This window comes from Augochlora pura, chromosome 10 (assembly GCF_028453695.1).
Source record: "Augochlora pura isolate Apur16 chromosome 10, APUR_v2.2.1, whole genome shotgun sequence".
In the NCBI taxonomy this organism is placed as follows: domain Eukaryota; kingdom Metazoa; phylum Arthropoda; class Insecta; order Hymenoptera; family Halictidae; genus Augochlora; species Augochlora pura.
Genome location: NC_135781.1, coordinates 24,870,060 through 25,014,238, shown reverse-complemented (window position 1 = coordinate 25,014,238; position 144,179 = coordinate 24,870,060). Strand labels below are relative to the sequence as shown.

The following is a 144,179-nucleotide window of genomic DNA, read 5'->3' as shown; positions in this document are numbered from 1 at the left end:
AGTAAATAATCGCTGCACGACTTCCAGGCGCGAGTGGGGCGCGCACGTCGAAGAATAAATTCTCATTACTTTGCATTGTTTCGCCGCGGGGTCGGGCCACGGGCAATCACAAACAGATAGGCACGCGGCAGATAAAGTTTGAGCCAGCAGCGGGCATTTGTAGCCGGGATAGCTACGTGTCGGGCGAATACAACGATATTCGAAATGTCAGGAGTGCAGTCACGTTTGCGAGAGCTCGCCTTAAACGTGAGATATGGTCGGGCTAATGTGAGATTAAGTTGCTCTCTTATTTCGAAAGGCAACATTTGTTCGGCGAAAAGGCAACCGCTGTAAAATGGCACCCGGCAAAAATCCACGGCGAGGTGCTGCTTCTCCCTCGGATCCCTGCTCTTTAGATCTCTCCGGATCCCAGGGGTTTCAGAACGATTGCGAAAAACCGCCGAAATCCTGCTCAAACGATCAACGAGGTCAACGATCGTTCCAACACACTTGACGTACAAATTCGTACAACCTTTCTGTTCTAATCCGTCACGAATAATTGAGTGTCGCTGCTTTGGGAAAGCGACTCGAACAACGTTCCTACTTGTGCTTCATTGAACGAGTAAAACTGTTTTAAAACGTAAAAGCTGATAGGCGAAGGAAGTTGCTGAGGAAGAGATGATTGAAAGGTAATGGGAGCAAATAGATAGATGCGTCGGCGGTTACGATGACGGAGCAACAAAATAGACGAAAGTCGAAAATCGATGAGTTGATTGCACGTAGGGATGAGTTACTGTAGGTTCGGAGGGGGTCGGGAAGTTGAAAAAAAGCGGGGGCGCCAGAATGCGACGAAGGCTGGTTCGCGGGGCCAATTAGAAGGCAACTGCAGCTAATCGAGTTTTCCGCGCGCAATTGTCACGTCGTTTCGCCACCCGCGTCCGACGAGGTGGCCCGAAATTCTCGGCTCTCCCCCCTCGGCGAGGTATTCGCATTCAACTGTCGTCCTTTCGTAATAATTGCTACCGATTCCCAACCGCCATGCTGCATTTCCAGCTTTTTACCTCGGCGATCCCCTTCTCTGGCGGCCCTCCCACCCCTGGCCCTCTCTCTCTCCTGCTCCATCGTCCGTTCCCCTTTCCCCTTTGGACCTTTCTCTCGCTCCATCTTCCCCGTCCTCGTCCTTGTCCTCCCCTCTTCCCGTTCCGCTCTAACCAGCGGCGATCCTCTTTCTCTCGCCCCTTCGGCTCGCTGTTCGTTTCCTTTTCACCTGGCGCTGTCCTTTTCTTTGCCGAGGAACATCTTCTATTTACCTCGCCTGCTTCCAGCCTGCCCCCCACCACGGACCGCCGTCCTCGTCTAATGCACATCCCCTACGCTAGCTCGGCTGTCCTCGTCCTTCGTGCTGCACCGCGCGACGCATCGTCCTCGTTCGAAGCACACACAAGCCCGCGCGTCTCGCGTCGATGCATACAAGCGAAACCGTGCACGTGGTGAACGCTTCCTCCCCCCTCCTTCCCGTGCATCTTCCCTCCTCGTTGCACCCCCGGGCTAGGTAACATGGCCGCTTCAGTGGCGCAATTAGAGGAAGCCTGCGCGTGTGCACGCCGACTACAATATCATTAAGATACGGGTCCCTCCCCTCGCTCTTTCTCGCTCGCTTTCCTTCTCTCCCCTCCCTCTCTCTCTCTCTCTCTCTCTTATCCCGGTTCCCCTTCGTCACTCTCTTTCTCTTTGTCTCCTCTGCCACTCCTGACTCCTCGTTTTTCCCCTTTTGCACCACCGGTTCGCCTTTCCTCCTGCTTCCGTTCGCTCCTCGTCCGACACTTTCCCTCTTGTCGCGTCCTCCTCGCTCGCTCGCTCGCTTGCTCCCTCGAAGAGGATCGGGGCGAGAGGAACGGCCACTGCAGCGACACACCGACCAAGATAATTGCTTAATTGTCAACCCCCGGTCCCGGTCCACTCGTTTCGCGAATCACGCTTCGAGCATCGCCGTGTCTACTCGCACCCCCGAACCGTTTCCGGGCAGGTTCATTTCTGCAGATTAATCGAGTAACGCGGCCGTAATTAATCGGGGGAACCTGGACTTTCAGCGTTACCAGAGAGCTTCCCGAAGGTTTCTCCGTTACGTATCATCTTGCCAGCTGAAATGTTCCAATTAGATACGCAGTAACATCGGCGGCGAGAGACTTCGGACGTCGCAGGACCTTCCCGCAGGGGAACTAATGAAGATCTCGAGATACCGCGGAACCGGAACCGCGATTAATCGAGGTCCTGCTGCATTTCGAAATCGTCCTTATTACCAAAATCCCGAAAACTCCGGCTAACGACGTCGAGGCCGGCTCGCCTTTTGTCGGAGTGTCCTCCGGAGCCCGTCCCCACCTCCCCCGGCCCGAAGCTTTATTCTCCCTTTTCCATCGTCGATCCTCCGCCACGAGGACCACCCCTTTGGTAGAACGCTGGCCTCGGCCCGCAGGCCGGGAGGCCGATGGGGGCCGAGGGGGGCCTAAGGGGGAGGGCGTAGCGTATCTGCGGGTCGCTGGTATAAATCCTTATAAATTGACAAAAAAGCGGGGATATCAGCTGGCGAGATCTCGTGGTAACCCGCTACCAGGGCTCCCTTAGCTCCCCATGCTAAAACAAAAGGCGACCCACCTCGCGGCACATACTTCGGGGCACACGTACGCGCCCCTATACACGCGTAGACACATGCACGGGACCTCGTGTCCGGGGAACACGTGTGCACGCGCTCGTTTCCAGCGTTTCGTCCGCGACTCGCGAACAAAAGTTTTCGGTACACCGTCGTGTACCGGCTGTGGGTATGTCAGGTCGTTTGCGACCCGTTGCCAGACCTTTCGAGATATCTCGACGTCTCGGCAACGCTGAGACGGTGGAGCTTAATTTTTCGAGTTGCGTGCAGTGCGTTTTCGGAGGTTCAACTTTGTGGTGGTAAGATGCTACTGACACTTGAATTAGCAAAGAGATCGTTGCGCTTGTGTGGTATAATTTATTCCGTAGATTGTTTCAGCATACTTGAAAGATTCGTGGGAAATTCCTTGCTTATTACATTACTCGAGAGTGACCCAAAGTCAACAGATTAAACAAGTACGCATACGTTAAATGTATAATAGGTTAATTGCGCATAGGTAGACACCCAACCACAGCATGTCCGTTAGAGGTGTATAACTAACAATAAGAAAGTATTTATTTGTTATTCTTTAGTATTAATTATTTATTTATTGAAAAGGAAAAAAATGATGCGGTGTAAAACACATTTTTGCAAAATATGTTTAGCAGTGAACGTGTTGAGGACCAGTACGATTACATATTCGCGCAATGTTACGCTAAGAATACAATGTTTATTAACTATCATCTGGAACAGAGTGCGCCAACGTTTTGCAGGATAGAAAAACGATTTCAATGGCCGTAAACACTGGATAACCGAGGGACGAAACTCACGGGAGCGAGACAGCCAATCCTCTCCCGCAGATGCAACCCGTAGCTCTGAACAAGGCGTTCCGTTTTTTCCACAAGGACCTTCTTTTCCCACCCCATCGTTCGATGCCCCTATTAGCATGATACGCGTTTAGCGCCCGTCGGGATTTGCCTCGGGAGTTAACGAACCTCGAACAATTAACGTGTTTTCATGGCAGAGAATAGGAACGAGTGAACAGACGCTGCGGCGCTGCCCGATTATAGTGTTCGCCTGCTTGGTGAAAGGTCCGCGTTATTAAGTGAGATATCACCGATGCTTTTGGTAGATAGCGGAGGCCGTCAACGGGGGAATATTATGATCGATACGTTTCTGGTGCAGAGAGGAAGGGAAAGAGCGAGCAAGAGAGAGAGAGAGAGAGAGAGAGAGAGAGAGAGAGAGAGAGGAAGAGATTTCACGGAGGCATACGTATTACTGCCACGGCGATGTTTTCATTTCGCTGATCGTTCCGGAGTCGCTCAAAAGGGAATACGGTGGAAACAGAAGCTCTTTTCTTGTAATAAGCGTCGTTACTCGACTCCGCTCTGCGTTCCATGCTGATAGCAGCCAGTCTCCGAGTTACACGATAAATCCTGCCCCGCTTTCCTCAATTTATGCGACGAAAGAAGTGCCTCCGCAGCTGCTTACGAGCTCCTCGAGGATTCAATTTGAATCGGAGGGAGACCCGCTCAAAAGGCACGATCGAAAGGCTAAGAATCAACCATAGTTGCTGCTCGATGTGACTGTTTTCTTTATTGGCGGAGCTTGTTCTGGATAGACGGTCTCCTTTCCGACGAATTCGAGATACGGATCGGAAACGGCGTTGATAATAAGGCATCCTTTTCAACAGGTACTTTGTACGTGTTGAATGAGGGCAAACCAGCAAACTAATTTCTATTAATGCTAATATTATTTCTTGTATTCCACGGTGTGGCATGCAACACGAATGCGTAAAGATCTGATCATCGTGCTTTATCAGATCGCGTCCCCCCTCTAATTACGATAGGAGATCGTAGAATTAGATTTAGGGTCCGACACCTGTGTAATTTTCCTGCGGTACGTTCGCCGCGACGCGGCGTTGGGCATCGCTGGGTGAAAAGTGGACGTCGCGGATACCGATGCGGAGCATCGGGGCAGTGTGATACGGCCCTGAACGGGCCCCAAGAAGGGAACCGATCGGGGGACCGAGCGGTTCTTGCTCGTGAGTGCCGGGCGTACGAGCGCGGAGAGTAAGACAGTGGCCACGAAATAAGAAACCGGTTGGGACCCAATTTACTTAACAACGGCCGAGAATCCAACACTTACGGATGTCCACGTGTGCGCGCAGCGGACGCTCGCGTTCGCGCTCGCGCTCGCGCGACCTCGTTCCCCCGTCGTTGGGGGTAGATTTGTGTGGGTTCGGCCAGCGCCATTACCACCGAGATTACAACCACCAGCACGGCCGATCGTTGCTCGCTACCGACGTCGCCTGTAACTGTTATTACCCCGCTATTAACAATGCGGTCCCGCGTCGCTGCTCCACCGTAGCATTGTTCGCCTGTCCGTGGAACCGCGATCAACGCTCGAATTAGGGGCGTAATTTACAGATCGATACGCCCGGGTATTTTTACAACGCCACCATCCTGAAAAACCGACGAGACGCGGGATGCGACAGTCCGCCAGGAAATTCCGCAAACGTCGTTAAAATTCGTCCTAACGATTTATAGAAGTAATCGAACACGATCCAACGGGTTTTACTACGGAGCTATTTCACATCCTCTATAAAAAGTATTCGGAGAGGCTGTTTTTAGTCTTCTAATGATGAAATCGGATGTGATCCAGCGAGTTTTACGAGCTGGACCTGTTCTACACTCTTTATGAAATCTCTGTTCGTACAGCGAGCGTAGATTCGAACAGCGGATAAAATTGTTTCCAATTCTCTAATAACGAAATCGCATAAATGTCAGCGTGTTTTACCACAAAGCTATTCTACATCTTCTACAGAACGTAATTAAAAGGTCTGTTGTAAATCTGCCAACGATGAAATCTAATAGGATGCAAATCTGCATCTACACCCTTTACGAAATGGTATTCGCGCAAAAATCGTACATCGGAAGAGTCGCGGAGAAATCGGCAAGGAAAGGTGAGCGTTAGGTATCGATGCTCCCGTTAGCAGAGTTATTAAACGTAACATACCCGGATCGCGGTGTAATCGGAGACCCGGCAGAAATTTCTATCAAAGCTAAAGCTGTATTGAATTTTACAGCGCGATGGAACAAAGAGACGAGTGGCCAGTTAATCGGGGGACTCCGTTAAAACGAGAGGTCTCCGGTGGCATTCGCAGGAGCCGAGTGACGCGTTATCGGTGAATTTTTAAGAACGATTAATTCGTTATTACCGGAACTCTGTGATTGCCGTTACCACGAGAAGAGCGCTGCCGCTATTGGCATTCCGGCTATTAATATTGTCACGTTGAACGACGCGACACATTCTCGGCCCGTGCTACCACGCTCGGAGCCAGAGAAGGCGAGAAACGGCGAGGAACGGTGGCATGGCAGCGCGCTTCCCTTCCCTTCCCTTCCCTTCCCATTGGCAGAGCGTCACTACCACCGGTCACCGCGGCATCACCAATTCTCACCACCACGGCCAGAGAGGCGGCCGGGGCCGTGTACGGTAGCCAGCTACTAATTTCGACTTCATCGGCCGAGATAAGGCCGGAATTTTTGCCACTGCCGAGCCCCGAGGGGACCGGTGCTAACACGGTGCCCCGGGACTCCTTAATTTCGCTGCCTCCTGGAGAAACCGTGTAGCCGCTCCGATCCCGGTAATTAGTAGATTCTATTTTTGTATCATATCGGATTGAGCATTCGGCCCAAGCGGGAACCAATAAAGTTATTAAAACAGTTCTCCGCCGCTTCCTCGGGCCCTCGTTTCGCTCTCGGCTTGCCGCTCGCTTGCTTTATCGCCAAATTAGTTTGCCCTCGACGGAACCTAACAAGCACCGCCGATACCACTTATGAAAATTTAAGGTAACGCGGCCTGTTAACGAGCTCCGCGATACCGGCCGGGGCGAAAATTAACACCGAGTACGAAACGAGCGTCTTTCGGACTCTAACTCTTCGGCCACGCCAGATTTTGTTACATACAGCACTCTCTCTTCCGATAGTTCGCACTCTTCTTCGCCGTCATTCAACGCTTTCTCCAAGCGCATTTGTGTACGTGTATTTTTCATATTTATATTGACACATCGTTAACATGTTCGTAAGGAACATCGAATTAATTTTCTGAATATAATTATTGAACATTGCAACACAGAGTATGATATTTAGAGAAATTATAGCATCTCTTTGACGTCATTTTTCTTATATTTTGTAAGAGAAGAATAAATACAACTATGCATTATTTATCGGTCGCTCATAGACACAAAAGATACACTTACATTTTTACGAGGCTATAGGCTAGTGGTTAACGTTTACTTGCTTCATTGGTTCACACAGACGATTCTTCAATTTGCACGACAATTCGACACGCGCCTATACCGGGGATTAATCAATCAAATGGTCGATACTTTCAATAGATTTTCAAGGAGAAAAATTCGAGTAGATTTGCTGGCGAGACGTCGATAGTCACGGATACTGTTGCGAGAGTGAAAATTAATATCGGCAGAGACTGTTAACCTTTCGACGATCTGCGGCGAGAGATCTTGATCGAGCGTGGGACGCTCCGTGGCTAATTGACATCCCCGAGATTTTTATTCCTCGTGGATCCCGACTCGTCGGCGGAGAAGAGTCGCGCGATTCGTTTTGTCAACGGGCCTAACTAGCTATAATTTAAGCGGCTCGGTCGCGTCGCGGGCAAAAAATAAATGAACGTATTAAATTTGATTATTTTATCGCCCCGCCACCGGGTCCCATTCACCGCTGAGGTATCCCCCTCTAATTGCCAGCATAATTTCCGGTTTTTATTCGGCTGCGCGGGGCGGCCGGGTCCGCGGGGCCCGCGCGCTACTAATTTCGATCCCATCGATGGAGATAAACCCCGGCATTTTTGTCAGCCGGGTCCGGTAGCCGCCATCGAATCGCGGACTTCTTCATTTTCGCGGCGATCCCCTGAGAATTCCGCCGGCACCGGTCATTAGGCGAGGCCTCGAAACACATCATGATGCCGCGCCGCCCGTTCTTTCCCTCCGGTCGATCCTCTTGGCGCGTCCGCGTAACGCGGAATTAGCCGGCAACATAATGTCCCTGATTACGTTCTCCGAGGCAGTATCGATAAGATGTGCCGGGCTAACGAGGCATCGAAATACTTGGTGCCGCTGCGCGCGATTCAATCAACTCGGTTTATTATACCATGACGTCTCTGCTCCTGGCTCTTCCGCTAAACCGGAATTGCCCAATAAGCGATCTACGCTTGTTCGAATGGATCTTTACCCGCTCAAGTGGACACTCGGTAATTAGATTACATGAACTTCCAGGTTCGCGGGCCGCTTCGCAGGTAATCGGTGCTCTTTCGATACCAATACTACCGGTAGCCATACTCTAGGAGCGGGGATTCATTGTTCCGCGAGTCGCAGCAGTTAATGGTGCCTAATTCAGGCCAAGGATGTTTGCCCTTGTCATGCTTGAATTTCCGGAGGGGCGTGAGGGCGCCTGTCGAGTGGCCCTGGTCCAATAACTCCATCCTAATCGCGACGGAGTAGAAAACATTCTCGCTTGACGCTGAGGAACGCCTGTTCCCCACGGTTTATCGCCGGGTTGAGATACCAGGATCGATGTTCCCTGTCCGAGGAATGCTTCGGACGGATCTATAAAGGTTCCTCTAGAGGGTCTCTAGCACCGGCGACAAAAATGGCCGACTTTCCCGCCTCGGAGGACGCTGCGACCGCAGCCTCGAAGTGGAGGCCGAGCGTTTCCTAACCTTTGCTCTCGGCGGCGGCGTGATCGCTCGGCAGGAACTCGGGGTCCTGCGGGCCCATGGGGTCCCAATCCCGATCCAATTTGATGCACAGTAGCTCTCGGCGAGATACCGCGTAAGGGGCCACGGTAGTAAATGGTAAATAACTGAGCCGTCCGGACACGGGCGGGAAGAGAGCCTAATTAAACGATGTACAATTTATAACACCAGCCGGAAGGTCTAATGGCTCGCGTTCCTGGAAACCCGCTGGTTCGAACGTAGGACCACACCTAGCCGGTCCTGGTCGCCGAGCTGAGAGAGAGATTGTCATCGCGTCCACCAACGAGTGACGCCGACGACGCCGCACCGCGCCGTTTATACCATCGACGATCGGCCACGATGGAACTTTATTATCGGATATAAAATTAACGATCCTATGCCCCGATAAGATCATTTTCTTTTTAATTATAGCGCTCGAGCCTCGACTGGGAGCCGGACCGGACACAATGCCTCGGTAGCCTCTCTGTTCACAGAATTCACAGGACCACAGGTGCCAGCATTATTGCAAAGAGCAGGTGCATTGGTTACTTGATAAGAATTAACTTGATAAGCTTAGAGCCGAACGAGGGGCGAGCGAAGGTGATGAAGGTATAGACGTCGATTGCTTTATTGGAACGACAAGAACGAATCCAATGAGATTTTTCGCCATTCTTATTATACTAGGCATTGATCATTTCTATAATTTAATAGTAAAAAATGTGACCTTAAAACTAGGTTTACGGCACTTATGAAAAAGATGGGTCACTAACTTTCTAACTTGAATAACTTAGATTATAAAGACCTTTTACATTCATAAGTTATATATTTAATATATGATTTATATATATTACAATAACACTCGTTCAAAATCAGAATAACGCTACTATTGCTATATTCATGAATTAATATAAAATAGCTGCTTTGGAGACTTTAAATTAGAGGATACAAGAAAGTCGTTGCATCGTCATCGAACAAAACGAATTCTCGTTTCCCGGAAACGTCGCAAACGGTCTGCCATTTTTGCGCGAGCGGTTCGCGCGCTTAAAAGAATTAACAGTCACAAAAGTCGACCGGTCTGATTTGTCAAAGAGTGGGGTCGGGGCTCGGAGCTTTCTCTATTAATTAATCGGCTCGACCGTTCCTCGTCATCCGGGCCGGCCGTGCCGCGTCGATTATTATTACAGCGAGTTTGCTTCGCTTTAATTATTTCCCGTTTTAATTATCTCACGCCGACGTAACGACATTTAATCGGCAAATTAATCGACCCGTTCAATTACTGGCCTTAATCGCGCGATCTCCCCGGCTTTAATTTTCACCGAACACCGTAAAGAACGCATGACGTATCGGCGGGACCTGCGAAATGAAACAACGCCGGTCGTTATTCTGTGTCAAACTATAACAGGGGAAAACGATTAACGTGGCTGCGAACGCCGAGGAATCGTTCAACTTTGTTCCCGTGTTACACCGACGAAAAATAAAACATTCGATGAACACGCTGATTGAAAGCCCTGCCAGCCAGGCAACATCGAGGGACTTTGACAAGAGAGATTCAACTGAAGTGGCGGTTCTTGCTGGTGGGTCCGTTTCGTGTTCACTTGGAAGCATTCGGTTACTCTAAACGTTGCTCATGCTACTCTAAGGTTTTGCTTGTCCAAACCACTTTGTTTATCGAGAAATTATGGCAGAAGGTACAGTGAAGGTACATTTTAGACTATTTCGATGTTTACTTGGTCATAAGATTTTAGAGCAAAACAGAGTACCCGGGGAAATAATACAATAATCTACAATAAAATAAAAAGTAACCTAAAATAAAGCACAGTACCCTATTCGAACATACAGTAGCCTATAATAAAGTAAAGTACCTTAGAAATGGAGCCACTATCGTCTAGAGTAGAATACAGATTCCTAAAAAATAAAATAGTTTAGAAAGGGGACAGTATAGTAGAAGAAACAGTATACGGAAAGGGAAAAGTATCTTACAGCAAGATACAGTAGTGAAATACGGTAACGTAGGAGTGTAGGTCGTATCGTCAAGAATACAGTATCCTAGAGAAAAGTATTGTACAATAGTCTAAAAAGGGGAGGCAATATTGGATAGAGTAAAAAATAACATCCCCCATGAAAATCCAGCAGTCTGAAAAGAAACAGAGTGTTGGGCCGAATAGAGAGTGCCTACTATGCTAGAGCGAAAGACAATGTTTGAGGGAAGAATGGAATGGCCTGGAGGAGGTCGTAGCCGCGTTTTCTTTGGAGAGCAAGGGACACGTCGGTGGCCGGTTCGAAAGTCCGACTATTTAGATGTCTCCCGGTTGAAGAAACGGTTCTTGAAACGTCGGCATACGCTTATCGGATTCCAATTAACCGTGCGATCTTCCCGGTCTTCCCGTAAACGGTTACACCTGTAGTCGTACTTGGCCGCGCGCGGAAGCGATCGCCGCCGAGCAAGAAATAATTAGAGCTTTCGGTCGGCGGCGGCGGCGGCACCGGCGGCGGAGGCGGCGGCGGGGAACCCGGGGAATGTAGGAAGTCCCTTAATGACCTCTGCTTACACGTACCGGGCCCCCGGCCGTTTGCGTGCGCCCGCGCGCACGCGTCCGCCTCGCCTCGTCTCGCCTCGTCTCGCCTCGTCTTGCCAGCCACTGCCTCGGCTCGAGAAAACGATAACTCGGAACCGGTATGTGTCCAAGCGAATCGAAAGTGTGAATCGTGTTTTGCATCCGACACGGACCGCGACGATTTTCTTGCCGAGTCGATTTGTTTTTCTTGGCCGGATACTCCCGATTCGACTCCTCGCTGAACGATTAACGAGCGTTCCGCGTTCCCTGACGGTCACAGAGTCATCTACTTCGAGGATGCAATCTCCAACCGGAGATTCCCGCTACCAGGACACCGGAGTCGACTAAACTTCCTTTTGGTACCGAGCGCTGCGTGATCATCGAACCCCCAGAAACGTATTCGAACGTCGACCATTTTTTCTGAGACGAGTCTTACGCAAATTTAATCGCTGATAAGACAAACGGTCGCGGAACGATTGTACGATGCTGGCGGAAACACGTTCGTTTTTCCTGAAATTGTTGCGAGTCTCGCGGTGGCCCGGTCTCCGACGCGACGCGAGAAAAAGGGTCGATCGTTAGGAAATCGGTATTAATTGGCGGAGGGACCTGGAAAGCCGCGATCTACGGCGTATTTCTTAATCGCGCGACCGGATTCCACGGATGACGGACATTTTTCGGAGGCGGCACCATGGAAACGAGTATGGTAATGCGTTTCAGCTCCTTCTGTTTGTTTCTCGGGGCATTTTCGAGACGCGCGCCGACCGCTTTCTGAATCGGCGAATCGTTTCGAGGAACTTAACGATGTCGGAGGGAAAATGGTAAAGTTCGAAGAAGCCGTGGCTGCGGAGTTACCGACTTTCGTCGGCTACCGAAAACACGAGAGGATGCCGCAAGACCTCCCTGGAATCCGACGGCCTCGTTAAATTCGAGCACGGCAGATCCAATCGACATTATCATCTCCGAGGAGAAAAATGCGCAGCACGCGGAGCGGTGCCGACGCGTCGCGACGCGACGGTATCACCGGATCGAATAACGCGTCGCTCGTTAACCGGTTGTATTTCTAATGGCGTTATCGAAATTAACGAAGGTGGTAACGCCATGATTAAAATTCTAGACCCGCTATTCTGGTCCGCTATCGCGGTCATCTATCGTTGCGCGGGTATCACAAACACCGTCGAAACCGCTTTCCAAAGCCATCCAACAAAAATCGTCGAGCCGGCGTGGATGGAACCGAGGAACGTCCGCGGGTCTGTTAACAACAACGAGCCTCCAATAAATCTTCGCGCCCTGGATAACAAGAAAAGTTTCTCGCCATCGGTGGCGGACTCGTCCGAGATTTCGGAAATATTCGAGTGGCCGATCGCGTTCCAAAGCGTAGACCAGTCTCGGCGGGTTACGGAGGAGGGGGGGGGGGACCAGGGTCCAGAAAAACGTCGCCAGAATCCTGGGGCAATTAGTCGATATTTTAATGTGCAAAAAGCCGGGCCCTCGTTAGATCCTCGCTGGCGAAGGGCCGGGGATCCGCCACTTCCCAAAGGGCCATTGATAAAAACGGACTCGGTTACTCGACCGGTGCGGCACCTTGTTAGCGCAAGGATTCTCGGGTTGACAGCTCGCAGCAAAAATAACACGGACGTTAACCCGATTCCGCGACGAACACGACCAAGACGAGGACGAAGAGCCACCGCGGATCGGTTCTCCTCGGAGGAGCTATTCGTCGAACGGTCGGATCTTCGACCGGTATCGTCGAGATTTCTCGCAATCTCGTCTGCGCCCGCCCCTCGCCCCGTTGTCGCTCCCATCCCTTTTTCTCTCTTCCTCCTCCGGTACGTTTCGCCTCCTTTCTTTTCCATTAATTTGTTCGCCACGCCGACCCGTAAATTTTCGTCCCCGGCCAGTCGTTAGTTCCCCGTGTGTAACCGTTTAGCGTTACACTCGCTCTCTCCAATTTATTGGGCTGTTTATGACCACGCCTATGAATATTCAAGCGGCCGGCACCGGATCCGTCTGATCATTTTTACGTCTAAGTACTGTTCGCGCAAATCGTTCCGTTAACGGGCTTAATCGCGTCGTTCTCGTACGCGCATGAATTTTTCGCGGTCGTTGGCAGTTCGATCGGGGAACAGAACAATTTGCGAATTATCGAATCGACGCTAGACGCTCGCGAAGTAGGTAGTATCGCCTTTCTAGTAAATAGAATAGTAAAACTGGGCAAGAGTTTACCTATAGGAGAGCACAGTTCGATCGGGTATACGTTTAGCAAATATTTGCAATATTTCTTCCCGGGAGTAAAATCGTCGATGCTCTCGGGCTGACGCCGTAAAAATCGGAGACGCCAATGGCGCTCGGAGCGTTAAGGGTTGATAAAGCGACGTATCGGAGGCCGTGAAATCGCGTTATCGAGCTTGGATATTAGAGTTTAGAGTGGAATTCTGTCGTTCCCCGTAATTGGCGTTGGCGGGGGTTATCGTAGCGACGGTAACCGTACAGTTTTCAGGTCGAGCGGCCACCCCCGCAGCTCGATAACGCGTTATTAAGCCCGCGGTGGACACTTCGCTTTGGCGAGCATTTGTATACAAAACGCAGAGGCGGCTGAGGTGGCCAGGAGGCGGCGATAATCGCGGTCATAACTGTTTCAACGATATTAAACGTACTTTATCTCGTTTATGCCGCATTACCCTCGAGAGTGCTTTCAATTCCGGTGGTTTTTGCCACGGTCTCCCCGCGAGACTTTATAAAACGCCCGCGAAACCTCCTCCTAAATCTTCCCGGCCACCAATTTAACGTCCCTGTTCGCGGACCCGGCCCCGGCCTCGGGTCCCAAGGTCTCTCGCCGCGCCCGTGGGATTCCAGGTGCGCCCCGCTGCTTGCCCGCCGCCATTCCGCGGATTTTCCGCGCGATATACCCGCTCCGTCGTTAACGAGGCCGACGGCGTTAATTTCACGTTTCACAGCCGACACGAGCTATCGGCGCGGATCGAGTTGTCGACTCGGTGAACTACACGCGTCCGCTGGCCTCCAATTAGATATGCGGGCTACCGTTCTCATGCCGCGATTAATTGCGAGAGGCGGTTTTGCCGGCGCGAACCGATTCACGCGCAGATCGAGCGCGAGCAACAGCTATGTCGGCGATGTTACCCGTTCCAGTCCCGAACGACCACCAAATGTGTAGCATTTATGAAATATCGAGTCTCGACACCGTCGCGCTGCTCCAACCAGCCGGAGCACGCGCGAAAGAAGACACTCTTGTTAGGAGATCTCCTCCGGCTACTGGTTGCACTAGTATTTTAATTGCTCGAAAGTAGACCAGATTCCAGGCATGTCGCTCCCCGATCTTCCTTCGTCGCTCTTTCACGGAGATTTCATGATAAGCTGATCGCGCAGCCGCGCTTTCGGTCGCTTCACTGCTTTGCGAGACTAAAAGTGCCATTTCCCTCGGACCGGTTGATTTCTTCTATAGAGATTCGACGCCGAACCGATCCGCGATGCTGTAGGTTTGGTCGACCTAGAGTGTTCAGGAACACTCGGCGACAGCAAAAGTGCCGTTTTCTCTATACCGGCTAGCTCCGCGCGCAATCGTCCCTAGAAAATTCCGATCGGGAGCTATGGAGGACATTAGGTGACACGCGTTTTTCTCTCGGCAAGCTCTGGTCACGAGCGTCTGCGGTCGCCAGTGGAAACGTGGTCTGAGCACCGAGACCAGTTCAATTTGTGTGGAGGTGCCCGGGGTCCCGGTCGGCTAATTGCCTCTCGAATGCCGGGAGTGGTTCGCGGAGAAACACCTATTTAAACTAGCATTCCGCGCGACAATCGTCTTACGCGGCGAGAGAGCCACTCTCCGCGCCGCGCGGCCGAGCAAAAAGACACTCTTGTCCGGTCCGCTGAGTGGCTCGGTTCGTTGACAATAATTGTACGGACACGCCGGCGATCGGCGCTCGGCTATCTGACAAATTATCGCCGATCGGCAGAGTGGCCCACGCGAATTCCTTCGTCGAACTCGCAATTTTCGTCGGCGAATTTGTAATTTTGCGTCCCGTCCGCCGATAGCGGCCCGGGCCCGATCTCGTAACGATCGTTCGCGACAGTACCCGGACCGTCTGCCGATTCCCAGAAACGATCTCTTCGAGCCAGGGGCTTTATCGTCAAATTGGAATTCTGTTTTCCTTGCCGGTGGGTTATGTAGATTTTGCGGCGCTTCTGCAGGAGTCGCGATCTTATCTGCTCATTGCTGGACAGCACGGAGGATTGGACGGAGATGATTTTACAGAGACATTTGCTGCCTGGAAGCTCGTCGCGATGCCGAAATTCCTTCGATTTCGGGACGCGCGGTGTCCGCTTTATTGCCACTGAATTTCTGCGGCCGTTCCGCAAGAATGATCGCCGACGCATTTTTCTCATTCTTTTTTCAAAAGAACGCATCTCTAATCTGGTTTCCTTAGCAGAGTTATTTGTCCAACCAGTTTGGAACTGATCAGCATCACTTTCTATGCTCAGCTATCCTATCCATGGGATGTCCTATATCACTGTTTTATTACAATTACGTACCTTTTCAACCAAAGCTTAATCTCTCTGTGACGTTCATTCCAAAGGGTTTCCTAGTTTATTAAGTAAATAAATAAGTTGCTTAACTTTGAATTGTATATGCACTGATGAAAAATATTGTGACATGGTAAAATCTAGGATATAAATTGGCCAATTTGATCGACAATAATTCCACGAGAAACCATCGTAAGATGATGACTTTTATTTTAAATTGAAGCTTCAAACTTCTACTTTATGCTAGTGTTTCCGAATTTGAAGTATGATGCATTCTCGCCACTGTATCCCTCTAAAAATGAGGCCATGTTCGTCATACCAAAAATGGTCAAGCTTGACAAAATGCATGGACTTTGTAAATTTTTTCCGGAGCTGCCGCAAACAGTCGAATAAAATTCGCTCCTTCCCCTTTAATTATAAATAGACGGGAACATGGCGGCAATTTTTTTCTCGCGAAGTTACAGCACTTGAATTTAATTCACGAATGACACGAATGTTTCGGTGGTCACGAGTTTAGGTAACCACAGGCTGATTATGGTGGTAGATAATATGTTTTAGCGGAGGGCAGCGGATAACCGGAATCGTGACAAATTGTCGGTCGAAAGGCGGCACGAAGGTTCGTTCGGGCCCTGTGTCGGCCCGATGACGGCGCATTCGAAATTTATAACTTTTTAGGGGTCGTTTTACGGGTAGTTAGAAAGTTGTAATTTAGTTAACGAAGGATAACCTGCCGCCCCTCCACGGACCGGTTGCATTATGCGGAGATAATTTTTAATTTTATGCCTGGTATATTAAAGTTCGACATCGGATTCTCCGCGGCTGAATAAATTTCATCGGCTACGAGTCCTAACACGGGCGCAATAAAAGTTTTTATTGCGGGACGGTCTGTTCGCCGGGGCCCGCATAAGAATCCGTGCGTGCACGACGCGGATGGAGAAATTTCGTGGAGGATTCCTCGAATTCCGCCGTGGCTGTTCTGTTCTGTTCGGTTGCATCGATATATATCGAGATCGAGATTCGTCTTCGTCGCCCGATTCTCGGCGACGATAACAAGCGGCAGCCCTGCTTATCACCGCGGTGATCTCCCCGATCCTCCGATTCCGATGCTCCGACGATCTAACCGGGGCCACCTCCCGAAATTACAAACGCGAACGCCCACTTTGAGAATATTTTATCTCTCCTGTTTCGACATTCAGAGATCCTCGATAGTCCCGCGGCTCCTTCTCTCCATTTCTCTAGGAGCCGAACGGAGAAGCAGCTTTATATTTATTTTCAAGCCAGCCGAATACATATTCATATCACCCGATCCAAGTTGAAGTGCGCGTTTCTACTTTAGCGGCAGATGAATCTCGGGAACAGTTCCGATTAATCAAATCTTATCTTTCTTCGTATCTGGTTGGTTTTTCGATTTTGAGTGCCTCGTGCGAAACGTCGAAATTAGACGAAATTATCTAAAGTCGGAATGTAGAATTTAAGAATCTAGTTATCGGTATTTTTAAATCGTCTGCACCGTAACGAAGAATGAAGCATAACGATCCAATTGTATTAGGCAGCATTACGTAGAACTAAACTTACCGAGCACTAAGATACGTATTGGTTTATGAAAATAACAAAACTGAAATTATTTACACTTTTCATTATTTTTATTGCAGCTCGATACTTGAATTAAGAAGTGGATTTAGTCGTCGCTTAAGAAGGATACTTAATGACTCAAGCAAGTTTAATATAAGAAATCGGAAACCGAAATTGTATCTCTTCCTTCTTTGCAAGAATCTAAAGACACTATTATTTTCTTTATAACTTGAGAAAAATAATAGAAAGACAAATAAATACCTGTGCAATATCTGCTTCAGTTTGAAGCTTTATTACTCCGTACAATATGAACCCATAAAGCAAATAGGTCAAGAAATGTCAAGAGCTAACAAAAGTCTTCAGGATCTTTTAAAAAATCTTCAACAAAGAATATTCCAAAAAGGATTAGGAATAAAGCAACAACAGTTCCGAAATATTCTATGAAAGCAGGAGCTGTCTTGAAATTATGCTAGCTTGAAAAAAAAGTGCGGATCTGCGGCACCTCCTGCTAAGAGTCGAGCAGAGAAGCCGATGGAAGCACGGATCGGTTGGCCGTTGTTGAAGAGTTGTTGAACGACGAATTAAGAAAAGCTCGGAACTAAAGATCTCACAATCAGTGTCAGCGCGCGTAGCGGCTGCGAACGAGGAATTAATCACCGGTCCCGGTTAGGAGACGGCTCGTTTCCGATCTGGTTCTATCGTTTTCGTGCGCGTAAGAACAGCCGTCGCGTCGTACCTAATTAGGAGCACGTATCCCCGCGCGCGCGTTTTTGAAGTGCCCCGCTCCATACTGCTCCAACACCGCTTCGCTCCTCGGCAAGCTGGTGTTTGCATTGGCCGGTATTCGCCGCGCGCGGGGACTTTCTTGCCCGCGGAACTTTCCCGCCGTAAACGTTTGCCAATGTTCCCCGCCGTTTGCTGCACTTGCGGAGACCGAAGACCGATGCAGAAACAGAAACAGAAGCAGCAGCAGCAGCAGCGGCGGCGGCGGCGGCAGCATCGGCGGCTTCGTAAATTTCCTACGAAGTCGGAAACGGGATTTCGTCTCGATTCATCTTGCCGGCAATTACCGGCAACGGCACATGATCCGCGTACCTGCCTACCGATGCGCTCGATTTATGGGTAACGCGTGTAAGCTTCGGGAGAAACGATTACTTTACTTGCGCGCGATTCCCTCGAAAGCCGAACTTGACATGGCGATCGTTCCCGTACGATCGATACCCCTTCGCCGATCCCCCCTTTTTTCACGTTCTTCCCGCACAGTCTCCTTATCCCGGTGCCGACGCGTACGTGCCGCAGCTACAGAGAGCATCCTCGAGCAGCGGCGTCTTTTCAGATATATTCGACTAGAAATGATATAATTGTGTGCAAAAGAGACAGATCCGAGACCGAGGGGGGGGGGGGCGGCCGCGGGAATTATTCAGCTCTCGTTTCGATTCGCCGTTTCGCCTCGTACCGCCGCGCTGCGGAAAGTGCGACGACGCTTATCTCGCGTCGACAATTAAGAGATCCCCTTCTCCGATCCAATTTGCATCCGCGGCGGAATAATTCGCGCGCTCGCGACCAACTGCAAAGATGCGGACATGCTGGGTTGTAACCTGCGCACCAGTTTCTTGCGAGAACGATTGCTCGCTACACATCGCATCGAGATCGACTTATTAGCTGGATATCGTGTAATTCAGAGATTACTCTTGCACAGAGTGTACACGGTTTTGCAAAGATAAATATATATATATGCCAGCGTATTCTCGCCCCGTTAAGTCGTCACCAATTAATGAAGCCGGTATCGCATTTAGAGAAGCTGCGCCACAAATGGATCGAGTCTAATCGGATCACCGGAAATCATAGATTAGCCTGTCGAATTTCTATGCTCGCAGCAAGAGGCGGGCGTTTCTGCGGGGTTCCGTCGATAAAAAATAATTGCGCGATTGTATGCAAAGTGCTGGGCCACCGATTAAGTCCGTGGCCGAATTGATGACGTTTCGGGGAAGAAATTTCGTTTAGCGGAGATCGACGAATTCGGCGTATCTCGGTTATTGATTCGGGCAATAAGCGGCCTCGGAGTTTATCAAGCCGAAGTGGAAGATATACTCAGCGCCGTTTGACGTTGGCATTCGAGCTCGGCGGCCAGCCGACCAGGCCAAACAGCCGGGCGACCAGGCGAGCAGGCGAGCAGGCGGCGGCCAAGGGGCCAGAGAGGCAGGGGCCCAGCGGCGGGGCCCCGAAAGGAAGCTTTCCTTCCCCGAATCCACGGTCCCTTTTTCTTCCTCCTTAATTCCCTTCTGGAGGACACGAATCCGAGCATCGGTACACCCGTCGAAACAGTGGCTGGCTCCCAATTAGGAACCCTCTTTTAAGTAATGCCCGCGATCTCCTCTCCCTCTCGCTCGCTCTCTCTCTCTCTCTCGGTCCCGGGCGGTCGAGTGGCACCTACCTGTCTCTCGGTCTCTGTTGGTCCCCGGCCACTGCCACGATTGACTTTCCGCGGCATCCTCGTCTTTCTCTTGTATAAATTAGTCCCAGCCGCCACATAATGGCGTGTCGATGCGCTACTGTCCCCCGGACAGCGTTGCCTTTTTCATTCCCTTTTTCCCTCGTGCTCCCAGGTAACTTCTTTCTCTCTCCTCTTCTTCATCTTCTTCTTCTCTCTTTCTCTCTTTCTCTTTCTCGCTCTCGCCCTCTCTGTCCCCGGTAGTACGCGCGTCTCCCTCTCGTGCCGACCTTTCTCCTCCCCTCGTCGCAGTCCCGCTAACGCGAGGCCCATCGGTCTGTCCCACTCTCCTTTGGGCCCCGAAGAAGACCAAGATCTACTCCTCTCGCTTGGTCTCGCCGCGCTCGTCAGACCGGCCGCTTAATTTACGACCAATTAATTTGGATAAACTGAATGAGGGGAGCCCTGCTTTCGATGCACGCGTTAACCGTGAATTTTTTCCCTGCCCCTGCTCCGTCGACCGCCTTCCGGTCCAGCAGCATACACACACCGCCGCAAAACGGCCGGCCGGCCGATCTCGTCTTGAACCATTTCGGGACCCTGGATCCGAATGGATCGCGGTGAAAACCGCCTCTGGATCACCGTGCCGATGACACGGTTGTTATTCCTCGACGGCCGGTCCACGATCGGTCGTACGTCGTTCCTACGGCGCCCATAAGGAGATCGAAATTCGCGGGTCGACGTTTATTTCGCCCAGGTAATTGGCGTAGAACCGCAACCAGCATCGCGAACCGAATCGGTGTCGCTGCTTTTTGCGCGGTCCTCATAATCCCGTTCTGTCTTGTTACCAACCATTTTTTTTCTATCTGTCACGATCGGTATTAATACCTCACTCTTTTGTTGGCAGACAGGGAGTCGACGCATTAAACTTGGTCAAATTGACCTTTCGATTCGGTAGAAAATGAACGAGAGGGACTCTCGAGCAACCGCAGCTGGTTCAATTGCCGCTTCTGACCTGATAAAACCGCTTCAAACACGCACTTCAACTATGCGATCGTATCCCGATATGTTCTGACTGTTGCGATCGGTATTGGCACTCTTTCGTATCAAAACCAACAAAAATTAAGCGCAGCAAACTTTGTCGCACCCAGTTGTTTAAAGATTAAGCAGTAAGAAAATAGCCAAGGCCAGTTTAGGGATCGCAGCCAAGTTGTATTTTCGACAATCCTCGGAAACTCTATCAAACAGGTCGTATCTCTCGTGATCACGCGAAAATCTTCTTTCTACTAAATTTTGTACCCGTTGGTAATGGTGATTTAAAGGTCGGCAGCGGTTGCACAACTATGAATGATCGAACGGGAGCATCGATCGACGAGCCGCACGGTGGTTGGCGCGTCTCCAGAGTATACCGGCTTCCTAGACGTTCGTCTAGGAAATCCAACAGTTTAGAAAATCGAGCGGCGTTCGATCGGCGCGGAAAGAAGACGGCGAGACAGCGACGCCGACGACGGCGACGAGGACGACGGTTAGAGGTTGGAGACGGCCGAGGAGCGGTAGCACGAACCAGACATCCGAAGGGGTTCGATGTCGTCGACAGGCCTGCTTGGTATTCCGTTCCCGTCCGGAGGCATAATTGGCCGCCAACTGGCGACGCTCCTCCGGGTATCGCGAAGACAAGAAATTATTCTTTAATTAATTGTCAGCGCTCAATGTGGCCGCATGCGTAGGATCGGTCGGCCTCGTACATAAATTTCATCTATATGGGAGCGGCGAGCAAGCGCGTGTAAGAGTCTCGGCATAGAGGGATCCGGAGAAACGGACCTCGACTATGGTACGACAGAGATGAAGATAAAGAAAGAGCAAACGAGAGAGAAAGAGAGAAAGTGAGGGAGAGAGAGAGAGGGAGCGAGCGAGCGAGAGAGAGAGAGAGAGAGAGAGAGAGAGAGGGAGAGCGAGTGGAATAAAGAGAGCCAACAGAGCTTCCGATCCGTGGAGGTAGCAAATACCTGGCGCCTGTTTGTAAACCCTTTAACGGTAAATCGCCGGCTCGAAAGGGTCTCTTTTGCCAGTTCCCTCCTCTCTGGCCCGTGTCTCCTCTCCTGGTCGCGCCGTTTCCTCTATATTTCTCTTGATAGGCTCGCGTAGGTGATCGCCGGCCAACAGTTCCGTATAAAGAGGGGAAAGTCGGTTCACCGGGCCAGGATCGACTCCGAGCGATCGCAGTTTGTGGCCTCTAGTCACGCCACTGACGAATACCCTATTCGCGGTAGGCGTACGTTCAGCCAATCCTCGCCGCGGCGTGAAAACGACCATCTAACCAAAAGCGAGTCATCGGCTGTACGGAAGTCCTGGGCGACCCACGAATCCTTCGCAAACGATCGCTTCCGGTGACCTGGCCCACTTCTAACGACCACGATCGGGCCACCGAAACGATGACGATTTGAAGCGGACCATCGAAAAGCAGGATATTTGACCGCGAAACGATAACTTCCGGCGACTTGGCCCAGTTCGAACGTGGACGATCAGGCTATCGGTCTCCGAGACGTTTACAACCTTTATTGATTGTCGGCCTGGAAAGGCGAACACCATCGAAACGTTGGAGATTCTAGCGCGAAACGATAACTTCCGTCGACCTAGCCTAGTTCCAATGGCGGCGATTAGGCTATCGAGACGTTTACAACGCTCGCCGCCGCGGAAAGTCGAAGCAACGGAACGGTGGAGATGCGAACGCGAGGCGATAAGTTCCGGCGACCTGGCCCAGTTCTAATGACCAGGACACCGGACGCCGCGGTACCAACAATTAGGCTACCGGTCTCCAACGAAGGGACGACAGTTACGAGCGGCCGAGGGATTCAAAGAAGGCGGCGAGGCTCTTTGATCGGACGTGCCAGTGGAACGGATCTCCGGCCTTCTCGTTTTAGCCCGAGAAGGTGGCTGGCTGGCTGGCTACCCCGTTCTTGTAGATAGGAGAGGACCCGCGCAAGTATACGTGGGTCCCGCATTGGCGTCGACCTCCCGCCTGCTTCAAATTCGATTCACACAAATTCTTCGTCTCCGGAAAGCTGAATAAGACTTCCATAGTCAATTCTGATCGGCGATCGTTTTTCTTGCACATTAATTAAAAAGACGTTTAACGATATTGCCGTACAGGTATATTCCTCTTCTTAAGATGGAGTATGTTTATCTTCGTTTCTGAGTCGATGATGGGTAATGCAATTTTTGTACACGTGATTACCGATGTTTATGGGCGGCAGCCACGCAGCCTGACAAAACGAATCCAACTGGTGGCGGAGCAGTTTCCTTCAGTTTCTAATTACCGATCCCTTTATTGTAATCAGTTTCCGTTCGGCGGAGATTAAATTCCCCGGCGCGAGAGTACATATCGTACTGGAATGGGAATAATCGTGGATAAATATCTAATAAGTTCCGAACCGAGGGTCTCGTTGGCCGCATTAAAGAGGGCCCGATTAAGAAACACGCCGGGCATTGATTGGAGCGACTCGGGCTCGAAGGAAGCGACGTCGACGATCACGGAGAGATTATTCGGGGACAGGTGTGTACACAAACAACGGGGCTCGTGTAGACACAAGAGTCGAGGGCCGAGGTGTGCGTGAACCCGACGCGTATATATTTTATAATTAGCTCCGGAGGCTATGGCGCGATAAATCAGCGCGCCGCCCGGGCTTAAGACTTAATTAAAAATTTAGTCAAAAACCAATTAGCGGCTATGCCGGATTAACATATTTCTAATTATCTGCCGGACACTTTTGGTCGCCCTATACCGTTGCCTCGACTACTTGCCGTCCGTGTGCGAGCCGCTCGATGACTTTGCGATACATTTCGTCGCCGCCGACGGACTTCTCCCTTTTCCTCTCCATCGCTTCGTCTCGTCTCGCCTCGCCTCGTCTCGTCTCGTTTCGTTTCGTGGCGATTATAATGCCTCTTTCAACCAGGGATCACGCTCCGACGAGAGAAGGTCGTTGCCACGATCAATGGTGACCAAAGGATCATTGTTTCCACCTTCCCGACTCCCTTGGATCGATCCCGGTGATCATCGATGATACGAGTTCGATGACTTACCTTTCAGCTACGAAGTTGCTGGACGCGGTATCGGCTTCCGTCCACCGGCTTGCTGCTTTACTTCGCGACGTCGACGATGGACTATCGCTGCGAAAGGTCTAAATCGATTCCTTCGCGTTAGATCTCCCTAGAAGCATACAGGCTCACGCATACATTCTCAAACTTATTTGCCACACAGTTTTGCTGCTCAAACGCGGTGTGTCAATTTCTTTTCGTACAGTTTCTCCAGCAAGAAATCCGACGTTCTGTCAACAAAGTCCTATAAATTATGCACTGGAGATATTTCTATATTTTTCTACTCAGATCAGGTATACCTGAGGACACAAGAAACAAAACGTTGATAGATTACAAGAATCTGATTTTCTAGAAATTCGATAGTGTAGTAGAACCTCGATTATCCGGTTCCCCAAAATAATATTTATCTAGTATGCAAAATTTATGGGAACCCAAAGAAGAAATCTGGCACTGTAATTCAGTAATTGTTCTATTTTATAAAGAATTCTATCGCTCTACCTAGCTCGGATAATCGAGGTTCTACCATGTTACTAAAAAGCTCTCTCACACTCGCGTGATCTTGGTTTCGAACAGCCTCAAACCAGGTGGCGACTGTCGTATTCCCGCGATCGAGGATCCGAAGGTGATATCGTGGGTGCACGGCCGAAAAACGGTAACACGTCTGCGTAAATACTGAAATCACTTTTATTTCGCTATGGTATACTTCCATGGATAAATTATATCATGTTACATTTATACAGGGCGCTTAGGTACATCCGGGGGCAGGCTCGCGGCTCGTGCTCCCGGTGGTCAAGGGCCAGAATTCGCCTCGATCGATCGATCGCACGCCAACGGGGTACAGAATTTACATTTCGCTCGATGCCTGCCGGCAATCTCACTCTCGCGTATGTACACACGATTCCACGACTCTCTCTCCTATTGTCGCCCGGCTCTCTCTCTCTCTCTCCGCGACCATACTCGCGATCAAGACTCGTACTGCTGTTTCGAGACACCGTCGGATCTCCTTGAAAAAAAAGAATCCTTCCCGGCCGATTTCCAATTTTCGAAGCAATTTGGCGACAGCGTTCCCGGCGCGAAGGAACGATCGAACTCTTTCGCGAGTCTGCGATCGAATCGAGGGGGTTGAGGGGGGCGGGGGGGTGGCAGGGGGTCGGCGGGGTAGGGGGTAGGGCGGTCTCTGTCCCCGGCCCGGAGCTGTTCCAGAGAAATCATCGGTTATTCAGCGGATATTTCTTTCGAGCCGGCCAATTATCTCACCCATAAATTTCCCCGAAGATAAACGAGCCGAACGCGGAGCGGGTCAATTGAAATGCCGAGTCGCGGCCGTAGCCGGGATCGATCGTCGATCTTTCTCTCCTCCCCGGTCTCTCTATCCTCTCGGTCCTCCACGGCCTCCAAGCTTCTCCTCTCTAATCTATTTTTCTCGGTTTTCTCGCACGGAAATCGCGGACCAGCTGTACACACGCGTATATATACATAGGTACACGGCTCGCCGCGGTTACACGACTATTTACAATATGTACATCGGTGCTGCAGTCCCCTCGTGAGATCAACGCCTTCGAAAATGCTTTCTAAATGCTCTCTCTCTCTCACACTCTCTCTCTTTCTCTCTTTCTCTTTTTCTTTCTCCCTCTCGCTCGCGATACGTGATACGCGACCCACGGAACTCTCTTTCCGCGTGATCGACGAGTTTGGACACCGAGCGACGAACGTGTTTCGAGACGAAACGCGAACGAAGAGGGATCTTCTTCCGCTCGTTCCTCATCCAGCTATCACCGCGACGGCAAACGCGGCCGTCGTCGCTCTATTATTTCAAAGTCAAAGTCTCTCGGTTCCGTTCACTGTCCGAGGGTCAGAGTCCACGTATTTACCTCGTTCGATTGGACTTCGAGCACGGAAACCGAGCCTCTCCGAATCCCCTCTTCGATTCTCCGACGCGAGATCCGGCGTCTCGGCTTTTCCGAAATCCGCTTCGTTATCGCGATACCCGGATCGACGATCTTAGATTATGCTAGAGGTATCACAGGTTTCACTCGTGTCACAGTCCAAAGTCCTCTGAAACTTATTTCACTTCCCGTTCGAGACATTCCCGAAGCATCGGAATCCACGGAGCCATCCCTGCTCGATCACTTTCGGATACTTCCGAGATTACAGCTCGATCACTTCGCCTTCCGAGTTTACAGTCTCTCGTCGTATTTTTTTTTTTTTATTCCAAGGAATCGACTTCGGCGCACTTTCCCGTGAAAAATCGCTGATGTCCAAAGGATCGCCGAGTCGGGCCTGGATCGTCCGGAACCCCCCGAGGCCGAGATCCATCGCGGTCCATCGGAAGTCGGAGAGGCAGAGCGGCTAGGGTGCGAGCGACTTGGGCCCGCGCGGCTCCGCTCTGCCTTATTAAGGCCTGTGTCCAGGGGGCCCCATGAACATGGCTGCCGCGGCCGCGACATGGGTGTGCCTAGCCATGGCCGCCGCGATGAAGGGAGGCACTCCTGGGGTTCCAGGGGGCCCCACTCCGGAGAACATCAGGCCCGAGCCGAAACTCGGGTGCAACAGCGGCCGCGCCGACAGCCTCAGCTTCTCGATTTCGGCTTCCTGTAGCCGCTTCGCCTTCGCCCGTCTGTTCTGGAACCAGATCTTCACCTGGAACAAGGAAAGTTCACGGTGAGCCGGCGGACAAGCTCACAGACCATTCGAAACAACATTCTGTATTATATTAACATTAGCTCTTAGTTCTATATTGTAAAAAATGAGGTTTTATCTGCATATATAAATAAATTGAGTTAAGTTAAGTTAAATTATTAGGTCGTTCGGAAAGTCATTTCGTTTTTTTCTTGGTGGAAATGAAACACGATAGATTACTAAACAAAATTTATTGTAAAGAATCAAACAAAATTTTTAGCAAACAAGACTTACTACATCAGTTGTCCAATTATATAATGATTATGCAGCTTAAGCGTGAAGTTGGCTGTGAAAAAATTAAGTCTTTTCTTGGGAAAAACGAAATTACTTTCCGAACAACCCAATAAATTAAATTACGGAACAGCGAATCGTCGGAGTATCGATTACGCGAACAAATTAATATGCGGCGTCCTCGACAGTTGGTTCGGACCCAAAGATGGCCTTTTCGATTAAGGGTTCCGATCGAAGTTCCCTTGCGTAAACACGGCGTAGCGATTGCGTAAAACATTGGCAGAACACTGGTAGCGGCGATACGAGGACTATAAAATTTACAGCATAGGCAGAGAGGCACGGATCTCGGGAGCACATAAATACCAGAACGAAATCTCTCGGTCTCATCGTATCGAGAGATTTATTCACCTAATTACGCCGATGGAAATCGCTCGGAAGAAAATGCCAGGGAGTCGGCCAGCGGTCTCCCGATACGTAATTAAATAATTACGGCATCGATCGGCCCGAGCTGCCGATCTAACGAGGGAGACGAGCGGAAAAGTCGGCGGTTACGGCGCGGCATGAGCGACCGTTTAGCGCGTAATTAGCCGCTTCAAATTGGTGAAAGCAGCGATCTAACAGCGTCCGAGGAATTCGCCGTCGACGGCTGGAAACGCCGCGCCGCGCGGCGAGCTGCGGAAAAATATGGCGGCCGGTATCCTCCTTTGTCGCTGGAACCCCGCGGATCTCCGATCCGATCGCCGCGATCGCGTACGCGTCGCCGTAGATTTCGATCGGAGTTTCCCTTTGAGAATCGTGCCCCGGAAAATTTCCCACTCGAACACGGGAGCGATGCACGGTTAACGAGTCCGAGAGTCAGCGAATTAAACGCCGGCTCCGAGCACCGTTGGTGCCGGTGCTAATTAGATCGGTTGTTTCGTTTGATGCGCCCGTTTCACGGCGATTATTTTTATTAACATTCGAGGAAATAACCAAGTCGTAAAGCTTTTACGCGTGGCGCAATGATCACGAATATCACCACCCTCCAGTTGGTAGGGTCCTGCGACAGTGTCGATCAACGATCAGCGGAGTGAGATCTGAACCTAAAACTTAGCCCGTGAGTACTTTAAAGATCGACTAAAATATCTAGGGAGTTTAAAATCGGTGTGTTTATCGGTTCTAGCTTAAAGAATTTTGGGAAGGAGAATTTGCCAACTGAAAGATAAAACGAATGTTTCGATTATTACAGCTTTGAGAACTTCGCATCGATAGCAATTTAGGCAGAACATTATCAAACAAATTTTCCCCGTACTCTATGAAAACCGTATAAAAATGTTCGTAAAGTTTAAAATATGTACATATGTACAAATTTTGCGAAATCCCTCCGAGCGTTCCGATTTCGTGAAATCAGCGTTAACCCTTTGCACTCGAATGGCGACTCTGAGACACCACTAAAATGATTCTATTGCGTTCGATAATAATTTTTATAATAATAAAGTTGAGATTTAAAAAAATTGTTGAGTAGTGGAATTGTTGCTATAAATCGCAAGAATCAATTTCGTAGGCGTTAAGGTGCACTTTATTGTACAGAATAGAAATACTATGAGCCAGGAGAATTATTTCATATTTTTAGATAAAATGGCTTCGTGTGCAAAGGGTTAATAGCAGCAGTTCGTATTAATGATAATCGGCGGATCATTGTTTCTCTGGATCGTCTGCGACTCCCTTTGACCCCGTCGATCACCAAAGCGTTACTATCGAAGGAGCGCTCGGCTCTGGGGTGCCCGTTGCTATCGTGGATGTGGTTTTTTCTCGACAGTAATGCGCGCAGGCTCCGAGAATTATGCATTAGGCGGTCTGTGGCACGCGTAACGAGTTCAAGGAGCCGTAATCTGATCGCTAAAATCGGTATAATGATGCAGTGGCAAGGCTAAACTGAAAACGCAGATGCGAAAAACGATATAAAAGCCGCGGTCTCCTTAATAAATCAGACGCACGTCTGCCCGACACGTACAACACATGTATGCATGGCAACAAGGCCGGAGGATACTACTCGTCGCGTAGAAAGTTAGAAATCTCGCGTCGCGTGACAATGCGCAATCAAATCCTTACCCGGCCTCACCCACCGGGAAGACGTATTGCGATATTCTGCCAGGTTTTTCCTCTAACCGGCCACACGACTTTTCCGCATTTCCACCGAGGAAAACCCGTTGCCACTTGCAATTTTCCAGCGGACAGAATGGCGGCGGGACACGCTGCCTTTTTGACGTGGTTTCTCCTTCCTTTCCATGTTTGTTTTGGGCTTCAACTCTGCTCGATAGTCACTCATTTTTTAATAAAAATGGTTTCGACGTTGTTACAGTTCTCATTCTGTATTCTAACATTGTTTAAGATACTGTGTTTAGGGATCGAAAACAAATTTCAGGCGCTCAACAAGATCGTCTTAATTTCAATTGTATGTCCAAAAATTAATAAACTCTGATAACAAAAACTAGTCTCACAGCGCGAGTTCTGCGTCCCGTAAAAACAGTTTGGTTCGAAAAGTTGATCGACGGATTTGATCTCTGCTGCGAGTATCGATTGCAGGACACGTTTGTGTGTCATTGTCTCGGGGGTAGTAAAATGGGATTTTTCGAGGATGCGGGGATCGATGCGGAGACCCCGGCCCGAAGGCATTTCCACGAACGGCGCAATTGCATTCGAACGGCGTGAATATCGCAGCCTAAATCGCGGACATATCTCTTCGTCGCAGGTGAATAATGAAGGGTGGGGGTGCGGAGGTTCGGGGACCGGCGTGTGTTTCGGAAAGGCTGGCGAGGACAGAAGGCGAGGAGATGGCGGGACGATCGTAGCTTATCTAAGCAAATGAATACGACGAAGCTTCATTTCGTCTGATGCATTGTAATGAATGCGCAAAGTGTATCTGAACACGCTAACCGCACGATAATAGCCGCATCGCGACGGTCCTTTTGGCTATTACACGTGTCAGGGGACAACGTATGCCCAGCCTCGTTCAGAACCAACTCTGTGCTAATGGCGACCCGCGTGGGTGTAACTTGCCACCGAAATTTTCGTTCGTGCCATCGGTTTCTTAGTACTAGGACTTATACCAGGACATCGGACAAGACAAAATAATTGGCCCCTGATTTCTCGTTTTACGATATCTAACACTGTAGTACTATTTCTCTGTGAAATTTTTAAATGAGCGACTTTATTCGAACATATAATAGAAGCTGTATGAAGCTAGAAGTTCAATCTTGCCACTGATATAAAATACTATACATACATTAGTCGCATTTAGAGCTCGGTAGTTCTAGCGTTAAACGCATCGTTGCAATTCCTTGGTCACAAACGTTACCTACAAAATTCAATGCATTCTCATGTGCTCTAACTTGCAATACAACATTATCAGTGTATTAAATTATTCTGTGTGAATTGAAATCCGTAATTATTGCGCGGCGCTTTTTGAGCTAACGTAGTCTCTATTTTCTTGAAGATAAATAATAATCTATGACATCGAATTCAAGCTTTAGAGAATACGCTTTCATACACTCAAAAATAGTAAAGTTAATGTTTTCCAAGTGACGAGAATAAGAACAAGCGATGCACCGATTCAAGTAGATTCGGATACCGGTGGTCAGACACGCAGTTAAATTTGATAAATTGCGATTTGGGTTTTTATTCGCGAGTTTACTGCATTCGAACATGCTAGTGGATTCGGAAGAAACTCGTCAAAAGTAGCTTTATACATCGCGACGCGAGTCGATGAGCACGGAACCTGGCAACACGCGACACACTTGGCCAAATAATGCGCAACTGGCGGCGTCGGGTTGGTTCTTTGGACAAACGTGCGCCGATCGTCCCGGCTGATACAAACATTAAGTATAATATCGTTTCATTACGTTCAATTTAATTAACGTCAATCATGTTAATTGCCAGCCGGTCTGCGGACGCGTGTGTAATTACCTGGTTGGTTGTGATGTATCTGATGCGAGTCGCCAACGAGAATTCGCTCGTCCCCGGCCGGCAATTATGAAAAGCGGACGAGACGGAGGGAAGAAACTGGGCACGATTATCCGCTGTCAAAAAGGCAGCGCGATAATGGTAATTTGCTTGAAAGAACAAACATTCGCCGAACGAGTGCCGTTTATGTGCCACGGTCCGCCGACCGGCTTGGAAAATTAGGCTTTAATTACAATGCCGGTGTAATGAGTCTTCGGCTGGATATCGTCGATTAAGAAGCCACGGTGATTCTTAATACGATCCGCTTTTAAAAACCGATCATCCTTTCCTCGCGAAATGAAACTGTTTGGTGGAGCCTTTGCTGGATCGTTCCACAATGTAATTGCGGAGTATTCCACGGATAAAACCACTCCTCTCGTATAAAGCAATTTTTTATCGCATTTCTTATTAATTAAAGAATATATCTAACAAATTGAAAGCCGATACGTCGAGGAACGATCAATGGAGAAACGAATCTGGATTTAAACCGCATAAACGATTAGCAAACGATCTATGAAACGATTACCCTAATGGAGAATCGGGTCCGGTGATTGGCCAGAGCTTAATGGCCGCTTTCGTGTAGTCTCACCTGCGTTTCCGTTAGGTGGAGGGAGGACGAGAACTCTGCTCTTTCGGCGATGGTCAGGTACTGCTTTTCGCGGAACTTTTTCTCGAGGGAGAGCAGCTGTTGCGTGGTGAACGGCGTCCTCGGCTTTCGATTCGGCTTGTGCTTCCTCAGGGTGCACCTGACCGGACCTGGTCCTGGACCCGGCAGCCTCAAGTCGCCTGAAATCAAACCGAAAAACCGCGGATCAGTCGCAAAACACGATCACGCAGAGCCATTTAGAAAGCAGACGGTCTCCTCGGAAATTAGAAACCGACCCCGAGTTCTTTTCAACTCTTCTCCGGCGAACCTGTAGCCCGAACAAGCTGAATTAACCATAGTCCCGCCATTCGGAATAATTCGCAACAATTATGAAATCCGTTCTTTCGAAAAAGTAAAACGGCAAATAAATACAGGAGACGGTATCGTGTTTAATGTCCGATTCCACCGCAGGAAATAATCTCCTTCCAGTTCTTTGTCGATTTTCGATTTTCGTTCGAATGCGATGAATTTTTGTCCGCGTTGTTGCCGTTTACCACGGCGCGTCAAAGACGCCTATCTAGAATCGTTTCCACGCGGTCGGTCTGCGATCAGCGACACATTCGTAGCGGATCAATTTATGAAGGAATTTTGTTCGAGTGCCTAGGAAGGTTCCCATTTCCACGCGGCAGTGAGGTAATAATCATTTGCATAAGATTAACGGCGTTTCGCCGAGGAATGCCCAGAAGTGGCGTATAAACGGGCGGAAACGGCGCGTTCGGTTAATCGTGGAAACACCATAATAAAATAAGACGGCGTGCGCTCGCCGGCGAGGCCGGCGCGGCGGTCGTCAATTTCGTCGGCATGGATCGGCGACAATGTACCCGATCGAAAAGCCGTCGTTAACACGATCGATCGGTGTGTAAGCCGAATAATTAACGCCATTGATCGCGCTCGCTAAGGTGGATTAAGATATCGGGCCGACGAGTGTTTTCCTCCGGGGCCATAACTCGCATAATTATTGCTCAACCATGGTCGGTCTGATAAATCGTTCAATGTCGCTGCAGCTGCGCGCTTACGGGAAGAGAACCAGAGAGAAAGATAGAGATAGAGAGAGAGAGAGAGGGGGAGACTTCCAATTACATGTTTTTCTTTCCTGGTAATATCGCTCGCGATAAAAGTATTTACAGATGTTTATACTCGCTTATTTAACGTCTATTTATAAGCGATTGAAAGCTGACGATTCCATCGCGTTCCCCGATCGATGCCTCGCTTGAAAATAAGCGGGGTCGATTTGAAAAAGGGATCCCCGTGTCGTTATCGTTAATTACATCGAAAGCGGCAGATAGAAATATGAACCGCCCGCCGAATATCCGATAGCCGGCGAGCACCCAGTTCGCAATATTAATCATGTTTGCGCAGATTTGTTCGAATGGTGCAAAATTATCGGCTCGTTATTTCCGTGCACGCATTGCATAATAATTATCTGCGGCACCGCGATAACGTCCGGCCGCCGGCCGTTAATTAACGCGATGCGGACGGATCGATCGAAAACGCGTTTTCATCCCTCTCGATTTTCGTCGGACTTTTACTGCCGCCACGCCACGCCGGCCGTTCGCCTCCAAATTAATTTCCTCCGTCGAATTTACGAGCCGACGAGACCGAATCCCGCTCTGTACGCTCGACGGATCGTCTCGATTATTCCTGGCCAAAATTAGGTGCTCGGCGCTCCGCGATCAACTTGGAATTCGACCACGCTGTTCGCAATCGGCGTCAGACGACAGTAGAGAAAATGGCTTTCCTGGTTTTTCATTTGCAAAGGCAAATGTTCATATTGTACGGACACCTGTCACAAGTAAATTATTCGTTCCAAGGCGTTTCATACACAATAGTACCGCTGTACAAATCGGCAAAGATTTCATCCAACACCGTAAACACAGTAATTCTGTTCTATTATGCGAAAATTCGCGTGCTCTATTGTCTGCAATGATAATTTTAGCTCTGTTCATATCGAAGATTTCTTTTGTTCCAAGGCTACTTTTTGCAAAACATTTTTAACACTGAATCTATCAATACCAAGTATTTTACTCCCTTTCACAATTTTCACTTAAAAATTCTTGGATTCATAAAAGTTCTGTGATGACAATTGATTGAATACATTTCTGAATTCAAGTATATTAAAATGCCAAGACAGTCTAAATTAATTCAAGTCATCACTAAAAGCATTACTTACTGTTTGTGATTGGTAAGTTTAGTGTTCATGTCTTAACTATCTGCAATGAATTGGTCATCGACCACGGTATACCAAAGAATTTTTATTTGCAAATAAGCAAATATGATAGCCAAAGTGCTATCGGATTTTCTGGATGCCGGCCCAGCCTATCCTAGTAACATCTTGCCTGTAGGAACATTTAGCAACATCAGAATTTTGTGAAAAAATATCGGAGAACGTTTCGAAATCGAATCGTTTCAAACTTCGACGTACGATTTCGAGGACTGGAATCGCGCACTTTCGCCGCGATGGAGCACAACAGTCCAGCGCGAAAACTCAGCCCGGTTTCGTGTTCACGATCGATAAATTGCTCGATCGTCGATCGCACACGCGTTTCTCCGCAATCAGCGCTGTTCGATCCTTAATTTATACGGTTGGCCCATGTGTCGACGGAACGGTGCCGAACGAGTGGCCTGCATCGGTGAAATTGAATCGTAAAAAATAAACTGTCCCCGTTTACGTGATCGTTTCATCTCCTCCGAGATGATTACGGTCTTGTCGATGCTCGATGATTGACTCGTATTCCAGCAATTAGCCGAGTTTCGTTCCGTTGCCAGACGGGCCTTTTTCACGACGGACCTCTCGTCGAAATTACGTCTCTCGCAATCGCATTCCGAATATTAATAGCACTCTTCGATTCGATTCCGAACGATAGAGTTCCTCGACTCGATTCGACGAGGCTAACAGTCTTTCGGTGCTCGATATTGATACGTATAATATTTATGCGTAGTATTCTGTCGAGAATTAATTTCCTATCCTTGTATCATCGACGCATTATCTCCGATTTACTATGTCACCGAACTTCGGCGTTAAATGCGTCAGTCATAGCTCTTAGACGCCACCCGATCCTCTTAGAGCAATTTAACAGAACACAATACAGTCGATTTAACACCTTAAATCGTATCTTCAGTGATGTAAATAATTTCAAAGAGTCGTTTAATTTTTCGATTTCATTTGCATGTGTTAGACATAATATCGCTATGTATTTCGCGTTATAAAGTGCAAGTACCATCACATTCAGTTTTAAGAATCTTCTTGTAACAAGGGCTAACACTCGTAAACCAATAAATAACAATAATAATAATAATAATAATAATAATAATAATAATAATAATAATAAGAAGAAGAAGAAGAAGAAGAAGAAGAAGTAGAAGAAGAATTGAGAATTACTGGAGACGGGCTCAGAAAACATTAATCACGCAATAAAATTAAACTGGGCAAAGGGGTCTAGATGCAATAAGAATTCTGGGGCAGAAGAAGCGAGCGCCAGAGATCGAGAAATGTTTATCGAGATGGTCTCAGATGGATCGAGGTTCGCGAGGCCGTTTTCGGCGTCCCATTCGCGGTAATTACGTGTTCCGTGGACGAGACGGACGAAAATTCGCGGGACGATGTCCGCGTCAGTGTTCCGCGGAACGGAACGAGGGAAAAAGGCGGGCATCAATCGGTTAATGATCGTGAATCGGATTGGCACGGAATCGGTAGAGTTCCCGGCGTGGAAGCGGGAACGAGCAGCGGGCCCTCTGCAAAAACGGCAGCACGAGGCCCCGCCAAGTCGAAATGATGACGATTTCGCGGCAACCGCGGGGCAACGGCAAATTCCGCGCGCTAATTAACGATCGGGCAACGACAAAAAAGGGAAGGGGGCTGAAGCGGGGCTGGGGCGGCATGGCGCGGCGCGGCGCGGTGCATTGTCGAGCGGATCTGTCGCGACATCGGCGTATTACGTCCTCCATTCTGGTGGCGTGCTGCGCTCGATGCGTTGTCTTGTGTTCCCCGTTTCGCCGGTATCGAGCGACCGGCCGGCCGTCCGCGGCCGGTTCGCCAGTCCGCTCACATAACCGATCAATATGTTCCTCTTAGACGCTAATTAATTTCTGCTAATTAAACGCTCGCCGGGATCGCCCAGGGGAAATATATCTCCTGCGCCGCGAGTCCCCGCGTAGCCGCGCGTGGACAAAGCACCTGCGCGTCCTCTTGCGCCATTGTGCATCCGAATCGATGCGACTTCTCCTCCATTTCTCTCTCTCTCTCTCTCTCGCTCTCTACCCTTCTCTCTATCTATCTATCTCTTCTCTCCCGCACGTTTCCCAGACATGTTTTTCTATGGTCAGTGAGTTGGGAGGAAATCATTAAAAGAAAGCAATTTCATTCGGTGGCAAATGTAAGGAAATTTTATTTACTCCGAGTTTACAGTCCATAGAGGATCCAACGAGGGTTACAATTGCTCTGTGGAGCAGTGTCCTCGCTCCGTTGGAGACGTGGAACACAAGCCCCTGTGCCCGTTAAACGACCACCATATTTTTCTACAGTCCATGAAGTAGAAGAAAATAATTAAATGACTTCCTTCATTCTTATTCTATTGCAGTACTCGTGGCTTCAACGTTCTACGTCGGAATCGGTTTCGAACTTGGTGGCGAATTGCTCCGAGCCGTGAACCGGTAGCAAACATTTGACTATTGTTGCGATTCTACATTTCAGGAGATAAAGGAAAATCGTTAGTTCCGTCGGTATATTTCCACCTTCGTAGTTGCAACGAAGCAGAGGCCTGGCGCGGGCGCAAATTGCTCCGCGGAACGGCGTTCCGGCTGCGGCAGTGCCAAGAGCTAGCAAGCCACGCCCACTCGCAGCAAAGAGATCAAAGTACTTAGACGGAAGGTCTTTGGCCCTTTAAAATGACGTTCTCCTACCCTAAGCAATCTAGTCATTGGTCACGCCGATAATCGATTAATGTAACACGATTCGGAGAGAATGCGAGCAGCCGTCGTTTACAAGTGTTGCAAATAGAAATAAACAGGGTCGGGCAGACGCATCGGATAACAGGTTGCCGCGTCCATCGGACCTCGTCAAACATGCAAATTCGCTCCTTCACTTAGTCCGCATTGATACTGTTAATTGCCTTTTATTAAATCCTGTCGCGCCGATAGATGGGTCGAGTTTTTCATCGCCGATTACCAAGAGAAATTCGACCGGCATGCAAAAAGTGTCTCGAGATAAGAGAAGGGCGGCGCGGCGCGAGTCGCGTTTCTCCGTGGTACAAAGTCGCTGAAGTAGGATCGTTTCGAGGCCAGTTCCCCTTAAAATCGCGAGGAAAGTATATCGCGGAAACTCGTTAAACGTCGAATGGAGCGTACGAGCGGCCTGATATCGGCGTGGCGAATCGGATCGCGTCGGCAGGATAAATCGTAATCGCCGGTAATTAATTGTAGAAAGCGCGGAAGCACCGGATTGCCGGCCGACCGGGTGAGAGAGAGAGGGTGGAGGGGTGGCTGGTTGGTTTACAAGTTAATCAACGTTGAAAATATTTAATGAAGACGTTCCGGAGCACGTCGGTGTCGTAAAGCGGCCGCGCTTCGCGCGAGATACGCCGATCGAGCGAGTCAATCAACGAGCGGAGCCCGGGCTTCCATCGGCCATGATGTCCGCTCGCAAGCTCGAAGCCGACGCGTACAGTGCGTGCGCGCTGGCACGCATATCGCTCATAAATCATGCGAACATTTAATTAGCAGGAATTAATTGGCGTTCAGAAGAAACACTGTGAGCCGGGGCCGGTTATTAGCGAGATACGCGGCTGTCCGCGATACGCGAATTGTCCCGGCGATATCGAGCTCGTCGCTGAAGTCGGCAGCCGAAGACGAAACCCGTTCCGTCGCGTCGGCTATTTTGCTCACGGATCAATTTATGCAATCCAAGGACCGGCTTCCACCGCGGCGAACTCATTTATTCGCCAACTTTCAGCTACCGGACGAAATTTCCACTTACCGTCCGACTTACTATCTGTTCAATTGCGAAACTAATGCGGCAATTTCGTCGTTGAAGCGGACAAAATTCACGTTTCTAAGCATTCCGCGTACCAGACATCATCGGACTGAGGATTCTCGCTTTTATGACGAAACCGACCGGGTAAAATATAATCAACACGTCGGAACGATTAACGGATACTGTTTCTTGTCGCAGAACATCTTTCATTTGGCATGAAGATTCATTTCGAATCATATTTTCGAAGCTACATTCATTTTACAGATGCTTGCTTTATTACATGAAATTGAACAGTCATTAGTATTAATTACTTGACGGAATCTCGGTAGTCAGTTAAAGCTACCAAATCACCGGGTTCGTAAATTGCTCCGGAACATTTCTGACATAAAGATCCGCAGCGTAGTAATTGAATCCGTTCGAACGCTTCTTTGGCAATTATTGTTAATTACATATTTGATGGCACGTCTTTTAAATATTAGTATGATCGCAGATCGTTAAACAGTTACCAGCTCGGATCGTTCGCCGGAAGCAGATCATTTACACTGCGTACACTCTAATTAAATCATTAGTTTGTATTATATTCTATAATTTAAAGAGAAATATAGCTCGTTTAATAAGTAGCAGATAAATAAATATATATATAATTAGGTAAGTAAATAACTAAATAATTACATAATTAACTAAATAAGAAAATAAAAGTTACATAACGCAACCGAAATGGCACGCTCAAGATGCCTGCGAGAGTGAACGTATTCGAGCACCGTGCATTGATCGTACGTACGAATGGTTTGTGACAAATTGCTGATTGGTAATAATCGCTTTTCCCCGACTCAGATACGCGTTATCACCGAGGAAACCGCGTAGAATTCGGTCGGTGCCGGTCAGAATCGGCGCGGCGATTTTCCGCGGTGGTAACTCACAGCCGACTGTTAATTAACGATCGAGCCGCGGCGATTTTATGGCCGTTCGATTTCACTCGATCTTACAACGGCACCGACTAATTGCTCTCCGCTATCTGCGGGCCACTGTGCCCGTAAAAACGCGGCCGCGATTCCGGTTGCTTGTCTTATCAGCGCCGCCATTTCTTTTTCGCCGCTGCTTTAATAACAGTTTTTGCACTTTCCGGGGACGAGCGGTTTTTCCAGGCGTCGCGCCGCGTCGAGTAGTCGGCTCGGCCGGCGAATCTTCGGACTTTCACTTCGTTGAAGTTACGGGCTCGTTCGTCGGGCTAACGGTATCATTGACATCGGTTGTTATCGGAGTCTGCGCGGATCTGGTTTTCGACGATCGACGAACGCAAAACGAACCGCAGCTTCGATAAATTAACTCCGGAGCTACTCCGAATCTTTAAACTCGCTATTACCGCGATCGCGAGCATGCGTTCGTGGGAAATTACTCGATCGATTGGTTAATGAGACGGGATTGAGAGCATCTCGGATTCGTGCAGGCTTGGAAGAGGGAGGATCTCGGGCGCGCGTCCTCGCAGATCACGGGCCGCGCGCCACCGATCAATATGTTCTTCTCGGTCGCTAATTAATTTCTGTTAATTACCGTGCGCGCACAACTGCACGATTATTGCTGCGCCCGTCCTAACGAGCCCGGCCCGTATTAGACCCGGCTTCGGGTACGATCGCATTGTTCGGCCTCTTTTGTCGAATATTCTGGTGCATCGCGTCGAGCCGCGCCGAGACGCGCCGTTTCACCGAGAGAGCCGGGCCCCGCGCGATCCTCTCGGCGACGACTCCCAGAAACGCACGCTAATTAACGCATTAATAATTATCTCGATGTACGAGTGGGGGCCTTGTGTCATCGTGCGCGTCGGTATAATTGGCGCGAAAAATCGAGCCGAATTGGTATCGAGCCCGAAGCAAACAGCGACGACGCGACGGTCGCGTGAGCATTATTTTTTGGTGGCCAGCACACTAATTGATCCGGCGCTTAATTGGGTGAAAAGGAATGCCGAAGAATTTCGGACGACTTCGGTATCGAGATCGCATTATCTTCGCGATATTATTTCCATCGTGTTTTTCTGGTCGGTCTTCGTGCGGTTTTTGTGGGGCTCGGAAAGAACTCGTGTATTATTTGTAAGTATACCCCGCTATTAAAAGAAGTCTGACGTTGTATTGCACAATATCGTACACTTTCGAAAGCATCGGGAACCTTGCCGATGAACGCGGTTCAACGCAATTCGGCGAAAACTTTCAGTTAAAAAACCAACCGACCGGGGAATCAAACGAAATTAAAATTTCCTGACGTTGATCGTTTTCAATTGAATTTTAGTAATCATTAGGTGCCGCCTTACAGTATTCGTAAACCCGTCAATCGTCGATCAATGTATACTTTAGAATTATATAAAATTAAGACGCTATTCCTCCTGACTAGTCACTTCTGGTATCATAAGAAGAATTTCTAGTCTTTTCAACGACTACTCAACAAAACTGAATTTTTGGATCAGAAATCTGTCCTTTCTAACAGCGGAGTAGGGTGCACTTGGACCCTGAATTTAGATATTTCTAATTGAACCCCATCTTTCTGGTAGCTAATTTAATTCGTCATCTGCTTCATTAGGGTTCGTGTAAAATTTAACGTGTCTAGAAAGAATAGGTTCAAAATTATACTGAAAAATTGCTAAATAAAATTATAAGTGATCTTAAAGTAGCTCAGTCATAGTTTTCTTACAAAGATCCGCCGTTTGTTTGTTAAAAACGAAGTCTACGATCACTAAACTTTGTATATTCTATTTTATATTGTGCAATGCAAAATTTTGTAGTTCTGTTACATTTCTTTTCATTTTATGAAAACTTTGTTTTCTATTCAAAGATTTATATCGTGTACTAATGAGATTTCTTTCCTGTAATGAATAAATAAATTCCGGTCATTTAATTGGCGGGGCGATTTCCGTTGTCACTTAAATATGAAGAATTCATGGGCCATTCGAGGGTTGTTTATCGATCGGAATCGATAAGGAGGAGGAGAAACGGACTCGTTCCACGGCAATTAACGCGTCGAGGGGCGGTTTTCCTCGGCAGTGGTTCTTCCGGAAAAACGGCGGGGCTGGGAGAAGCGAAGCGAGGCGCGGCGTGCGCCATAGGCGTCGCCGCGCCGCGCCGCGCCGGTTGCCGCGGCGAAACACACCCTGGTCGGCGATAATTACGGCCGCGGAGGGATGATGAATCGTTCGAAATATTTTGTGGAACATCATTGGACGCGGGACGGGCGTCGTTAATTCATTGCTGGTCGCGCGGTCGCCGCCAGATAAATGCGTGCCGGCCGACGGTGGCGTTCGAGCGTTATAAATGACGTCCGTATTCATAATTTTCGAAAGCCACCGCCCAACGTCAGGCCCCTGAACTATCTATCGGCTGGACGTGCCTCCCCACCACCTTCGATAAGTCCCGCGGAGGGGCTAATGGACTTTTTTCCTCTAATTTTCTAATTTTTAACGGTCCCTTAATTATCCGTGTTGCTTCGTGCTTTTGTGCTCGCTTTCTCTGCGTTGACACTTTTTCGCCGACAGCTGATGAGCGAAAAACCCTCGACATACCCGCGAAACAGTTGCGGATACTATAACTTGAATTTTACCGGTGTCGTTTGCCCGACAGCGCGGCTAATTTCGCTTGATCGTTTCGCCTCGAAGTAAACAGAGAAACTTTACTCGATGGAGAATAAGAGGAGGAATTGTTAATTCAAGAATTATTAATTAATCGACTAAAGATCATCGAGTGATTTTTAGTAGCTCGTGGTAGCATCTTGATCCGCTCCACGATTGAAACGACCCCACCACGGTGAACGTTTGGCGGACACGTGTTGGGCTATTGCCAGCGACGGTGTTCGATTTCAAGAATGTATATTTTGTGCTAAACAGACCGCGAAGGATGACAATTTGGAGCGTGCGAATCATAAATTACCACAGTATGAGTAATTTACTCATTGAATCACGATTACGGATTCCTAAATGAAATGCAGAGCGGTTACAAATGGGAACGCGATCCATGAAAGTTCAGCTCGTTGACGCAAAAGGAATATAATGGACGTCCGGGAAAGTTCAATGCTCACGCAACAATGAGTTAACGAGTGTCCATTTGGAAATTGAATTATTTAACAGGCCCATTAGAAAGTCTAGCGCGTCACGCCGAAAAAACAATCGGCGAATTAACATTGCCTGCGGAAGATGAAATGCGACGTTGAAAATGCTCCAATCCAATTAGCCGAGCCCATTTTTCTTCTTCGAGTTAATAAATCCTTTATGCCCTGGCGGTCGGCGGCATGCAAATGTCAACAATCGCGGACTGGCCGGCCCGCCGTTGCGACAAATTATTCGTCGATATACCGAATCGAAAAATTTCTGTCGATTTCGTCGAGCAAGCTCTAAGGTTGTAGCCATGGCAAACGGTTTCGCCCGCAATTAGATCAAGTGTAAATTGTTAATGTCAACGGAATCGGGTGTCCTGGAGTGGAAAGCGGTCCGAGGTTGGACGGCAATGGCGTCGGCGTCGAGGGGCCCGTGTTTCGTTACGGTGTAATAAAGACGTTATTATTATTATTACCATCATCGTCGGCGATATTGCCTCCGAAAAACTCGTTCGCCTCGCCTAATCAGCGAGCAATCGGGGTGGCTCGGGAAGAAACATGGTTCGGGAATGACTGCGCTAAGATAATTCCGGTCGGGAGGAGACGCAGGTAATTGGTCTCGCGCTCCGCGGACGAAAAAGAGGTGGTCGGTGCGGCGGCGAGGGGGCCCGCGAGGGGGACGAGAGACGAAAGGTGCTCGGTCCCTCTCTACGGGTGCAGGGGCGGGGAGTTGGAGAGGCGAGCGGTTTGTCGTTATCATCCGCAAAAACGACCGGTGGATGACGTTGGCCAGGAAGCTGGGTGTGCCAGGGCGAACCTAACAAGGGCAGTTTTTACCCCGGCTTGAATGCATTATGGATGCCCCGAGTTATGTATGACTCTATCATGCTCCGGCTCGTGTATTACCAAGCCTCCCGCTGCTCCACCCCCTTCGTTTAGGCGATCCGATTAGAGTTTAGGCGATCCGTTTAGGCAGCGACGGCACGGCTACGTTCTCTCCTTCCACGAGTTTTCTACAAGGCGAGAGAGACCGCTCCCGTAATGGGCCTAGAGATTTCATTCTCGGAAACGCCGTGAGTTTCTCGTTACTGCAATTTCGCCCGGTGTCGGTGTCTCCGTCACCATGTTCTTCGAATCGGGGCACGAGAAGAACTGCTCGATTTTCGGTCGGAGTAATTACAGTATCTGCTGAGGATTTATTGCAATTTATAGTAAATTCTCTTTTACTGTCCATCAGATTGGAAACGAAAGTGGACAGTTTGGGAAAAGGAGATACGATTATTCGAACCTTGCAACTCCTTTTTATAGCCGCCAATTATCAATAACTATAAAAATCAGTCGCGAGTATCATATCTCCTCTTCTCAAATTGTCCATTTTTATTTAGAACCTAAGGGATAATTGGGGAAGATTTATTGTACAATAAATATATATTTATATTCATATTTGCAATGAAGCAGCAAAATATTAAATATTTTAGGATGGGGTTAGCATGCTTTTAGAACTCGGACTTACCGCTGCTGAATTTTCCAACAGCAAAGGGCTATCAACCGACGATTCTCGGCGGTTAGAAGGAAGAGTTTCCAGTCTTCGGACAGCGGAAATTTATTCGTGGAGAAAATAATTATTGTTGAACATCTATCTCGGCGATCTGCGATCTTGATACAGTTTGTTCATGGTAACGAGACGCTGATACGATCGACCACTTTGCAATGATAATGTCCGGGGAAAATCGTATTCGCGTGGACCATGGAACCACGGAGAAACGGACAATTTAGAATCTACGGACGAGCCGAACAGTGAATGAATAAGAAAATCACGGGCGTAGTGAAATGGGTGTAGGCAATCAAGAAATTCCAGGTAGTTCAAAGGAAACTGTTTTCATCAGATTACGGGATTTATAGGATGGCTCCGGGGTAACAGAATGCCGGGGAAGCGAAAACCGATTCCAGGATCTGAACATTGGGGGGACACCGGTGTGTACCGGTCTCGGATCCCGAAAATGCTCAGGTGCGCGGAATTGAATCGTTGCCCTAAAGGAAAACTCGTAGCCGCGGAGGACGCGGGTAAAAATTTTAATTGGACCCGGTGGTACACGTGTCGCGCGCGAGCGAGAGGAGCAACGAGGGCCCGGGGAGAGACGGAGAGAGACGAAAGTCACGAGTCGAGGAAAGGTATCTGTTAAGAGGCCGATACAAACCGGCCGCCGTTAAGGTAAAATCGTCAATTAAGTCTAACAGGCGTGGATGTTAGGACCGAGGCACGAGGCGGAGCGTATCGCAGCGTTCTCCGCGGCCAGATCGATCCGCGAATCGATCTCGGTAGCGTGGCCAGCTTTAATTGACCGATTATTTCGCGCTGTTGACGCATTATGCTCGGCCCTCGGCCCTCGACCATCGACCATCGGCCCACGGCCGGAGGACCTAACAAGTCCCCAGCGAATGCAGTATGACAGTGCGGTCAGTCGATGAACCGAGTGGAATCGACAGACTTTTCCAGTAGTTTTGCTCAGCCAACTATAGCGATCGCGTATCGTCGAGGATTCCTAGGTGCGTTTGTGCTCGCCGAATCGTGCCGATGCACGCGATACTCGTTCCGCCGCGGCGTTTTATTCGTCGCGTCGCGATTCGGCGCTAATTAGCTCGCGTTCTTCCGTCCTTCTCGCGTCCAGTTTCGTTTATTATGTGTTTACTTTGTTCTCTTTACTTTTCCCGGGCGACGATAAAATTTAAATAATTATTAGTACACTTAATCGTCGACGGAGAATTTATGGGATTCGTATAGAGGCTGGCCACGGTAAAGATTTTGATGAATGGGCCGTAAAACGTCTTCCGGAACGTCGTAAAGAAAGATAATGACTCGGCCGGATCACCGGGGGAAAAGAAGTGTGTTCGTTACAGTCTTCTTCGGTAAATACGCCGCCGCGAGACGGATAATTGCTTGTTCGCGAGCCGCCGCAATTATTGAGACACTTACACCATTATTATTATCACCCGGGAATTTCCATAATTGTGCGGAGTGCGATTTAGAAGGCTAGCCCGCGTTTACTGCAAACACGGTTTAGTACTATCAGCGCGAAGACGGTAATTACTTCGTGCATCGGTGAATGAAGGTTCTGCGAAGCAATCAACGCGGACGAGTACTTAAAACCGGACATCAGAATTATCGACGCGCATTCTAGAAACCGGAAATGCTCCAAACATCTCGAGTAGCGAAAACTTACATCGACGACGAAATATTGCACGCGATACATTCGGTAAAGGTCCAGAAAAGTCGACACGAGAACCAAGTTTACGGAAAATCAATTCCAATCCTCCGGTTCGATAAAATTCGATGTGGTCGATCTATGATTCGATTTCGAGCTGGATAATTTCCGCAGCCGGATTCTTTTTTCTTGGAGGATCGTTAGAAGTAATCGATGGATTATAGGATCCTGGAAAGATGTAGGATAATCTTGCGACATCGTTCGTCCGTGATTCGACGTCGGTCCCGCCCGATCGACGCTTGTTTTCCCCCGCGATCGATGGAAGAGAGTTCCGCTGCGACGGAGTGGTCCGTCTAACGGGTGATAAAAATCGGCTGTTCAGCGTTCTCCGTGAATCGCAGGGTCGCGTGTCCCGATAGCCTAGTTGCAGATCGGCGGATCGACGGATCGGCAACCGAGTGGCCCGCGGAAATCGCCGATCTCTCGGGTTGACGTTTGTGGAACGGAATCGACAAAGATCGGCAATCCGGCGATCGGAGGGTGCGAGGAGATACGGTCGGCGCGAAACTTGGAACGCGTGCTAGTCGAGTTTCTGTGGCGGAAAAAAAATTATGACAGCGCTCATGCGAAGATAAACGTGACATTTTCGCGGTTTAATTGGAACCTTTCCCTCCAACGCTTCGCGGATAATGAGCACCGAACAGCAAGCTTCATTCCCCCGTACCAGTTTAAACGAAATGCTAGATGTGCATCCGTCGTTTGTGCTTAAACAGCGCAGGAAGTGTCCAAAGCGACCGAGGCACTGCGAACGGATCAGCGCGGTGCTAATTGAAATGAAACGGAGCGTCCAGTCGAACCGAAAGCGGCCATTATTTCAATTTGTTCGTCTCACCGACGGGTATAAAATCTATTTATCGGCTGTAAAGGTGCGATACGAAACTCGCGCGTTCAATTTTCGTGTCGTTCGTGCGCCCGGATGATCCCCCATACGGCCGATTTTATAGATCAACGGTAGCTCATACAGCGAACTGACTCCGAGATTACAAGAATCATTAAAACGGAGTCTCCGGGAGCGGCCGAGCGCCTTCGTTATCCGAGCAGATAAACCGGCGACGAGTTTCCGAGCGACGGTGCGCGCCTTCTGCCGCGGCAGGAAGGATTTTCCGTGGTAACAACATCCAACTGGCAGCGTTCAATTACGGTGCTGCTGCGGGTCGAACGGGGAGCCACAGTGGCGAATACTTTAGCACGTAATTCCGATAATAACCGGGTTCTCGCGTGACCGGCAACACTAATATCGAGCGTTATGGAGCTGCGTGTCTCGAATGCCGTGCGAGCTGCGCCGGCAGCCTCCTAATCATCAACATTGTAACCTGGTCGCTGGGAAAATCCTCGCCGATAGGTGAAAACGTTCCGCGGACCCGTAAATTGGCTTGATAAACCTCTCGGCCGAGGCTCGGCTGCCGTTTCTTCGAAAATATTGTTTCCTCGACGAGATAGTCGGGGAAGTTTTCCGGGGATCGTCGTACGGATTTCTATATCATCGTTGGCATCGGTTTCCTCGGGAATAGCGGTAACAGCAACGCTGAAAGAGATCTTCATGCTGCCGGTGGCAAGAGCGACGCTCAGCTGCGGCGATCGATTTGAAATTGCGCGAGTAATTAGGGCCACAAGTCGACCGCGGCACGCGGCTCTCGATTGCGTTCTCGCAGCTTGCGATCGATATCAACGCGTTGCCGTTCGGAGTCGCGGAACTACGATTTCTGTCGCGCGACGTTGGGAAATGGTCCTTGGAAATGGTCTATATTAATCTTTTTGCGTCGTGGTTGGAAACAGCTAGGCGCAAGATTCTCGGACAATAGTGGGCCAATTTTAAGATATTCCAGGGCATCCAAAACCTAGGTGCTAGGTGCAGACGGGATCGTGCGAGGGGGCCTTAAAAAATGGTAGATGCTTACCGTTTGGACTGGTGGGTCCTCCGTGCGGCGTGTAGAGGTGTCCGTGAGGGTTGTGCGGGTGCGGGGGTGGGGGCAGCCACGCGAACCCCGCGAGGGAATGCGGAAATCCTGCGGGATTCCATCCGGGGGCGCCGGGTGCGCCGGCGAGGTAAGGCGGACCCTGCGAGGGCCTCTGGACACCCGGATGAATCGGCTGGGGCACTACCGGGCTGGACTTCTCCTCCTTCTCCTGGCTGGCCTCGATGTCCCTCTCCAGCTCGCAGTCCGAGTCCATCACGTTTAGGTCCTCGGACTGACCGATGCTTCGGATCTCTTGGTCCTCGAGATCCAGGTGGTCTCCGGTCCTGTCGCCCTCGAGGGACCGATTCGCCTCGGAGTCGCTTCTATCGTCGAGGATCTCGCGTCGGCTGGCCGGCGAAACCGATCTGGGGTTCGTGATCCTGTCCATTCTCTCATCGTCCTCCTGACTCCCGCGCTGGATCATAGATTCGGCAATCCTGCTGGCCGGCGAGCCAGAGGACGACAGTCGTCTGTCGTCCCTGTCACGCTGCGCCTCTGGATCTATTCTAATCGGCGAGGAGGATTTGTCGTGGCTGGTCGTCCGCGAGAAATCCTTCACCGTGAGCATCTCCTGCCGGCCTGCCGACGGGTGATCCTGTTGTTCCAGTCTGCTCGGATGATGATGGTGATGGTTGCCGAAGGTCAGTCCGTGAGGACTCAGCCTGGCGAGTAGCTCCCGGCTTTGCAGCCTTTGCTGTTCGATCAACAGCTCCCGGTACCTGGTCTCCATGTCCATGCTCTTCTCCGACTCCAAACGGTCATCGGGCTCTCGTCTGGCGAACGCGCCCACGCTCCCGCCGGTCACCGCTGTCTTCTTCATGTCGCTCAGCAGGGAGTCCACGCTGAAGCTGATCTTGCCGCTGCGCGGCTTCAGATTCGACGACGCCGACGTCGGGGTCGCCATGTCCACGTCCTCGCACAACCGATCGCTGCCGGTTCCTTGGCCCGTCACCACCCCCTCGCTGCTGCTCATGATATTCCTTCTCGCACGTCGAGCTTGCTGCTGCTGGCTGCTTCCAGGCTACCAATTATTTCGCCGGTGTGACGTTCGAACGCATCGCAGATCGCACTTGGTCCTACCGCGGCGTCACTTTCTCGCGTGACAAGACTGAGTCGGGCCACCAACCGTGCATCGTTTTACTGTCCAAACGGTCCGCGAACTACCATCAACGCGACAACCAACTGGGGCCTGTCATCGCACCGACTGCTCTCCGATCGGTCGCGATATCATCGGGAATGCTCGCGGACTGCCATCGCGGGGCCCGTTATTCTCGGAACCCGGCGCATCGCCGCGGACCGACCGACCCGGCACCAGCGGATCGCCCCATTAAACTTCCAGCGTCTTGTTCAAGAAATCGACATGACGGTCCGGCTCTCTCGTCCCTCAACCGATCGTCATCGCTTCGATCCCGAAAGTTCCGCGACGAAGCCGAGGGCGAGCGATCCTATCTCCGCGGGTTTCGGAGATCGACAATGCTTGTGAACACTATGGGTAGACTGGGGCACTGTCACCGCGTCGAGTCATCTCCACTGATGAAGCGTATCGGGCATCGTGGCCCGAAGATAAGTCCGTCAGGTCGAATCAAACCTAACGACAGTTCTGTCTCGGGTTTCGTGGCACGCCGGAGACGGAGAGGCTGCGGCTGACGATGCTGGTGGAAGGGAAGAAGCTTCTATCGCTTGGATAACGTCCCCTGCGCGAGTCAGTCGCCAAGGCTCGCGTAGCCCACGGACCCCCGGCACTGTCACAAGCGCGTCACAACCGTCGGATACGCGGGGGGGTTCGGTGTAATCTGCGTAATCTGCCGCGTGGTGGCCACTGCTGCCGCGGAAACGACACTGATTACCGAGCTCGGCTGCGGAGAGGCCTGCCGACGCAGGAGGCGAGAGAGGCGCGAGGCGAGAGGCGAGCGGCGAGCGGCGAGCGGCGAGAGAGGCAAGAGAGGCGAGGCGAGAGGCGCGGCGAGGCGAGGCGAGTCGAGGCGTTCTCTCTCTCGGCGCGGCGGTCGGCGTCGCGGTGCCCGCCGCCGCTGGGCGCGCGCCGCCCCCGCGGCACCCGTGGAACCGGTACCGTGTCGCCTCCTCGGCCAATGCGGGCCACTCCAGTCACACCACGACCCTAACCCGGACCTCTCGAAAGTAGGCGTGCCGCGGCTTCTTCGGACCAGCCAATTGGAACCCGTCGAATCTCTTCTTCTTCCAACTTGTAGCCTCGAATAGTGCAGCGACCCCCTCCGCTGCCAGATGGCGCTGACAGCTCCTGCCCGAAGGCGCTTTTCAGGTGTTCGCAACGCGCTCGCGCGGACGGCGTGGGGATGACACGGCCACGGGGTGGGAGAAGGTCGGCCGCAAGGGCTGAAGCGGAACGACGAGGCGGCAGGGGGATGATGAGGCAACTGCTCGGGGAACGTGACGACTCCTAATTGTCTAATTCCCGGGCACGATGCGCGAATTGATTGGCAATCCTCGTTCCGCGACTGTGTTCGTGGGCGACGCGCGGACGCGCGAACGCGCGGGCGCGCATACGATCCCTCCGTTTCCCTGCCTCTCCGCATCCCTTCATCCCGTTCGGTAAACCTGATGGGATAATGACGTTGTCGGAATGCCGACGTTGTGTTGTAGCAGCCAGCTTTTCCCTGGAAAAAGTTCTCGTGCGCCCGGGAAGGGATGGCTTTTCGCTCGTGGCTGGGACTGAGCGTATTGAAGGGTAAATGATTGATGGAGATTGAAAATTTGATTGACAGGTTTTTGATGTACTTGATGTGGATTTTAAAATGGCTGGGTTGTTCGGCGGGGTGGTGACGCGGTGGAATCGGAGTTGTTTGTTTCGTCGGAACCAGTCGAATCCAAATTACGCTTAGTCTCTTTGTAACTCGATAAGCAATTCAAAACAGTCCGCAGGGACAGCGGGATTAGAGTCCCCTGTAATGAAGTTAATTGTGACTGGTAACCGACGAGACCTGGTTGAAGACAAACCCCCCGCCAGACCTGTCGGTTCAAAGACTTTTCACGATGTTGTTATATACCAGCCGAATAGTATTTTAGGATTAATGTAATCCGATTGGTAGGTGGCTGGTGATACTTCCGAGTGACAACTAAAGCTTGGTCTTGTGGGAGGGTCTGGTAGAGGAACAGACTTTCCTCGTCACAGACTCGGGAGTGAAGCCGATTAACCAAAATCTTGTTACAACTACACGACGGGACGCTGCTGGGCGTCTTCGCCAAGGATCCAAGGGACAACAATCTTCTGTAGAGTATAATGAAACTTTTTTTGTAACTCCGCGTTGTCTTGGCAGGAAAATTATTTGTAGAAATAATGACTCGTAGGAATCTTTTGGATGGTCATTGCGTGTTGAAACATGGGAACCTCGTTTTTTGTCCTAGAGTTATCGGTCTGAAAGGATTCCCAATGTATCCCCAAGTTCTCACATTAGAATAATTTGTCGGCACTCTGCTTCCGAAACCCGTTGCAACCTGAGAGAGAAAAATCATTTAGAGGTTTCAAGCTCCGAGCCACGATCCCGAAATTATTAATCAGCTGCAAGGCTCGACGAGCTAGCCACGGAACCCTTCGCGTTAACAAAAGAGGACACGTTTCGCCTTTCCAGTGCCATCAGCGCGACGATCGCGGAAGAGTCTCCGGGATCAGGCTATACCGGCCGGTCCTATCGGAACGAGCATGATCTTGCACGCGGTTCTCGCCCCAACCTCTCCAGGAAGGAGGAGCTGGCTCGGCTCGGGGCATTCCCAAAGCCGTTTGCACATTAGCGGGGAATAAACGACACCGAAATATAGCGCGGATGCGCGATCGCCATAATAGGAGCGCCGAGTAGTCTATTAAGCGTCCTCAAAACCAGTTAGTGAGTCGGCAATCCAGTTTAGGTACAAAATGGCTGTCGTTTAGCGAGGATTAATGGTCTCGGGAGTGCCCCGGGGCAGCATAATGGGGCAGATGCGTCCTGGACGAGGGGGGAACGATCCTCCCCCTCCACGCCGCCGTGACTTCGTCCTTCTCGCTCGTTCCACCGTCGACAACCACCCCGCTCTCGCTACCCTCCCTTACTCCACCCCTCGGCTAACCTCATTATGTACACCTATCTGGCTGCGGGGTCCATTATGCCCTTTTTGCGCTTTCCTACGTGCACCGGAATAAATACACGCGTTTCCGCCGTGGTGTGCCCTGTGTGTGGTGGGTTCGCGCCTGTGTGCGTGCGCCCGGGGCACGGCGCGGCGCGGCGCGGCAGGGACGCCAGCGATCCGAGGGGAGCGGGCTCTCATATTTGGGCCTTGAAGCGCCGTTTAGTTTGGCGTTTCATGGTCGAGCGACTCCCCTAGCTTGGCTCGTCCTGGGAGCGAATCTAGTCGCTTCGGAATCAACTCCTAAGCCTGGACTGGCGTTCTTAGGGTGGTCGCAGCGGCGGTGATTCCGAAACTTTCGTATTCGCGGGGGCGTGTTTAAAAGCCGATTTTCGCTGTCCGCAGTGTATCGGGATTTCGCGCGAGTTTCGACGCTCAATGCACCACTGGGACGACCAAGCTGCATCCTGCAGCGCTGGACCTTTAACTCGGCCATCTCTCCTGAGACCGTGCAGCCCGAAATTCGCACCACGCCTACAGTTTAACGAAATAATGCCGGCCGTTTAAAAGGTACAATGGAATCTTAAATACCTGGTCTTTTGTCGAGCAGGACACACCGGCAACCATCCAGCGCTATGGTTTCTGCAGGTGACTAACTTACTCCGCCTTCCCTGACCCCGGCTCCTGGCTTTCTGACTCGCGGAAACGGCCACCGGGATTTACATGAAGCTCGGAACGCACTTAATGCGACGAGAACGTCGTAGCCTCTGTCCAAAAAAATGGAGAACAGCGTTCCACAAAATCGTGAAGAATTCCAGCAAACGAAGGAAGACCGGAGCCAGATAAGATGCAACTGGTATTACCCTGAGTCGAACGACTAAAAACCGCGGGCAACGGAGTCCGACAAAAAATCGAGAACACGCTATTCATGTTCCAAGCAGATTGATGATCGAGACATCGAGGTCCAGGATTCCGGTGTTTCTAGGGAAAGAGGATTTAGGGTGGGCGTGCGCGTGAACACATAATCCGTCGCAGAGCACAGGGACGCGGGAACAAAACGGGCCAGCTTCGGACCTCGGGAAATCCTAAAATAATCAAACACAGGCTGCAACGGTCGGGTCATCCTGCAAACAGGATTAGGACGAGGTGCTCGGTGGGTTACCAGCCGCGGCAGCTCGGAAAGTACCGATCTACCTGTCCCGTGGAAACTTGACTTTATGACTCCGCTGTTCCCATCCCCCGCACGCCCTTCCCCCCAACCTAGAAATTTGTTTCTTTCGAGGTTGTTTACGCTGGTACACTGCTGACCTCTTATCTGCGCGCGATGCTACTCGCCACGTTCGGCAGGAACCGCTGTTTAACAGATAAATATTTTGGGACTGTTTCGAAAATACCATTAGGCGGTGCCGCTCAAAGGGGTACAAGCTGTCCCCTTTATTTCCGCCGCGAAAACCATCTTGCGGTTATTTGTTACCGATAGACGACGACCGATGCTTGTGCAAAGCATGCTGGATGAAAGAAAATATCCTCGGCTGATGATTAGTCGGCCAGGGATATATACATTTCGAGGGATGAAAAACCGTCCCACCGATCAGTTAACCGTGGAAGCGTTTTTAAAGGCGAGGACCTTGTTTCTCGTTTTAATGGACCACTCGGAAATCCGCCATTGTGGCGCACAATGCCGGCGAATTAGCACGCTCGGTGATCATAGAAAGTCAAGCGTCGTCTCGAATCCTCGAAAAAGGTCAGTGCCTCGAGGACAGAGAAACTCGAATGGGAATCGGGCGATGCCGGCAGCGAACACGGCCGTCAGAAAGGAGGGATGATAAATTTCAATTTGCCCGAATCTTCCGCGGAGCCTGGTCTATTCACGCGGCATCGTGGCGGATCGTAAAACGATCGGTGTCGCGCGAATCAAATTTACCCTCGGCGTCTCTTCGAGGAAGAGAGAACGAGAGGCACGGAAAGCGAAAAAGGGAGTCGTCACGCATACTTGGCAGTGCGTCCTATAAAAGGGGATGATTTGTAACCGGTCATTGTTCGAATAGCAGCCAATGACGGGCCAGCGCATGTCGTAATCGCCCAATCGCGCTCGAGACTGTACGAGAGTGCGAGAGAATGCGCGAGAGAAAGAGAGTGTGTGTGAGAGAGAGAGAGAGAGAGAGACGGTTCTGTGGAGACAGTTACAGCCTGCGAGAGGATGCATCGGGGTGTCGAGCGTCATCCCCTGCTGCAACCAGATGCGTGCCGCTCGCCTAACGCACCGCGACGGCCTCCATTATGTTTGTTTATTTATTATTAATAGGAAATTCATAACAATCACATAATAGGAGCCCGCGTATAATGGCTTTGTCCCGAGGACTGGTCCGCGAGACGGGATCTCGCTTGTCGTCACGCTCGGGCTGGCTCCCCGGTGCACAATGCACCGCGTTTCCCGGCTATTCTCCACGCCTCTTCGGAAACCAGCACCCTGCATACGGAGCAGCACGATGCAATACGATGCAATACGCTGTGTACGTGCGTGCGGCTACGTGTCGACGTCTTCGCACGTTTTCTCGCGGTTCCGCCGGAAATTAATCGGAAATCCCGCAAAATTTCGCTACGGATACTGGAATATCATTTTTACCAGAAAATTCCCATTCCCAGTAAAATACAAACTTTCGCGCCAAGAGAAAACTTAATGTTGCTGAGGACTCCCGAATTTCAATCAAAGAACGTATGAACAAAACGTTGGAGCGATAAGGGTTGAAATAATTGCGCTCTTAGCAGTCTAAACATTGATCGATCTCGACAGTCCCGTTCGTTTTCGGGCATCGAAATAAATAACGCGGACGGAGGGGTGGTTTCGAACAGGGTGCAGGTATTCGATAAAACGTGAGCGTCCCTGCTGTCCGCGTGAATCAAAATCGCGACCAGATAAAGACAGTCGATCACCGAGCGTCTGCGTCCACCACCACGGCCGAATTGAAAGCGCATTTTTCCATCGAGTCTGGATCCGCAAAGTGACCGAACCGAGAGAAAAACATGGAGGAGAGAGAGAGAGATAGAGAGGAGAGAGCGAGCGGAAAAAGCAAGCCGAAAGAGAGCGAGAGGGCGAGACGTGGAGGGTGATATCGAAAAATGGCGCTCGAAACGAGGAATCGAGGATTTTGCGCGCTCTAGCCCGTCGCATGGCCGCTGCTCGGCCTCTTCCCACTCCGGCCACCACCCGGCCACCACCCGCCACCCTCTTCACTCTTCCGTCGTCGCGTTGATGTGAACTCAAGGGTGCAAATTCCCGCTCGTTCGAAATTCAGGACAGGAAATTAGACGGGCGTCTCCCTCCCATAGAAATACCCGCGAAGCGTGAGAGATACGAGGGAGGTACGTCGAGCCACCCCCCCGACTCTCGTCCCGCTCCCTATCGTGGTAACAGCCACCCTCTCTCAGCCTCTCCCACCGCCCGCCGGCCCCAGGTCTCTTCAATCCGCCGCGAACGCGTGCATCCTTTCAATGCCGCTCGGATAACTTGATGTAATAAGGGCGTCGCATCGCGTCGCGTCGCGTCGCGTCGGTTCCTCGCCTCCTTTCCACGGGGGTGGCCGAGGAAATTTTTAAGCAACCGGCGTAAGCTGATTCGCCCGATAGCCCCGCGATGCTCCGGTAAATAGACCGGCTCGTCGATAAGCCAGACTCGACGCTTGATTTATTATGATCAACCAGTCGATAAGCGGAAACTCTCCAACGGTTGGAAGTGTCCTCGGAAATCTGAAACAGGCCGCTGACATTTCCTGCGTCTTTTAATTTGCCCTCGTGTCCCCGTCCGTTCTTTAAGCGAAATCATTCTCTGCGAATTTAACGGCAACGTTTTAATATCTTCTCGACAACTGACAACTCATTCTCAAGCCGAAAAGCAAGCGAACGGCGCGCGAGCTCGCACCTGAACACGATCGTGAACGGCGGAACGAATAGGCGGAATCGGGACACATCGAGAGGCTTGTGGATTTTTATTTACTCGTCGCCCGTCAGGTTTTCACGCAGCTTCCTCGCCGAAGGACCTCGCTCTCTAGCACCGAATTCCGGTGACAGGTTTTGACAGGGCGGTCCGGTTGATCCAATCTCTCGGACGGGGTCAAGAAGGCAGGTTGCCGGAAGGATTTCCCTCGGTGTTTGGTCTGTCGGCATCGCCGTGACTTCGTCACCTAAGTTTTCCCTCAGGCTTTGCCAGAACAGGCGTCTTTCCTTCGACCTGTTCACCCTCTGTGGCAGTTTGCAAACTGGCAGGTATAGTTCTCCGGGTCCTGGAGCCGACTTACGGCGACTTAAGCTCCCAATCCAGATCGTTGTGTTCACGCAATGCCGGCCCAGCCCTCTAATCCAATCTGCAAAATGCATCAACCGTTATCTTGTTTTGGAACGAAGAGTCGCTTGTACGCTTGTACGGGGCCGGGCATCTCTCAATGGGGTAACGGTACGGACGATTAATATGCATTGTCGAGACTTCGAGACTTCGAGGCATCCGGGCATTCGCAATTTCATGAGAAGTCAGTGGTCCTTGTTGGGAACAACAGGTTTCTCTATCAAAGCAACTAGCTGTTTGTCCAGCGACAGACGATATCTCTCGAAAAATTAATCCACGGGGTGTCTCGAAATTTGGGGGCACGCATTCATCGTTCAATTCTCTTATGGTGGAGCTTTCTAAATACATACATGACCGCTCACGGAAATTTTTCGTGCTGCAATGCATAAAGGAACTTGTTTTCAAAAGTATCGTATCCTGTAGAATTATTAAAATTATCATAAAAACTACCTTTATAATATATTAGTTCTAAGGTTAATAAACACGTGGATTTTTAATTTCCTTTGTCATTTAAGTGTTAATATTTGTGTACCGACGATTACTTTTTCTAGTGCAAAAGCTACTTGACTAGCGCAAGCGATTCGACAATCGAGCTGTAAATGAAACGCGAAGTCGATCAAAGAAACGTGCGTCGAGCCGACAATCGATTAAAGGAAAGTTAAGTATCCCGAGACACCTAATTCACTCAGATCTCCGGTCCATTACCGGGCGTGTACAGACGATTCCGGATCGTCGGCTGAATGGATCCTTAATCGGCGTCAATTTCACCCGAATCACAGATGGGAAACTGTCAACGGTCGCGCATCCTTAAATCAACGGACAATGCAAAGCCCGGCACCCTTCACCGGCAGTTTGCACGGTCCATCGTCCATTGTTCGCGGCGACACGGTTGGCCGGTGTTCCGTGAAGCGTTGATTAAAAGTGTAACGCTTAGAAATTACAAGGACGGCGCCCCTCCTCCTGGGCCGCCTGTACACATCTTCCAGATAATCATCGTTAATTAAATCAGACGTCCGCGTTATGGTTTTATTATTCGATGCTCGGTGCCGACCCCCTCGTTTGCAGGAGCGCGCGAGATAGTAATTCAGCATTGCGATCGATGGTTGGGCAGATAGTCTAACTAGACAATAAACGACCGCAGTTTCATGCCACGGATCCGTTGATTAAAAATTACAATAATTAGCCGCGGCACCGACACGATCCTCGCGATAGTCTGCACCACGAGTACCGAACATTGAAGCACGTTTTGCGCGGAACTGTCGATGTGTCGAGCGGAATTCGAGTCGTTTCGTCGTGCAAGAATGGTTAATACCGCAGTCCCCGTCGAGTATAAATTTAAATATAAAATTCACGGCGCAGAGGCGGAAGAAAACGTTGCAGCCTAATAAACTGCCGGAATGCGAATTAGATTAGGAATCGCGGCAAGGGGTTGCGGTATAAATCGTGTTTTTATTACGTCCTGTGCTCCGCGATATCCACGGAAATACAGGACAGGCCGTCACAGCGGTTAAATTCACCCCCGACACTTAAGATAATTTTATTACGCGTTTTCATGCAATCTGTCGTGTCACGGCGTAATTACCTGTTCGCTATACGAACCGCTCAGCAATTAATTGCGCGACGTAATAAAAAAATTGCGCTCGCAACCTCGCGTCAGAACTCGCTATATTCCCTGAAGTCGGCCTAGGCCGATTCTATTATATGTTATTTCGTCGATTCGAAGCGCGCCGGTTTTCGATCCGGTTAGCAATCGATTGACATTCGCTGTATTACACGCCATCGATAATTACGCGATCAAGAGAGACGTTCTCCACCCTGCTTCCAGAAATTCGAGTAATGTTTTCGTCGAACGCGCGAGCCGGGGTCAGAGATCAATGGGGATCAACGACAACCCCCCAATGAAGCCGTTCCCCGATCCAGCTGTGATTTTCTAACGAGCCTTTGATGGAATAACGCCCCTTTCAATTTTCTTGAGTGCCCTCGTTCCGTTCAGTGGTTTCGGGAACCGGCGTCCATTAGACCGTCGATATTCCAATAAGCCGAATAATCCAATCAATGCTACCTTTTCCTCGAAGTTGATCGCTTGTTCCGACCAACAAGGAATCCCCAGAAGCGAAGAGGGAGATTGTGTACAACGCCGCATGCGCACGTCAATCCAAAAATTGGAAAGATTACGGTTCAGTAGTCGATGATTGTAGGAGATAAATACAGTAGATAATTATAGTAAATACTCTTGCATACAAAATGATTTAATGAATTTCTTGATACATAAAAACAGCGGATGGTATAATAAATACAGTCTTGTTATTCTTATAAAGCAATCACGTGGAAACTTTTAGAACTCAGTAGATCTAGCGTTAATCTATAATAGATCCATACACATTTATCTAGCAATGTATTTACGTAATTGATTTATTATTCGAACGAATACTCGAATTTGTATACTCGAAGTTCTACTGTGTACTCCGTATGTGCTCAGGAAAGCGTTCTTGCAATTTCAATAATTGTAAAATAAAAACCACGAGGTTCATCGTACTCGTTAGTTCTAGTGCGAATAATATACGGAGAAGCAGGATCCGGTGGATCGTTTTCAGTCTCTTAGATTTAGATGATCGAGTAATCGAACACGACGGCACGACGCGACCGTAGGAGGAGCTCGAGCAATAAATCCGCGGCGGTATCGAGTCGGCTGCAATTAAGAAAGAGTCTCGAACTTTGACCGGCGGTCGGCACGCATCGGCCGGTCGGTCACGCATCAGCGCACGCGATACGCTCGTAATCGTGGCTATTTACCAACACTTAAAATACTATACAATGAATGCATTCACGGACGGAAGGAGAGGTCGCCGCGGGAAACGAGCCGCGGACACCGCGCCGCGTCGTCGCGTCGTCCAGAACCGAATGTATCGCGAGCCTGTTACACGCTGTCAATCGCGCCGATCCAATTTAATCGGGCCGCTAAGTGGAGTAATTGGATGATTTACATTATATGGCCAGATTTCGCCGGGCTCCGCGGACGTTTCCTCCGAGCGGATTCTCGAAGACAGCGACGATTCGCTGTATCGGACAGTCGGGGTTCAAAAACCGATCGGTGAACGATTTTTCGACCCCCTTCGATCGCGCGCTTCGAATCTCGGAGATTGGTGTTTTACGACTTTGAACAGAAAATACATTTTTCCATGAAAATAGCCATTTGTTCGTTTGATATATTATACTTCAAATCATCTGCGGCTCTCCTGTTCTTAACACATCTTGCACGGGAAGCGACTAAAGTCGTTTTGCGCGGATTTCACATCTTGAGCGAGCAGCGACTAAAGTCGTTTTTCGCGGATGTTAACATTTTTAAATTATTGATTTTCTTAGTTTTTAATTTCTGACAAGTTGTTTTTATTTTTTTAAAGGGAATAAAGAAACTGTTTTTAACACTGAAACTGAAACTTTTATCAAAAGACACTAATGTTTAAAGACTACAGTTATCTTATGCAGAAGGAATTTTGCGTCCGAACTGCAAAAAATCGCCCGCTGCACGGTAAGACTCTGGCGGCAAAGTGCCCGCGCAAGATATGTTAATACACCACTGTCGTTTGGTTCTTTCGTCAAGTCTAATTTTCTTCGTTTTCGTCGTGCGATCTTATCGGGGACAACGATCCGAAAAGACTGAACCAAAAAGAACGGCCACTTTTCTTCCGTCGGGAAAACTACCCACCCCTCTGCAAGCATCTGTAATATTAACTCCAAAAAGCTACAAAACTAAGTCACTTTAGCTCGAAACTAAAACTAAATCCATCCCGCCGCAGCCAATAAGATTAGCATGGAATTCTTTGCCGCTAAAGTTTCCCCATAAAGCCATAAAGGGATTATGATATATTCCCAATTCACCGGCGTTTTCAACGTCGTAAATCGGCGAAAGAACGAACATAACTGATTCCTCCTGCCTCTATACCGTTCGAAAATTCCGTTTCCAGGGTGCCGGGGCACCGGGGATGTATTTCGGTTCTCGTAGACGTAGACGGTCGAATTTCGTCGAGAGGAGGCCGAAACGACGCCGGGGCGTGGCGCGGCCGCGTTTCCAAAGCCGAACGACCGGCGCGAATTTCTTTTTGTCTTCGGGCTATCCGTTACCCTGTACCAGAAGGTCCACAGATTTTTTTTCCGGGGCTCGAAATTTCGAGTTCGAGCCTCCACCTTCCTCGGGCTCTCGTGCCGCGGCCAATTTGCATGGGAGCCCCGGCACGGCTGTAATTAGTCATCGGTGTCATTGTTCTGAACCCGAGACACCGATATCCGATTGCTCGGCTACTAGAGGCGCCACTTTTCTAATTAGTCGAATCGAGGCTATCGGCGAGGAACAGGATTTCATTTGTACGGACGAGAGGATTTTCACTACGAAATTTGACTCAGGCATCAAATGTAACATCGTGGCTAAGGAGATTCTGAAATTAGTGCACACGAAACAAATTGGTTCTTAGTCTCGACAAATGTTTTGTTATAAGTAGATTACAATTCCTATGCATTTCTGACAACAATGAATAGGTGAAATAAAACGTTCCGAAGATACTGGAAATATTTAAGAACATTGTTGCATCGTCGTTGGCTCATTTAAATTATTGAAAGATATAATTGAACTTTATTTTATTTCTGTTTCGCACAGTCGATTCAGGATATCTTTATTTTGCATAAAGATTTCCAGTTCAGTCACAAGATTTTTACCATCGTTGGTTTTACATTAGTCAGATGAAAAACTTCGGCTGCAAAAATTAGCTTTCGAGTCGTTCAACCGGAGCAGCTGCGCGCGACCTTGAAGAAAATCATTCGCGGGATTCGAGTCGGTCTAAAAACTGTGTAGGACGGGTGCTCATTGGCGGTACACAGGCAGCGGAGTGGAAAATGAGTCTGCCGGTCTCGTGTAACCCGATCGACAATCCAGTTTAAAGAGAATTCGTGCCGTTAAAACTGCAGGCCTCGACAGAATTAGTTCCGTGCGAGCACGTCGTCACATCATGGCAAATTATGAAATATTTATTGGAACGAACAGACCGCTCCGGCGATATCTCCTCGATCCGACTGCTTCTTTCCTCGGTCGGTGTTTGCGAAAACTGATTAGCATTCGAGTATCGCGGGGCTGTGTATTCCGAGCAATGTATCTCGTTAATTACAGAGAAGATAACGTTTCCTGGGCATTCACATCGATTTCGAGGCCGGTACAACGAGTCGTCTGATTTATGAATCGGCTGTCTAATTACTAATTAAGCAGTCACTCGATACGCGTACACGGCTCGCGGTTGTACTACCTGCGTCGTCGGGCGCATTTCCATTCGACCGATCAATTACTCTTTGGATAACTGCGACCTGCCGATCTCGCTACAGGTCCATTCATCTTCAATATATTCTATTGGTTTGTCGCGAATGTAATTTCAATAGCGTACAAAAAGAAAAACGAAAGTGAAGAAAGCAGATCAAATTGCAACGCGATAAATCCGAAGTCGACCTTATCGGCAAGTAGTATATAAGCACGAGTGCGAGCGGTGTGTGCGTCCTCCGTAGTCTATAGAAAAAACTCGTGCTGTAAATACGTATGCGATTAGAATAAATGCAAATTGAAAAATATATAAAATCGGTGTAAAACGAGAAGCTCCGCACTCTAAAAATTCTTCATCATCGAACGATCGGTGTCACAATTTTTGAAGTAGAACACGTTTGCTAATTTTTTCGCGAACGAGGCTAAGAGAAGTGAAAGTCCGCGACTCGAATTCGTCAATTCTAACCCTCGTATGGGGGTAGAGGACGCGTCCTCGAGCGGAAAGAAGAGGGTAGCGAGTAGAACGCCGGAGAGTCGCATTAAAATTCCCTTATCCGGTTGGAAATGAAGGAACGGCTCTCGGGGGCGTTATCGCGATCTGAACTATGCCACGTACAATTAGTTGAAAACAAGATAACCGAGTGGGAAACGATGTCGGGGGAACGGAGGCGGCCGTAAACGTGCATCGGCTTGGGACGCGCGAGACGACGCCGACGCGCGTGTTCCCGCGTGCATGCGCTCGCAACACTGGCAAACACCGCGCACGCACACGCCTGTACACACCTGCGCTGAACAGGGAACCTCTCGCACACACGAAAACAGTGCGCGCTGGAAAGGATAGTGTTCGGTGTTTCGTCCATGGTGTATACCACGGGGCCCCTGATATTCATTCGGCGCTGCTCCCGGTCAACGTAATTAATTCGCGGCTCGTCAATGCCAGCAATTAAAATTATACGTTAATGATTTGCAAAAACTTGTTTCGTTGCGGATGGACGGCGGTACGCCTTATCCGAGGGCCTAATTATAGTCTGCGCCGCTCTGACACACGGCGTGAAACAAATGGAGGAAGATGAAAAAGACTACGGTCTTCTTCTTCTTCTTCGTCTTCGTCTTCTTCTTCTTCTTCTTCTTGGTCGTCCTCTTCTTTTCCACCGAACCCCCCTCCCCCGCGATCTCCGCCACACCGACAATTTTTTTTTGCGAGACCGATGCTTCTTGCTCGTCCTGTTGCTTGAAATTGCACTTCCCTACTTGGTTCCTGCGAGTTTTTTTGCTTGCATATTTCGTGGATGCGCTCCGTGGGAACTGTTTAGTTAAATCGCCATAAGAATTTGTAATTTTTAATTGCGATCCCGTTGCGATGATTATTCCGCCCGTTTCTCTCGAGTTTGGCAGGATCTAGACACGCCGTTTAATTAATCGTTGCTCTGTCCGCCGCGCGCAGTTTTATTTCATTCAATTTGATTTGGAACTCGATGGAAATATTTAGTAAAATGAACTAGTATTTTCCCGATGGCAATTTCTGTGAAGTCGACCGGAAATATTAATATAAAGCGCTTTCAATTTACCCCATATCTCTCCTATATATTTGGCGCGTTTATTGTCTCTGCAGATCGACGCTGTTTTTTTTTTTATATTTCTATTCGATAGCAGTCCGTATAATAGCTAACTCGAGCAAACTAATTCCTACGAGATCACTGTTTACGCGACTGCAGTCGCAAACAATTATATTCTCACGAGTGTCAGCAATTTAGCAATCTGCGGTTGTACGAGATAATTACACGAAGACGCTGGCATGCTGTTTTTATATGCCGAATCACTAGTTTTAATTGCTGCTCGACTAATATGACATACCGATAGGCGAACGCACGAAATCTCGAGATTAACACGTCCGTTGCCACGTCGGTCGCACACGGAGCTGTCCTTTCGTCAGACACGGAATCAACATTTTCTATAACTTTCGGTTTCCATGAACGACAGTTTCGGGGGTTCTGGCTCGACGATTAACACGCCGACAGGTTGGGCTTGCACAATTTTATACCCGTGCGGCTTATCGATTGTTTTCTCGTTCAAAATCTGTGGGTGTTTCGCCATCTCGCCAATCCAGGTCAGATAAACGCCGTCCCCGCTCGACGAGGAACGTCGCGGCGCCTCGGTCCGACGGTTTACGTCACCGACGGTTTTCACGCGGCCGATAATTGAATCACGAGCCGAGGGGACGGGCGATTATCATCGTACGACGATTATTTCGTAAAGGGGGGAAGGGCAGGCTGGAAAATTCTCGAGGGCGGGGAAAGTGCTCGCGCGCGACACGCCTCGCAGCGGCGGCGGCGGCGGCGACGGCGAGAAGCGTTTCCGGCAAGACGCCGCAGGCCGAATATCGCTAACGAGCCCAGTTGTTTTCCGTTTGAGCAGCTGTTAATTGGCAGTGACTAATTACAACGCGTTATCGGCCAGTTATCGCCGCTACCGACGCTTTTACCGAGCGTTCTTGCGATCTCCTTCGCCTTCGCTTTCGCCGATGATTATGTCGCCGCTCGTTACGAGAGTAGGCGAATCTTCGCCAGCGAACAAGACGCCATTTGATGATGCCACGAGTTACGGGCGGCCGTTCCAAGACCATTCCACCAACGATTCGCCTTCGCCATCTACTGTTTTTGCCATCATTATCCCGACCATACATCCAGTAATTAAATATCTCATTGGTATAGACTCCGGAATAATTCTGCAGATAAAACCAGCGGCGATAAGACGCGGATCAAAACATTTTCTCGGACCGCGACCTCGGACCACTCTTCATATTTATTTATTTATTACTTAACGAGCATAGCCCTTTGTGTACATTTATGATATACAGGGTGTTTCAAAAATTATACATACTCCGGGAAATTAGGGATTCCTGAGGCCACTTGAAGTAACCTTTTCCTTTGTCGAAATGCAAACCCCGGCTTTGTTAACGAGTTATTAATTAAATTATGATGGGTGCGCGCGCACGATTCAACCTGCTGTTACGTGCTCGAGTCAGCCGACTGAAGCCTATGCTCACTCCCAGGGTGCGACGGAAGGAGAGGGCTGCAATCCGGCTTTGAGCCGCGTTCGAAGTAACGAACAAGGATTTTATGAATTTTCTATTCATTTCAAAAATTTCACGGCAGGTTGAAGCGTGCGCGCGCATCTATCTTTTTTAATTAATAACTCGTTAACAAAGCCGGGGTTTGCATTTCGTCAAACGAAAAGGGTTACTTTAAGTGGGCTCAGGAACCCCTCATTTCCCGGAGTATGTATAATTTTGGTACACCCTGTATATTAGAATCAAATCAGTGCAAATCTATTAAACTTAAAATTGGCATGAATAAAGATTTTGAAAATTAGTTGGAACAAAATAACCACGCAACTAATAACGTAAAGCATTGTTTTTACTATAAGATGACATCAAAATTAACTCAACCCGAAGAGAAACGAAAGAAAAATTACAGTCTTTTTGAAAAGAAACAATACCCTCCGATCTATTTGTTCAGTTATTCCTTGGCCAATGTATGCGCTGCCATCTATTCTTTGTTTATGCTAAAATCGGCTATATCGCTTCGATGTCGTGGAATACATCGATTCGCGATGGAAAGTAATGTGGTCTATACTTAAACATAATCACGGAAAACTTCATTTAATGTAACTGATATAATGTAGAATATACGCGAGACGATATAAGCGAATTACAGGCGAAGTATCAACAGAGAAAGAAGATGATAGGTACATGTGATAAAGATGCTTAAGGTGCTCTATGATGAAGATGCGTTTGCACTGTGTAATCCATTTTTAAGGAAGAATAGGCTAGCAATGGGCGGCTTCAGAACTGTCCATGTATACAAAGTCGTGACGATACAGAAGTACATATGTACAGAAACTAAACGAGAATATTATCGAGTACGATGGTAGAAGTAGTAATATAAGATAAAACGAGGAAAAATACTTCCAGGAACGATATCTATTCCGGATAGACGTTAACAAGTTAATTAAGTTTGCTTTAAATGAGGCCCTGTTTGCCAGCGAAAAAGTCAACCTGCGTAAAAGATTTGTTAGCTAAAGTACCCACTCTGTTAATTGGATCTAATGGAGCATGTCTATAAACTGGGATCCACAAGAGAGCTGGATGCCTGGAGTGTTTAAATGTTAAAATTGATCGAGGCACTAAGTTCGGAACTGGAGAATTTTCCATGTATGATTTTATTTAGAGAGTTGAGACCAGAAATATTACGGTCGTCATCGAGGATGAACAGGTGGAATCATCGCAAAGGTAAGCTGTAATCATGACCAACACGAGATATTGGTTGTCCTGACTTAAATGTTATCGAAAGTTCCGTATTTCCAACTTTCATGCCACTGAAATTTCATATCGCGCTGTTCTAATTCGGACCAAAGTTCTATATCATTCCGTTCGGCTCTTATATCATGCCGCTGCAGATTAGAGGGAGAATCCTATCGGTATTACGTATCGCATCTATATCAATGAAAAAGTTTTGCGTTACAAATAAATATTGCGCACGACGCTGCGCCGAACGAAGATTCTACTCTGCCAATCAATTTCTCTGGAACTGTGTAGCGCTATCAAAGCAAGAACCGGACACTACCAACAACGAGATTCGCTACAACAATGGGACACTAGCGAAGAGAAACTCGGACGTACCTGGTCACCAGTCCATTTGTCAGGGAGCTGGTACGCTTTTTTTTTTCCGAGCTCAGCGAAAATCCTGTACACTTTTGTCCCCGAAGAATGCGACCGTGGAAATTGTTCAACTGGTAGGCAAAAGACAAAACGCGTCCGAAATTCTTCATGGTCCGAGTCAAGTCGATTTTGCGCGGTGACTTCTGAGACATCCGAGAGTTCCACGGCAGAAACCGGTGGACATTCGCAGATGACGATCTAACGAACGGAAACAGGGTCCCGCCCGTAGAAAACGACCGGCAAAACCGATCCTCGAAGGGATCCTACACTAATTATAGGTTCGCCGGTTGGTCCTTGATTGTTCGAACGTGTCAGGCCCTTGTTTGCGGGTTGTTAAAGGGCGCCGGTCCCTTTCTCGCCGGTTTCCACGTAACCGTAAATTTCTTCGCTGTTTTCCAGGGATCCCATCGCTCTCCGTTAATTGCTGCTCAGATATTAATATTTCTGACATTCCGCCGAGAATCCACGAACAAATGTTCCATCATTATAATTCATTCTCCATCATCATCTCGAAGGAATGGTCTCACAAATATTTAATACTTTGACACCCGCATGTAACTAATGAAGCTACTAGAAAATTAATTTTTACAGTAATCTGTTATGCTTTTCTAATTATGAATTTAAAAAATAATCGATATCATATAGCTGAACTTTTTCCTTTTATTATGATTAAATAAAATACTTGAATTTTACAAAAAATTTTGAGATTGTTCGCGTGACAGCTGAAATGTCGATAGAGAATTAAGGAAGATTTTAGTTGATCTATTAGAAGCTTGAATCAATGATCGTTGTATTTTATAAAAAAAACTGATAGCTATTTCAAAAGATCGACGCTGCATGTTTTATTGAAAATATTGTCAGGACAGTCGCGAAGCTTCAACTAGCTAGACAGCAATAACCATCTTCTAGAATGACATGTTTGAATACTAAACGCTCCAGGTTTGTCTGGATCCGCACAAATAGTAGATCGCGTGCGTCTCCTACCGTTTTTCGGCGCTTCGAGCCGCCGCCCCCGCAGCAATTAAAAACCGGTGTCGGAGATTAATGATTCGCGACGCGAGTCCTCGCGCGAGCTCAGGCTCGAGCGCGCACGGACCCCCGTTGAATCCATTACGATTCATTACGGGGCTGATTCAGCCGCGATTAAACCACCGGAAGGTTACTAAAAATACCGAGTCGACGCTAATTACCGGGCAACAATCGGTCCAATCGGCGCGCCGGCGAATCCCGAACGGCTGAAGTCGTCATTTGCGAGAGGGCTCGAGTCGGCACGGCGCGACTCGGCGCAGAGATGATCGCGGTCCCGTAACCGGCCCGACAATGAGCGCCGGTTACCGCGTTGCATTAATCAGTGACAGCGCCGCGGCTCGACCCCGGAGATATATGGGCCGAATAATTTCTCGAGGCTGGAATCCTCCGAAGAAATCCTCGTCGTTTCACGCTACCCGGCCGAACGGGCCTGGACAGTCGGTCAAACGTCACCGACAGAGGACCGTAATAAGGCCACCACGATAATAAGGACACTATGTCATTTATAACTGCCTACTAATTTGTTGTATAAACGACGTACACGTGCAGCAAAGGCGATCCTGGACCCGACGCGGCCACGGAGGAGCGCGTGCGTATTTACCTGGTGGCCGGACCGGCCGCGGCTTAATCGTTCACAGGGCCGCATTCACATTCCATCCTCGATCATTCTTCGGTCCGAGCTATCAAACGTTAACGCACAGTATACTGAAAGTCTTTCTCGACAGCCTCGATCATCCGTGTCTTCCGAGAAGAACTCAATGCCATTTTAATTCTAAATTCTAGATAGTTTTTCTGATTAATAGTATCTCTATTTTCTATAAATCATTTTTAAATGTAAATGCATTACAATATAAATGCCTTTTAAATATAAATACATTTATAAATGTGACAATTATTTTGTACTGCGTTATGATCATTTTTATTGATGCCTCTGTATCAAACAACTAATTTTTAAATATTCAAAGATTGTATAGACAAATAACACGTGGAGGTAACAAAAATACGTTTCTAGATCAAATTGTCAAGGTATATTTCCTTTTTAAGAACACTAGCAAAGGGAAAGTATTCGAGGCGCTATGTTTTTTGACACCATTGTGAACCACAATTCTGTCGCTAGAAATAAAACCGCTGAAAGTTACAATTTAAAAAAATCTAAATTAATTCCTAAATTCAACCATAGCAATTATTTACTTATCATAGAAAACATCGAGAAAACAAATTGTATAGACTGACCAAAATTGTTCCATTTGAGACAGTACTAATACGAAGCATTAGGAATCAGAATTTTAAGAGACAATATCTTGGAAATGAATCAAAGTCTCATAAGTTTGTTCTTATACAGAACGTATTTTGGCGCGAAACCGAGCAGTACTATTCGATTGACTCCATAAAGGGTCGGATATGAGCGAATAGAGAGGGTGCGATAGCATTTCCGAAACGGCGTGATATCGAAGTGATACGACCCTGGACGGTGTTAGCCGGCGCGGACGCGGTCCATTAGTAGTAGACGGTGTTCGGAAAGGAGCTTTGGATCCGCGTTTCGAAAGAACGCGGCCTGAGGCCCCGGGGCCAGGGGCGGAGGAGCCAGTCCGTGGCTTCGGGTCAGTCAGGCACAGCACGAGTCGGATTTATGAATTGCCCAAATAATTTATTAAGCGTAATTTTCAATGGGGCCCAAATTGAATCTGATTTAAGTACAATGCGGCATTGTGGCGGGCCCGGCCAGGCCCGACTCGACCAGAATGCGAGCCTTGATTCGAGAACGCGCGGACTTAAGAGAAGGTGCTAACTAGTCTCTGAACGGGCCTCGGCCCCGGTTCTGTCCCTCTCCTCTTCTTCCTTCGATTTCGTGCCTTCGTCCGCTTCACCTCTCTCTCTCTCTCTCTCTCTCTCTCGTTTCCACCCACGACTCATTTCTCTCTCTTCGCGCATTCTCTCCGTTTAGCGGCTACGGCCACACGTCGCAGAAGATTTCGATTTTCCTGGGCAACGCTGACGTCAGCGAAGAATGCCCTTTGATTGGCCCTCGAATGCAGCTATCAATGGCTAATGAGCTCGCGACCTTGACACACGATCGCCCGGATCCTCATGAATAGAGAAATTAATTTTCGAATGGCCGCAGTCGCGTCGCACAGTGTAATATCTCGACAGCTTAGGAGTATTTAATTCCGAAATTGAATCTTTTTAGAAAATGTACACGCTGCTGCTTGTGCGTATAAACGTAAACATAATACATATTTTTATATAAATACAAAACAATAATACTAGTATGTATATTAGTTGAAGTAACTAAGTCATGTTAAAAATAATTATAAATCAACATTCCAAGTGCCTAAATACAATCGAATATATAATGAAAAGACAAAAGAATAGTTACTAAGAATCAAATCTTTTTAGATTATCGAAATGTCACACTGCGTGTCGTTCGCTTTGACTTTTTGGTTCTGTTACTTGATTTTTGTTCCTGAACGGCACATTGATCACTGGACCGCTGCGCCGATTCAATTCACACGATTGCACCTGTTTCCATAGTTATCCACGCACGAGTTCTTAGTCACCTTTTGAACCGTAAATAAATAAATAATCCGTTGTTAGGACCGACGAACGAAATTTCTCGAAATGATACCATATGTTTCGCCGGTGCTGCCCGTCGTCGTCGGCGACTGAAATTTCTCTTTGGAGCGAGATCGAGAATCAATAAATTCGACGGAATAATCACGCAGGAAATACGGCGTCGCGACGACAGCCGTCGAACGAGCAGAGCTCGCTCAGGTGGGAGCACGTTGCCGCGTGATTGCTCGCCGGATTCGCGGAACTGTCGTCAATTCACGGCCGATGGGTGGTCCCCTGCGATGCATCGCGACCCCCGATGCACCACTTAAAGGTGCATCGTGCACGCCGAGCCAGGTCGAGCCGTACCGTCGTCATTTGCCCGTGAAAACGATCGTTTTTGTACCGGTTAAACGATGACAGCGTTCGATATCGATATCGGGAGACCTCCGCCATCTTATTGCCTGTTGGGACGATCCACTTGCAACCAGCGTTAATCTCGCGTTTATTCGAAACGGTAAGAGAACCGTACCTGTTGTATTTCATCAACGCCGTCGTTGATCCGATCGTAAATTTATCGAACGTTCGGCGCAGTGTCCGTTTTTTCAGCAAAATGAAATCCCCGCAACAGATTCTCGAGGAATTCAGGGTCATGATCTTATGAAATATAGCGGGGAAGGAACGGAGAATGCAAGGGGGAGGATTTTTTCGCGGGATGCGGTTCTCCGATCGAATGAATAGGCGTGCTGGAAGACACCGATTCCCGGGCAGGATCGATATGACGGGTCCAATTAAGCGGCTGCCCGGTAAGGTCATTAGCATTGATACTTAAAATCGTGTTCCAATCAAAAGGCATTCTTCGCCCCGTTCTTGCTGACATCATCGTCTCCGCTCGATCACGATCGGGCTCGCTCAAAGGGGATATCAGCCGCAGAAATTCGACGATCCGTCTCTGCCGTGAACTCCGCTTCATAAATACCCTTTTAACGATCCGGAACAGCCGGGGAATTACGCCACGCCGAAAACAAATCAGCGTGGGTGCAACCTCGATCTCGATCGTCACCGAACACCGAAATAGCTGGGTTCTAATCGTCGGTTCTTTTTCCATTTCTCAGCATTTTCCTGCAGCAACATGTTGCCTGACCAATCCACGACTGTATATCTTGCAAGTGTTTGATCAAGTTCATCGCTGGTTCGCGCGGACTTCATGCATTTATGGTGTACTCGACAGAGTGAAGACACTGGAGGATTTTCAGAATATCGTTGCGGAATTCTAAACTCACCGAGATTATTGAACAAATGAATATATTTCCATTCTGCTTATGTTATTTGCATCAGTTTCAGTTTTTCAAAAATTTAGTTTTCATTTTGCAGAATGAATGTGTAACAACGACGATATTGTATGGATGCGTGAGTGTGACTCGTGTCAAATGATAATCAAATACCCGCGGTCAAATGATCGAAGGGATTGCTATGACTTTGTAGGTTTTTTCCGTTTTTTTTGACCGAGCCGCAGAACAGCGTGCATTTCTGCTTTTTTGTTCTACAGATTTTTATACATGCGTTCATTACGTTTATTTATAGTCCATTGATCGCAATTGGTGCAGCTTCGGATAGTATTTTCATTTAATACGATCTATTATACGATATTTCATTTATGAAACTCGAGATTCAGCACGGGATAACAGCGTTATTTGAAGAAACACGTTCGAGCAAAAATCCGTGGAACCAAGTGGTTGTTGTAAAGCGATCGAGAAACCGTAATGTCAAGCGTGCCACGTAATGGCAGCGGCCGATTGTCCGGCTCGCATCTTTCAAACTAGAATTCAATTGCGTCACGCCGCGTTATCCTGAGAGGTACCAATCAAACGCCTCGGAGAGTTCCCGGTGGTCTTGTGTGTGGCCCTCGCGAGCCACGAGGTTCCCGAACGAGAAAATCACCGCGCCGCTGAAGAAGAGAGAGGAGAAAAAAACTGTTTGTACGTTGAGAGACACATTTATGGCCCAATCAACAGTGTATTCAAACATAGTCACACCTTCCTGCAAAGGGACGGCCGTACAGCCACGGCGAAAAGCATCCCGGCTACCTCCGGATCCGCTTCGAGATCCTGAAAGGATACTGCAATCGTCTGGCTCATTCATAGACAACGGACTTCCCGGCCTCGGCCAGCAACGAATAAACCGAATCAGACCGATGAGAATGGGAACGATTTCCGATCTCACCCTTCGCGAAGGATTCTATGATAATTAAACATCATTCATACCGTCGCGTCGGAGTCCTCGAACTTTCGCCTCCATCCTTGCGTCTTTGCTTCTGAAACGGTGTTTTTCTGTTGATTTTGCAAACCGATTTTCATATCACCAACCCCATAATTACTAGACGGCAGATGTTCGTGCAAAGCAAAGTTTCGCATCGTCATCAATCCCTTTAATAGTTTCGATCAATTAAAAACATTATTGCAAGATTCTTTTAATGTAAGAAATTCTTTTCTCGTTTTAAATTTCATTTATTTTCCTCTTAAATAAATAACATAGTCTAAAAATTACATAATTTAACTAGAGCCTTAATTCACTGGTAAAATATTTTCATTTTATAAGATCGATACTTGGAAATTCGCGAAAAAAAATATAATTATTAATACACTAAATACGTTGAGAATTTGTCGAAAAAATGCTAAAAACGTCGTTCAAAGATTAAAATATTCATTTCGGGGCACTCTTTAAAGGCTCCCGACACTTTCGTGGAAGCAATCTCTCTCGAAATAGTTTTTCGAAATTCCATGGGTTATGGGAAAAGCACCGGACAACGAAACACGCTGTTAAAGGGAATTCCAAAGGTCCCCGAGCCCGAGGAGTCCCGAAGGATCGATCATCGTAACGCGTGTTTTTCGTGGCAGCTGTACCTGACTCTCGGTCTTTGATTTCAGAGATCAATGGAGCCCCGTGAATGCGATACACATTTTTCTACCCACGCGCGCAGCATCCTTCAAATTTCTCTCGCTGGGGGCGTCGAAAATTCTCCTCTCGATCGTTCTGGCCGTCCTTACCGACTCGAAATCGAGAAATTTATTCGAGGAGACTGCTTATTTGACCACTTTACGCATGCACGAGCAATCGTCTGAATGAAAGTTGAAACGCACGCGCTATTACTTTACGTTCGAAAAGGGAACATCGTCTAGATTTGGTTTTGAAAAATCTAGGAACACAAACCCGGGAATCTTGGTTCATTTTAATTGTGCAAATCGGTGGTATTCAAGGCGAAGATAAAGAGGAAAATATTTCCTAGGCAACTGGTTATTTATTAATCTTCGACAGGGTCAATTAAAATTCAGGTCTCGATAGATCGGAAATAAAAAGTACAAAAAGATGTCGAGGTCATGTCACGATTACGTCAAAAAGATATTACTGTAACTCTAAATAAACATTGTGTTTTATAGTTATCGCATAAAACGTTAGGCATGAGTGACCTTAGGTAATTATTTAAAGGTTAAAGGTTGTCCAACGTGGAAATTCCAGGTAGTTGGATATATAAGCGGAGATTTCGGGGCGATCTATGGTCGGAATCAATTATTCCCGAGAATTCCGAGTCTCCACCCTAATCCGTAGCTCGAGTGGAAATTACACGGAAGCAAATAATCCTAATAACGTATCCCAACAATCCGGGAGGGCGGAGACGCGACCGCGTAAAAAATTATGTCGCGAGCGGCGAGCGGCGAGGGGGGCGAAATTATACGACGGTAAATCAACGGAAGCCGGGAATCGTCGTCCCGGCTTGTTAATCCTAATCTGCATTTTTATTCTCGAGAAACCACCCATATCGTTTAGGAAACGGGGATGGGGCCCTTGTGTCGCCGATCGAGACAGAGAAAGAGAAAGGGAACGAGAAAGAAAGGAATAGAGAGGGGCTACGGTTTTTCGTAGCGACGGCTCGTATTTTGAAAGCACTTTAGAACCATTTAGCTGAATGCGCGCCAGAGTTTATGGGGGTCCTCTGGTGGCGCAGGGCTCGCTCCTCGGCCATATCTGACAAAGGGGGGGCCACAGGACCAGGTGTCGGATCGTCCGCCACCATTACCGAACTGTATATCACTTTCCGAGCACCAACACCCTCCACCACAATATTGCCTTTTCTCGAGTGCTCCTCGAGCCACGGCACACATTGTGCGAACCCTTAATTCCCCTCATTAACCTGCTCGATGATTCGGCTTCCCCATTGGCCCCTTCGATCTGCGGAAAAATTGACTCCGCCCTAAGAACACCCATCCTTGTTAACACGTTCGGTGCGGCGTCGATCGCGTGTGGGTGACAGTGATTTTTAACTAGGTTTTGAAATTCATTATAATTGAAATATGTATGAATTTTAACTTGAATAGGACCCTTGGAATACAAAAGAGCTAAATTGATATTTCTTACAATCTCAACTTTAGATTTTAGTAATTAAATCGCTTTGATACCTATTCTGGGAACTTTTGTAATCAATATTTGCCGCTTTACGCGTTAAAATAGAATTAGTTTAGACAGATTGTATAGAACAAGAATTAAATAAAGATGCGCTCTTCTCTTAAAATGTTCAATAAACTGAAGACAGCCTAATGAGATCCATTGATCTGTACTTCGCCTATTCATTTTTGTCAAGAAATGTATAACTTTTCCGATATAATTATTACCATTGGCTGGATCATTTTTAAAAATTTATATTACTATGTCTTTTGAGAACCTTTCCAGTTTAAAAAATATGCTACTATTTATCAAGGAGACTTCAGGAGTAAATATTTCTACATGAACATTAATATGTCAATCTCGATCCTCATTTTTCTTAGGATTATTCCAATTCAGAATTCTGTAAAGCTAACAGACTTATGAAATACTGATCGGCACAGACCGTCCACCCTTTTTGTGGAAAGCAGTGGAAGCTACTAGCACTCGAAACTTTTAGCTTCTCAGGACGAAATTTCTGTCGACATTGAGGAAGGTAAATGTCATTTTTCCGTTTCTTCCTTGGAGCACAGCGGCGGCAACAAGATTGTCCGTTCCCGTGGCACAAGAGTGGGACACGGGGGGTGGGACGGGAGGGGGCACTGCCGCATGCCGGTATCGTTTCGAGGGCTTTAATGAAGCAGGCGTGTGGTCTTTCTGAGGCGCGAACGTCCTTGTCTCCGAAGACTGTCCAATAGAAACGGCGTGTCCGCCGGTGAATGGCGGATTCGCGTCGCCGTAAAGGATCCAGTTGTAAAAGATCCGACGGCGGCATTGTGCCCGCGCCGGAACCGTGGACCATTCGAAGTTGTTTAAATCCTTGTAAAGCTCGAGAGGATGCGGCCGTGGTGTCGCTTTCCGCTCTCGAGTGGCTTCGATTGTCGACGACTTGAAAAGAGTGAAATTGAGTCCGACAACCCAAACCCACAGAGCCTGCGAGCAGGTGCGAGGACATCCCCGTCCCCTTCGATGCTTTCCGGGAAGGATCCATAAAACCATGAAGCCTCGAAATGGATCCAGAACGCATTACCGTAATGGCGCCCCGGTGACTTTCCACGGAACCTTCGAATCTCGGCGTTCCATTCACCCGTCGATTACTTCGATTAATTTCCAAGCGAGCCGTACCCTTACGAAAATTATTTCCAATTTTCTGACGTGTCTCTATTTTACAAACGATTCTCCCTTTACGCAATAACGCTTTCGAACGAACCAGGCTGTCATGAGAATTATCAGAGACTTTCAGACGCGTAGGATATTGCGAATAATCTTGCTTCGCTTCATCGATCTTCCAGGGCCAGGTCGTCGGCGAGAACGTTCGTTGGATGGCGCGTTCCAATCGATCAGGGAACGACGATGTATTAAATACCCGGCAGCAAGGTGTACGAAGCTTTTAATTACCGGTATTCTTCCAGTCGAACGATTCGCGGCTCGTCGATCGCATTAACGTCACGTTTCAGCGCTAACGAGCGGTTTGATATACCCCGTGGCAAAAAGAATCAAAAACCTCGTGGAACAGCTCCAAGAAGTTTCGAATCACCAGCCCAATAACTTCCGTATCCATTTCCAGAGAATGTACTTTTACATTTACGACGCTCGAACCTTCTGTTGCGGATCTATTTACGTTTTTACGGTTCTGAAAGCTCCCGACGTAATTGAGCGGGCCGGAGGAAGGGGTCCGGAAACGGCCGGTGCATCGTTCACGCTGCGGCGAGGCGACAGAGGCTCCGGATTTTTCGGGAAATGGTCTCACGTGACTTTTACTGCGACCACGACAGCGGGGTCCAAATTGTTCGATTGTCCGTCTCGAGTGGCTGCCGCATTGTCACCGGGTCGCAGCTGTTCGGACGCCTCTTAAATCGCAATTATGCGAGGCGCGGCAGCCCGCGAGACGGGGCGGCGGAGGGGGCGAGGGTGTCCCGGCATTTTCTAGCAGTTTCGCTCAAAAACTGATCCTTCAAGTGGCTGACAATGGGTGCAGAACGAATCGAGCTGGGGCTTACCTTTATCTGGACTCCTTGCTCTTCTTCTTCTCTTTCTGCGACCGGGCCCGGCTACTTCGGCCGAGATTGCCGTATTGTCGAGGGCGTGAGGCCCTTCGCACGGACCATTTTCCTCGGGAGCGCCATTCATCCGACTGGGAACCGAACAGCTTCGCCTCTGCTCGTTCTGTCTTCCTGGCGTCGATCATCCGCAGCTGAAAAGCACACATTTTTACGTCAGATCAAATTGGAACGCGTGCGACGGCTGCCGCAACACTAGACGCAATTGTGTCGCGGCACAGTAGCGGAAAATTGTTTTAGTAATAAGTAATAATCGCGACATCTATCGTTAATGTATCGTCGCGTATTATTATGGTGGCATTTGTACATTAAATGTATTGTCAGTATATACGCATTGTTCTTACTCACTTTTATGGCGGCAGTTACAGCGACAACAAAAATTGTGATAGGAAAACGAACAAATCGATAGTTACCTAAAAGGTAGCCAATGCCTGGCTACTATAGTGTCCGGATAGTGGAAGTTGCTCTGATACCGGAAAAAAATTGTCGACGGTGCACGAAATTATAGCAAGAGCAAACTCTGCCGCAGGAAGAGTTTAAGAAATTTACAAGCAGATGCAATTATCTTGCGACGCGGTAGCGGAAAAGTTCGCTGGTGCAACGACAAGCTCGACGGTTCAGAAAGGACAGCTAAGGCTGGTTGAAGCCCGAGGAATAAAACTGTAAAGAGATAGTGGAGTGCCGGAGCCCTCGGTGTCGATGATATAATTGCCACGATCAATCTCCATCATTGCCGCGGGACGTGCATTCCGCGTTTAGCATTCACGGTCAATCCGGCCGCCTATTTCGACGAGTCGGGAGGCGCGAGCCGTCAGACACTCACGACCCACCTAGTCAATTAAGAAGACAGCCGATCTATTAGAGGCTACCCGACCCCTCGCTTTCTCTCCGCTGTTCGCGTCTCTTATTTTCTTTTCCGGTTTTCTGCGGCCGCAGTTGCGGTGAAGCAGAAGCAGAAGGAGACGCGGGTAAAGCGCAGACGTCGTTTCAGGGGAAAATTGGGCGGCGAGAGGTGTAGGGTCGCGACAGGGCGGTAGACGGAGCGTTAATTGAAGGGAAGAGTTGCATTAGCGGGGCATTTTGTGGCCGGAAGATTGTTTTTCCAGCGAACAAGCAATTTCTTCCCGGTCTCCGACAAAAGACGACGCCGCCGGCAGTCGATATGAATTTTCAAGGCAGCGACTTCTTCGAGAAATCTTTGACGATCCTCTTCTCTCTGTTTCTCTCACTGCGTCTCTCCCGCTCTTTCTCTCTTTCTCTCTCTCTCTCTCTCTCTCTCTCTCTCTCTCTCTCTCTCTCTCTCTCTCTCTGTCTCGTCAACTCGTTCTATCCAGGCTGATTTAGTGGCGGCGATATAAAGCGGAGTGAGCTGTTCGCCGCTGACAGTTCACGAGCCGGGATCACCGCTCCGGGAGGTGTAACTCATCGCGCACTTACGAGCCGTCCGGTCAATTAAGAAGACAGCCAGCCTATTAGAGGATACTATTCGGCCCCTTATTGCTCTCGGTCTATTTCCGTTTCTTTTACCCGCGGGCTCGCTCTCTTCCGCTCGCCACCGCCTCGGAATCAATCAGTTCGATGCGCCGCGCCGCGCCGCGTCGCGGAGCTGTCGCGGAGGACCAGAAACGAAACCAGAGCTGCGTCAACCACCCGGAAAATAAAAAGGGGAACCAGGAAGAAGACGGACGGTCCCTCGGCGTGAAAACAGCGCCGCATAACAGCAAACAAGCAGATCGCAGGCCCTAGACGTCGCGCGACGCGAGATGACGTACGGTGGTCCACGACGCTGGCTTCTATTTCGGTTGCCGCGTCGGTTCAGCGGGGAGCCGCGACATGTGCTCGATATTTAGACACCGGGCCGTTTTCTGCGGCCTCGGATTCCCTTGTCCCTCGGGCTTCGCCGCCTCTCTCTCTCTCTCTCTCTCTCTCTTTCTCTCTTTCTCTCTCCTCTGTACCTCGACACCAGAAGACGAAGACGCGCTCCTCCTCCTAACGGGGCATTTAGTTCCACGCCGTTATAAATTACGTATCATTCGCTCTCGAAACTGACAACGCGGCACGCGCTCCCGGAATGCGAATACTGGCTCTGCCTCCCTCGTTATCCTTTTTCTCTCGTGCCCACCTCCTTCGTCAACCCGCTCCTACGGTCCCGAGTCTCGAGTCCCGAGCAACGACATCGGCCACTTAGCTCCCTGTTGCGTGATTTAAGCTTTTTCGAGTGAACCGGGCCCCCGAGCTTCCAGCGAAACGACACGGAGCTTCTTGCGCGAACACGCAATTTCGGCCTGTTAGGACCCTATCTTCTTCCCGGACCTACCCCTGCCGCCGACTTAATCTGCCCTCGCGCCTGTTAATTGAAACACGAGGATCCAGCTCGCGCTCTGTTTGCCGGAGAAAAAAGACCGGGGACATCGGCGGTCCTTATGCTTGGTCGTTCGCATCCTGAGCCTTTCCTATTTGCAAATATTGTAAGCGGTTCGTTGTTTCGTATATACAAATAAAGTAAATATTGTTGGCGAAATTGACGGTGTTCGTGCCGAATATTATAGATAAGGATCACCGACGCCACCTGTCATTCCTAATTGGGAGATTGCGGATCTTTATGGAAAATAAAAACTGTCCGAATTAATTGTACGAAATATAGCTTACACGAAAATCCGCGATTTATTAATTAGTAATAGTAGAGTTCCTTGTTATTTGCCATACTAAAAGCATTTGCTCATTTAGCTAATAAACTACCTGATCCAGTGTATAGATACTCAGTAAATTATTTCGAGCCTATTGCAACAAAAATAAAATAAAAATAATAAAATTTTGCAGGTTTCGGATAAAGACAGAAGTATAGTACGAAGTACCGGAGTCAGAACGAGAGCGAAAGCTACGTGGAAAGGGAATGCGCGAAGTTGACGTTTGCGAAGCACGCGTCGTGTGGCATGGAGCTCCAGCGAAGTTCGAGGATCGAGGTTCCCCTCGAACGAGCCAGGCCACCTAATTCTAAACACGTGTTCACGCACCGTTTCCGAGAAGTACTCCTCGAGAGACGTCGAGGCTCAGGTTTACGATCCGCGCGAATCGTCGCCGGAACTCCGCGACGAATCTTCTGCGTACGCGTTGCACGTGATCGGCTCCAAGACAAAGGGAACGGGTTCGACGTTTGCTGGCCACCATCTAAATATAATGGCGAGGTATAAGGTCCCCTGCACGCTGCCAGATTTCGGAGGCTGCTCCGACTTGCTAAACCGCACACCCTCGAAGCAACCCAACAACTTTTCCACTCACTTTTATCCTCTTGAAATCTTTCGATACGATCTTTACCGTTGATGTAACATTATTTTCACGCAGAAACGATTAAACGAAAACCGCCTTAGGTGTGAATAGGTTTCATCAAGACCACCTTAAATCGAGACACCAGTTAGAAAACACCATAACTTTTTTCATCCGTATATATCTATTACTAAAACCAAAGGTGATCTCTTTCCATTCCAAAACTCCTCAAATTCAGTTTCGCCTTTTCCGAATGGCAGAGAGCGTTTTCTCTTCTATTTGCAAAGGAAAGCGAATTTTCAGATGAAAGCGGAATAGAAATCACGCGCGGGAGGGGGCAGAAATACAGGGTCCATGGTTCCCAGGAAGAATGAAAAGAAGGGTTAAACGCAGCGAGAGAAGATATCAATTCTCTTTACGCGGCAAAACGGTGGCAGCTCCACTAATAGACCGAAAGATTCTCATCTGTTTAACCGGTGGACGCGAGTTTCGCGCGTCGCGGACGTCGCGTCGGGAAGAAGACGAAGCACGAAGCGCGAAGCTCGAAGCGGGGCAGGACAGGGACAGGAGCAGGGGCCGGGCTCTCGCCGAGCAACGGGAAAGACAAAGGGAGAGGCTGCCGGGAGGGATGGAGAAAAAAATATATATCGTCTCGTTGCCGAGATGCCAGAAGCGAGACGCATACCTCTTAATTGGAACGCTTTGCTCGGCCTAAGCGATTTGGCCGGATTTCGAAGGAAATGGGCGTTTAAGTGCGCCCAGAAACCATTTACCACGGCCGACATTTCGCTCCACCACCCTGCGCACTGTGCACACTTCTCGGTCACCGTGTCTGCGAGGTCCCGTGACTTCCTCGTGATTCTTTTCCCTCGTTCGATCGCCTAATTCAAGCTAATTTATCGAGTCGAGTGTCGCCGTGTATGCGGTGGCGTTGCAAAAAATCCTCGAAATCTCCATCTTCAATTTTCAGAGCTGAATCTTTGCCGATACGTCCTCCGTCCTTATTTAGTAAACCACGCAAGGTGATGGGTTTCTTCCATTTAGGAACCCATGAAAATGAAACGAGTCCTCCTCTTTTTCCCGATTCTCCGAGGCCTGCATCTGTCGCGACCTAATTGAGACGCGTTTAGAATATTCGGAGTAATATCCGACGGAGCGTCGACGCAGGCGAATACTGGGGAGCATAAAAATCATGGAGACTTTTGAGTTCGAACGGCCATTAGCATCGAGCGACTTTATTTCTCGAGGGCTGCTGGATTGGAGCGGTGTCGCGTTTTCCCGAAATAAACGAATCGACGGGCGCCGTTGCGCTCACACATCCCGTCACTGAAAAATATTAAGATTCCCCGCTACAATGTCGACTTAATGGAACCGGAGGAACTGCGGCCGGAGAATGGGAGAGCAAGAGAGAGAGAGAGAGAGAGACTGAGTGAGAGGGAGAGAAAGAGGGAGAGAGAGAGCGAGGGCGAGAGAAGGAGAGAGAGGAAGAGAAAGGCAGCCGGGGCGTAAAAAAGGCGGGAGAGGTCTTTTAACAACCAGACTCATTAGGAGCATGCTGCTCGCTTTTTACACCGAGACATTTGTAAGCAATACAGACTTCAAAAAACAAACTCTCTTGTCGCAGCCACCGCTGGCTGCGTTGGACACCTCGGCTTGCTCTCTTTTCGCCATTCGCTGGTCCTCTCTTCCGTCCTCTCTCGCTCTCCTCGCGTTCGTGAGGGGACGTTTAAGGGTGTCTGGCAGAATTTAAATTGCGAAACGGCCGGCGACTCGCGCGAAACCCTCGACCTTTTCTCTTTGTCCTCTCTCCGTTTTCTCTCTTCACTAAAATAGCGAGAAAGAAAGAGAGAGAGAGAGAGAGAGAGCACTCTCGTAGATGACGAAGTGAAGGAAAACTCGAGTCAACTGTGTCCGGCAGACGTTTACAATATCACAGACCCGCGCACTGATTTATCAACCGGGACCCTTGCATTTTGTTGTCTCCGTTTAATAATCGTCGAGTGGCGGGGCACCGATTCCCAGGTTTGATTTTACGACGCTTCGGATCGGTCAATAAACGACGAATCAGGCTGATGAAGATTGCTCTCACGATGCGCGGGAGCGATATCGCCGGTGACATTATTATCGCGAGGATTTTATTGAGCGTGGCCCGAGAGCCGCGGCGGGCGTAAAGTCGACGTTCTTATTACCATAATCGAGATAAACGGTAGATAAGCTCGTGTCATCGCCATAATTCCGTTGATAAAACGCGAGGATCGGCGACCGCGCCGCGTTTTAATGAATTTTTACGGAAAGATAAATGCGAGCGCATTAATAAGGTTATCGCCGTAAACTCCCTAATCGCCGTTATAAATCCTGCTCTCGACTTCTGCCGAGCGGACCCAGGCGTGCTCGATTCAACAGGACGAACGTCCCGAAACCTGAAATCCTTCTTCCGCCGCGAGATCTCCGGTTACATGTTAATCGTACAAATTGTTGCGCGAATCGCAAATTTCCTGGAGTTACAATCGCACCGTAACGAGTGCCCCTGCAATTAAATGCGAAGATTACGAATGTTTTTAAACGATCGTTGGAGTGGCTTGTCGTTTTGACGGGAACCCCGCGACGCGGAGCGTGGACGCATTAGCAGTTCAATTTTATATACATCCGACGCGACGCGACGGCGTGTAATCGCGTTCGAAAGGGTCGATGCGACGAGACGCGTTCCAGTCTATAATTAAGAGGAAAATAACGAGGGGCTTGTCGAACGAGAGCGTAATCATTATGGACTCGCGCGAAACACCCGAAACACGTGTTCCTCTCAGCGAACGCTTCCTGTCGTTAAACGTCTGCGTAACTACTCGCGTTTACGTGTGCCCGGCTCCTCCCTGTCTGCGACCAGTCCGTCTTGTACCACGAGTTAGTCCCCGCAATCCGAGAGCATCGCGCTCGATTGCTCTATCTCGATCCTGAACGCGTTAATATTTCTTGGCAAAATCGATAATTAATCGCCTCGAACATCATTGACAAGGAAACAACGACACCACCTGTCATTCCCAATTACCAATAGTAGACACAGTTCCATGTAATCAGCCATACAGAAAGCATGTGTTCATTCAGCTGACGAACCACTCAATCGATTTCATGGCTGTCCTACAAATGATTTCGGCCCTATTACAGCATTATTTCTAAACGATTTCCTGTGTTTCAGTTCACCGAATTCAACAGAATAAACTCATCATTGTACACGATCGTCATCGACGTTTAAACGACCAAAGCTGTGCTGAAGACGCGGGATGGCTTCATCGGAGTAGCTTTTCGAAGGCAGACGGTCGCCGCTTGACACCTCTAATTAGCATGAGCTCCGCGCCAAACATATTCTGCGAGCAGCCTTTTCTTGCCGCAAACGAGAGTAGAATGGCTCGCGTGTCCCGCGCCTCGCCGGCCCGTAGAAAAAGCATCGAAAACGAGGCTGCAAGAGCCGCGGCAGTGCGACCATTCATCTCCGAAACGTCCGGGCTAAACATAGGCCTCGAAACGAGCAGAGGGACGAGTTTTACGAGCCGCGCACCCCGGCTATCTTGCGCCGATAACGGAACAACAGGCATTCTTTGAAGTCGTCGAGGTAACGGAGGCGACACGTGCGTTTACTACCCCCGATGTAAACGCGCGGATGCGGGCGCGAGCGCGCGCGCGCACAAACGGCGTCTTTCAGCAAAAATGTTGGCGACAACTTCTTCCGCGGAACGATTACGCGCGGAGATAGGAGCATTGTTCGCCGCGCGAACGAGGAGCAGAGAGAAACGCGGGATTTTCGTGGCGAGGCTTTTTTTAGGCGATCGAGGCATTCGGATTTCACGGAGAGACCGACCGAGAGCGAGCGAGCGAGCGAGCGGGAGAGATGCGGTAATGAAGTGTTAATTGCAAGAGAAAAGGAAAACACGGTCCCGGGGAAACTTCATCCCGGTGATTTAGCAAACCGCGGCGCGGCTTGTTAGCGTTTCTCTGGGAGGTGGGTAAAAAGCGCGAGCCCGAGCCCGAGACCGAGCTAGACCGTGTCGCATTAGCGTTAATTTCCTCGTTACGCCGCTCCGGGGAGCTCGGCACCGGTCTCCAATTCTTTTTATCATGCCCGAGCGGCCCCACTTCATTAGCTCGCGCGCTCGTGTTCTTTTTCGGCTGGTATTTTTGCGAGAGACGGCGACCGATCGCGCGATCGTTCGCCGGCGCGGCCGGGTAGCACGGCGAGCAACGGGCTTCAGGAAATTTTGCGGAAGTCGTTTCGCCGGCTGAACACACCCTAATGATATTACTTACTTCTCGCCCGGTTTTTATTCTTTTTTACGGCTGTCGGGACGGCCCCGCGGGAACTTCGCCGTCCCGTCGTCGTCGCGAGAGTTGCGAAACACTGTCACGTATGATTGACGACCGTAATTTCACAGTTCCCACCGAGAACTAAATTTGTGTACTTTGTCCGCCGTTTGCCGCGATCGCGACATTCTTTTTCCTTCGAATTGCAACGGATCACGCAGTCCACGCGTTCCGCGCATTATGCAACGCTCTCGCGATTATGCATGCATATTTCATTGTCGGAACAACAGGATTTCAATTACAATGAGAATCGTTCCGGCGCGGGAAGAGAGGTCGAACAATCGACGCTCGCGGCCGGGACTCGACCGGCCCCGATGGGGCTTGCATCGCTAATTGCGGTGTCTCGTGACAGGTGCAATTTGCGAGATGTCTGTCGAGACGGTCCATGAAATTTAAGAAACACGAGCGGCCGGCGCAGCTGCGCCAGTTACGCCTCCGTAAACGTGTTTACGAAAACGCGACGTCTCGTACGTCAGCCTGGTCGTTAACACCGCGTAATTGCCCGCGCTGCGATTAATAGCGATCGCGAATTAAACTCTTTGCACCGATACGCGTCGTTCTCTAATCACACGAGATCGATTCATTTTTCCGGAGACCAGCAAAAAGTGCTCAACGACGTGGAAATGAAGCACGCGTAATCGATGCGTTTCCGTGCAGCTGATAATTACTTCGACTACGCTAAGAGGATAGTTGTCTAACGAAGTACTGTTAGAGACATTGTAATAGATATTAGCATGCTCGCATCTACACGTACACGCGATAGGAACGTATTCGCTATGGTTCACCTCGAATGTAGTTCAGTTAAAGAAATTTGCATAAGCTGTGTCCAAAGTAAAAGATTAAATTGTAAAGTAACATTTTCCATTTCGCATAAAACCCGTAGAAAGTTGAACAAGCACCTAACTTCTAGGGCTCGAGGTTCGCTAACATCGGACTGTCGAACTTATCCGAGGGCCAGGCGAACGGTAAAGTTAGTTTCTCGGCATGCATCGGGTTTTTCTTCGGCGCGCGTGAACGCCAGTAATTTTCTGGTCGCTTGCCGCGGCCCGGTTATATTTAATGCTTTAATCTGGCGGGCCGTCGAGCGATCTAAACACGCGATAAATCTCGGCGCGGCGGCGACGCCTTAAAAAGCGGCAACAAAACCTTTTCCAGGCGGAAGCATTAAGTGGCGGCGTTTACTCGGTCCTCGCTCGCGCTTGCTTCCGTGGCCTGGCCATTAACGAGTCGCGCACTCTGCTCTCCGCTTTGCGACACCCACTCCAAACGATATTAATGATTTCCCAAAACTCTCGAGCCGTGTGAAAACTCTTCGCGGTGATCGGGAGTGCTCACGAGTCTCCTTTCACCACTCGCTCGTCAGATCCGCCGCCTAGCCTTTTCGAAACCGCCTCTGACAGCTGCGACCGCTGCTTGAGATCGATCCTTGCTACCGAAATCGACCTTTTACGACCTGAAGAAGTAGCTGAACACCGAGAACGATAAATGCACTCGAGACGTCGAAGCCTGCAAATCATTAACACGAGGATGTCGTACACGCTCGTGGTTCGGTGTGTCGAGAGGATCTGTCCGAGTTGGATCTATGGCTTGGAGGTGTTCCAAGATAGAGACTATCAAGGTCCTCTACGAAGTAGAGATTACCAAGGTCAACTACAAGGTAGAGACTAACTATCGTGCATTAGATTACGGATTGTACGCACTTGTGGCAAAAATGGACACGTGAAGTACGCAACTTGTAACACAAAGTGTGCAGAATTTCATAAGAAAGCTCCTTCCATCAGAAGCGACCAATTCCAAAGCTCACGATGTAGTCGAAGGAGGAGCATCAGAGCAGCCGGTCTCTCTCCGGGCCGCGTCTAGTCCCGAGGAGGCTGGTTTGTCCATTTCCTGTCCGTTAGCGCCACCAGTTCCGGATCCTCTCAGAAAAAGAGCACCGGTTTCGAAGCGGAAATGGGCAAAAACAAATGAACTATTAGAGGAACCGGGAGAAGGGGCGGAGAGTAGAGCAGTTAAGGGCTAACAAGTCTTCGCGCGGCTCGTTGCGTGTTCCCAGCACGCGGCGCACATAGTTGTTAGCCCCCGGAGTTGGCTCCTAGGCGCCTCTCTAACTAGCCACGCATGGCGAGCACGTGTGGAGGTGTCGACTGCCCTAGCGCCCTCGCCGCGACCCTTTCCTTCGACCGTGACCCTCCTCCTTTCCCTTTCGATCCTTCTCCATCCCTCTTTCCCTTCGGCCCTTCCGCCGAGTCCCGCGAGACGCTCGATTTCAAGCGGCGTGAAATCCGGCCGAAAATATTTGGGCGCCTCTTGCAATTGGCCGCGACCCCTACGTTCCACGATCGTTCTAGGAATTTTTTCAAAGATTTACGCGCCAACGACGCACGCTCCCCTGTAATTTTCCACTAGGACGCTTCCACCAGTTTTTCCAACAGGAGAAATAAATTACTTTCTGGATCTCTTGATCGGTTCGGAGATTTCTTCGACGCTTTGGTTAAGAGGATTATGGAATATTAGATGGAAGTGTCATACGCCACAAAATGTGTATACGTACTATAATTGATATCATAGATTACAGATGACGAGATTAGTACGAAATATTGTCGATTTCTATAGTACAGAAAGAGAAATTTCTATAGTACAGAGTCGGCGCCCGAAATTTACAAAAATTAAATTAGTAATTTATTATATTAGTATTTATTAATTATTAGTAATTTAGTAAAAAAAGTAAAAACATAGTTTTTATTATTAAATATCTGTTTATAATGTTCAGATAAAATAACATAAACCTATTTTGTAGTATCTATTTTGTGAAATGCAAGCAAAATAAGCAAATGTACGCCGCCTTAAGGGTCTGACACGTATGACCCACCGGTGGGTCAAGCTGGCGTCAACGTTTTAAAAAGCGAAGATTGTGAACCTTCATTACGTTATATCATTTATTCTTTTGCAGTTTACTTGTTTCTTCGCAGAAGAATAACAATCTCTAAGGAGAGTGTGCATCGAAGATCGTGTCCACCAAGTTCTCAGGACCCGAACCATCGTTTTACAAGTCTAAATGCCCGAAGATGTGGGAACGCGATCTCGGAACCAGTCGTGCAACTGGCATGCGCACCGAGATAATTCAGAAACCAGTCAGCTAATTACACTTTATAAACGCTCCGCCGCGTGTTAAACGGCTCATTTAACATTTAACCCACCTAGTTCGCTCTCTGCCGTCCACGTCTTCCCACGAAACCGCAGAACCGTGCTCTAAGCTAAAACATTTTCGAAGGGGAGCACAAGGAAAGAACCTCTGCTGGAAGATGAAGTTGAAAATCGAACACGGATTAGCGGGTCGAGACGAAGAGACCCCGCTGGTAAAGTCACGGACGTCCTGAGCCAGTTACTCGAGGATTTCCCTCTTTGAAGTCTCGAGGAGGGACTGTCGCCGCTTTTCTGCGGGGGGTGTATTCTAATTTCGCGGCCGGGTCGCGATGAAATTGACCGCGTCGACGTAGAACCTGCCGGAGACTGGAGAGCCAATTGGCGAGCCGCCGGGGACTCGACCGCGACGCGAAAGCGGCTTAGCTGCGACCGAATGAAATTTAATTAACTGGAAACAACGAGAAATTATCGAACATTACGCGGCGCTCAGGTGTCCCCGCGATTACGCAGGACGAAACCTGCAGAAATCGATTCGGAGCATTCCTGTTCCGCTTCGACTCGGTCTTTGTTGCCTAGAATCGAACATCGAATGCTGTATAAAATCTTTGCAGCTATTATCAGACTGCAAATCCTTGTATAAGAAACACAAACTAAATGAAAATAGGTTTCCCCTATTAATAAATTTAATAAGTCGAAAATAACTTGTGTGGAAATATCATTGAATGTCATCACGGTTGTATTTTATTTTGTAATTTAAATTGTTCTAAAGCTCGATAATTTATTTGAAAGTAGCGCAGCACCGTTGGATATAAGGTAGAGAGCTGGGATCGGAAGAGTTTCCCCACGAGAAATCGGGAATTTTCTACAATCCATTCCTATCCGCAGTTCACCTGAACGAAAAGCCACCCCTAGAACATGGAGCCGAAAAGCACGACGCTAGTCGATGCGCGATTTGACGTGAAATGGCTCGCGCAGAAAGCGAGGGGTTGGAAAGAGGATGGGACGGGTAGCGCGAGGGAGGATGGCGTAGGCCGGAGCGGAATCGCCGAGGGGCTGAAGGGAGGGCCGGGCGGGTTCGCGGGCTCGCCAATACAAAAGGGGAGCCCGGAGATTACGATCTTCCATTCGTTCGCTCGTTCCAATTATTTTGTCCAATTAAAATATCGATTTTCTCCACCATTGCGGCTCGGCTCTCGCGACTACGCTCACCTTTTGCAGCGTTGCCAGCCCACCCCCCGCCCTCTCCCGTCCTCCCCCGCCTCTGTTCTGTCGGCAGATCAGCCCCGCGTTCTCCGTCAAATGTCCTCTGAACAGAGGCAAACGCGAACCTTCCGGGGCCTTGCGTGCAGTACTTTCAAAGAGATTATCCTTTCTATTTGCATTTTACCTCATAGGAGGTTTTAGCAAACGATATCTTTCATTATCAGCTCTCTGCGACCTCGCGGACGCTGGCCGAAGGCCACTGCGACCCGCAGTCGCGATTTATCGACTCGTGTGTCGATGCGGTGCGATAATCGTTTTTACTTCATTAGACTGCTTTATTCCTTTTCACCCACCTCGAATTTGTAGCAAACGATTACTCGTACTGTGAAAATTCTTAGCGAGACCGTTCGCTGATCAAATGTCGTGCATTTAGAGCTCGCTTGATTTTCGAGCCTTCCAGCCAGCAATTGACTGCTGAAAAACGAAACAACCCTCTTTTTCAACATCCTCGCCCGCCCCCCGCGACGGCGGCAGCCCTCATCCACGCCATACCAGCTTCAATATTCAATTATTGGCTACGGGAAATAGAAGCAGAGAGACGGCGGACCAGCCAGCAGAAATCTGAAACAAACGAGCCACCCTCTGGACGGTCGCGGTTCGCGATCGAGCTAGGGGAATCGGATCGAGCGGATCGTGTTGCTCTTGCTCGGAACGTGGGACGAGCTCTCTCTCGTTTAACTCGGAACGCCCTGGAACTGGAACCAATCGAAGAGAAACGGCGGCTCGTAAAGTTTCATTTTCGAGAGTGACGCACCGCGCCGACGCGCCGGTCGATCTTGTTCCTCGCGATTTATTTCTTGATCGAACCACCGCCCTTCAGCCGACTGATCCTGTTGAATCTCTCGACGATTTACCGAGCTCCTCGTTTCGAAATCTTCCACCTCAGAAAATTTCAGCTTCGAGGATCCTGGGATTTTTCTAACTTCCTAGAGATCGCGGCGACAAGATCCGCATTCATTTATAAAATGGAACAAACTCTTTCGACCAACGTTTTGCAATGAAATTGTAACTTTGGGATACCAAATATTAGATCAGGTTCCAAAATAATTTCAACGTTATTCAATCATCGACGAATACAATTTAATTGCGGAGAATCAAGTAATTAGGTGGCGATTGAAATCTTCCGGGTCCAAGGGTCAAGGAATAAGGTATTTTCGGATGTAGAAAAAAATTCATTTGAAGCAGCAGGATGGATGGGTTCAGAGATACGGAGACACAGATCGTCGGTGGATATTCGCGGTGCAACGAGTCGTTCTCCGTGGCCGCTAATAGGATTTGTCGAAACGACGACGTAAATTATCGCCTGCGCGATCAGTCACAAACGCTTCGCGCGCTCCACACCCCCGCTGTTCGTTTTTCGCCCGGGGAGAAATTATCCCTCTAAACGGCTCTTAGCCAGATACGTCCGGCGTGCGGGGCTCCTCTGAGAATAGACGATCTAATTCCGTGGACGGGAGGAAGAGACTCCGCGGCCAGATGGGGTGCAAACGGGGTCGGGGCGGAGGGGGGATGGGACTGGAGGACGGACCACCGTGATTGCAATTTTAACGCCAATTTGACTCGAATCTCTCCCCCCCCCCCCCCCCCCCCCCCCTCGGCATGAAAGAAATAGTGTTTTCATGCTCAATATAGCGGCGCGCTAATAATTAACGGCCGCGACGTAGCACTTTGTCGTTCCTCTGTACAGGGTGTCGCGATCGTACCGGTTCAGGAAGCCGGTCGCTTTCTCACGTGCCACGGATCCGCATAAATTACGCGGCCGCCGTCTGGGACCTGCTGTCCCGGCACCCGGGATCCAAGAAAATCGTTATCGTTCGGCACCCGTATTGTTGCCCTGAGAAAACGAACGCGGCCCGATCCAACAAGTGTCGGCGAACGCGTCCCGCGGCCCCGTAGATCCTAATCGGCGGTCTCATAAATTTTAAACAAATACATCTAGCTGGAATAATTGCGTCCTCGGCGTTCCGCGACGGCTTTACGATTAAGGGAAAGTCTACCCTGTCAGCAAAGGATTCTAGAACCTAAAAATCCACTTATGATCGTGAGCCGATTCAACTTCGCTGCGGTCTCCTCCAGTTTCCCCACCGCACAATACCAAAGTTTTCCCAAGGCGCCTCGATTATCTTTGATGCTAATTTCACGAAGCGGAAACCTCCGGCGAAGGTTACCAATTAGCGAAAGGTAGATCACCGGAATCGGTAGACTTTGGAACCTGATCGAAACTATGTTGCGACTCGCCGGGGTTTCGGGTCCGAAAAGGTGCGGAGAGTTCCGCCGTCGCAAATACGGTTCCCGGGAAGCTTTTTCGAAGCAACATGGCGCCACGAGGAGCGAAAAGCCAGGCGAAACTTGGTGACACACCGAGTACGTGTACCGAGTAGGTCTTGCGGAGCTAGCGGGTGGTCCTCATTATGTCGGCGTCCCCACCGTTCGGCCGTCCTATCTATTTAACGTATCGTTTGCCTTGGTAACCATCCAAATTGGCCCATCCCTCTCTATGCGCTGCCAGCCACATCTCCCGATCTCGCTCGTGTTCTCTTTAATTATTGGCAAGCCGATGTTTAATAACGCGGATACCCCCGTCCTTCTTCCTCTCTCTCCGCTTCGCGACTCTGCATGTCGTTTTCTCGACCGTTCTTTAATAGAAAACACTCGCTTCCTGCGACTCCCGTGACGTGGGGGTGCTCGATCAACGACGACCAATGTCGACTCCCATTTAAATGCGATCAGTGATGGTAGCAACCTCGAATTAATTCTAAATTAACGCTGATTTCATTAAAAACCGAGCCCGATTGAACTTATAGATTCATGGAATCAAATTCAGAGCATAATCAGCAGAAGCTGAAACTCGCGTGATTTTAAAAGACACGAGAATGATAATTGGGTGGAGTATCTTAACGAAAGTACCTACAGCGCGAAGTTTAGATAATTCTCCGAGTACTTTGTAAACGGAATCGATCGACTCAAGGATAGCGAAAGTTTACGGAATCGCCCGTACACAATGGCTCCTCATTGATTTACTAATTTTAATAGAGTCGTAAACGTCACGCGCTATAATTCAGCCGATATTCTGGAATATAATGCCGGAGCTACCAAGCTGTTTAAATATTTATGCGTTGCTGGAACACACGCGTTCCGACTCGTGTTGCTCTCGATCCGATCCCTAAAAATGCGAGGACGTGATATCATCGGGAGTGCTCGCGTTCGCGAGTGCCACGGTTTTTTGATGCTATTCGCGTGCGAGCGTCGCGACACTCCGAATTCGTCGGATTAACCTTGACTCGGTATTTCCCGGTTCCGACGCGACGCGACTCGCCGACCTGTTCCCATCGGCCGTGGCGTGCAGAGCGCAGAGATTTCGCGGATATTTCACGCGAACCGACCACGATTATTATACCTACCGTCGTGTCATCGGAACTTCGAGTTATCTATTAGCGAGCGCAGAAGTCGATGGTCCCTAAAGCGTAATGGCCTCCGCTAACGAAAGATAGCGAAGTGACCGGTTTATAACCGCTTTACGAGCTGCTTTATTGCCATCATGATTTCGAGCGATTGACCGACGCCGGCCTTATTGCTCGCCTGCGAAGAAACGATATTTAACGGCGCGGCCCGCGGATTCCGAGTGGCACAAATCAAATAAATATTAATCCCCGGCTCAGCTAACCGGCGACATTAATATTCGCTAAATTAAATCGAGGCCGACGTTTATTAACCCGTCGGGGGAGAGAAAGAAGCGGCGAATTGAGTCCCGGCGCTGACATCAGCGAACTAGGAGACCGTAAAACGAACAAATCAAATTGGTGACATCTTTCCTCTTATTCGGAACTCGAGGCTCAACGCCAGTGATTTGCAGCTGTTTGATTTAAGGCCCCCGGCGAATTTACCGCCGATACGAGAACAGATAAAAAGAGTTGCCTGAATTTCTAAATAAACCACTAAATAATTTATTCGTCAACATTAATTTAGCGGCATTCGTCGGTGTCGTTATCGATTCGATTCGCAGCAGATTTGTCGACTTTTTGGCGTAATTTCACGCATATCTTTTTGTAAATTGTATCACTGTCGACGAATATTTTCATGTATTTCGTGACGCTCAAATAATAATCTTTATTGTCTGTTCGTACGACTGGAAGGCACTAAGAATGAACAACGCCACGATAATCGAAAAAAAAACAATAAAATAGATTCGTGAGCAATACAGTTTCTGAATTTTTATTTCTTTTCGGTAGATTGTTGACTTGTTTGCACGTTGTACTCATGAACTCGTGTTTCATCAACAGTTATGAGCGCGTTTCACGTACGCAGAGTCATTAGAAATCGGCGCAAGAAATGTCATTAGAAAGGCAAAAATTCCGACAAATTCTTTGCTCGGTGGTTTTTCAGGCGAACTGTAAACGAAACTGTAAACGCAATGATTTCAAGATTCACGGTTGAACTCAGCGCCACAGCTGAGTACGATGGCATCTACTTGCATGCAAAAAGAATGCGAAGTGGGAGAACGAATTTCCGATGTACGAACGATTTCGAATTTCGTCGAACGAAACTGCAACCGAAATTCTTGTAAGTTTCGAGGGCGCGTAAAAAAAGAGATTCGATAAGCCATAACGCCGAGGATAACGCGTCCGCGGAGCCGATTTCCCGGACGCGCGGCGATCTGTCCGCGCGAAACTATGCACAATTACCGTTTTAATCTGCAGTTTCTAGCGCCATAAATTCCCGCGAGTTTACACCGACACCGACACCGACAAAGGGAGTGCGAGAGGCGCAAGGGCGCGGGGGAGAGACGGCACTGGGAAGTTCGCGTGATGAAATTTATTGCTGGAGCCAATTCCGCGCAAATGGAAGAACGTCTATGAGGTTTTATTCCGCCGCGGCGCTATCGACAGCTTCAATCGGGCCTCCTCCGGCTTCGCTCTTTCGGTTATCGGCGAGTCGCCGCTCTGCGCTGTGCCGGCGTCCGAGGCACAATTAATTGCCGCACTGGTTCACGGGCTTCCCATTGGTAATGCTTAAAACGCCGTTTTTCTATACGCTCGCGATCGAAGCCCTATCGAGAGCTGCGAAACCGTGTCTCGATGCACGTTCGAACCGATTCGAGAGAACAACGGGGAACCGTTCGACTCGGAATAGACAGAATTAGAACGTCTCGTGCAGTCCGTCGAGAGGCTCGGCAAGAAATCACGGGCTCCAAATAAAAATGCTCGATGCGATTTAATGATCGTACGTACTTCGATTGCTTCCAGTTAGCTGCGTTGCAATAAACGCGCCTTGAGAATCGTTAGATTATGCAGAACAGCTGCTGCGGCAGTTATTGATCGCATGTAAAGATCATCGGGCCTTACATTCTATTGCACAAGGAAACGAGTTGCAGAAAATAATGTTTCAAACGAATCCTTTAGGCGATTCAAGCATCCGGAATCGAGGCTGTTGTTCCTGCGATAAGAGCTGACCAATCGATCAATCTCTTGCAATATTTATCATTCAGATATTCTACTTTATTGCAGTTACAGAGTTCACCATCCTAACTTTGCCTGGCTTTTTATTAGTTTTTCTGTCTATCATTATTTTAGTAATGGTAATACTCGTGTACTTGTATTACGTATTATTATGACGATTTAACCTGAACAATATATATATACGTATTATAATATCCTGTCGAGGGTAATCTATTAAATATAATAATAATTTTATTCTTATAGTTGGGTAAAACCCTTCGTCACAAAAAAATAATATATTCTTTTCCTGTACTCGTGCGATGGCTATAAAGAATTCATTTTTCTTGTGACAAAGAATTTTATCTGTCTATATGTATAAAATTATTATTTTATTTAGTAGACTATCTTCGACAAGATATCGTAGCGCAAGAGACATTACGAAATTGCTGTACAATTTTGCGAATATTCCATCGAATCCGGAGATCGAAGAATCTCCGGTTAAAAAGCCGGGCAACTAATTTCCCGGCAGGTCGATAAATCAGGGGGAGGGGGGTGGGGGGGCTTTAAAAAGTAGCGGAGCCCGATAAGGAACACGTATCCCAGTAATTTGCAGAGGAGGATATACAGAAGTTTGCACGGGGGGCCGCAGATCTGGTCGCGCGGCACAGGCGAGGAAGACAACGGCCGATGGAAACGAACGTTCACGGTTTCCATCGATCCCCAGCAAAGATATCGATCCCCTTTCGCCGGGGCGGATGAGGTGGCAGGCGCGCGAGACGGCGCGGAGAGGAGCGGCGCGGATCGGAGCAGCGCGGATCGGAGCGGAAGTCCGCGCGATGAAATTTACGGCTGGAGCCAATTCCGCGCAAATGGAAGAGCATCTATGAGGTTTTATTCGGGCTCCCGCTTATCGGCATCCCCTATCGGCAGGCATTTGTTTTTGCTTATCGCCGGAGAGTGGGAGTCCGCGCGTCAACGGGGGCCACCGTAAATATGACGGACGGACGCGACGATGAGATCTCAGTGCCGTCAGAACAAACGAGCGTCCGCGGACAAGCGCCCCCGAAAATCTCGACGGCTCGATTTAGGGGGATGAACGACCGAGAACCAAAACCAGAGAGCAGAGAGAGCCTCTCTGCGCCGAGCCCCGTTGCTTCGACAACGAATCGATATACCTGGCTGCTGCGCGAGCTATCCAAATACACCGGGGAAAGAGATGTCCAGAACCTGCGCCTTCCTTCCTCCGCAACCCTTAATCCTGCCATACCTCTTCCTATTTTCTTGCAAAAAACGGAAAATATTTAATTTCACACATACATAGTTCTACAACTGAGATTTAGAACTAATCTTCTCTCATTAATTCGATAAACATAAGATTTGATATATTTCCGGATTCTCTGCTTTTTCTAAAATACAGTGCAACTGTTATTTCGTTTATTTAATTTACGCTCACTGAATTCACACTCCGTATATCGTAATTGTTAAAATTATACATACTGCTTTGTGGGTAATTGCAAGATCTGCTTATCCAGGCGTACGTCATAATAGAAATTGTACAATGTCTTGATAAACGCGCTCCAATTATTTTTAAGGAAATATAGAATTTAGGTGCGTGTAATGCACGGCACTTCTAGTTTTAGCTGCTCGTAATTTTGTTCTGTCAGATTATTAATTTTACTTCTGCGACGCAAACTTGATATCCTTACGTTAATCGAATTCTTCATGCCCGTAGCTTCGTTGAAGGTTTACTCTACTTTATTTAAGCTTCATGGTCAAACCCTGTTATTAAGAAATCGTGGAATGGGAAGTCGAACCTCGCCAGAAGACAACACCGAGGCTCGAAGATTCGAGGCTGTACGAACACGATAACGATTTACGATTGTGACAGCGCAGCACGGATGGCGCTCGGGCGGCATAAAAATCCACGCAGCTAAGTGGAGAGGCAGGATCAATAACAGAGAACGAAGAGGAGGATCGAAAATTCCCTCGCCGAGTCTGCATTTTTTGAGTCTTAATCACCGGCTCTAATTGGTCAATTACGCTCATTACCGTCTCCGATGTAGAGAAGCGAGTCGCGCGATAATATCTCTCCCTCTCCGTTCGCCCTGCGAGCCTAGTTAGCCCCACCTGGGATCGCGAACGGTAATCCCTGCCCTCCGTGCCTCCCCTGAGCGCGGCCGGGTGGCATTCGCGACAGAGAAACTTATCCCTGGCAGGAAAAATCGGTCTCGGCTCTCGACTCTCGACTCGAGTCGGTTCTGCCGCGGAGGAAGCACGGCCGGATGGGCGGAGCGTGTCGGGCCATGCCCCTTCTAGCACCGAAGGCCTCACCCACTTTTGGATTTCCCCTTTCTGGCGCTCTTTCCCCCACCCCGAGGCCTGTCCGTCTCACTCAGACCAACGGGTCCCCCACTAGTGCGATGCCTCCTCCCGCAAAACGAAAAAGTCGGAGCGCCGCGACCGGCGATGGTCAAAGTCAGTCCACACGGAGAGCTCGAGTCGAGTAGAGGCTAGTCAGCAGGTCAGTTTGCTCGGAGATCCATCGATCCGTCGATCCCGGCACCTGTCAAACGCGCGACAGACCCCAGTGACGAGAAACCCCAGCCGTTGACCCGTGCGCTCCCACTCAGACTTTATCGACCGGTGACCATATCCACACATAGCGGACAGTTTGTGAGCACCGATTTTACCCAGGACTATGAGAGACTAGCCGGCGGAAGAGCGACGCCGCAGTGATTCAGTGAAGAGCATAGGGTTCCTCGAGGGTGTTGAACCGCGGTCTGAGAATGACAGTAATAAGGATGACCTCCCCGGTGACGCCTCCATCGACCAGTCCAGGCTCGAACGAGGCTCAGGCCCCGCAGCCGACTTCGAAGCCGGTGCACCGGCTGAGCTTCTCCGTCGCCGCGCTCCTGGCCGACACGAAAAAACCGGACTCCAGGCAGGAGACGTCCTCGGTGTCGCCTCGGTCTTCGCCGGTGGCCTCCTACTCGCCCGTCAGACAGGAGCAACTGATCCCTTCGAACCTGCACAGGTACTCGACCGACTTCAGATCGAGATACCTGTCCGTGTCACCCGGAATCAACGATCCCAGATCGAGACAGTACACCGCGTGCGAAACGAGGAGTTCCACCGACGCCAGAGTGCTCTCCAGGTACTCGGAAAGCGAGTCAGAAAGGATAGAGTCTCCCGGGAGCAGGTCCACGCCCAGGACACTCGACTACATTGGTCAGACCTCAACGGACTCAGTGTCGACGTCCGATGTCGCCTGTTCCTCATCGCCAAAGGTGTCCACAGCCAGTCAGCAGGACTTTGGCTCGCAGAGTCCGAGGAGCAGCTCCCACGAAGCCAGATCCAGGTGCTCAGAGACCGAAGACGTCGAAGATGAAGATGAAAACAGTCTGGTCGACGTCGAGGACCTGCAGTACCAGCACCATGGGAGCAGTCCCACGCCTGTTCGCCCAACACCCGCCTACATCGGAGGATTTTCCAGCCTGGGGAACATCCCTGGCATCCCACCGAGCCTCCATCCGGCGGTTTGGGGTGGCGGGCATCAGGGTGCAGCCGCAGCCGCCGCCGCGGCTGCCGCGGTCGCCACCGCCGGCTTCTTCCCCTCGCACTTCGCTCATCACGCGCCACTAAACGGTAAGTTTTCGCTCCCAGGATGCTCGGTTTCGCTTTGTCTTCCTCCGTTTTGCTCCGTTTTGCTCGGCTTTTGCTCCGGCTTGCTCGTTTTGCTCGGCCGCACGCCGGATCGCTATTTGCCATTTGCTTGGGCGACGACAGACCGCGCTCGGCTCGCCTTTGAGATCACCCTGGCCGGCCGCCAATCGACACGATCTTTGTCGTGGGATTCTTTTCGTGGTTCGTGGCGAGCACACAGGCCCGAAACTGGTCCGATCGTAAACTCGTTAAGCCAGCCCCGACCCCGGCCATCCGGTCTGGAACTCTGATCGTGAATGCGGCCCGCGACTTTCGTTCAATGAACAACCCGACGGCACCGGCATTCTTTGCTTTTCTCGGCGTACGGCCGGGTATTTTTGGGAGGGCCGCCTCGCCGACACGCTCGGACGGAAGTCGGGTCAGATCCACCAGAACCCGCGATTCCTTTCCTCGTCTATTTTCGCGGCGGACGCGACAGCGTTTCCGCTGCGGCGTGGACGCGCGGCACCGGTCCCCATTCTACGTCCAACCGGTCTTTTCATCGACAATCGGTTTTTAGTTGCTTTTGGTGGCAGTGCAATCGGTAGCGTAGACTGTTGTCCAATTAATTACTTCCTGCTAACGAGTTTAACACCGCCGACGACTGAGGTTCGGTAAACCCAGTTTTGTCACAATTGCTTTGCGTTATTAAGACTTTTATGAACACTGGAGAGGCTGTTCACATGCTTGTATTCTAAAAACGTACAGGAGAATTTAGCTACAAAAGAAAACAATGGTCTAGTAGTTAACTACAGTATATGCGAAAGGATTAGAGCAATTGAAAAGTACCGAGTATTTATAATGTGCCAGAATTATCATAAACTGTTTATATAAAATTAGATTGCACATGGACTTACATAACAATAGAACGAAAATATGATCGCTCGGATCAGGAAATACAGTCGTCCCGCACTTTCTCCTGCATCGAATAGTCGCTCGAATAAACTGGGAAGCGGAGGAGTACAATGGTGCCAAGACAGCAGCGGCGGTAAATAGGGAAAAAAGGCTAATGGTTTGAAATTAATTAGAGAATAGCGTCGTGGGATTCCAGGCCAATTACACGGCTCGCGAGCGGTCCGAGAATATTTCCGAGGGCTCGCCGGGCTCGGCGGGCTCGGCGACGATATTTCAAACGGTCGGTTTCGAGAAGAGAATCGATGGCCGCGCGCTAATTGATAAATTGAGACTGTCGATCAAACCGCGGCCGGTCGCCGCACCGCCGCGCCGGTGTATATTTGCAATTCAATCGCGCGACACGAAACCTACTCACCTAAAATCACCGGGAAAGGAATGCAGTTCTCGGAACGCGCGCGCGTCGTCTCGCCGTGCCGGGATGACTCGTCGCGATTGAATCATCGTTAACACTAATTATTGAGGTCGCGGCTTGATAATTGCGAGGGGCTCTCGTTAAAGAGGCAATCAAAGTTTTCTCGCCGTCGTTGTCGGACTCGGCGAACGCACGCAGGCTCGCGCGAAACAGTGACTCGGTTCTTGTCGAGGCGCCGAGGAATCTAGACGACACGGACAATGGACGATTATTGGAAAAAAGGTGGTGCAACCGTGCGGTACTGTAGCCTGATAGCCGGTCCATGTTCTCCGCAAGAAAATAGACTATTTTATAGCCCCATTATCCGGTTTAATTGGGCTTCGCGAACACCTACGCTCTAGCTTGGAAATTCGATCGCCCACTGAACCTGAAACGCCCTGTACATTGTTTGCTGGTACACTTCTAAATGGCTGAGGAAGAGCACAAAAGATACCGACTAGGGAAGAGATTTTATTTGTACATCGTTATCACTGGAAAAAATTAAAGAAAGATTAGAGATTGTATATCTTAATTAGAGAAAGATATCGAGCGTCCAATTTCCACTGATCCAACAATAATATACTTATCTTTAAAAAAACGTTTGTACCAGCTAGACACTTTTAAACGATTTAAATCGCATCGCTTTTTCCGTCGTACTAGAATTTACAAATTGGAAGTTACGACCGTTAACCAGATCTGATTTATTTAACGATTGCTTGCGAGCGTAAATCATTCATCTTCGAGACTGCAATGAAATTTTAAGTCGGAACGGAACTGCGAGATCGAAGCTCGGTAGACTTTTTCCGGCGACAATGCGTAATATCGCGTCCCAGCGTGGATTCAGCGTCCTGGTATCAATTTATAGATCATTGTTGGCCGACCGCGCCGCTATTTAGGGAGCTCCGCGGCCGGAATACAATCGACCATAATCGCGGAGCAGCTCGAAGGTTCTACGGGACGAGTCATACGGGGGAAACGCGCGTAATTTAGAAATATGGCCTCTCACGGAGGGTGCTCCCGCAGATTGCGCAACCCTTGAAACTCGGCGTCGCTCTCGACGTAGTCTGTTCGCGAGAAGGGGCGGTGGTTAGGGGTGTCTGAAGGGTTGCGATACCCCGGAGCCCTCCAATAGGCTCTTCGTAAACCCGTGAAAGGACCTCGGAAACGGCATACGCTACTGGAATAACGATTTCCATTAGAGAATCGACGCGGGGATATCCAGCGTCCGTTCTTCCCTACATTAGTGACGATAGGAATGCGCGCGAGTCGTTATCACCGTGCCCGGAGATATAAATTCTCTAGGAACGACGCGAGTAAATCCGCGCGGGCCGCTCGTTATCGAGCCGATCGGCTAATAAGAGCGCATTAGAAATCGTGGTCCATGAAAAGGTTACGCAACGCGACAAAGAGCGCCCGGCGATCGGACGACCGGGATCTCACCCTGACTTTTTCTCCTTTACAATCGCCACTGTTTCCGATATCTACGCCGGATCAGCTAATTATTTCAGTAATTTGCATGAAAATCGCTACCAGGGGTTGGCATTTTATCGTGCCGCAGCACGCATAAATCAGCGCATTCTACGGGCACCGATGCATTCGACGCGATCCTTTTTCCGAGTAACTGGAGCAGCTTCCACGAAACTTCGTCGTCCCTCCCGTCGCGTTACCGGCGCGCATCCAATTACCGTTCGCTGGACGCGCGACGGACAAAAAATCGGAGCAATCTAATCGTATTATTAGACGCCCGTTCATTCGATCTAACGATTCTCTAACTCGATCGTTGTTGGTCGATAGAGTTCCGAACCAATCGCGAACCGCGTTTCAATAGGCGACTTCCTCGGATAACCGATGCAGAAGAACCTGATTCGCCGGCGAATTGATCGAGTACGTGAAACGATCGGGAAATCGATATTCATCGACGTAAGAAGTCAATCGTTCTATAATGTCGACAAGATTACAAGAGTGTCGCTACATCTTCATTAGTGGCATGATTTTTGCGTGCCGCGCATCGGAATGCGATGGCAGTTAAGCAGCTCGGAAAATCAAGGTTCTATTATGCTTAAATAATCGCCATCGTTCTTCGGAAAGTCGAGAGAGACGGAACGACCGCGTTCTACTCGGTCCAGATCAATTAGGAGAGCGGAAACGCGGCCGGCCGCGGCCGATGGGATCGCTCGCTATCATTTGCGAAACGCCGCGGCGCGTCGGTTGCGCAACGATCTACGTACGCGGGTCCTCCTCCGCTCTGGATCATCTCTGGCCAGGCCGGTATCTGCCGGGGATCAGCTAATTATTTCGAATGCGCATCCTCGATCGCAGAGCCGGATTAAAATCGAGTCGCGTTTTTGGCGGCCGTAGAAACAAACCGGAGCCGGAGCCAGGAAGAGAGAGAGAGAGAGAGAACCTCGCATACCGAGACTAATTGGGAGGCTCGGAGAGGGCGAGAGAGAGACGGAAATCGACGCACAAAAGACGACTCTACCCCTCCTACTTCTCAGACTTGGATTCCGAGCCCTGCGGAACGTCGCGACCGCTAGAACGGGGGTGGGCCGAGGGAGGCTCGACAGAGTAGATCGGTGGAAATTTGAAATTCAGAAGCGAGGCGGAGAGATCTCGACGGCCTTTTGTCTCGGCCTCGGATCTCTCTCGTTTCTAGAGCCGTTCGCCTCCGTTCTACAAATCTGTCAATTGTCTCGAGACAAATCTCGGGGAATATAACCGATATATTCCGACGCGATCCCCGCCCCCTTCCCCCACGTCCTCTCGCCCCGGTGTTTCGCGCTCGATTGTCTCGGCTGGTTGTACGACAAGCCTTCTTGAGTCTCCTCCGGCCTCAGGGATGATTTGGTTTGTCATCGAGCCCTGTTCGCAATTTGCGACCCCATCCTCGACTTCCTTGTCCCGCCGATTGATTTGTGATCCACGGGCTTCGCGTTTCGATTTTTGTTCCAAGGATCATCTCTCGGCTCCCATCGTTTATTTTCTGGCCGAGCTTACCTGGGCTCGAACCGTGTCGAAGCGTAATTAGGGAACAATGTTCAGGCCCGGTCTCTACGTTCCGTCGGTATACTTAAGTAATTCAATTTGGTCAGAAGAAAAGCCCGCTAAAAAGCCGAAAAAACCAGACAGGCGCTTGTGATTTCGATCGGGTACCGCGGCAGCTAAACGTTTCGCCAACGGTGATGCAACCGAAAGGTCTTCGTAATCTCGGAGCTTGGAAAAGCGGTCGGCAGGCAAATTATTCGGCGGCCACGTAGAAGGCGCGCGGAAACTATTACCGCCGCGGGCTGGTACACCCATGCCCGAGACACACATATATCCTCGCTAATGAATACAAGCGGTAGCGTTAGAGGAACAATTCGCGGCCGGGATCTTGCGGTCGACCGGCAAAAAGGTAATGAGGACGGTTTGCGGCGCCCGTCTCGACGGCTAAATTACGAATTGACCTCTTAAAAAGTCCTGCCGTGCTCCCGCGATCCCGGGCCCGGCAAAAACAGGACGTTGCGGTCTGGGTTTTCGCTGGCATTCCCTCTCTCGCCTCGTCTTGCCATGACCCGCGCCGCGTACAGAGCAACGCTCCGCCGAGCTGCGCCGAGCCGAGGCGCGTCTAGAACGCGCCGCGTCGGTCGACCACCGTTGCGAAACCGGCAACGAGCTGTCCTCGAGCGTGAACCCTCCGCTTTCGGTTACAGAGAACGGAGAACCTGCCAAGATCAAGTGCAACCTGAGGAAACACAAGCCGAACCGGAAGCCCAGGACGCCTTTCACCACGCAACAATTGCTGGCGCTCGAGAAGAAGTTCACCGAGAGGCAATACCTCAGCGTTGCCGAGAGGGCAGAGTTCTCCTCCTCCCTTCATCTCACGGAAACACAGGTGAGGCCCTTCTCTTTCTACTCGGCAATCTTTTCTTTCGTCCAAGATCTTTTCTTTCATCCAAAATAACCTGCATTTCAAGTAGGTTTCTTCATAAACCTTAGTGTTCGAAAGTCTTGAAATTTTCCCTAGTTCGAGGACTTCTAACCCTTTGCACTTGATGAGATTTTAATCGTAAAACTAAATTGCTAGCACTAAACTAAATAATTTTCTTTCTTTTTACCGTAATAGTAATAAATGAAATGGGTAAATGATCATAGCTCCTATTAATTCTTCTAATTTCACGCTCTCCCATTTTTGCCATAAATGCATAAAGACTCGATTGATTACGGGCAATTCAATTTAGGACCTTCAAGGTGTAAGGGTATAAATTCCTCTTTTAATAGCTCTGCTGTGATAGCCAAAATGTGTTGAAACCACGAAATTCTTTCCCAAGGAAATAGAAGTTGTTACTATATTTATCATTATTATTTTACATTTGTATCTAATAAGATTTAACTACAACTAATCTGGAATTAAAATTCAAAAAGTAAATTCTATGGAAAATGACTAGAAGTCTTCATACGTTAAGGTTCTGCTAACAGAGCATTGAAATGACACAGGTGTGTTGTAAGGGGCCTCTATTTTAACATTCGTATAATTCGCCTGCGTACAGAATCAAGTTACCACGCCAAATTATTTACGCGAGTAATTCTACACTGGTCGATCTTTTAGCCCGAGAGATCCTTCGAAAGATCAACGATCCCGAGTACAATTTTACCGGTACGAACCCCGTCGCTCCCTTAAATCGTCAGCTCGTTTGCCCGAAAGCATCCGCGATGGAGTTTTCGGTTGTCGGTCTAAAAGCACTTTCGACTCGATTCTGTCAAGGTATGTCTCGCGAGCGCGTTAGCGTTCGCGCGCTCGGAGCGAATTTGCCAGGAGTTGGTGGCCGGCTGGCGACAATGACGGTGTCAAATGAATCGCCTCGTTGACGGACGGCGTGGACGAAATGGCGTCGGGAGTCGGGGAGGATCGGGTCCGGCAACGAGAGCCAACCGGGAGATAATTGGTCGATCATCGCGGACCATTGTCGGACGAGTCTCAAGCAATTTGTAGTCTATTAATAAAATTACCGTGTTTCTTCGCCGGCAGCGACGGATACTGCACGCTTACGCGCGCTAATTACCCCGCATCTGGCGAGATCTGTTAAGTGCGGGGACGGGGACCCTTGACTCGTGAAACACGCGCGCGCGCGCGCGTGCGAGCGAGCGGTGGCGAGCACGGGCGACCGAGCGGGCGAGTACGGGCGAACGAGCGAGAGAACGCGAAAGCGGTGAGAATAAAGGGAGTGCCGGTCGGCCAGTCGATTAACGCCGCTGCTAAATGAGAAACGTTGATCGTAAAACGTAATTCTGGAGATTCACCAACACCGCTGAAAACTAACGCCGATAATAAACCCGCACGGCGAGGGGCCCGAGCCTCGTGAAACAAGCCGGGTGCCAGTGAAACCCATTCGCGCGGAAAAACTCAGCGGAATAACTTTGCGTAGCAGATGCCCAGATATTTCCGTGCGTCTCATAGTTGAAACGGTCCCTCCTGAAAGATCGTCCAGTTCGGTCGAATCCATCATTCTGTCTTGATTCTCGGTTTCGAATAGCTATCGAGCGTTTAGAATTCCTATTCCGCGACGTCTTACCTTGATACGCTCGCCAAAAGTCGGAATCTCATATTGCACAGTCTACGTTTGTCGGATTGTTCTTGACGATAATTTAGATTCTCCTCGAGATACGAATTCGGGGCAGGTAGCATCGGTGTCGAAATCGTAGACTTTCAATGACCCTTTGACGATCGACAATGTAGCAACCGGAAGAAGTGTTTTTGCATGTCCCGTTGGCGAGGGCTGGGACAAAGATAGCCCAACGATCGATCGAAAGGGACCGCGGGTTGCAAAAAGCGCGGTCGATGGCCGCGAGACCGCAGGCGCAACAAAGTGGCGTGACACCGTGTAGCGGGGTGGTAGCGGCCTCGAGTACAAATCCGGTCTGGTTTGATTGTTGCAGGTGAAGATCTGGTTTCAAAATCGGCGGGCGAAGGCGAAGCGCATGCAGGAAGCCGAGATCGAGAAATTGAGGATGTCAGCGGTCAGGCAACATCACACGGCACTGTACGGGTCCCATCCGGGCCTGCTGGCTCCGGCGAGCCTTTACCCGGTCGGAATGCTGTCTCATCCCGGCCTGACGCCGCATCATCCGATCTCGCAGCACCCGTCCAGGGAATGAAACCAGCCGGGTCTAGCCGGGCCTAGCCGGACCGGTAGTGAACCGAGCCGATCCCCTCCAAAGAGACGATTCTTACCGAGGAATTGTTCCCCGATGAGCAATCGGTTGAGGCTGTGTCTGTAAATGCCACGAGAACACGGAACGATCGCTCCAACTCGAACTCGGTTGCCTCGGTTGCCGCGGACCGACTTCCGTCGAATTCTCCGATCGTCCAACGGGCCTCCGATCGTCCAGATCTCTAGATCGTCGCGAGCCGAGATGTTTGCAGATGATCCAGTCGGAAAATCTGGAATCGAAGAGGATCGAACGATTACGCCGGACGTGCTCCGCTGGCCTTCAACTATTTTTCTCTGCCCGAGGAGACGAAGAGTAGGAGAGCAGAATACGGGGAGAGGAGCCGAATAGTCGAGGAGAGAGTTTCTCGAAGAACTGGACCAAAGTTAGCTGGGACGGAGGAGTCCGAAATCGAACGCGGCCAACAGAGAACCGTGAACGGTGCTCGACGGAGTTCTCGGACTTCTCGACGAGTCGGAAATTCCGTGCCAAGTGGGTACGCTTCCGATCGAACTTCTGATTTCTGTCCTTTGCGAGTCGTGAATCTGTGCCAATCACACCTGTACATAACGTGTAAATATCTATCGCGATTGTAGTCTTCTGTAAATACGAGAGAGCGCGAGCGTACGACGAGCGTAAGCTCGGTACCGGTTCGAAGCAATCGCCGTACCGTTTTCCAATTTTGTATAAATGTAAAACCGTTGTCGCGCGCGCGCGAGAGAGAGAGAGAGAGAGAGAGAGAGAGAGAAAGGGAGAGAAAGAGAGAGAGAGAGAGAGAGAGAGAGAGAGAGGGGGAGCAAAAGCGAGTAGAAGAGTCTATTTAATAAATCGTATTGAAGGAAACATTTGTTCATTGCTTCTAGTCCTAAGCACCCAAGACACTATCCCCGTGCTATCATTTCTACTACGTTCACTATCGWTCCATTTCTCCGAAGWATCACAACGTCACAGCAATTCAATTAATTTCRGGAAACTGAGAAAGTTCAAAAACGACACAAAGGTGTTAAGCTTGGTTCCCTGTTATAAATCGTATTAATTGCCACGCGTTTCGAACACGGTGTCAATGAGGATTCGCTGGAGGTTCGGCTAATTGAAAAGCTCGTCGATTCAGCTGTTCTAGCCGACGAGCGTTTCCGTATTGGCCGGCGATTAGAAAGTCAGAATAAATTATCCGGCGGCAATTAAACGGCTCCGATGGTCCCCCCGTGGCTCGATCGTCGATAAATCGAACGAATTTAGTTGCTCGTTAATGGGCAATAATCCGGCGCGACGGCCGCGGTCATAGAGAGCAAAGTACGACTGTGGGGTCCGCGAGGCAGCTTAACAAGTCCGAGAAATTCGCCGGATGATACAGGTACATCCGATCCGTTTTTCGATCGGGGAATTCCGTGTGTACCATCGTCGACAATTTGTCTTCCTCGACTGGCGACTGGATTCGTTAGGTCCTGCCTCGGATGCCAGCTAATCAGACGCTCGCTGTTTCAATGGACGCATTGATGACGCAACCTCGGGATAGCTCGGCGAAATTTCTTTGATCTTCTCGAACAGGTTCGGCAATCCTCGGCCACTGACACAGTCACAAGTCACAATCCGACCGATTCACGCCGAACTTCTTTCGAGAGAATAGAATGCGAAAATAACTATCATGTCGACGTCTCGGCGACAGCGGGAAATTGTTCACGATATATTTGCTTCGGTTTCTGTTCGTCGTATGCGTTAAAAGCTCGAGATGAAATGTCGTTCCCTGTTCTGCAAAACAGGAAACAGTGGTTGCGCAAGTTCGCGCATAGCACTGCCAATATTTCGACGTCTATAAGTTAATATTTCCCTGAAAGCGTGTACAGCGGCGCCGTTTATCAAGATAACGCGGCGGCCTTGCAAACGAGAACGTTTTCTTTTTGCTTCGCAGCTATGAATGGAAACAATTTAGTATGTGTGTTTACGTAACATTTTTTCACATTTAGCATAAATGAAGTGTAGTTCACGCCGGCCTTGCGTCACTCCTACCGACGGGCGATCGATCCTGCGTTCGCCCCGCTCGTCGAAAACCTAGTTTCGACTCTGATTGATTTCTGCGCTATTACAGAATTTCAGCAAACCAAAGAAAATGCTAAACAATGAATTCTCTTTTTTCCCAGAGTTGTCGTTTAGAGATCATATTTCGCTTCTCGTTTCAATCCATTCTGGTCGACGCCCAATCGTCGGTTTTTGTATTCAACATTATTTTTATTTGTTACGTTTTACAATTATTTTCCTCCTCCGTTCACTAATTTCTTTTTATCAGACATGTTCCACGATGTTCAAACTACGGTCTTAATTTTTTCCGGTTCGTTATTATTGATTTTGTGATATGCGGTCTCTTACATATCTGATCTCACAATAGCTGACAATGTCTTAACAACAAATTTGATCGGTAAACAATACACACATTGGTGGATAATAATACTACTTGCTTCACGAAATGAGAAAAATATGACTTACGCCACCATGATTTTATCTCACTGAGACGGTACAGAGGATCGAATGGTTGAAAATAAAATTTCAAACGAAAGTGAGAAATCTGTGTAAGGTGTAATTAGCATTACGAAAGGAGAAAGATGCAGGTTTCGATGGGAAGCAGGAGGTTCTGGGACCGGGATCCTTGGAGCAAGGAGCGGAGGGTCCGATGGCAATCGGCGCCGCGGCGCGGCGGGGTGAACACCCCGTTCCTCCGTGTTCGAAACGTCTGCCCCCTTTCGGTGGCACTCTCTTGTCCCGCGATTACGTCGCGACGATTACGCGGCAGCCGAGAATGGCGTCTCTGTGCGTACATGTCGCGGGAATAAATTAGCCGTGGCAATTAGTTTCGGAATCGACCCACCCCGGGCGGCCGGCGCCACCATCTTGATTGCACCCGTGGAGAACCTTTAAAGACAGTAGCCAGCACTGTTTGCCGAAAGGCCCGAGCGCCGTTCGCGCGGCCTAATTAGCGATGCCCACCGAGATATCGCCAACGTACGCTAATAATACCGAGCATAAATATTCCGAATTTTTTCGTCTGGTGGCCCGTCCGCTCCTCGAGCTCCCCCTCTCACCCTCTCGCTCCCTCTCGCTCCCTCTCCACGTTTCCATTTCTCTTTCTCTCTTTGCGGGAGCATCTTCTCCCGATCGCTCGCTAATTTCTTATTGTTATCTTATCACGCGACGCTCGCCTCTCCGTTGATTTCATCTCCTTGTAATTGGACACGGTCCCTTCCCCCTCTTGCGGTCCCCCAAGCATCAAATTGCGCGCAAATTCGCTCGCGGATGTCGATACGAGCATTTATATCAAAGAGATATTCGGACGAATTATGCACAAAATTCATTCAAAATATTATTGGTATTTTATTTGAAGAATTCATTCGATATATTTGAATCAAATTTGATTCGACAAATTTATTTGAGACGTTATACATTTGAAGAGTTTATTCGAAACATTGTTCAAATAAAATGTTATGAGAATAATACCGAACTCTGAGTTCGGAAACGTTAATTAAACGACAAGTACTATAGAAAAGTCTGAAATCCGAGACCTCTGCTGGTTCGATCGTGCCATCGCCACCATATCGCTCTCAACCAGCCCTTCTACCAGCTCCCTAATCGGACCCTTTCACCCCTATCCTTCGCTCGGCGTTCAACTGTCACTGCTAATCGAGTGGCTAAACAGCCATGATTCGTCGGCCGAGTTCGTTTTCACGACATGTATGAGCCACGATAGAATTAGGATTAATAAAATTCATGAATCCCCGGCGACAGCTGTCCGAAGCGTCTATTGATCATTCCAATTCCAACTGGACTCCGGGATAGACTTCTATGTTGTAGTATAAAGGCGCAACAACTCGTTCGGTTCATTCGATATTGATTTAAATCGAAAGTCAATTGAAAGAACTGCGAGATAAATCCTCGGCGGCCTCGCTCGGGGCTTAATCGGTAAATCTTGGTCTCCTAAATTCTTACGCCGGCCAATCTCATTGTAGGCGCTTCACCGTCCAATTAACGATTCGAAGTTTAATCAAATTTTTTGCCGGGCAGCAGAGCCGAGGCGAGGCGAAGCGAAGCGAAGACGAAAAGGGGGCGTCCCGGACATTTTAATTTCTCCGTTTGATGAACGAGGAACAGGGCCTATCGGCGTGCTTATCGAAGCTGCCCCGGCCCCAGGGTCCCCCTCCGATTCCAGCGAGTCATCTCCGGCCTTCCGCTCGGTACGCTTGAATTTTAATCGCGTAATTAGTCGCCGGTCACCAGAGATTGCTCAGTTACCTGTTTTGCTCGCCGTTTCATGTAACCAGATAACATCAATCAGATGATATCGCCTAGGCAACCGACTCCCGCTTGTTAGGCCTAACTACGAGAGCCAAAGGATCGCGCATCATCCGTTCGGGTTAATGCCGCATTATCTTCGGGAGGCTACACGCTCGATCGATAAACCGAGCCAGCGGCAGTTTTGTCCGTTTCCGTCGTTACAGGTGCGCTGCGCTGCCCTCGACTAATTAACGACGTCTTTCGATTAGTCCGCGCCTTTCGCGCGGCTCCTCCCGCCACTGATCTTGTTCGCCGCTTCCTCGATCCACTGGAAGCACGGAACAATTCGATCTCGATGAGGAACCATCATTTCGATTTTCTTATCTATTCTTTATTTATTAATTAAGTCCACTTTTCTTTGAAAATGTATTACGCTCTCAATTATGGTTATCTTGTCGAACGACAGTCGAAAACAATACAATAAACGCTTCACCCTATGTACTGTAGCAACGAGTCGCTCTATGTTATCACTAAATACGAATGTCATTCGTTTCCTTTAAGAAAAAATAGAAATTGATTCTTCTAGCATGAAAGTCTAAAAGTGAAAGTAAATAAAGACATAGATGAAGTCGAAATCGTCTGATTCCATCGGGAAAACATTCGTCGCAAAGAAATGTTAATAACTACGAACGAAGTCACGGTAGCATTGTCAAGTCGTACAATTGCCAGTCTAAATCCTCCGAAAGAAAGTCTCAGTTTCTTGATTTCCGTGGATTCCCACGCACCGGGCTTTGTCAGCCGGCCGCAGCCCGACTGCCATAACACCTATCAGAATTGGAATCGTACAATTAGCCGATGGCCGTTGTTTGCTCTGCCGGTATCGGCTACCAGGTAGCTTGTTAGCTCTAACGACGAGCAACTCGTCCGGTTCGGTCGTTCGTTTCTCGCGCGACTCCCGACTCCCGAGGTTTCCTGAAGATTATTTTCGTGCGAGATAAAAGGGGAGCTCGGAGCCTCGCGGGCTCCAGTAAAACCTCCAACTATCTGGCTGAATCTCCAGCTGGAAAATCCCCGTTCGAACGATCTTCCTCGAACAGCTGTACAGGAACACCGATCTCTACGGTTTTTCGACTGAACGAGTTAAATTCGAAGCGAGGAAGATAGGCGAGAACGACATTGTTCGTATTGTCCTCGTAGAGTATACAATATTAAGGTGTGACGTTTGATTGGAAGGATTAGTGTGACGTAACAGTGCGAGAGTTATTTATTTGCAATTGTGACCTAAAGTTTGTTGTATGGGAATGGATACGCGTGAAATGAGTAGATTGCGGATTTTATGAATTTATACCAAAGTGGGTATAATTTAAAGTGATGAAACGACGAAAGGAATGCTGATTTATTAATTTGAACTTATTAGAATTATTAGAGAAGAAAGAATATTGTGTTACGGTTTCTACGATTTGCAATCGGTACAGACAATTTTTATTTTGCATAAAGATCATTATGGTACAATCTAGCGTACGGACGGAATGAAAGTGGGAGAGTGGCGTGTATGGAGGAATCGAGAGGATAATTGGATTGCGAAATACTTTTTATAGGAACGTTTGTCATTTTGATATTAAATACAGTCATTGTTGAAAAGTGTTAAATAATCAACCGATTTACCTCACACTCTGTAACCTCAGATCACGACGCTGGGATCCCTGGAATTTGCTCCGGCAACCGCTGGATAAACTACGAACGGCGAGATGGCCTCTCGCGATTCGAATAATTACATAATTACAAGAGCGCCGAGATCACTCGTTAGTTCTGGCTAGCGGTGGATCGCACGACAGACCTCATTGTGCAGCGCCCACCGCTTAATTACCGATCAGATGATTTACCTACGAGTCCACTGTTCCAGCTCGTTTCCTGCTACAGTTTTCGACCGATTTAGACGCTCATCGTCTCGGCGATTTCGGCCGTGTCTGCTCGAGAAAACAAATTTTGCTCATAGCACAATTCTCGACATTCCTAATTTTAAAGATTACAGCGTCGCAGATCGGTATACGATCTATTCTTCGATTAATTTTGTTTCCTTCTTCGATCGTCTCGCTTGAATCGGAAAGAACCCGCAATTCAAACGTCAGGGGATCACACTCCACTTCGTGACCACACTCACCCGTTTATTTCCAATTGAAATTACAGTCGCGCGAAATGACGCCCTTCTCGTGTTCGCTCTGCGAGCTCGCCTACTCGCAAAAAAAAACTAAACGCAGATGTACATTGCTCAATAATTTCAGAATTTACTTCTCCGAGTCGAACACTCTCTGCCGACTTCGAATTGATAGCTGGCAAATGAAGAAAAAGATTTAAACACCCGAGGCGGAAGGCTCCGAGCCGGCCGCGATTCCTCCCTAATTTCGCATATTCCTGTGATCAAACTCGAGCATTATATTTTATAGCCAATTATGCTGCTACGCTTATCTGCCGTGGTTCGAGGCGATCCACGCGACATAAAACCCGGTGAATTACGAATGCGACCAGTTTTTTCTCCTGCGCTGGGGAGGAATTCCTATTCGAGAGAAGCGGGAGTTATCGTTAATAAGATTTTTAGAACTTCAATAAAGTTTAAAGTCGCGTTCCCGAGAGGCATAATTGACCGTCAACGGGGCTAGATGGACGATTATAACGGACGTGGACGTCGAAAGAGCCCGCGTACTCGCGTGCACGTACACGCGATCGGCCGCGCCGACACGCAGCACGGCGCCGAAATAATCTGCAATCTGTATCCTCGCGTGTTTTCTGCCACGCGGTTTATCGCGATCATTAATACACCCTCCGTGGAAGGAATTTATCGGCAGATAATTAATTTCGTTGCATAACGCCACCTTTAATCGGTCATTAAGGCCCGGTCTCGCCCGAGACGCTTTAATTCGACAGCCGGGTTCCATTTTACTCCGATATCGACGCCCGCCAAGACGAAAACGCTATTTTATATCAAAATGTAACCATCGACCGCCGACACCGACTAACGAGGCGATCAAAATAATTAACGCGCTTCCTACCGGCGGTTATTACGTGGATCTTAAAAATTTATGATTCGTGACCGAGGGTTCCTCTGGCGGCGATGACAATGTCAGTGCTTGGTGCTGATCGCCACTCGTGGAAGAATCTTTTAGTATTTTTTTCGCATAGCTTCTATTGATTTCCTTTCTCCAGGAGATCAAGGAGAACCGTGAATTTTAGGAAGCTCGTTTTAACAAGGTGGGGATAATTGATGGCTCGGTGTGGACATCGCTCAAAAACTCGAATTCTGGCACGCATGATAGAACGACGGAATTTTTGGCGAGCCGAAAGATTTATGCCCGTGTTTCCTGGGGATTTAATTTAATAGACGCTAGTAAATTCATAGAATCCACGGACTTTACGATCAGAGATCGGACACGCGATTTTACCTGAAATTTATTTCAACGTAGGTAGCGATTTCTGGTCGTTAGCGACGTTTTAAAGTCCGTGTGGACCGTTCCGCGGAATAATTCCGATTTGTTCGCTCCCCGACGAGCATGTTTACAGAAAATAATTTCAGGAAAGATAGCTTTATCTGCGGCTCCCCCATATTTCGTTATCCGCATTTATTTTTGTAACGCGCAGCCCTCTGCACCCGTTCAGAACTAATACAAAGGACGCTCAATTTTTATTAATTAACACGATAATCCCCGGAGCAGTTTGCGGTTCAACAACCAATTATACGAACCTGATAATTGATCATTCGAACGCGTTCGTTTAAAAATAATTTCAGATACCGACGAAGCATCGTTGCACTTTGCATAGCCGCGAAAAACGAGCGCCGCCGTCGTCGTCGTCGTGAAAAATTCTGCGGAAGTCGATTATCGCCGTCGCGATATCTCACTGGTAATAGTTTGAATAAAAAAGCGCAGGCGTGGAATAGGCAAAATATCGAAACGATAACGAGCATCGGCACTGCCAGTCAAGCAATTTCACAACGGGATTAGCAAAAACAAACGCCGCGCCGGCTTCTGCCGGTAATTTATCGGCACACTAACCTCGTTAGGGCCTCATTGATTAACGTGGATCGACTATCGATTACGCAACTGACCCCCACCACGACCGCGAGTGCGATTGTAGATCGCCGTAATTGGTTCTGTCGATCGACCGGTAAAAGTAATTTCCCTGGAACCGGTGAGCTATGCTCGCGAGGAACAGTCGGCGATTGCGCAATCCCGGCTGTTAATTATTATTAATTAACGGGAGCCGAGCAGATCCATCGGCGGGGAAAGCGTCGAAGGTGAAGAGGCGAACAAAAAATTAATTAGCATTTTGATTGGCTCCGATCAGCGAAAAGAAGCAAACAGTTGCCCGAGAAAGAGAGCTGTTACGAGAGATACAGAAACAGCGTGAGCAAGAAAGAAAGAGTGAGAGAATGTGAGAGAGCAAGAGAATGTGAGAAAGAGAGAGAGAGAGGGAGTCGGCAAGATAACAGGCATCGAATAAAAAGACGATTTCTTCGGCACACCGATGTATACTAATTCGTTATGTAACGAGTGTTTTTATGCTCCTTATGACAGCCAACCAGATAGGAATATCAGACGAGGCTTATTTGCCGGCTCACTCGCTAATTATTCTCGCTTACGTTAATTATGGTGTAAACAATTTCGCGTCACCGATTGTGAAACCATCCATCTATCTCTCGTTTTCGGAAATGCTGTCCCAGTATACGGTTGATAGACGAGCGAAGATAAAACCGTGTAAAAACGAACGACGAGATTGAAGAGGCTGTCAGCGTTGTGTGCCAACGAGAAAACCTTCTGGAGTCGGCGCGACAATTTATTTGCCAAGTATCCGGTCGATGAGGTGTCGCTTCAATCACGAATTTTAATCGATGCTAATATCGCCCGGCTATCAAGGCTACTTGTAGAACTCGTTTAGGATTCGACAGAAATCTCTAATTCACGTCATGGAAATCCTCCGAAAGGTCCTCGAAGAGGAATGAAATTCCTTAAAGGACTATACGTCGTCGCCGACACTCGGGGAATCCCGATGACCCGTTGCTTCTGCAATTAATGGCCCTTCGAAAGACTATTAGCGCGCGTGTCATTCACCGGGCACGGACGATTTAATCAGGAGCTTCGCAGGAACGTTACTTTCGCCGGGGCATGCGTGAATCGATCAACTGCGTTAATTAATATTCCGCTGATCGCGAGGCTCTTGTTAAAGGACAAGGGGAAGTCGCGCGTGGTATGTCGGCGCGAGGGCGAGAGCGAAAGCAGAAGAGAAAGAGAGAAAGGAACGGAGAGATGAGATCGTTGAAGACAGAGGCAGGAAGAAATAAAGGAGAGACGCGTCTCGTCGGTGAGCGTCAAACGGGCCGGTCTAAGTTAATCCTAAACCGGTTATGAACGCATTGATCATCGTGATATCTTTGACTTGCTAATTGGAAGGATCAAAGACAAATATATTTCGTCGGGGCGACACAAGAGAGATGACTCACTTAAAGGTTAATTGTTAAATTGGTGAACCGTGACGGTCGCTTTCATCGTAAATCAACTTACGAAACCGCGGCGCGGTGTCTCGTGCAATTTGTGTAGCGAGTAGTCGCGGGTAACGCGACCAAGTTCGCGACCGTTTGGCAAACATCGTCGCGACGATATCAAATCCGTTGTCAATAACCGTTTCGAACGTCTTGTCCTCCACCATTGGACGATTCGAAGGATCTCGGAAGTTTTCGAAACGTCTACGAGCTCTCGTAGAGTCCAATCCGAGTCACTTCGATCTTCGTTAAGCTGGAAGCTGGCCCAATGAATCCATCAGCGACAGCGACACGTCCCACGGGCTCCGGACGGGGTCCGCTTGATACTGGCACGTTTCTATCGGGCCATTTACGCGACATAACGCGCCACCATAATTTCGTGCAATTTATTCGACGCCGGGGACGTTCGCTGAATTGTTACCCGTGCACCGCCTAAGTGAGCGCAAAGTGGTAGCCCGTGTAGCGGCCCGTAGGTGGCCGATACGAAAGCTTGGTCGTGTCGTAAACCACGCGTTATTATTGTTTCGCGAACCTACCCTCAGCATTACTGAATTCCCTGGGGAACCTCTTGGAATCAACGTTCTACCACGCATTCGTCATTATCAAAGCCTCGTAAACAGCAACCCACCCCTTTGCAAATAGATTTCTTTAAGCGCGCCAACAACTCAGTGTAGAGATTTGCTTTAACATATTTTTCTGCAATTCGTTTACTTAGCCATGACATATAGGAAGAGAGAGAACGTGCAATGCTTTCGTTTTCCTTCTTATACAGTAATATTTTTATAGCTAAAAAGAGGCTATAAAATGAATGTTAATTAATAAGTGATAAATCATGGTTAGTCGGATAGGACGAAACTTTCCTTGCAATTTGGGTGTCAGTCGCTGAGCCATTTACCAATTGAATTACGCACTTGGTGAGCGCTGAACGTTCCCAAAAGTTTCAGGGTAGAAATCGTCTCTTTCGGCGAGACATTTCTCCGAGCAGCGATTGGAATCTCATCAACGGTCCGCGATGAAAGTAGCCCAGTAAATTATGACGTTCCCGTCTCGATCTCTTGAGAGCGGTGTCGAAAGAAAGAAGAAGCCGTCGCGGCTTTGTGCCGCGGTGAAGAAAGACGTGCAAAGGGAGCAGCGACCGGTTCATCGGTGCTGAATGCGCCGTGAAAAGTCGCCGCGATAATAAAGAGCGACGCTCACCTGAAAAGCAGAGTCCATCCTAGGCATTGTGATTCGATGGGGGAGCGTGCGCGCGAAAAAGAGAGGAGTATAAAGAGGGAGGGAGAGCCGCAGGAAAAAAGAGAGACAGTCCATTCAAGAGATTTCGAATCACGACCCAGTTCGAGTGCCTCGAATCCGTGAATGCCGGTCGTGTTCCAGGGGTTGAAACGTCTTATTCCATCGAATCGGGACGACAGAGTCCATCTCGTTCCGAGCAATATTAACTCCGACTTCGACGATTGTCCGTCGGTAAAAAGCGAGGGTGCGAAGACCGGTGGAGGGTCGAGTACGAATCGATGGGCCCGTTGTAGTTACCCGGTGGACCGAGATCCGGGGACTTAATTTCGGAATGAAGTCGATCTCCTGCGAGAAGAGTTCTCACGGCCATGGAATGTGTTCTCCATTTTTAATCTGAACCCTCGATTAATCAAACCCAATTTGAAATTGCAGAAAAACATGTGAAACTTGTTTCCTGTAGATGTAAATACATTCCGTCTATCTAATAAATGACGATAGTTGTGCAATGAACAAATAGGAACTTACGTTGAGTTGTTTCGATGAGACGTTTTTATTTGGTTTGACGTATAATTAAAAAATAGCGTATGGATTTAATATATTCACGGATCGAGCGGTGGCTAGATCTTCGTTAGGCGAGTTTAATATTGGGGAGAAACGAGGAGATCCGGTGGATAAACGATTATTTATCGCGAGGATCCGGCCATTGTCGGTACGGCCGTGGACCGGCGCGGAAAAACCGATTAAATTAAAAATTTGTTAAGAAAGACTCGTAATTACCCTGGCTGCCGGCCGCGGGGGCTGGGTTCACTCGTTTTTCGCCGATAATGTCAGCCGACACCGGCTCTCGGCCCCCGGCTCCCGGCCCACGGCCATTTTCTCCGCGCACTTTGCCATCCCTTGCCGGTGGTGGTCGAAGGCGGTCGGCCGTGTACGCCGGTTCTATCTGATTGTCCCTCGGGGGCTGGTGTAATTAAACTCGAACCAAAATTGCCCGCGTCGCCGGCGAAAGTTCTGTCCGTCGAGCCACGGTTACAAACGAACCCGGCAATAATGCTTCCGTCCAGCCATTACACGGGCTCCTTTCGACGGTGAAACGAACCCCGTCGGCCCTCCCCGAACGTCTCCGACGTCGACGCGACGCAGTCGATACGTTGTTCGCGGTGAAACGAAATTTTCTTGCAACTTTCCTCGCAACTTTTCCTTCCCAACTAAATTACATATCAGACGTGCAGTGAAAACACAATCAACCGGCTTAGTTGGGATCGAAGAACCCCGAATAATCGAGACAGAGAGCAGAACAACTGATGACGTAACTTAAATATTCGATGGACATTTTATTTAGTAAGAAGCATAGATTTTTCTGTTATATCCACATTTAAATTTGAAGCGCTTGTAATTTTGTTTTAATAATAATTTCATTTCATTTGACGTATCGTCACGTTGCTCTAAATATAAATGAGAGCGCCCTTTTTATGATTCATTTGTTTCAAAATGTGTGAAAATCGTTCAGTTGACGAATCCTTCAATTAGTTCCAAGAATGAATACTCCACCGTAGCAGATGGATAGAGATAATAAATTCTTATAAATAAAGTTTTCTTTAAGGAATGAATTCGGTTATTAATTTCTAATGGGCAAATATTCAAAGTGAAAATTGTCAGACGTAGATCGTGTTGCGGCGTATCATAGGAAGAAGCTCCAGCAAATTTACAAGCGCCGTGATCGTTATTTCAGCCCACGATGGGGTACTAACAGCGGAAAGGCGAGGAAGAAAGGGTAAATTACAAGGGCGATTCTGAGCGGGGACAAAACTATCCCCGGCGCGCGACGTCCTACAATAATTAACGCCATTATCGCATTTAATTGCCGCGAGTGCCAAGACCACCCTTCGCTCACCGCCATCTTGTTTTTCGCTGTCTCCCACCCCATCCGGCCTTCCGACCTTCCGGCCTGCCGACGGACGGAGGGTGGAAGCGCAAAATGGCGGTTAATCCCGGACGGGGGCGGCTATTTAAATTTCGCCTCGGCTCGAGCCTGCTGCGACGCCGTTTACGCTCTGCTTGGGGATCAAGAAACTCGAATGGAGTTTGCTCCCCTCTTCCTTAATCCTTTTCGTGCCGCGGTCGCGCTAAAATTCGGCTGGGGATCTTCTACTTTGCCGGGACCTGAGCTCCAGCGCCGTTATAGAGCGAAAGGACCAAAAACTCAACCTCCCTCCGAAACGTATTCTCTTTCCGCGATTGCAAGCACTAATTATTAACCCTTTCAGGACAACTGTCGACATAATCACAACATCACAGCTGCATATTTGATACAAGTGATCAGGATTCATTCATCGTTTCTGTTGTTAGTTAATATTTTAGTGCATAATTTAGTTTTCTGACGGAAGTGTTCTTAACAGTTAGAAAGCTCTCACCCGCAGAGATTTACTCGAATTTTATCCCTTTGTAGTCGAGGATTTTTTGAAATACTGTGACTGTATTGTTCTCAAAGATCGACGAGTTAAATAATAGTAAGACTAAACGATATACCTTGATCTTTTCTTTGTAGATTTATCAACCATTAGATAATCGGCAATTTTAGGCATTCATATTCGATATTTTACTTCGCATCTTCTGATTGGACGTTCTGGTATCTTAGTACCACGCGACAACACTTAATAGAGTTAGATTTAATATGTAGCGACGTGGGAGATTAAAGCGTAGCTCGGACTTTTTGACCGATACGAATACCGGAAATTCGGTCTGGAGGTCCCGGCATCGCGCGCAATAATCCTCGGTCCATCGATCATGGAGTTCGGAGCGGATCCACGTGCAGCAAAGGGAATCAAAGAGCCGAGTGCGATCATAAATATGGGTTTCGTGAGGATCTTCTCGCGGAACATGACGCGTGTCGGGCAGCGGGGGCCGCGGATCGTGCGCCAGTTTTTCTGGGCCGTCGGTTTCGGGCCCGCAGCGCCCGGACCCGACGCCCGACACTTTGACCCGCTCGGCCAGAGCAGAACGCTCTCGCGCGCACGTGCACGTGTACGCTGCACACGTTCCTCTGCGCACACAAAGCATGAGAAAGCGAAAGAGAGCAAGACAGAGAGCAAGGTAGACAGAGAGAAAAAGAGGGAGAGAGAGGGAGAGAGAAGGCTCGTGAGATATTTATGCGTCGCATTGTCTCTCGCCGATAAGTTTCGCCGCGGCAGGCAGAGGCCTACGACGACAACTTCATTCGTGCGCTCTCGGCCGGCCCTCGAGTTATGAACCACCGGCTCCGGATCGTATATACGCTCGCCCGCTTGCAGCGAGGTTCCACGCTGAACTCGCTGCATCGGCCGCATCGGCTGCATCCGCATCTACACGAGCAACAGGGAACGGGAGAGTGAGAGAGCGACCGCTTTGTGCACGAGTGCACACGCCGGGATCGCTGCACGCGTGTCCCGAGACGCACCACCCGGACCTCGCAGCTTCGTTCCCAGAGATCTCCTTCTTGCTCCCTTTTCTTCGGCTTTCTTGTGCCACGTTTAATAACATTTTCGGCTGCATCGCGGTCTCGGACCAATCGTTCGAACCTTTAGAACTTCGGTGCCCCCGTTACGTTTCGAAATTGATTTTTAGACACTTCTGAACACGAACCCGGGCTGCTCTTTATCACTCGTAATCCGAACTAGTCGATGGACGATCCTGCAAGAGGGCCTCCACGATTCGAACAAAGAATAATTCCGGCACGGTGGCTTGGTCCCGCTATCTCCTTTGGAATAATGGAAATCTGTTTGCCTGGAAGAGATCAGGTCGTCCCGTTTGTCATTTGTCATCCGTGGCCCGCGGTATATGGCTACGTGGAACGACCGTGCGAGCGTCGCGACGCCGCGCGCACTGCGCCGGGAGGGGCTCACACGTGGCCCCGACGCCGTTAGAACGATGTATCGGCGGCCGATCTAAAATCATCGGACAATGACGCGCTAACTGGATAACTAGCGGGGTCTCCTTATCTGCAGGGACGATAAGCGTCAACCCTCCCGGCCTTCGTCATATTACATTAGCGCCCCGGTAGAATAATGTATCGTGCGACGGGACGGGACCGGGGTGTGTTCACCCCCATAAACGACACCCTCGCCCCTCGGCGATCTACACCGCCGCTATATTCACATGGTAATGCGAGCGATATCGGCCGCGACGAGGGTGAAGTGTTATTAACAATTTTCGGTATCAGGGATCGCCGGGGGTGACGAGTATTCCAAGGTGAGCGGACCCACCCCTTGGCCAGTTTCCTCGCAAACGACTCTCTAGATTCTGTTCGTTGATATCGAGATTTCTCTGACGGGCCCCGAGCGTTCAAAGGACCCTGCCCAGATGCTGGACTCTCCAAGTGCGATTGGGATAGCGATTGAGACCTATTTAACATCTCAAGTGGTAAACATCATCCCTAAAAATTTTCACTACATCTAAGTGATTATATCAATGTAACCGAGATTAAGAAGATTTGTTCGAAGATTGTTTGAAATATTATAAACGTTTGCCAATGTTACTAGGTTGAAAATAAGTCTCAATAAACTGTTTACCTGATTGGCTCGTTCTTTGTCATTCAACATAAGTTATGCTTCTGTCTTTTTTATTATACAAGTGGGTGTCTATCCGTTCGTATAAATTAATTAAATTAACTAAATTAAATTAGATGACTATCGCTCATATGCGAGCAACCCGAGTCTTCATTCCATTTCGATACGGTCCCTTCGTAATAGGAAAAATTGTGAACCATTTGGACCAAGCACCGACAGAAAATAAACCACCCCCAACGTCTTCAAGTACCGCTTTTAATTTCTCGAGTTCCTCGGAAGTTAGCAAATCTCCGCGAAACAAGGCTCGAGTCACACGAGCAACAACAGGCCCGAAGTTAACAACTGCTCGTTTCCCGCGGAGCTAAACGCGATTCCCTCAAATCCTTCTGGCCGGTTTCTTACCGCGGGAGAGCTCTCTAACAAGCCGGCTGTTCTGGCCGTTCTCACAAACGAGCCACGGGAGAAGGCCTGCCAATGAATTGTGCTTACTGTTCTTCCGCAGCGATGCGGGACGGAAACGGTATCGCCTCAATGGTCGTCGTTAATTCTCACCTTCCGTTAACCGGAGGAGAGCGGTGCTCGCCACCAAACGCGAGCCGACTTTTCTGCTCGCGCATCGCCGGTAATTGCCGCCTCGTCGATATTTACTGCTCCGCTCCCGGCCCCCGAGAAACCGAGCCGATGACTCCGACGTCTACGCTGGACCGACCCGCGCAGCGCGGCGGCCGGACGCACAGACCAATGGACATATTAGGTCAGGTAATCTGCTCAAGAGAGACGGCCGTTAGGTTCCGGTTAGACAGCGGAGGATCGTTTCGATCGAGTTTGGGATCGTCGACTGCCTCCTGCCGTTCGACATCCCTTTCCTCGAACCCCGCAGCTGGTCACATCTATCCGAAAACAGGGGAAGACGGATGGGAAAGGGGTAGCTAATGCGATTCGGATTCGTCTCTCTTCAAAGTGACTTTGCCGGAATGGTTAGTCACGAAGAAATACCTCTTACCGTTTGACCGAAATTTGCGACTGACCAGAAACGTGCAATAAGAGAATCCTTAAGATCAAAGGATTCGTTGTATGCTTCCCCTTATTCAACTGTTTTCTTCGGGCCTATCTTAAGCTCTTATCATTGATTCCACAGCAACAGTGATTAACACTTATTCGCCTTTATCAATTTGCCTAATGAGCGCAAAAAAATTTTGTTTCTTGTACGTTAAGGAGATAAATTTTGTATTAATACGCAAACAATTAGTAATATTACTATTTAGTATACGAAATCTTCATCGTGAGCCTGACTTGGTATTATAGAATTCTGACAGTGTAAAAAGACCAAACAGAGAGTAGGCTCGCTAATTAATAAATCAAACTAGAACAGGATCGCGAAAAAGCAAAGAATATCGCAGCATCCAGTGATAGTGCGCGGGTTAATTAACACGGGCGTAGCGTTCGAAGAGAGCTAGCTCTGCGGAGCAGGGTGAAAGCGTTCGAAGCAGAGGACGAAGTATCTAAATATCGATCGCGGCTCGAGCTCGCAGCGTCGCAGCTCGATGAAAGAAGCGCGAGCGGGAGAGAAGGGCAGATAGCGGAGAGAGAGCCAGGGTGGCCCAATATGGCTCCAGAGTCCAGCCTCGTTGGCCTGGAAGAGGCGAGGTTCCTGCGTCCGCGGGGGCTGGAGGGAGCCCGGCGAGTTAAGGAGCGTATAAACCGACCATTAGTATCGCTCGGCCACTGTCCATTGTTTCGTTGTTTGCTGAAACAATTGACGGGGGCCAGCCGGTGTTCGGTCGTCTCGTTAGCGCTGCGCTTCTACAGAGGACAGCATTGTTCGTCGCTCTCTTCTCGCCGGAGCGGTTAGCACCCGCGGAAAAATCCTAACGAGTTCTCTCTCTCTCGTTCTCGGCTCTCCTCTCGCTCCGTCGTTACCATGGGACCTCGTCCCCGGCCCGTCGTGCCCCGGTCCCAAGTTCTTTGGTACTCGCTCGCCGCGTTTAACACCTCCGGCCGATTTTCAAGCTTTAGCTTCCCTTGTTTCGCCCAGACGAGAACCGGGAACGCTGCCGTAATTGCGGTAATGTCCGCGACCAGGATATTCCCCGCTAATATCCGCCGCGGATATTTTCCGTTCGATCACTTGCTGATAATTGAAGCTTTGTTCGAAGACCGGCTCGTTTTCTTCCTGTTCTTCTATACGGAATCTTCGAGAATCCTGGCTGCTTTATCGAAAGTCGGAGCTCGAATACCGGCACGGTTACATGTTTGTATAGCAGTTTGCCAATGAAACCGTAACTGACGAAGCGATGTTTTACGCACCCTGTAATTTCGTGCGCACTACATTGCACTGACTTTCGAAGAAAATCCCTGTACCTCGAAATCAGTATCCTTCACATTTGTTTGAACGATATTCGAAGACTAGAATAATTGCTAGTACAGTTCGTGGGTTTTATCGCTTTCAATGGGTTTGTATTTTTGAATCAAATTTGCAACTAGTAAAACGATAATTTCGACAATCTCCAATTCCTTTTATACTACTCAATTTTGATACGATTTTGCTGTACCGTACCCTCATCATTTTATACATTCGTCCAGGCCAACCAAAATCTCCCAACTCCAATCACTGCTACGAGATCTTAATGCTTAAGATACAAATACATACTCCCCCAAACAGCGAATAACGAACGGTGGCCCCGTGGATCCGAGATTTCAATGGCCCGTCGATTAAGCAATTCCATTAGGGCCATTAATATACATAAATATAGGGAAGCGGGGAAAGAAACGGGGCCGGTAGCGATAAGAAAAAGAGAGGCGATGGTGTCGGTGTCCAAGGGGCGCGGGCGGGGGTAAAAGTGGAGCTAGACGAGAACGAAATAGGTGAGGGGAGGTTAGAAATAGGAGCTAACCGAGCGTGAGAGATTAACCCCTCTAACAGCGGCCGCCCAGTATATCAAGGCGCGTGATAAAACGCCGCCGGCCTCTGGCGTGGTGTTGCCACCCCTAACTGCCTCTATTGACTACCAGAATCCAATATATTCTACTCCAACGGCGGAGAAAACCGACTGGGAGGCGCCGGAATTTCATACATCTTCTTTCGACGATCCATCGCTTGGGGTGAGACCGACGCTCTCCACCCTCCTCCCCCGTCCCCCTTTCCTCCCCTGCCTCGCCCGTCGCCAACCCTTACACCTATTCGTGTAGTTTCCGCCCCACCACCGCAACCCTCGGAGTTCTCACGGATACTGCGATAAAGCCACGATCGCTCGGGATTGAACTCGTTCAACCCTCGAATCGAAAACCCGGCACACGATCGTCGCTGTATCGCCGCGTACATTTATTTCGACGCTCCTGACGGAGATGGTAAGTGGATCCTGGGGGAGGGGGGGGGGGGGGGGGGGCATAATGGGCTTTTTCATTTATCGGAGCAGCAATTCTATTAATTGGGGTGCACCCGGAATCGAGACCTCCGAGGGACACCGTTTCGGGGTAGGCTTTAATGAGTCGTAATCGAATCGTTGATTCGCTGCTCGGGCGAATCGATGTCCCAGCGAATTAGGGCAGCTCTTTAATTTCGGAGCGATTTCACCGCGAAACGGAAACAATTGATATTCGAGGGTCGGGCGTGTCGGGTGTCGGTGATCCTGTCGGAGTGGCAGCAGACAAATCCAACGTTCCGAACGCAAGAACACAGAATCCCCTTTCGGTCTAATGCCTAAACACCCTAATAGCTCGGTAAACAATAGGGTTGCTTTGAAGTCGAACGCGATTCTGAATTTTTCGGAAAGATCCTGGAACGGAAACGCCGGCTCCGAGTTTAACTTGTAAGCGGATAACGTTGAGTCAACGGCTTATTGTTTCAGCGGGGTTCTGGATCCGAGGCACTTCCACGGTTATCGACAGGATTGTGTTTGCCCAGTTGGGCCAATAAGCGGGCTCGACTCTCGGAAAATCTGCCCCAGTTTCCCAAATCTTCCTGCTGCAAGCGTTTCGAATACAAACTGCTCGGTGTCATTCGCGTTCGCGATTTTACACGACGTTTCACATACACGTATCGCCAAATAATTTAACGGCGATCGAAATTTTACCCTCGAACTCTCATAAATGTAATTTTGGTGCGTTCATGACATGGCTATATTTGCAAAACACAGGTGAATATATAAGTTCGCAAGAATTAAGAGTATATTTGTCTTATTCTTGTCACGTGGAATTTGTTAGTTGTCGAGGATATTCTTCTTTAACCAATTTCTGTCTTTAACTCAAAATGTTTTTCTATGACGAGTATATTCGTCGGAAACAGTTAATTGGCAAAGAAAAATATATACTCTGATATTCTTTATTATATATTTTATGAAAGCATTGTGTTTGAACGAAACATGAAGAAAATCAAACATATACGGCATAATTACAATAACTAGCACGCCTTTCGATGAGATTGCAACAGCTAACTGGTTAATTACGGTTTTTGCAAAATAGTATTCTTACAGATATCGACGGTAAACTCGATAACCGACGTGAAACTTCTACGGCGCGAAACCCGCGTGAAAGAACAAAAGCAAGATCTGTCGGGCTATTACAAATTAATTTATGACACTTGGTCGGTCGCGTTGCGCAAACCCCTCGTTAATTTGTCATAAACAATGGGCCTCATTGTTTCAGCTCGAAACCGCGCACGGTGCAATTCGCATAAATACGTGAGGCGGCGCCGAATGGCCATTGTGCGAAGGTCTCAGACGAACCACGGCATCTAATTGACACGGTTCGGCCCCGATTACCGTTCGCGGATTGCCACACTTCGATGTCGGTGCCGCGCACGATCGATTCAAGGCGGTCCACCGTGCCTGCCGCGCACCTTTTTCGACGTCGAGGAGCCAAGAATCCGTCGAGTTAATCGCTCGATAATGAAAACACTGGTTCCCATTAGGAAATTCACGGATACCCACCGCCAATCACTGTCGGAACCGAAAGCAATTAACATTTCTGCACAAAACGATTGTGCGGCTTCCGAGATAACCTTGCGCCGCGTAAAATTGTGCGCGTTACGCCGACACAGTGAGGATAAATTCCAATATTGGGAGAAGTATCGGCTTGTTTTGGGAACAGAACGGCCGACGACAGAAAGATTTATTTCTGTCTAAATTTAAACACCAACGGACGAATGGATCCCTTGCGTTGTAACATCGAGCCCGACTCGGATAAAATGAAATAGACTTAAACATACGATAAATAGGAATATTATTTCTTTTCTTAATAAATTCTTTATAATTTTCGCATGTGTCATTGTGCTCGAAACATCTGTGGACCAAAATTGCAAAGAAAAATTATAAATGATCCTAAGCATATTACGTTATACAAGAAATGCTGTACAGCAAGGACTTGAGTTGGTAAAACGGCGCGGTTGGAAACAACACTTAGGATCTCAGAAATAAGACGGAAGATCGGTGAACAAGTTTGTTAAGGTCACCATCGATTGACGAAGGGATGAAATACGGCCACGTTCGACCCGAAATTATCTGAATAAGTGTGAATTAATCGACGATTCGCGGGCGTCGTGATCTCGAGGGTGGGCGGATCGCGAAAAAACTGAGGAAGCTGATTCGGGGGTGAAATACAGGCGATTATCCGAAGAGCATGGGGGTGGGAGAGATAAAGGGCACTTTATCTGGCGGCATAACCGTGAACTCTTCCTCATTTCGACGTCGCTGGTTCCTCCCTCGTTTCTCGTCTTCTTACCTCATCCTCCATCCTCCATACTACATCCTCCATCCGCACCCGACCACTCTGGGCCCACCCCACCACGCGCGACGGTTCGTTCTCTTCCCTTTTTTTCCGTCGAGCTGTTCGCGCTATCCGCGTCGAATCTTTCAATAAAAAATTTTGTAGCCCCGCGGAGTCAGCGCCATTTTGTGAGTTTAAATGGAAATCCGGGCGGGAGAGTGGCAGGGAGGCCGGCGAGCACTCTTAGCATGCAAATTAAACTGCTGCCATTTGAATGCGAATAAAACGCCCTCGGGAGCGGGCGAGAGACCGTGCCAGGCGGAAACACCGAGCTGGAGGGAGCGGGAGGGAGAGAGACAGAGCTTGGTATCCGGAGAAAAAAAAACGAGATGGAGAAAGAGGTTAACTGGAGGGGTGGAAGAGAGAGAGGGAGAGAAAGAGAGAGAGAGAGGGAGAGGGAGAGAGGGAGAGCGAGAATGAAGAAAAGAGAAACGGAGAGAGAAAGAGAAAGAGAGAGGGGGGAGGAGAGGAACGAGGTTGACAGATCGCGCGACAGAGGTGCTTACGTGGTCGAGAGGAAATTTCGAAAAGAATCCTTCTGCCACCCTCGGCACAGCTACGCCCCTTTGGAAATATGGCGCCTCCGTGAGCTTCCTCCTCGATCCGACCGCGGCTCGATCGTTTCCGAGCGTTTCCAAGCGAGAGCAGGAAAGGTAGACGAGCCGGATTTTAACGTACGATTCCCTTATCGAGATTTATTATCTTATACGAGGCTCGAGCCGCCGCGCGACCATAAATTCCGCGGAGGCTGGGGGTGGATGGACCCGCGTCCCGCGTCGCGTCGCGTCGAGCCCCGCGGCGGATAAACGTACTTTCCGCTTCGTCGGAGCGTCGCGTGGAATAATTATTTCGGGGCCGTTCGACAAGATCGAAATCGCTGTTTCTTCCGCGAGCGGAGTCCACGCGTGTCGCATTCGTTACGCTCGGCAAGGAACCGACGCCGACGCCGACGCCTGCTCGCTACACCGTTCCGTACCGTGTTTGATCGCCCGCCTGCTTCCGGAACGAGCGCGAGACGTTTTCAGGTTACCGGATTCGACGTGCATCCTGAGCGCTCCGACGCTCGAGTCACGCGCCAGGAAATTGCGGTAAACGATCTCGCCAAACCTCGGGGAAAAATCGACCTCGGGAGAACGTCTGCGAAATCATTTTTCTCCGGAAAACGATATTTCGTTCGAGCGCGTTAGGGAAATTACGGACCGGAGAAACGGCAGATTAATCGGAACGTTGTTTAGAGAATTCTTCCATGGAGGTTATGAACTTTTATCGATTACTCTTAGAGTGTTATTCGCAGAGAACATCGGAAACTAAGTGCGAATCTTGTACAAAATTGGAAGATGGAATTTTACAAAACCTGGCTTTATTAGCAGAGCAACTAGACATTTTAAGACTACAGATACCATACATGTGTTAAAATATAGGCGAATGTGGTATCAGGTGGTGGATCTGAACAAGATCTCTGAGACAACTTTTCGTGCACGACAGTAGGCAGTAAATGGTACATTGGTGCCAGATATTTGTATATTTACCCGTATATCTGCGACATTATTATTATTTATACGTACTGAACGGTGTACTCCCGTATAAGAATAAATTCAATTCTTTCGACACCACCGATATTTGGAGAATCTCAATTGATCTAGAAACAGAACAGACAAGCTCGAAGTGTGCTTTACAGCTTCTACCGCATCCTGCATCTAGTAGGCTGCGGGTGATTATGTAAATTCTCGCGATCGGATACGGATGCATATAATATGGTATTAAGTAGATGATTACCTGTTTATTAAAACCGCCGTCACGGTAGTGCTGAAATATCGTTCATGAATGTCAGTTATTAAGAACTGTACCAAAAGGTTATTGCGTTCGATGGGAGGATTAAAGTTCGACGTAGGGTAGCCGCTAGGAATAACGCGACTGTCGCTAGATTATTAATCCGATGCGGGTGCATTAGGTAGCGGTTATTACAACACCTGTTCCCGCGGTTGGTTGTCGATCGCCAGCGGACCGGTGGCAACGGGACCGGCAGTCGATGCGGGAGCGGAATTGCCATTGTTCCGATAATTGGAAACGTCTAGGCAAAGTATCGGCGTTATTCCGTGCGGCTGGCTGACTTCGCTCGACTCGACTCGACTCGGCTCGACTCGCGAGTCGAGCCAGCGCGATTGGGCGAGTACAAACCAATCATTTGGGCTATTGGAGTCGAGGCTCGATAGACAGAGAGAACAAAAGAGAGCAGGAGAGAGAGCAGGAGAGAGAAGAGGAGAGAAAGAGAGAGAGAGAGAGGGAGAGAGAGAGAATAGGGGGCGACCGGAAAAAGGAGATCGGCTCGTCCGACAAAGGGACTCGAATAAATGAGACCGTCGATATAAACGGACGTGGAAAACGCCCGGAGACGGTGAAATAAATAAGGAAAGAAAGAAAGTGGCTCGGCTACGGTTCGTCGAAGCGGCGGCGGGGTCGACGGGAACAGGACTGCGGGGGCGGCGGATTTGAATATTGATTCGCTTTATTTAAATTCAGCCCGCCCTTATCGCCGCGCAGATATCTTCAACGCCGGAATTGGACGCGATAACGAAAAACGGAATGGAGAGATCGAGCGAATAGGCTGCGGATTGCGGACCGAAAGAGGGAAAACGACGAGGCGGGAGAAGCTCGCGGGGCTCGGCCGAAAAATGAGAACGGAAGCTAGGACAGAAGGGAAATGCAACCGGGAGCCGAATGGAATTTATAAAACGATTTTTCTTGCCTGTTTAAGAGGCCGCCTCCTCTCCGAGGATCGCAGACGCGTTTTCACGGTGCTCCGTATCGTCGCGAGGATCGAGTCGGGACAGGAGCTGCTCCCACGAGGGCCAGACACCCGTGTACACCGGGATTCCGCCGGAATTCGAGCGACTCGATAACACCGGGAAATTTCCCGAATCGCGAGCAGACGAAATTTCATGTTTTATTTATATTGTACGCTTTGCATTGCGAACGGTCGTCGTGAATATTCTCTAACAGACTCCATTCCGATTCGCGTATCCTTCCCTTAAACTTCTCCATGCTTGGGGATCGAGACGGCTCTTGCAAACGTATTCGATGGAAAAGTTTAACACTTTGGTTGCCACCTCGGCAACCTGAAGAATTTCATTAAAATCAAGTATTTTGTTTAATCAAATTAAAATTGACAAGTTGAATTGGAAATTCATTTTCAAATGCGAGCGAATCACTCCGTCAAAAGTTCATGATATATCTACGAATTATTTAGCTATTCGATATTAAATTGATGTCCAGCAATCTCGATCAACGGAGACCAAAGTGATGCGCAAAACCCCACGAACTCGTCAAGAAAAATTCTGATCTCCAACAAACGCTGAAAGCATAAAGTAGAAAGTTTTTCTTCAAGCCTTACGTGGACGACTGCGGGGGTTGAAGCGATCAAGAAACCAAAGAATGATCGAGGAATAAATTCGAGCCTCCCGCGTTAATATCCGCGCGTAAATCTGTGTATACGGAGCCCATAGGCAGAAAGAGAGGGTAGAGGAGTTTTTTATAAAGGCGCATAATTTTTCGGTCTCTTCGGCTGCAATTAAGGGTTCTTGCGACGGTTTTCATAAAGCCGCATTAAATCCCGGCCGCGCGTCGCGATGCCTCGCGTTGGCTTCGAGAAAACCTGCGCGAGAACGTTCGGAGGGACGGAGGGAATATTATTTCTTATTCCGAGGGTGAAGTTCCAACGTTGCTGGCATTAGGCGAGCGAAATAATTCTAAAGAAATTTCATAACTGTCGCCAGGGCCGGGAACGCCGTAAGAGATGCTCCCGGGTAATAACCAAAGCGAGAAAAGCGGCGAGGAACGCGGCCGTGTTCGTTCTCCAAGCCGCGCCGTGCCACCCCCGCAGCTCGACCACCGACGAACGTTCGAAAAGAGACGCCCCGTGAAAATAACCGTGATTTGTGGAAAGAACCGGTTACACGTTCGCTGTTCCCACCCTCGGCCTCATTCGCCCCTTTAAATTACGACTAGTCGGTATGCACGAACTTTTCTTACCCCGTGATTTATTTATTTCGCCATCGCTAGTCCAGGAATACCAATGTCTCACTGGTTTGCCATTGTTGCTTGACTCTCGGGGCTGAAACACAGTTCGGGATGCTGTTCGCTTCCATCCTTTGTCTTCTTTCTTTCCAAAACAATTGTAATAGGAAGAACGTGAATCAATCCCAAAATGAGTATGCAAGTCCATATAGTTATTAAAAAGTGTAAAGGACGAAGAAAATCACTAAAAAATTCAGAGCCTTTTGCAAACTGAATTCCAATAGTTCCAAAGTTTAAATGTCTGTAGCGATCGAATTCAAGAACACTGAGAGTCCAACAAAATTAAACAACTTTTAGGGTCTTAGTGGATTTTCTAGCGAGACTTCCCGTCAGTGAAAACAAAGCGATCGTCGATCATCACGAATCACCCAGTAGGGCAATATTTTGGCAAGACGAACCCCAAAAGGGGGGTAGAGCGGGTCAGGTCAGCCGTAAAAGCGGTCGACTGTTCAGCGGCGATCGATCTTCAGCGGAGAATGCTGCCGCTGGGAAATCTGGCAGGATAACCATAAAATGACGAGCCGGTGGTCGTTTAACGACCCTTCTAGGAGCTGGACGTCGCGCGTCGGTCAGAATTTAGCGTAATTCCGCGATTTCTGTGCGAACGGATCGGAAAGACGCGGCTGAGGAGGCTGTGTCGCCGGACTACGGTCATCCCGGATCCCGTGAACGCGGGTTTTGGCTTTTATCCCTCTCGGCCCGCCTGCTCGAGATTGAATTTTATCGACGGCGGGATTCGTGCGCGTGCATCGGACACACCGGGACATGTAAATCCAGGAATACGCTGTTCGACGGCCGCCGTTGCGTTAAACAATGGCTTTTGTTTCAAAGACACCCCCTAGCCAGCGAACGCGAGAACGGTCCGCGAGGGCCACCGCTCAAATCCCCACAGATATTTGACTTTCGATGCTGGAGCTTCGCAATTCTATCGGCTTCCCGGAAATCTGGCTATCCATACGCTGCTCGCAATCATAGCAATCGCCTTCCTTTCAATCCTTCTCGAATTAATCCTCGTTCCACAGCCTCTATGTTTCTTTTGATATATTAGTACAATAACGAAACGAATTACTAAATATGAAAGCTTTCGTATTCTATTGAAGAATAGAAAAGCTGAACTTTGAATTCCTTTTATCAGAACTAGAAAAGTCCACCCTAAACGAACACAAGAAAGCAAATTACCCTGTACAGCATAGGGTTCATATACCAATAAGAAACTGTGTCGAGTAGATGGGAAAGTACCGACATTATTTATAAAATTATCCAAGATAGACAAAGATCTTTAACTCCCTCTGATCCCCGTTCCGAGATTTTTGACGAGATAGGCGACAAGAACGTCGATCGCAGCGATCGATCTTCGTCGCCGATTAACGTGCCCGCTCGGCAGTAAGCCCTGCGCGAGAATAAGTGTCGAAGGGCGGAGTGTGAGAGAGAATTAACCGACGGTGTCAATGATTGATAGGATTAATAACGCGCCAGGGCGAGCTCCACGCCTCGCTCGATAAAACACCGCCGAAGACGGAATACTTTAACCCCGGATTAATAGGCCTGTAAACGGCGCAATGATTTCCATTAATATTCATGGGCCGCCGAAGCGGGACGCGCGCATGATTTATGGTCTTTAATTTTCGCACCGCGGCACGCGCCTGCGTTTCCAATTTGCTGCAAACGCTGCGCTTCTGGTTATCGTCGGCTCATCGACCGACTCGCGTTAAACGTGCGATAGATCACCCGAAGCGAGGTTCGTTAAATTAAAAATCAATCTACTCTCTTCTTAATTCACCCTTCATAAATCTGCATCTTGCAGGTTGCAATTTGTGAACGCCATGATCGCTAATAATTAGAATTTATGAAAAATAAAAATTGTCGTTGTTAATAATTGTAATACATTGGAAATTATACAACAACAATTTCAACTTCTCCGAATGTCTTTATAGTTTTACATTTGTCTTATTCTTTTTTGTTATAAATTCATAAATCCGCAGTCTATTAGTAATATTGTAAGGAGTAATTATGGAAGATATAATTGTCGAACTGATCGTCAAAATCCTAATTCGTAGATAATTAATCTCGCCAATAACACTGCAAGAAATAATTGAATTTTTCCAAAGAGTTTGCTACATCAAACTCATCGGCAAAGTTCTTTACGGTCCCAAGAGACTGTCTAGCTTATTGTTGGAAGCTAAACGGAACGAAAATAGCTGCGACTGTCGCTGTTATTCTGAACAGGGAGCTACGACGGAAGGGCTGGGCAGTGTCAACCCTTGCCGGTTGCAGAAACGTTCGATGACGTTGACCAAACATCTTCAAAAGGATGCAGCTCGGTATGCTACTTAGAAGGCGTTGTCGGCACCTTTTACCAGTGGCAAAACCAGAAACAGGATTCTTTTCTAAAAGAAGCCGAAACGGCACTAGTAACCCGACTCTTCTAGAGATCTTGGAAAACTATAAGTAAAATTTGCCAAGACCCTTCTGGGGTTTCTGATCAAATTGGAAAGTTCTTTGTCGCCGGGCGACTAGTTCGCGTTGTAAAAATTAACTATCGCACAATCGTCGGTAATTTGATTTTCGTCTCAAACATTCAAGATTTGTCACTCATTTTTTCCAATGGGTTTGCTGTGTATTGTACGATGCTATACGGTTTAATATTTATTAGTTATCCTCATGATTGCTCGCGACCTACGAATGTTTTCCTCTCATTAGTCACAGTATCATTGGAGAAAATAACATCGCAACCACCTTATGTATAAAGCATGTAAGGTTTATTAAATGTGATGCATGCAAACTGTAGAATGTATAGGTATAATTTAATAATTTAATGAATAAACTTTTCTCTAATACTTAACTGTAAGGTTTTGAAATAACCAGAAAGATCGTGTTGAGTAATCATTCCGAGTTCCGATAACAAGATCCTACAAAATGAGGGATTGCTATAACATCGATTGCTCGAATATATATCTAGTAATTAATCGGATCGATGAAGATAACGTCGAAAGCAGGTTTCGCTTGGATGAAACGGATCTCGTGGCGCCGAGAGCGCTGGAATACCGGAACAAAATACCCCAGGTAGATTTTCCGAGGCCTCCCACGCACGATTCTAAAGGGCTGGAGACGTCTCGTCGCAACAAGGTCGTCAAATCGACGGAGAAGGGGAGGACCGACGCGGAAACGTCCGCATTGCGCAGCCTCATTCTTTATCGTTTAACATTGTAACGCGTGGGCGAGGGGTTGGAGGACGCGAGAGACCTGGGTGCGAAGAGAAACGAAGGGTGCGAGCGGGCAGAGAAAACCGCGGGCGATGGAGAGGCGCGGGAGAGGGGTCGGAGGAAGGAGGATCGGGAATTCAAATACCGCCGCCATTAAACTGAATAACGAGGAGAGCTGCCGTTCGAAATATGAACACGGCTATGATTTGCGGCCTCGTAAACCCGTTCATAACGAATAATAATGTCACCGTGGCACCCCTCGCACCCTCCTTCGCCGCCGCAGCCGCCGCCGGCCCGAAAACGAGGGAGAGAGGCGGGGGCGTGTTCTCGTGCCTGGAAATCCACCTACAATATCGCCAAGACTTTTTTCATGTCTCATAACGCCCCCGTCGGCTGAAATTAAATAATAAAATATACGCGAACGCCGGTTACGTCGTTAACTCGCACTTACCCGCCCCCCATCTCTCGCCCCCTCCCTCCAACCCCGCGCCGAATTCATTCCTGCGGGAAATATACCTTGGGGAAAATTTCAATTTCCCGGGTTCCGCCAGAAATTCGTCTGTTGGACGCTTGATCTTAAAAGGGGCAATACCAGTCTCTTAATTGGCTCTTAATCGAACAGTCCGTGTCCCATTCGCTTAATTTCTACAGGAAAAGTCATTTACGGAACTGACATTTCCAAAGCACTTTCCACGTTCGATATTGTAACATCGACGGTCATTAAACCGGGAGAGTTGTTCATATATGTAAGCAGACATTCAGCTTAATTTACTGGCTGAAACGCTGCAGATAAATAAGCTGTGTAAAAGATATAAATTTCGAGAAATACCGCAATCTACATTTAAAGCAAAACGCAGATGCGGTTAGCCTTCGTTTGTTTAGCGTCGATGTTATATTCCAAACGTAATCAGAATTTTAGGACGAAGGCAATCCCGTTTATGAGCGTCACGCCGACTGATAAGCCGGTTAGACTCTTCCAAATAATGGGTTCTCCGAGTTAAAAGCATCGATATCGTAGCAGTTACATATTCCGACATGGTGATGCTAGGGTGACGGGACAACCGGTGAATGATTCGGAGGTCGGTAAAAAAGAGATGATGATGTGTCGCGGAGCAGGTTTCTCCGCGTTTCTTAGAGTAACGAAAGAAACGGTTCCAGGCGGAAGATAAGCCGGCCAGAAGCCGGTGGCAGGTGCGTCGCGACGAATTCAATAAATATCCGGACGCGGTTTTATCTGGTTCGATCGGAAAACACAGCATAATCGAACCAGATAAGAGCAGCCGCGTACGTGTAACGCCTTTGCCCGACGATTCCGCTCGCAAATTGCCGAGTTTAGCACACGCCCCGCTCGGATAACATATAGTAATTACCCTCTCGGCTGACACGCGTGTATGAGGCCCGTTTATCGGTTAATTATGCCGGGCGGTGTTCCAGAAAAAGGAGTACCAAAGGATTCCGAGGAGAAACGGCGGTCGGAGCAGATATGGAAAACTTGAAACGTATCTGCACCGGAGGATCTACGGTTCTTCAATAAGTGAGCTGATAAAGCTTGGCATCCGTTTAGGAATTACCGATCAAGACGATCATCTTCTCGTATCGAGGAAAGTTGTAGCAGCGAGCACCAAATCGAATAACTAATTTCTCGGAGAGAATATATTTTAGGCGACGGCCTCTGCTCGATGCTGATTGGAACTCTTACCGGCTTAAAACTACTACCTCGCCGGGCATCGCAATCGATGTGTGCCAGATAATTAGTGAACACGGTTTCTAGCGTTTATTAATTGCGAGTAGCGTCGTCTATACATGCTGAGCTTTTCCAAAGAAACGTTGTCCCTCACTGGTCGACGGAAACAGAGTGATGTACAGTTTCCTGGAAACCCGCTTTCTGTCACCAAACTTCGATTTATAACCTTTCGAATCTCCAAATTCAAATTATTATTCGATTTGAATTATTCTTGCTGACAACGAGAGCGCAATGTTTTATATACGAAATCATAAAATACACAGTTGAAATTAAACCTCTTACGCACTAATTATGAAATATTAAAAATCACTGTTTTGTGTGCATGAGTTGGTGCACCTGAAGAATGGCATCTAGTTTTAATCATTGTTTAAGCTATATACCTACGAAGTTATTACAACAATTAAATCTCTTATATTATTCAAATTTCTTATATTAACGCTTAAACGATTTCTGAATGAAAGATATCAAATTTAGATGCATCTTTTTGCAACCTTTGCACGTAGAATAATTTTAAGAACTAGACGCTGGTAGTATATCGACATCTGAATATCTAATTTAAAAATAAGCCACGAATTCCGATATTTCCGATGATCTGCAAAATAACGTTCCAACAAAAGTTCGTCAGTTTTTCTTTCGGAGAAATGCTGCTCATCCGAACTCTTTAAACGTTGATGCATATTTTTAACTTCATAGTATCCTTAGTGTCGAGACGAATTCAACGGCGTACCATACTATAGCGTTAAATTTTTAACAACGCTAAAACAATTGTAGACACAGTAAGCAAATCTTCAGACTACTATATAATGTATAAGAAATTTTGTTAGTCCTTGGAGATTGCCAAAAATGTCTGATCGGTATTCTTTCTCAAATAGACCAAAACATAAGCCCGTGGGTATGAAAATTTGATTGAACGTATCGAGTACGTTTGCTAAGGAGATATTCAAAGGATATGGTAAATGCAGTCTGAAACGTGAAAGTCTTGTAGCCGATGGGTGTTGAAGTGCATTAACGACAGACATGTAACACCGACGCGACAAAACGCGACGTGACGCGAGGACATCCAGTATATTACTGTGTGCGATGGACGATGGGTGATCATGCGAGCTCCGGGGTCCGAATAGAGGAACGGTTTATCGCAACGAGCAAATTTTTCCGCACGGAACGAGATTGAAGGCGAGTTAAGTAGCCTGAGCACGTCGGTGATAACGCGACGGTAACGAGGTAGCAGAAGCAACTCGCGTTTACCGAGTTATTCCGTTTATAGACTGCCCGGCTACCGGCTGCCGGTCTCTCGCTGCGCAGAGGGCCCATCGGGTCCCACTCCCTCCGTCCCTCTCTCTCTCTTTATATACACCTAATAATGAAGATGTTGTTTTAATTGCCGGCTCGCGTGAGCATCCCGCTAATTAACGCACTCGCCACCGGTGACTGCTACGGTCCACTCTCCTCGTGACTCTCTTTCGCCTTCGTCCCCCTCCTCGAAGGGACCCGAGGATACACGACTCCTCCGGACGGTACACGGCCGGCTCTGATTGGCGTAAACCGCTTGCATAATCATTCGTGCCCCCTCGAAACGCTTCTCCGAATGTGTAATTTATTTTTCGTGGACCGTGCGGGGCTGCTGTAAATTCTAGGTAATTGCTGGCTCGAGAGAACCGGACTCGGGGGTGGGTATCTGCATCGAGTTTTGGAATTTCGGTTCGAGAAAACAGTGAGCAGAGAAATTGTCGATCGAAGGATTCATTTCATGATGCCGTAATGTTGATCCCTCGCTATCTTCTTTACGGAACATTTTATGAACTAATAAGCAAGCACAGCTAGCATGTGGCAGATTAAACACGAATGAATTTAAGCGTGTAAACGTTCACCATTCAAGTGCGGAAGATTAAAATTGTGGTAAGAAAGTGTAAGTACATTGTGAAAACGCTTGAAGGTAGACTAAGGACATTGTAATAGCACTTTAGAGAAGAGTAAGAAATTGCGATAACAGTTTAAAATGGATTAAGAAAATTATGGTAGCAATTTAAAAAAGAATGAAAAGATTGTGATGGCACTTGAAGGAAGAATAAGAGTACTTGCGGTAGGAATTTCAGTAAGCATAAGAAGGTTAAACAGTTTGAGGAGAGTGGGGCAATCGAAACTGCAATTTGCATATCTGCAAGCGGACACGTCTTAACATTTTGAACGTATCGCCCGTTCCCGCGATTTGATAGTCTCTCCACTCTTGTTTATATTTGTAATTGGTCTGTATCGCGGTTATCTTTTCAAATTTGTTTGAGAAACGAGCGAGCGAAGGTACGCCGATCTAGATCGTTCGCGTACAAAGTTGTTCTTCTCTGTCATTTTTAATGAAAAACGTGGTTAAAATTGAGCGGTGATTTACGGCGGCACAGTGGCTAATGATAACGTTGCGAGTGTAATATTACGCAGCCTATTTAAAAATGAATTAATCGAATACATAATTTCGCATTTATTACAGCGGCCGGGAAAAAAGATTGCACCGCGATAGCGTGTCGCGGGCTGTATCACGAATACATCTCCATTTATACATGCAATTAAAGCGCGTTGAAAATTAATCGCACCGAGCCGCGATTACCGCTCTCTCATACGTTGTTGTTCGAATAATCGATCCCTAGGTTCCCATTAAAGATTACGGGAGATTCGTGTAGTTATTTATCGATTCTGTGATTAATTTCGGTCGATTTTAAATAGTTAGACGGCTTTGCGCTGTTAAAAATAATTAAATTCTTAGTTTGTAAGAATACGCAGAGTATACATTGTAATTATTATCGCTAAACCTACCGAGCATTCAAAATGGCTGCCACGAATGGTTTTGTAAGAATGTCAAAATTGAATTCTCTTGTACATTTTTATCGTAACGTGCGCATCAAATATGGAATTGATTATATTATTCGTTATGAACGAGTGCTCATAATCCCAACAATTATAAAATACAAAAATTTGAACATGCAAATCCTGTCATTTTGACCGTCACGTAGATTTAGGACCTGACTATGCGTGCATTTGTTTCGACGTTTTGTACAGCTGCGTTTCATACGCGACGTTTTGTTCGCCGCGTTTTTCTTCGTTATTTGTTACACGAGACTATTGATTGTGTTGTACAAAACATTGGAAAAAATGCACGCGTAGTCATGGCCTTAGTGTTGAGATGATAGCAAACTATCAAGCATTGCTAACCTACAATTTAGCGTAATGTTGACACAGAAGCTATCAGTATCGCAATATAACAATAATCGTCGAAATCGACGAGAAAATGTGTGCAATTAGTACTTACCGAAGTTAACAGGAATTAATCTTTATCGATTCAGGAAACCAAAGGATGTCTACGATTTTTCAATAAATCTTGATGTCACTTACACACACTACATATTGCACCGTGAAATTACAAAACCTGATCCTTTGCGCACGCAATTAGTTATACCCCCACAGCTTGTCGTATACCGACTGCGCATGCGTCAGTAATTCCGCAATCATGCAGAGATTTGTTCAAATTAGAGATAGTTTTTAATGCTTTAAACGTAAACTAATTACGGATACAATAAAGATTAGTGACTGTGCGAGCCTGTGAGAGCTGAGGTTTCTGGAATAACAATGGAATCTGCGAGACTGCATGGACTTGTACGACGTGAAGTATTCTAAATCGTAGCGGTTAGAAGCTTGCTACCATTATTCTGAAGTCTACCAAAAGGAAACAGAAGGAGGATGCAATTAGTCGAAGAAAAAGAAAGGAAACGAGCGCGTCAGCGGTACAGGTAAGGGAATTTTATGCTATACTTTTTTCTACCTTAATTAAGATGTACACACTTCTGGTAATGGCCTTTCGCGGCGACATACCTGCAACCAACGTTAGATTAGTCCGTAGAGGGCAGCACAGATCGGCGTCAACGATAAGACCCGGTAAAGTTATCGAAATTTGAATGTAAAACAGACCATAAAAATGTTTAAAAACGTCCCCTCATTAAAAACTGTAACGAGAAGAGGAAAACAGAAGTTTCAGTTTGAATAGACCTGTAACACCAACATACCTCGTTCATATTTTGTTAATATTTTATTCATGAATTTCAACTCCAAGCATTATCATGTTTTGTACTGCTGCGTCGATTAGTACTTCTTTGTTGCTAACTAATTCCTACCAGAGAGAGATCATCTATTTTCTTTATAACCATCTCTACTTTGATACCTTTCAAAATAAAAATACTGATAACGGAAGAATAAAATTTCCGCTCGATTTAAATAGGACATTATTAAATAATTATTACATCTAAATTTAAAATTCTTTATATTTTTTTATATTGACATTCTTATGAAACTGATTTTAATAAAAAATTCCATCGGAATAGATTTTGTTTTCGAGACGAAAAATAGCTGTTTATTTCGATCGCTGTCGATCCAATATATCATATTCTACCAGAGGGCAGTAAAGATCAAGCGTAATAAAACTCGCGCGCCCGGCAAAGAAACAGACGGGCCGCGGTAGTGGTATCATTCGTCAAGTCTTAATTTCTCAATGAATCAGGCCCGTCTAATTAAGGAGCTTCGGCGGAGTCGGGCATGGATGGGCATTAGCATCCAGCGGGTCTGTAATTTGTGCCTCTCTTAATTAAATCATCCGTTAGCCAAACGGGCCCCTCTCACGGCGCGCCACGCCGCACCAGCCACTCTCTTTCGCCTCTTTCGTTCCCTCCCTACAAGCTTCTTCGCTCTTCGTCTCCTCTCTTCTCTTTTCTCTCTTCACTTCTTTTTATTGCCGAGCTTCCTCCGCGAACGAGCGAGCGAGCAAGCCAACAACGTCTTCGGGGCCAGCTACGCTTCTGTTTTTTTCGGGAGAATGCAAACAAATTTTACGATCGTGCTGGCTGCCTTCCACTCGTCCTTCGATCATCCACCCCTGCTCTTTATCTACCTTGTTGCTCGCCATCAGCATCGCAACTTTACGCGCGACAGTTCTAACCCCTTTCAAACTACTGCAATAATATTTCTCCCGAACTATCCTTCGAAGCAATTTTTCCGTGACTCGCGATACATTTTTGTACTTGTTTTTCATTTTTTCCTGCCTTTCCGAGGGAGGACCCCTTTCTCGCGGTTGCCGGCAGAGTTTCTTCAACTACCGCGGGCTCGAGAGCGTTCCCTCTCCCTTAGGATCTTCTGCTCTCTTTCTCGTTCTGGTTCTTCTGGCCCCGCTGGCCGGGCCGGAACGTTTTGGACGTTTTGCGCAATTAACCACTCAGCCCGTTCCGTTGGCCCGCACTGAATTCGTGATCTTTAGTGTGCCGGGCATCCGTAAAATTCGGCGAATTTGCATGGGCGCGAGATACGAGATCTCTTCGCCGGTCCGTGGCTGTGGCTGTGGCTGTGGCCGTGCTAGTCTACGCGGGGCCCGCGTGGTCGCCGCGCGCTACGCGGGCCGTGACGGGCTGTTCGTGCCGATAATGGGATGTGATCGCCGATTACGAGGCTATTACTTCATTAAGCCCAACGAGACGTAAATTCTTCGCTGCGGCTTTAAATACTAACGAGCCGGGGACCGGGTTCCCGGGCCCCACCATCAAAAAATAATCGTTTCGCCGACTCGCCATTCGATTGTAGCATCGCCGGCCATTTTGGTTCCCTCGACCACTTTGACGATCCGCTGAAACTTGGCCGGTCTTTAACTTCCTCGATAAAAGATCTTCCTGACCGAATGAACCAATTTCTCTACCCGTTAATTTACGAGAAAGTGAAATAAATGCAAATTCACGGTTTCATGGACCCCCATCAACGGTCTTGAAACACGAGCTTGGACCTTCGGAGCTCGTTGTTCCCACATCCTTAACATTTTTAGCATGATTGTTAATATATTAATATGTTTATTACGTTGTCGGAGTTTGGAGCATGTTGTAAGAGCATCGTTAATGATAATAATAGCAATAGCAGGGTGAGTAATTATATCCAACAGTAACAGTAATATCAAGAATTTGAGAATGTTTGCGAGCAATAGTGATGGCAGAATGTTTAAATGTTTAAACTTTTACGTTTTTCTCGATTCATCGACAGGTTTCAAGAACCTTGTGTATCATTGTCAGAGAATGATGGGCCTCGGTGAAATTTTTATTTACTCGGTATAAGTTAATCCTTTGGTTTGGACTTTGGTAATGGAGGAATGAGAAGAAGAGATCGGATTTCTGTGCCCCCCATTTTCATGGCGATCTGACGAGGAAGGGGGGAGCCCCTGAAAGGGTCATCTTTGCGATCTTTTGCATCGATGCACGATAGAGAGAAAGAGAGAAGGAGGGAGAGAGAGGGGGGAAGTAGAAGGGGCCCGATACGTTGCCGGGCCTTCCGCATATATCGAAGATCGGGACAAAAGTTAGCCAGGGACATGGAGAGACAGGCGGCAACAATGCCAAGGCCCCCCGCGCTTCGGACTCTAATATATTGCCATTGGCCGCCGCGGAGCAAAAGTATTGGACCTTGTTAAGCCTACCTGTATAAGGGCCTGTGTAGGGCCAACCCCTCTTGTCCCTGTGCCAACAGCTCTTTCCCTGACTCGGGGAATTTTAATGCGAAAAATTGCCGCAACGTCGTACCCTCCACCACTCCACGAAAATCATTCTCCCTCTCATAAACGAAATTGTTCAGAATCGGACGTCAACTTGAAAAACTCTATTAAAACGTTCAAAAGACTATTTCAGACCTCTCCCACTATTTCAGAATTTTGTATACCATATTCAATTACCATCGGATGTTTAATTAATTTTTCCAGCCACCGTTCATGCATATTTAATTCCCTAATATCATTTCCGAGGAATTTCAGCGATACAACGACCCGCGCGTAATTTCATTCTCTCGTCGCACGTTCGAACAATCGAGATTTATTTTCATCGCACAGTGTCTCCCACTTTTCACAAAGATAAACCGACCTATCGCGTCGCTCTAATCATGATTCATAAAGCAATGCAAGATTGTTAATGAACACCCGGTTCTCCAGCGAGCCGCATCGGCCGATACATCACCCGGCGGGCTTCATCATCGCGGCGATTCCGCCAATAAACCGCAAAGTGGATTACACGATATAATGTTTCAATTTTCATCCGCGGATTAACGTCAATAAAAACGCTGCCGGTTCACCCCTTCGAGCAATATTCACACCCACGGAACAGAGGCGGGGACTGTCTCGATTATTCGCCGGCCCGGGCGTGGATCTATTAATCTTTATGAACGGCACGTATCCCACAGAATTTTCGGGGCTCGCTAATCAAAATCCAGGGTAATCTTGGTTGGACACGACGTACTGATAAATAAACTAATAAACAGACCCTCGGACCCTTCGGTATTATTGACCGGGCATGACTATTTTCTTGGCTGTATTTTGCATCACTTTTTGAGAATGTTTTGCAGCTATTTGCGTGTCCTTTCGGACGACAGACAATCCATCAAATTCAATATTATCTTAATTGTTATTAGATGGTACTTACTCAAAACTATTTATTGTGAGGATCTGTTGTAAGAATTTTTATCTAGCATCGCAATTAAATAATTATTCTGTCATTTACTCGTCCATGTTCTTCGCATTTGTACAGCTTATACATTAGTACCTCGATTATCCAAGCTAAGTAGAGTGACGCGAATGTTCTTATAATAAAACAGTTGCTTAGTTACAGTATCAGACTTAATCTCCATTCAATAATAGAGTAAACCATTTTTAAAACATGTTTTGATAACAGAAAATTCTGATGATATTATCCAACACAGAAAATGTCTTTTCGCGTCTGAAAAATGTTGTTGCAGATATCATGAATAATTGTAACGTAAAAGAATCACAGAGATTGCCCGGTCCCGTAGCCGTTAGAGGAAAGGCATTGCAGGGGTGCGGACCAGCCCTAAAAACGATCGGGCCGATTGCGGGCTGGTGGGAAACGCACACAACCGAATCGCGATGGCGAAATCGTCGCGTGTAATCTCTGGCTGTAATAACATTCCTCGATTTGCATACGGGCGGAGGTTAAGTCATGAATTTATTGCCACCCCGTGTAGACGCGTGACTCTTGCTTCCACACGAGGATGGAATAGCGTGTGGCGGCACGCGCACATGCGTATTAACGCTGACACGCGTAATATGCGTGTCCCGTTACCCACACCTACGCGACCCGTGTCCACCGGGCCGATTATTAATTTCTGCAGACATCGGAGGGGACACCTCGACGCGGGGGCGCTACCGGTCGCCGATATTATATGATAATGAGCCGTGGCTAATCGATAAGGGATTCGTTTGGGCGACGCCTGTCTACCACGCAATTTCCGCGACCGCTGCCGATCGGCTTCTTCTCTATACATTTTACACGGCAGCTGGTCCGTCGCCGATGTAATTGCCGGAATTCATATGTAATTCCGTCGTAATTAATACCGCCGATGCCGGCTTAAACGAGCAAGGTGCCGCTCACATTTCCGTATGATATCGCTAATTGCCATGATTTCTGCAAAGGCAGTTGCCAATGATCATTCGATGTTTCGTGACCCTAGGCGTTTACGGTGCTGTAATTACAAGTCGAGACGCTTTTATTTTTTAAGCAACTGTTTAGCTAGCGGTTTGTTCCTATGAGAAACTGTAATTTCATTTGCGCCTGCTCAACTTGTTTTCCGAGTAATCTGACCAAATTGTAATTCATCCGAAATCAAGTATTGTTTAGACGTTCCTTCCGTTGTACCGCCATTGTCGTAAGACTCATTGGGTTTATATCGAAATAAAATTGCGTTACCCTGTGACTGGCTCGAAGGAAACGCGAACACAATTTAAGGAATTTTGAACCAGTCGTATTTCTTCTATCAAAGACCGGGTATATTTTTGTCGGTCATCAATATGTTCGTACTAAAACGTGGGAGTTCAATTTTCAAGTCGCTGCCACCCCTGACAAAAATCCTGAAGCCGGCCAGATTTTATTGCCGTGCAAACATAAACGCAGGGTCGTCGTGAATACTTCCACGCTTCTCCACCCAAAAAACTTGTGGGTCCACCGAATTCGGACTAGCTTTTTTCCAACCATTAATTATCCGGCCCGTGCGAAAGGCAAACATACTATCCGCGATTTTTACGAGTATCCCAGCATCGTTGATCCGTCGTTTTAATCGTGTTTACCGGGGCTTGGCCGTAGGATTAACTTCTGTAGCCACTTTAGCAACCCCCAGTGGTGGGAAACGCTGTCGGCAGCCCTCGCACCCTTCTTTACCGCCGGGGGCTGCGAAGACATATGCCACGAGACACCGGGATACAGTGATGGCATAGAAAAGCTGCGGATAAAACATGAGGGGCCAATACTGCTCGCGCGATCCTTGGATATTCGAGTTTTCGATGGTGAGCGGTGGTGAGCGGGGGTGAAACCCGCACACCATAGGCCGCCAATTGACTCCTATTGTGTTGGCCGAATGGTGTGCGCGCGGCATTTTTGCTCCGCGGCCGTCGAGCTTTTGTTTGCTTTGCGATTTGACGCCGAGATACCCCCGGACACGTGAACTAAGTCGATCCATCGGGGGGTCGCGTGGACCCCCTCGAACAAACTTCACGCCCGTTTCGAATGCATACCTCGTAATGAATTGCAATAGCTTGTCGAAGGTTCTCTGCGGTCGTTTCATCTCTTCTGGAATATCATCTGATGGTCGAGAAAGAATCTTTTCCGCATTTATTTTTAAACCACGCATGCTTCTGCTCGTGTGAACACTTTATAATAAATTTCTGCTACTTGACGAGGCTTCCAATCCTGAGATCGTGACTGTTTATCATGGAGTATTGCTTCCAGGCTTGAATAATTCCAGCAAAACTCGTACCGTGTAAAATATGGATAGATTAATCAACACACATATGGGAAAAATTAATACCCGATTTTAATCCAGTTTCAACAGCCTCGAGATTGCAGTGAACTATCAGGCTAAATAAGCTTGGCAAGCCTCGCAGAAAACAAGAAGCTCGCTTCACCGAGTCCGCTTTAATCATCGTGCAACGAGAGCGCAGCTAGACGTCCTTCGTTGAAGTCATTAAGAAGCACGAGAGATTTTTGTGGAGCGGTCAGGCCCGAGGATGTTTGCTCGAGCATCGTCGACCACTTAGCGCCCGATTATTGCTGCCAGGCTGCCGAGCAAGTGAGAAGTGCTTCCGGCGGTAAGTAGCGCAGATAAATCGATGAAAAATCACCAGGAACAGCCACTTCACCGGGCGCTCCTATTCACGATCCAGTTTTTCCGCTTCCACTCGAGAGGTCGAACGAGATCTGCTCGTGAAAGGCGCG

General features: G+C 48.6%; 3 protein-coding genes across 4 annotated transcripts; 1 reads left to right on the top strand and 2 right to left on the bottom strand.

Moving 5' to 3' along the window:
- Window positions 1–24,226: 24,226 nt before the first annotated feature.
- On the bottom strand, window positions 24,227–48,159 carry Msx (homeobox protein Msx). The gene is made up of 3 exons (XM_078193149.1): window positions 46,286–48,159; window positions 31,029–31,225; window positions 24,227–26,188 (listed from the first exon to the last, which is right to left on the bottom strand). The coding sequence occupies exons 1-3, from the start codon at window positions 47,316–47,318 to the stop codon at window positions 25,943–25,945; spliced, it is 1,476 nt and encodes a 491-aa protein (XP_078049275.1). The 5' UTR covers window positions 47,319–48,159; the 3' UTR covers window positions 24,227–25,942.
- A 6,106-nt stretch (window positions 48,160–54,265) lies between these two features.
- On the bottom strand, window positions 54,266–137,275 carry LOC144475834 (uncharacterized). 2 transcript variants are annotated; one of them, XM_078192148.1, is made up of 3 exons: window positions 137,198–137,275; window positions 74,836–75,029; window positions 54,266–54,783 (listed from the first exon to the last, which is right to left on the bottom strand). In XM_078192148.1, the coding sequence occupies exons 2-3, from the start codon at window positions 74,963–74,965 to the stop codon at window positions 54,413–54,415; spliced, it is 501 nt and encodes a 166-aa protein (XP_078048274.1). In that variant the 5' UTR covers window positions 74,966–75,029; window positions 137,198–137,275; the 3' UTR covers window positions 54,266–54,412. The 2 variants fall into 2 exon arrangements, with proteins under 2 accessions (XP_078048274.1, XP_078048273.1); XM_078192147.1 differs by lacking the exon at window positions 137,198–137,275 and adding an exon at window positions 82,456–82,572.
- LOC144475833 (uncharacterized) lies at window positions 94,844–104,352 on the top strand. The gene is made up of 3 exons (XM_078192146.1): window positions 94,844–95,996; window positions 101,052–101,233; window positions 103,276–104,352. The coding sequence occupies exons 1-3, from the start codon at window positions 95,138–95,140 to the stop codon at window positions 103,492–103,494; spliced, it is 1,260 nt and encodes a 419-aa protein (XP_078048272.1). The 5' UTR covers window positions 94,844–95,137; the 3' UTR covers window positions 103,495–104,352.
- Window positions 137,276–144,179: the final 6,904 nt, after the last annotated feature.

Bases quoted from the DNA above. Each gene is read 5' to 3' on its own strand.
- Msx (XM_078193149.1), bottom strand. From the start codon at position 47,318: ATGAGCAGCAGCGAGGGGGTGGTGACGGGCCAAGGAACCGGCAGCGAT. The intron at 31,226-46,285 runs GTAAGCATCTAC...GTTTGATTTCAG, and splicing joins AGGACCCACCAGTCCAAACG to GCGACTTGAGGCTGCCGGGT. The intron at 26,189-31,028 runs GTGAGACTACAC...TCCTTGTTCCAG, and splicing joins TCCACCTAACGGAAACGCAG to GTGAAGATCTGGTTCCAGAA.
- LOC144475834 (XM_078192148.1), bottom strand. From the start codon at position 74,965: ATGAATGGCGCTCCCGAGGAAAATGGTCCGTGCGAAGGGCCTCACGCC. The intron at 54,784-74,835 runs GTAAGCCCCAGC...TGCATTTTGCAG, and splicing joins AGCAAGGAGTCCAGATAAAG to ATTGGATTAGAGGGCTGGGC.
- LOC144475833 (XM_078192146.1), top strand. From the start codon at position 95,138: ATGACAGTAATAAGGATGACCTCCCCGGTGACGCCTCCATCGACCAGT. The intron at 95,997-101,051 runs GTAAGTTTTCGC...TTTCGGTTACAG, and splicing joins TCATCACGCGCCACTAAACG to AGAACGGAGAACCTGCCAAG. The intron at 101,234-103,275 runs GTGAGGCCCTTC...TGATTGTTGCAG, and splicing joins TTCATCTCACGGAAACACAG to GTGAAGATCTGGTTTCAAAA.